Here is a 139,523-nt window from a genome sequence, read left to right as displayed (position 1 = left end):
CGATCAGCAGCTCAAGCCTTGCAAATGTGGTTACGAGGTCTGAAGCAGTTTACTCTTTTCATTTTCTTTCTTACATTTTCTTGGCAATTCAAATCACAAACAAGAAATAAAAAATTAAACAAAAAGTGAGAATGTGGGAAAAAGGTGGAGATTTAATGTCCATCATTGGTCTAATCTCTATTGATCTTCGTGGCAGATATGTGTTTGGTGTTGGCATCATATAATGGATATGGCTGAGAAGGATAAGACTGAGGGGAGGTGCCCAGCGTGTCGTAGCGCTTATGATAAGGAAAAAATTGTAGGGATGGCAGCTAACTGTGAGAGGTCAAGCTCCCACACATCTTATTCTTGTAAAAGTATTGAAATGTTTGCTTTGCCAGTCTCATACAAATAGGTTTTTTCCCTCTATCTGAGCAGGTTGGTTGCTGAAATTAATTCGGGGAGAAAAACGAAGTCACAAAAGGCAAAGACTAAATCATCTGAAGTAAGGAAGCAACTGAGCAATGTGCGAGTCATCCAAAGGAATCTTGTTTACATAGTTGGGCTACCGCTTAATCTGGCAGATGAAGACGTGCGCTCTCATTCTATCCATTGTGTGTGCATTTCTATCTAACTGTTATGCTTTTATAAAGACTAAACCGGTATACCTTTTTTGCAGCTTCTCCAACGCCGAGAATATTTTGGTCAATATGGTAAAGTTCTAAAAGTATCCATGTCTAGGACTGCTGCTGGTACCATCCAGCAATTTCCAAACAATACATGTAGTGTGTAAGTGCAGAAATATCTTGTATTAGGTTATAGTTTTTCAAATGTTAAGGCATTATTATTTTGCTTGCTAAATCTTTAGTAGAAGCATTTTGTTTCATATATTTAGATTTCTTCAGAAAGGAAGAAAATCTATTTATTATATTAAAGATTTTTGTCTTCTTGCCTTTTTGATGGTTATCTGTTATTAGTATTTTTCATTTTCAACTTACATTTGTTTTCCCTGTTTACAGATATATTACTTACTCAAAAGAGGAGGAAGCAATTCGTTGTATCCAATCTGTACATGTGTTTGTCTTGGATGGCAAACCATTAAAGTATGGGAACTTTCTTCTGGAGTTTTTCTTTTGTTAATGGTTGGATGCATAGCTGTTCTTGGTTATAATCTCAAATATTTGGAATATATATTTCAGGGCATGCTTTGGTACAACAAAGTATTGTCATGCATGGCTGAGAAATATGGTATGCTTAGAAGTGTTTTCTGTTCATTTTTCTTTGAGTTGAAAATTTTATTTATTATGTAGAAAGTAATATATCAAATGTAATTGAATAATTTTTGGGTTGGTTTTCAGCCTTGCAGCAATCCTGATTGTCTATATTTGCACGAGATTGGTTCTCAAGAGGATAGTTTCACAAAAGATGAGATTATATCAGCATACACAAGGTATATTCATTTTGAGTTAGCTACTCCGTTATAGCTGTCATCTCTTTCTTTTATTTTCTTTATTTAGTTCATTTTTGTTGAGCTTGCATGTAACATTTTTTGTGAGATAAAGGAAACCAATTTGAAGATGTTTTCTATTTCAAATAAATGCATGTATGCATCAGCTATAACACATTGTTCTTTTGTTAGAAAGGCTAATTAGAGCCGTCATATGAAAATGTAGTGATATAGTAGCCCGCCCATTCCAAAGATTGCTATCTATCTCATATGCAAGTAGTAAATGAAGATAGAATGCCGTTAATTACCGGAAAGCTTACTCCTGCAAAGGACTTTTTGGGACCTTTTATTTCTTTGTCTTTTGGATTATCCCATTATTGAGATAACGTTTCAAATGATTATCTTTCTTCTCATTGCTGCTTTCTGGATTCTCAACATTTCTTTTGTGATTTTAATGGTTCTCTCTTTGTTTCATTCTATAAAAATGGGTCAACTACTACAATCCTTTCTATCTAAATCTGAGTTTCAAATTAAAATTTGGATCTGTTGAATCTACTTTGAACTTTTTATTGCAACATTCCAATTCTTAGCATGCTTTCTGGGTTCTCCTTGAGCTTTTTTGTAATTTCTTCTCTTGGTTGAATAAAAAAACTAAGTTGTTTAAATGAGTAGGGTTCAACAAATAACTGGTACAACAAACAATATGCAACGGCGTGCTGGGACTACGTTACCTCCCCCGGTGGATGATTATTGCCCCAACAGTTCTGCTTCTACAGGAAAACCCATTTCTGAAAATGCTCCTAATGTAAGTTCATGTCATTCTACTCCCAAACAAAAACAGCTAGTTATATTTTTACCTATTAATTTAGGAAAATTGCTAAATTGTGCTCTACTTGCTAGCACTTCTTCTCCACACTTATTAGTAGTGCGATTGTTTTTATCTTGGGTGATTGAAAGAATAATTTTTTCAAACAGTAGGGTGGGTGGAGATGGGTATGGGTTAAAGCAACATGTATGCTTGGCTTCTGCACCTGACTTAGGCTGTGATTTTGTATATGGTACAGAATATGGTATTGAGCAGTCAAAAAGATTCTCCCTCAAATGGAAGCACTGGTAGATCTATTGGTCTTCCTGCTGGAGCCTCATGGTATGTCTTTTTGGTGTTCTCTTACACTTTGTCACTTTTATTTTGTGGTGCTAAAAGTCTGAATGTTCTGGCAGGGGAATGCGTGCTTTAAATCAGCCACAATCGGCCAGTTTAACATGTTCAAATGGACCTTCTAAGCAGAAATCTGATACAGTTAGCAGCACGTTACCATTTCTATCTGCAGTAATGAACACAAATCGGGCTTTTGCATTACATGATGATGCTAAAAAGAACCTGTCTGAGGAGATTGATGTTATGTATTTGAAGGGTAAACCTGATTCTTTAGAACAAAATACTGTTTTAGATTCTCGAACTACTGCTCCAGAGAAACCTTCTTCACCTGATGGAGTTCCTACTTCTAAATCATTAAGCAGCCAGATATCTTGTCCTCCAGTATCCAGTTATAATGACCCGAGCTCTTATACACAATCAACTGTTACAAGCTCTATCTTTGACCATGGTGGGAAGTCTTTTATTTCCTCCAGTGAGAAAGGAAGGAGTATGTCCTCTACTGATGGGGAGATACAGAGCTTGTGCTCTGATGTTGCATCCTTGACCTCAGATAGGAATGTCGCGAATGGACATTTAAATGTAGTTAGACCTAGCAGTTCAGCTTCCGATCATGGATCAAACAGCTCTTCTAGCAGTCAGGGGTTACAGCAATGTTGTACTGAGCACTACCGGGAACCTTTAAGTTCCACATCCCTTGGGAGATCTGCAACATCTCCCGATAGGGTGTCTGTTTCGAAAGAGCAGTCTGATTGGAGAATTGTTACTCAAACTCAAGCAGTGGCAAGTTCAAGTTCTGAAATTGAGGAAGACATATTGTCTTTTGATAATCAAAGACTCAAGGATCCAGAAGTTATTAGCCGTTCAAATTATATGCCTAATTCACCAATTTCACTGCATTTATCAAATGTTTCTAGGTCCCATTCTTTCCAAAATGGTGATGCTTGTGGTGCTGTTAGTTCGAATGCTGATGCTTTCTTTGTAGATAATCAAGTTAGTGCTAGTTTACATCTTCATGGATCAAGTGTTTCATCTTTATCAAATAGATACCCTCAGAAGTACTTAAGTAGTAGTATTGGTTCTGGTATTACCACTGAAGGCAACCTTCTGGTTTCAAATCAAGAGAAAGGGAAACAGATGGGAAGATTCCTTGGTAATGCTAAGAGCAACACTTCCAAAGATACAGGGGAGAACAGCATAATTTCAAACATATTGTCATTAGATTTTGATACATGGGATGAGTCCCTTACTTCACCTCAGAAATTGGCTAAACTGTTGGGTGACACTGACCAGCAGCAGCCCAATTCTCTCAAATTATCTAGCTCTGGGAAGGCTCTGAATGGCAGTCAGTCCAGATTCTCATTTGCAAGACAGGAAGATTCTAGTTATCATCCTTTTGGTGTTGAGTCCTCGTTTAGTGTTTTTGGGCAAATGCCACAGAACCACATTTCTAGCCAAGATTTTGCTGAAAGCAGGGATCTCTATCTGAATGCATTTGGAATTTCTAATGGGTTTTCTCCAAGTAGTTTTGATGAATATGAGAAGTTTACTGGCAGTCCTTCACTTTTCTCTTCTAATAAGCTTTCTGGTGAGTTTCTAGGAATTTACTCTGCTCCTCTCATAGTTCAATGCTGCTACTTATTACACTTGCTGTCAGAATGTTAAGTGGTATCTGGTTTCTTGCAATTTTGATCATGCAACAAGCATGTTCATAATGTGATCTTTAACATCATTAAAGATAAATTAGTTTGTTATCAATTGATGTGTTTTCTTTGTTTTATAATTTTGTATGAACAGTTCTGTCTTTATCTTCATCTGAAATTTGTTTTTTATGACTTCAAAGTACCCCCAAGCGACTTGGTTCAACTTTTCTGTCTGTATTGAGCATTTTGTTGAAGTTTTTTGTCGATTAAGTTTATACTGATCCTTTTATCAACGGTTCATGGCAGTTTCAAGAGCTCAAGTGTCAGCCCCACCTGGATTCTCTGTTCCTAGCAGGGCTCCACCTCCAGGCTTTTCTTCTCATGAGAGAGTAGACCACAGTTTTGACACACCCGGTAGGTTCCCTTTTAATTTTTGGCTTGCACTCTTTAGGTGTTTCATTGCCTGCAAATTGATGCCAACTGTTCTTTTCTTTTTCAGGAAATCACTTGATGGACTCTTCATCCCTGTTACGAAATTCGTATCTGGCTCCAGTTAGTGGTGGTTTTGGTGGCGCCGAGGATGTAGAATTTATGGATCCAGCAATTTTGGCAGTTGGTAAGGGTAGACATCAAGGAGGGCTCAACAATTCAGGCTTAGATATTAGATCAAATTTTCCTCCACAGTTTAGTCCCTACGAAAATGAAGCCAGAGTTCAGCTATTGATGCAGAGATCTCTTTCTCCTCATCAGAACCTAAGACACGATGTCGGGGATAGCTTTTCTTCACTTAATGAATCTTATGAACTTTCTTCTAGGCTAATGGGTCAATCACAAGTGAACAATATATCCCCATATGCACAGTTGCCTCTCCAACAGTCGAGGAATTCACATATGTCAAATGGGCTTCATTGGGATGGATGGAATGAGGTCCAAGGTGGAAACAGTGCTGGCATCGCTGAGCTCCTAAGAAACGAGAGATTGGGATTTAACAAGTTTTATTCTGGTTATGAAGATTCAAAGTACAGGATGGGTGATCTGTATAACAGAACATTCGGGATGTAATTGTTGTCAGAATACTCTTTTTTGACAATGCTTAACCAGAAGAGCAACTTCATGCAATATTGGCCTCATGTTGAGGATAGCATATGTTGACTTGTAAGTGGTCCCCTTTAGCAGCCTCATGAAGAATCAAAAACTTCCAACAAGTTAGGCGAATACACGGTGACTGCAAATGAGCAGGTAACATTGAACTAGAAATAGTTGTAGATATTTCCGCATGCGGGAAAAGTATCATGGAGGCCCTTGTATTAGGAGTCAAATTGCATTTGGCCCCATTTAGTAAAAAAAATGAGCAAATTAGTCATTATACATTGGATTAAAAAGTAAAGTGATACTTTTGTTAATAATTCCATTCATTTTTATTGGTAAAAATTGGTCCCTATACGGCAGAATGAGGTACACGAGGCACGTCACATGGAACTATTTAGTTATTTTGTCATTCACGCTAGCAGTAAAAATAAATGAGATTTTTAACAAAAAAGATTAGTTTACTCTTTAATGTAGCATACATGACCTAATTTGCTCATATTTTTAGTAAAGAGGGCAAAATGTAATCTGATTCCTAATTCAGGGGCCTTCATGGTACTTTTACCTTACGCATGCATGTTTTGAATGTTTGAATAGTTTATATCATGTGTTAATATAGGTCCAGGTTTCCTTGAATATTTTTGCAGGCGAACTGAACTTCTGCAATGGCTATTGCTTGATGTATCATGTGTTAATTTGATTGCACCGCAGAGTGCTTGCGGTATACGATCTTATCAACTAACTGCCAGGTTGGTTCTCTCCCTATGCTGATCAATACACACCCCGAAAGTAAAATATGGTGGTTGCTCATGCTCCGACTGGAACCCAGTTTTACTTTTTTTGTTCAAGGATCAATGAAGTTGATTGATGGTGTATATAGAGTTAGCATATTGTTTGTGTTTCAGAGATGGATTTACTGTGGTGTCTGAGCTGGCCACCATTAAAACCTCTAAAACTACATTTTTTGTTTGGTAGTGTTTCGTTATGCAAAGTACAAGAAGAGCTACTTTTGAAGGGAAGTAATAATAGTGTTCATTTTTCGGATTATTATACTAAGCAGGTCTAAGATGATGTCATGTTTTTTTATGGTATAGTATAATAATAAAATAATAGAAATCCTAGATCTCTTGTACAAACATTTCAGACCCTCAATTGTGAAGTGTGAACATTTTTGTAAGGCATATTTGTGCTTTTGTTTTTACAATTGTTGAAATGCAAATTTATGCGGTTATTATAGTGGGTTTTTTCATTCGTTTACATTTTGATTTTATTTTGTAGTTTGAATATATACTCATAAAGAATAATGTAAATATTCAATTTTTTCCGTACAAATCACACGTTGGTTTGTGTTTCTGATTTCAGACTAGCTAGAAGCATCATAACATTGAATGTTGTTTTATGACGATTGATAAAACGAAATTTGGAGGTAAACTTGTTTGTGTATCTATTAACTTTTTTTGATCATTGGCTGTCATATAAGAGATGTTATTTTCGGCTCTTCCAAGTATATTCAGAAAATTATCGAGTTGAGTTGAAGCTCAAATAAGTCAAACTATCGATTGAACCTTATAACAAACATCATAATACTCAATTAGAACAATTTGTGAATCAAACCGATCTTTTTAATATATTTTTATATATTAAACATGTGACAACCTGTGGTCCTCATGTTAATGGTTTCAAGGATCATGGAAGGACAACACAAGTAAACTTTAGAGATAATATTATTAAGAAAAGTAACCATAAACTTCAAACATGAACGGTAAAATAAATATGTATATACTAAATATATGTAGGATTTATAATTCATTTTAAATAAAATTTTAGTATTTTTTAAACAATCAAACAAAGCCTTGATCTAATCCATTAGCACCTACTGTCCTCCACAATAATTCATATATATATTTTTCCACTGTATCTTACTGAGGAAGTAAATTAATGACCCACGTAATTGAATTCAACACTCCATCGCTATATATATCACCCACTCTCTTCATTCCATATCAAAATTTACACTGTTTTTTTTCCTCTTCAAAAATCTCATCTTTAAACCCCTTTTGTTCCCTTAATTATTTTGAATCAATACCCACTTCATTTTTTTAAAATTTTATCTTCACAGAACTAAATAAAAAACCCAAAACAAAATCAAAATCCCATTTTTTTTTCATTACAAGAACCAAAAACAAAGTTGTTTCCTCTGTTTTTCCCGTGTTTCTTCAAAGATGACCCAAAAAATTTGCCACCAAAAAGAGGCCAAATTAAGATCAATATAATCAAAGGCTTCTTTAAATATTCTATGAAAATTTTGTCCATGGATTCTAGGTTGAAGAAAACGAGGAGAGAAAATGGTGGTGGCCTTAGTTCAAGTTCAACAACACCACAACTCGAAAGTTCTGAAGAAAACAAGTCAGATAGATCGTTTGACTCACTGAGTTGACTTTTCATTATGAACTTTTTACTATAGGGGATTTTTGTTGAATTTAAAGTTAGCATTTGTTGAATTGATTCAAGCGTTGAATAAGGAAAGATTATATTTTATCCATCTTAGGTTGGTTTTGTGGTTTATAATGATTGATTTTATTTGTAGTAGTTTTAATGTATTATTGTATATTAATTGAATTTTAACTCAATTAGTTTTATTACTATTACAATAATCAAAATAATACATATTCTAGCACATTTAAATACGTAATTTTCCTCTAATTTTACATTTTATATGCACCTATTTATTAATATTAATATTGTTCTTTTAGAAAAAAACGAAATCCATCAATGAAAAAGACATTAAAACAATAAACAGACTGAAGATTCAGACAAACTAAAACCCAAATCACTAAACTCACTTCATACACCCAAATCTATCATTTGCACCCTCCAATCATACTATCTTTAATTATATTAATATGATTAAGCTTTACTTTTCCTTTATATATATATATATATGGCACTTTTCATTGACTTCTTGAAGCAAAATTTAAAAATATATTTACTCTCATACTTTGCCATTTCAACCAAATTCATACTTTTATATATAATATTAGTTTGAAACATATCATAATAAAATTTTATATTAATATTTGTTCTATCACTAAAATAATATTCTATTTTGATAAAATAAATATAAAAATTATGATATGTTAGGTTGGATCGAATATATTTCTGAATTTTTAAATTAAATATGAGATAAATAAATAAATATTTAATTTTAAATTAGATCGGAATCGAATTATGTTAGGGATATATCGGTTCTTAACTTTTAAAAAAAAAACTTCAATTGTTAATAAAATCTCCCTCTCTCTAAACATTTCTTCAATTTTAATTGATAAATAAAGGAAGAGTTGTACAAGAAATTTGTTTTAGATGATGAATAATAAAATTTTCATTTTTAAAGGGTTAAAATAAAATTTTACCATTATATTAACTGGTAATTTCATAAAAATTGAAATACAGATGTTTATGGATGGGTCAAGTCAATTTTGGACTGGGTTTAAGTATGATATTAATACATTTCGTGTTTGTCTAAGCCCGACTCCACCAAAATATGGACTTAAAACTTTGCCTAAGATCACCTATATTTGTAAATGGCTATATCAAGTCGTTTTAGGCTCGCCCACATTAATTTTTGTAAAATATTAAATATTTAGTAATTATATATATTTCATTTTTTAAATTCTTTTAACATTTAGTTTTAATGTGGAAGATGAACACCTGACATAAGGCTTGGATTCTACGTTATAGTTTTATATATTACTCTAGATTTAATTTTTTATGTATTCTAGATTACACAATATATAAAAATAACATAATGTAATGTATGGATAAAATAATTTTTAAACTTGGCAGCTAGGTCCAATTTGGCACATGCTTTTTTTTTGTTCACTTTGGTACTTAAACTTGAAAACTAGATCCATTTTGGTCCCTGAATTTGAATTCCGTCATTATTTGATGATGTGACCAGTGTTGTTGGAACATGACTAGATTGGCCGATCAGATCCATTGGATAGAGAATAGTACCGATCCAAAAAAATAATTGAACAGATTTAATCGAAAACTATTCGGAATTGGTAAAAATATAAACAGTGACAAAAACCAATATTTGAATAGGTTGGATGGCTTTAATAAAAAATATTATTTATTTATTTATTTAGTATTGTTCTAGTAGTTGAACCTATCAAAACGATTGATTCGAGAACTGGTGATCCAATCGGTTCAACCAGTTATCTGATTATTAGAACACTATACTTGACACTCTAATTTGTACATGTCAGCACTTTAAGAATTATATAAATTGTTTTATCATTTAGGAGTTGTGTGAGATTAAAGTTTCATTCACGATTTTGAATGAGAGAAATAAGTGAAGAATAATCTTTTTCGACTCTGACTCTCTCACTCTGGTCGTTGTTTTTCTTTCCATTACTTTGACAGTAATTGCTTTGGCAGTAATTGCTTTGGCTTCAACCAATCGAATTTCAGATATTCCTTTTTATTTCTCATCAAAAGAATTGCATCTTCTTCTGGAAGTCCTAGCTATTCGTAGTATGATATTAGGGAATAATTTTTTATTTTGAGATGATGACATAGTACAATCTCATAGTGTCACATTATCAAACTTTTATATCTTTCAAGATTATGGATCAAAATAAATCAAGCTGGCAAGTTCAAGTATCAAAGCGGATCTAATTACCAAGTTTAGGGACTAAAATTACATTATCCCTATAATATATTACTAACTTGGAAACCGGATTTTACTCAAACCTTGAAAGTCTAAGCCCAAGTCAAACTCATATTTTAAAAGGGCTTACATTGTTTTGCCACTAATTTTTCAAACTCGATCTTTTTATCCAAACCCTCCAAAAATTCCACCAAATCATTAAAATTGTACAAGTGAGCATATCTAATTTCAATGTTATATTTACTATTTCCGAGTGTTACTAATATTTAATAAAATAATGAAATCTATTTTTTTAATTGGTTAATCCACGATTGAAGAGATTTAGAAATATTTGGGTTTTGCCTAAGCCCAAATTTGCTCTTCTTTTGGTAGCCCACCTATTGATTTTGTGGATTCCATATGATCAAATGCAGCCCAATTTACTCTTAGTCTATATATTTAAATAGATTTATTTGAATTTTGAAGTGAAAATAATTTAGAAATTTTTAAATTATGCTATTAGTCCCTGTATTATCTACAAGTCGTGAATTTGGTCTTTATACTCCAATTTGGTCATTTTTAATCCCTATATTGTTTGAATTTTAAAATTGTAGTCCAGGCACAAATGGTAACCGTTGAACACGTTAAGCCAAATTATGCTAAAGTTGTGGATTTAGTTTCTATACTATTCGAGTCTTGAAATTTCAATCTTGACTCGAAACAGTAACAGTGAAAGTTTGCGAGTAAATGTGAATATAACAATTTGATATAACATTACAAATATAATACAATGTTTATCGTGTAAGATTTTGGGAATAGAAAATTTTAACATTACAAAACTAAGATTTCAAAATTTGAAAATTACAAGAATGATTAGATTGAAGAACATGGACTAAACCTATAATTTTACACATGATATAGGACTAATAAATGAATAATTGTAGTTGCTACAATTTAGGCCAGAATTAAAATTTTAAATTTCGAAGAGAGCAAGATTATATAATAAACTAAATCTAAAAGTACAATGATTAAATTATCAATTTTAAGACAAAGGAAGAGGTTGCAATAAAACAAGATTGGTAAAGCATTTGCCATAAGATCAAGTCCATTTGTCACATGGATCTTGATAATGTACTTCAACTCAGGCTTAAGTGACATATATAAGAATATGTTTGATACAAAATCAAGGACATTATGCTACTACCGGAGAAGGAAAAGTTGGATGATGCTTACATTGCTTACGAGTTAAAGGACACTGATTTACATTAAATAATATGGTCCAACCATCTCCTCGCTGATGATCACTATTAGGCACAGACTATTATACATATCGAGCTTGCAGTTCGTGGTGTTATCACTGTCTGTTGTAGCTTGTCTTCATTTATTCATACGCTCAAATGTCATATCATTGATGTTGATTTCGTATATGGATTTGTATGTGATTATCTGAATTTTATGGTTGGTATCACTACCCAATATAATATTAATTAATCAAAATTGGAAGGTTGGAATAAAAATAGACGGCTCTATAGATTCAAATTGTCTGCTGGAGCTCACCATCACCGACACCATTCAGCTATGGATATACTAAAGACTACAAATTTATCACGCCAAAAAATGGAAAAAATAAAAATAAAAAAATGTCAAAGGAGATAGGCCTACCAGAATGTTGGTTCTCCTTAAATAATCATTACAAGAAAAACATGTCGAGGGACAGAAAATGACACCACCTTCACCAACTTGAACATATCAATGAATGAAATAAATTAATAAAGTATATTCACCCAAAAGAAACTTCAAACCAAACCATCTGTGTTCTTCCCTCTTTTACCTGTTTCTTGCACATTTCGCAGCTGCCATTATTTAATAAATATTGTTTATTTTTGTGCTTTGGATTTCACGCAGTCTTTTTTTATTTTTATTTTTTAAGTCATGTGTTTTATTTGGAGAAAGTTTTTTTTAGTAATTTTAATGGTGAGTTTGGATGGACGGTGCGTTTAACAGCGGTTAGTGTAAAAATAACGGTGGCAGTGAGATTAAATACTTTAGCGATACTGTAGCGTAAGACAAAAAGTAAGCTAAACGCACCGCACCTCACCCAATCGCCCATCCAAACCTACCCTAAATCTGTTCGTAAAAATATATGGACAAAAAGAAGGGTAAATTATAACAAAAATAATTTTTATTTGCTTCAGATTATATTTTAATCACTTATGTTTGAAATGTTACGTTTTAGTCACTTACGTTATCGTTTTGTTACGGAGTCGTCATTCTACCATTAAACTTTGTTATCTCCTTAACAACAATCCTACGTGGCAGTCCAAATGGGTTTTGTATGCCAAATTGGATGTCCAATTGCTGAGATGAAAATAAATTTAATTTGGACACGTAGGACATTCAAGTTGGCATTGAAAACCCATTTGGATTGCTATGTACGACTGTTGTTAGGGAGGTAATGGAGCTTAACTATAGAGTGACCACTTCGTAACAAAATGATAATGTAAGTGGCTAAAATGTAACATTTCAAACATAAGTGACTAAATATAATCTGAAACAAATAAAAGTGATTATTTTTATAGTTTACCCTAAAAAGAATAGAAACTTTGGTACGTAGAATATATTGTATAATGTATCTTTAGGTTTTAACAACAAAGGGTGCATGATTTTTAATTTTTTATAGCCATCAATATTCTTAGAGTCGTATTGTATTTTAACCACTAAATAAATTAATTAATCTTTGTGCGTTAGATTCAATACTAAAATGACACATCACATGTAATTATCTGATTATTCCGTTAACCACACTAGTTTTTAATAGTAAAAATAGATGAATTTTTTAAAATAGATGATCAGTTTGCTCTTTGATCTATTATACATGGACTAATTTATCCGTTTTTAAGTAAAGAAAACAATATGTAATCTAACTCCTAATATAAGACTTTCAGTGTACTTTTACCTATCATAGGCTTTTAGTTTTTTTTTTTGCACAAATATTCTCCTATATTAAAAGAATAAATGTACATGCATTGTATTGTCATCGTTATTTAAAGAGCTAATATACCATTTGGTACTTATATTCAGTTTGGATGTTCAATTTGATTCATGAGTTTGTTGGTATCTGAGTTTGGCTCCAATGCTAAATTTGGTACCTAAAATTTTTAAACCGATGCTTGAGTTTTTCTTTATCCTATACAAATACTTAAGTTTGACTTCAATGTTTAATTTGATACCTAAAATTTTCTTTTGTCTCAATTAAATACCTATGTTTTTTACTAGAGCAAACATGTTAAATATTTATTGAGCTATATGATGTTGTTTTACCTGGGTACCGAATTGAACATTGAAGCCAAATTTAGGTACCAAATTGAAATAAAAAATTTTCAAATACCAAAATGGTATATTAACCCTTGTTTAAACTTCGGGTTGCTAATGAACAACCATTGACATTATTGATAAAAGTTGAGGTCTTCGGTCATTGAGTACTTAAGTTGGGAGTCCTGCCTAGGCAAGGAATTTGTCCGATTACATGTTGATTCTCTAACTGTTTATATTTTGTATTAATTTGATTTTATATTTGTAATTATCAAAGATGTGGGAGCAGGCAGGGGCCTTAGCTCTTTTGACTGAATGGATTAATTGCTATTTTAATACCTTATAAATGTAAATAGTTTAATTTAATTTTGATCCTTTCAAAGATAAAAATTACAATTTAAGTTATTCTAATACAGAATTTTTAACTTTGGTCTCTAAAATTTTTTAATTTTATTTCAACCCCATCACATAATTCCTAACTTCGTCACTAGTAATTATTCAAATATACAATTGTACTATATAATAAATGGGGGATCAACAACCACCGTATTTTTCTTGCACGACAAATTGTGTGTCTGTGCCTTCATTTTCTTGCTTTCCTTACAAAAGAAATTAACAGTATGACGATGAAAGAACTGACACAGCCTTAAATTCCCTTCTTTAGATAACTTTAAAGATTTTACATCACTGCCCAAACGATACGTTAGGGACGAAATCCAATTTATTTTTACTATTAAAAATTGTTAAGGACTAAAGTAAAAAAATGTTAAAAGTCAAATTTAATTAATATTCTTTTAAACTTTAAAGGGGCTAAAATTGAAAATTTACCATTTTATACACTGGGTCTCCTGCTACGAGTATTGTGTTCGTAAATTTAATTCATTTTGACATTTGTATTCACTGAAATTAGGGACGAAAAAGGAAAACACTTTCAGTTTGGACCCAAAAAAAGAAGAAAGAAAATGAAATTTGATAAAGTAAAGCACAATTATTGATGCAAAGTTAAAAAAAAAAAAAGCAAGAAGTGAACACTTTCGGCTACCATTTGGTATTTGGATTGTAATAAAAATAAATGGCTTTTGTTTTCTTTTCTTATTTCACCTATGGCAAAAGTCATTTTATTTTATTTATTTGTTTTTAAAAGAAGAAAATATTGTAATGTTTTCATTTAAAATTTATTTCAAAGAATGTTAAAAAAGGAAAAAAAATCAGATTTTATAAATATAAATTCAGTATAATCATAAATATATATTTAAATAGTTTTAAAATAAAATAAAATCAATACAAAGCATGATAAAATTCATAAGTTAGATCGGTTGTAACTTTAAACTTTTATATTAATCTTAAATTTACTATTCGTTTTAAATGTTATTTGGAAGCTTTGGAAACTAATGAATCTTAAGAATTTTTAATGGATTCCTTCTGAAATTGTCAATATTATATAATCCGCCAGGTGTTGGATGAGTTATATTAAATTGAAGCCTAGCAAATCTAGTGAATATATGAGTAATCGACGTGGAAATTATAGGTGGCCCCAATCCGTCTTCAGGCCTTGCATCTTCGACAGCAGTGGCAAGAGATGAACATGATAGGTAACTTTGGAGGATTGGGAGAAATATTGGAAGATGCAGTGTTGAACAAGCTGAACTTTAGAATATTTATAACGACCTTCACCTTGCATGGGATTTTAATTGGAACGAGGTTGTTCTTGAGGCTGACTGTGCTTAGGCTATTAAAGGTATTCACAAGGGCTTTAAAGGACAAGCTAATAGAGATGTGATATTATGTATCCAAGAATTATGTAGACATGATTGACAAGTGGACGTTAAGCAGATTTTAGGAGAAACGAATTTTGCCCTCCATATTTTGGTAGGTCTAATGAAAGAGTTTCCGCTTGAGCCTCGTGTGTTTCATGTTGCCCCTACTAAAGTTGTTGATTAGATCCGATTAGATAATATTTCTAAACTATCCAATTCTAATGTTTGTCTATATTTGATTGTAATTGACTATATTTTTTCTACCAAAAAAAATCTTCTCATATTAACATATTTTATAATTAATCTTAAATGAAAATATTTTTAATTTAATAAAATAATAAATGAGGTGAAATCCATCGAATTATAAAATAATTATCCAAAATTTAAATCTTTTAAATATTATATATTTTAAAAAGATTTGATTCAACTCAGTTGGAATTAAAAATGTATCTTTAATTTTCGGTCTCAATCAGTCAAATATCTCACTCATCAACTTTTAGGTTTAATTACAAACTATTAAAAGGACTTTTAAATAAATATCCCAAAGCCATATAAAAACAAAATTTTGAATCCTTTTCTTCTTGCTTTTGGGGCATTTTGCCAAGTGTACACCTACATTTATTTTCTTATCAATCATACCCTTACATTTGTCTTTTGATAAAACTAATGGCTTTGAATTGGTGGAACTTTCTAGACCAATTAATAAAAATAATTTATTAAATATAATAATCTTGGTGCACCGCCCATGCCTCTTATTATTGTTATTATTTGATTGTATTTTTTGAACACCTACGAAAAATATATAATTTTTTTTATTTTTCAAACTATTTAAAAATAATTTATTTATAGGGTAGTCCACCCATCAAACTAACCACTTTGTTGATTTGATACTCATTATTTTAAATATAAACTATCTTATAGATTGATTAGTGGCGTTTTAGATTTTTATAAAGGATATTAATCTAATAATTTATTCAAGATAAAATAATGAAAATATTAAAAATAAAAAATAAAAATATGTGGATGAATAAAATATAAATTATTCTAATTATTCTCATGGCACTTAAACGGTTAATACTAATTTTTTTAATGTAGATAAAGGAGGGCAAAGCTCTAACACCAACACGATTTGCACGATTTGACTCCAAGCTATTACTGGGGTAGTGAACACCCTGACCTTCAGACTAGCACACGAGATTCGATTAATACTAGTTTTTAATGATACATTAATTGCATATGATTTTAGGTGCTTATTTTTTAGAATTTATTAATTATTTTTATTGATTTTTTTGAAATAATTAAAACACAATAACCATAAATGTGGACATATAAATCTATGTAGCGTAAAGTACTAATCATCTTGAAGATTACATGTACAAATATTATAATCAATCGATAATACAAATAGTTTAAGCTTACTTAAAAAAATACATATTTAATTGTAGAGTTGAGATTTCTTAATTTTAATTTATTTAAAATTTAGATTTTTTTAAATTTTTTTATGGTTTAGGTTTATGTATAGTTTGATTATTAATTCCAACATATACTGTAATTTAATGAATTTTATAATTATACTAACCGAACCATCAATGTTAAGTTGATTCAATTAGATTGGTTAACACGTATGACTTGATCGAGTTAAGTCAATTATGTATGGGAACATCGAATGAAACAATTGACTTAATCAATTATTCATCTCGAATTGATTTTGGCTATAATTATTAAGATATACTATTTACAATCGCATTTAATAATTAAGAATAAATTTTATGTTCCATAGTAATTGAGTTTTATGCCTTATCGATAAATAACAATACAACACCTCTAGATAAAACTAAAAAGTAATGGACTTAAAAGAATTAATACTTTTATTTAAATATGGGATAATATAGATTATAGCTCATGAACTTAGTAAGTAGGTCCTTTTCACTTTGATACCTGAACTTAATTTGTAATTTTTCATAATTGAGTGACCAAAAAATAAAATTACTAATAGTTTGTGATATGTTGTAATTTTTTCATAATTGAGTGAAGAAAAAAACTATGTCGAGTGATTGCTGATGTAATTTACCCTAAATAAAATTATTTATTTGTTTTTTATTTGTTTCACACTTCATGTGATGCATGAAAGATGCATGTATTCATGATCAATAAATATTCACCGCGGTAAAAAAATTAGAAAAAACGACCATATAAATGAGAAATTCATTTTTTTAAAGAGTAAATAAAAAGGGAAAACGAAAGTTCGTGGAGGCTCGAACTTGTCTTCCCAATCGGGATTTAACCAAATTCCAACGCGTTTACTGACAGTAAAAAAGTTATTTATTTCCGGCGGTGATATGCTGTATTTAAACCTACTTTAAAACCCCCCCAAAAAATAATATAATCACGCTCACGGCCTAGATTTAATGAAGACCGTTGATTTTGTATGGCGTGATGACCCATCTTAATTCTTCTTTTCAAGAAACGCGTGGATCACCGTTCCGCTGTTATTACAAAAAAAAAACAACGTTTTTATTTATTTTTGTAAATATTAGAATGTGTCAGTGGGGCCCGCAGTCTATGTGGTTCCCACTAAAACGTTTGACCTTAAAAAAAATTAAAAATCGGACGGTGATTAAAGGCTGACTGCGATGAATACGTCACCCTACGGTGACATCCAACAAAATAAAATAAAAGGCCAAATTTTAGTTTTGGTCCTTCTATTATGCTGAAATTTTAGATTTACATAAATAAATCAATTTCCTTTGATGTCATCATTTTTTTAAGATTAGAAGCACAATTATAAAATCACCAGTACAAATATAAATAACAATAATACATATCTGGTCAACTTGAATTAGAATCAATTCAATACAAAACGTTGTGGATTGAAAACCAAAATATATCTAAACTTATACTAGAATAAATTTGGATAAGACTCACACGAGACAAAACTTTAAATAAGATATAAAGAAAAACCCGTGAATGGTATTTGCATTATGATGGGGTTTAAGCTCCAAGGTCTCTCTGCCTTTATCAATAGTGCGAAGGCCTAGTATTAGGGGAGAAGATAAAATTCCTTTTAGGGATTAACATTAAATTATAATTTTTAAGAAATCAAACTGCAATTTTATTATATATTAACTTACGATTTCATCATTTTTTTAGAATATATATTTTTTTCATTTTAAGGATCAACTATAATTTTACTTTATATTGGCTTCTAATATTATCATTTCTAAAGGGTTAAAAAGTAAATATTAAATTTGACAAATTAATGAAAAAAGATCAAATCTCTAATTTCAGTATAATACAGGGACTAAAACAAAAATTAGACCGAAACAAAATAAAGAAATCGCAAAAAGAAAATTTGTGTGTTTCCACTATACAAAAGGACAAAGATCTGTTGCGATGACCGGCCCGATATCGGATCATTGTAGGGCAATCAGATTACGCCACGTAAGCAAATCGGCGTTGTTTTTGAAAACAGGAAACCGACAAAAATGAGTGCACGGTTCGTCCCATATGATTTGACCAAAAAATCCCCGTCCTGAATGACGTGGCGCACTCCTGTGAGTTTAAGCATTACCGAGTTTCCATGAGTCGCTTTTCGCCTGAATACCACCTAATATTATTAATATATAACTGTATTAATATTTTATAAAAACGCTAAAAAAAATTAAATTGTTTTTTTATATTTTCCTTTGCTTTGTGCTTTCTTTTGTGTGTGTTTGTTTACTTTCTCTTTTCATTTCTGCTTGTCTGGTAATTTTCTCGGACTTGGAAAATTTTCTCTCTACAGCCGAGAAAGTGAAGGAAAAAAAAGGGGGAAGATAGATTTAATAATTATTGTTTTTCAAAAAAATTAATTATTTTGAGTATGGGTTGTTTTTGTTTTTCTGGGAATTCAAGCAAAGGATCAGAGAAACCAACAAAGAAGATCATCATCAACAACAAAAATGATAGCAGTAGCAACAAAAGTAAACCCCATGCTCAAACACAAACCAGTTCAGGTATTGAATTTTATTCTCAACTTCTACGATTTTAAAAAAAATATTTGGGTGGGGAAAATGAATTGCATTGCGTTTGATCATGGTTTGATTTTAACTTTATTTTTCGTTTATCGAACTGCGTTTTTCTTTTCCTATTTGATTGTCACATTAATCACTTTGGGGTTTAAATTTTTTTATCGTTGGAAACTGGGTTTAAACTTTTAAGTATTTGTTTTTGATCTTTTAGGCTATTTTTTGAGTGAATTGTTTTTTACTTTTCAGTGAAATTTTGTACAGTATTTTTCTTAAACATGTTATGCAATTTTGTTTGTTTGCATGATTCGATTGAAACCATCCATTCTAAAATACCAAAAAAGAAACTGCACGGGGTGTTTCGATTTGTCCTTTTTGTGAATTTTTTTAACCTTTTTTTGTGATTTTTTTTGGTTAAAAAGATGAATTGAAAGTGACTGTTACAAATGAAGAGGTAGTAGCTAAGAAAGGAGATCAATTATCAATTGATGTAAAGAATTTCAATTTGAATGATGAGATTTCAAAGGATGGCAAAGCTAACAACTTGGCACAGTCATTTACATTCGAGGAACTTGCCACTGCGACCGGAAACTTCCGGTCGGATTGTTTTTTGGGCGAAGGCGGTTTCGGGAAAGTTTACAAAGGATTCTTGGACAAAACCAATCAAGTTAGTATAAGCCTTTGTTCACATCATTGTTGTTAATGTTGTTAAATCGATTCTGGCAATGCGAATCGTGTCATTCATCGATGAATTCGGTGGTTTACTTTTTCCGGGTTTGTTTGATTTGTTATGTAGGTTGTCGCAATCAAGCAACTCGATCGTAACGGTGCTCAAGGAATTAGAGAATTCGTCGTTGAAGTATTGACATTAAGCATGGCTGAGCACCCGAATCTTGTTAAATTGATAGGTTTTTGTGCAGAGGGTGATCAAAGATTACTTGTTTACGAGTACATGCCGTTAGGGTCGTTGGAGAATCATTTATATGGTAACTAAATTCGCTCTTTTGTTTCCCTGTTGATTTCGTTTTTCATCCATTTACAGTAACTAAAATCACTTTAATTGGTTGTAGAACTTCCGGCTAGCCGAAAACCACTTGATTGGAACACGAGAATGAAAATAGCTGCTGGGGCAGCAAGGGGTTTAGAGTATTTGCATGAAAAAATGAAGCCCCCTGTTATATACCGGGACTTGAAATGCTCAAATATATTGCTCGGTGAGGGGTATCATCCGAAGCTATCCGATTTCGGGTTGGCTAAAGTTGGTCCCATCGGCGATAAGACTCATGTTTCTACGAGGGTTATGGGTACATACGGTTATTGTGCACCGGATTATGCAATGACCGGACAGCTGACATTTAAGTCGGATATTTACAGCTTTGGGGTTGTCCTCTTGGAACTAATTACTGGTAGGAAAGCGATCGACGAGACAAGAGATCGCTCGGAGCAAAATCTCGTTGCATGGGTAAGACAATGCTTATTCTGTTTTTATCATTACTCATTGATGTTTCGATATATCGGGATACTCGGTTTAACTTGTAATGAATATGGTTGCTGTTTTGTTATCTTCGTTTTATATGGAAATGCTGTAATAGCCATCGGCTGTTTGTGTTATGAATGTTTTATCCCTGGGATTTGTCTCCTGATTTCAATGAGATCCCGACCAAGTCCAAATGCTCACATTTCCTTGGCGGTGAAGCGTTCCCTAAACTCCATGAACCCGGTTGGGCTCTTCTTGGAATCGAGAGACAAAACCTGGGGTTAAAACTGAGCATAAACACCTTGGACACAATATCTCCACCGTTGAGGGGTCTGTCGGCTCCCCTGAACAGTATTGTATAGGGATAGTCTGTTTAACTAGCAATGAATGTGGTTGCAGCTTTGTTATCTTCGTTTAATACGGAAATACTTTAATAACTGCTGACTGTTTGTGTTATGAATGTTGTGATGAATATATGGTAGTTATGCAAGTAGTCACTTGGATCAGTTTCATAAATGCTTATCCAATGTTTATTTACCCGCAGGCACGTCCCATGTTCAAAGACCGAAGAAACTTTTCTCGAATGGTCGACCCTTTACTACAAGGTCAATATCCGGTCCGAGGTCTCTACCAAGCACTTGCCATTGCTGCAATGTGCGTTCAAGAGCAACCCAACATGCGGCCGGCAATAACTGACGTTGTTATGGCTCTGAATTACTTAGCTTCCCAGAAATACGACCCGAACAATCCCATCCAAAGCTCCCGAAAGAGCAAATCATCAACGACAACGAACGGAGACGGTGACAAAAAACCAGTTGCAGAACATGAACTTAATAGTGACTGAGCTCAAAGGACTGAAAATCGGAAATTATGCAGCAAATAAAGGATACTGTGATGTTAATATGGCGCATGGTTATCGATTTTTTGATCGAAGAAGATAACCGGCGTGGTTCCAACCCGTAAAAATCTTGGCATACAGAGATTTTCTTCCCTCTTCTTTATCCCTCCCCTGTGCATGTGAGTTGGGGGTTCTTGTATGTTAGATGCTTTCATTGTAGGAACCACTTTTACATAATAATAGCAACAAAAAAAGAAAAAAAAGAGATTATATGTTAAGGGAAGCAAAAAGCTCTTACATGATTGTTTGCGTTAATTTGTCTTCATTAAGATAATACATCAGCTATTAGATTTGTCCAAATTTAGAATATTTACTATTGAGTTGGTACCAATGTTGAGTTATTATTGAGGGCGGTGATGATAGGGATTGGTTTTTGGGGAAATTTTTCGTTTAATCTCATCCATTTTAATTTTTTATTTGGCAATTTAATTTCGTAAATTTATTAATAATCTTTTTGTTTTTTTCATTTAACTTTTCGAAATTAAATATTTTAATCAGTTTTTCATTAATTGTCTCACTAAAATCTAAATGGAGGTTTATTCTACTGGTCTAATAACAAAATTTAATTCGCCGATACTTACAAATTTTGTCAATTTTTATTCTAAATCTAAAAAATTTAACAATTGAAGAAGTGATAAAAAGACACGAGAGCACTAGAGCTTGAAACTGTTACCGTCTTTGTAGCAGAGAGTAAAGCTACCACAATTGGTGTAAATCTTTTCGGCGTGGTTATGGATTTATGGTAAGATATGTTGCAGGAAAATGTAGTCTCTCGTGGCGCAATTGAGGCAAGCAAGGGCTTTGACTCCTTTTAAGTGAATGGTCAAATTGTTTTCCAACTCTCTAAAACAACATAAAAGATTTTATTTAACCTTTTTTATATTATTCATGTTCATTTTACACCCAACAATGTTGACTTCAAAATTTAAATATGAGTCGTCTCTTTAGGAGTGCAATATGTCTTACTATTGTATCCAACCACTTATTTGTTATTTAACATTTTTAGCTTTTAATTAAATAAATTTTTATATAGTTAAAAAATTAATAATTTAATTTAAGTACTTTTAAAATCAGTGTTCAAAATTTTATAATTTTATCTTGGCTACTAAGTAAATTCCTTTCTTCTATAACGATCTCTCATATGAGTCTTGATGATGTATAAATTACAATTTGTAAAAAGTTCAAATCTAAAAATTTAATCTACTAAGTCTTGACTTGTTAGCAAAGGCAGAAGCATTAAGTCATAAGTACTTAGGTTCAAAACTTATCATCTGTAATTATATTAGTGGGTTTCAAAGTCTCAACATGTGTGAATTTAGTCGATTTTATTTGGATTTTTCTGTTACTACTTTATTTATGTGGTAATAGTTCAATTCCATTAGTTTAGGATGCGTATTTGTTTGATTGTAACTTTAAAAAAAATGAGAGGTAATAAAAATAATAAGAATAATAATAATAATACAAGTTTAAAAAAAAAGAAAAAAGAAAACAATTGTTGGGCCAAAAAAGTTAAACGGCTTCATTAAATGCCCGTGAAATTGACAATTGCTAAATCATGGCGCGCCTAGTTTCCGCACCAAAAAATAATTTCCCACTTTTCAACTCACAAAAGAAACACAAAATAACCGCTAAATTAATCCACGTCGCCGATCCGCGCCCATACTTCTTCTCATCTCAACCCTCCATTCCAAATAATCAACGGCCTAAATCCATCGTTAATCATTTCACACGGATAACCTACCATCTTAGCTCCCCTCCACTTCCCATATAAATACTCCCCCCACCATTTCCTTTCAACAACGGAAATTTAAATCAGAACAATTTCAAAATATTAAATATTCTTTCTCTTTGATCGATACTTGAATAATATGTCAGGAAGAGGAAAGGGAGGCAAGGGGTTGGGCAAGGGCGGAGCAAAGCGCCACCGCAAGGTCCTCCGTGATAACATCCAGGGAATCACGAAACCGGCGATCCGGCGTCTAGCTCGTAGGGGAGGTGTTAAGCGTATCAGTGGCTTGATCTACGAGGAAACCCGTGGAGTGTTGAAGATCTTCTTGGAGAACGTGATCCGCGACGCCGTGACCTACACTGAGCACGCCAGGAGAAAGACGGTGACCGCCATGGATGTCGTTTATGCCCTCAAGAGGCAGGGTAGGACTTTGTACGGTTTCGGTGGTTAGATTGGTGTTTACTGTTCAGGATTGCTGAAGTTGGCTGCGATGGCGGCGGCGGCGATGGTGGTGGGGGGATTTGAAGTCTTGCGGTCAAGAATGTTTGAGCGTAGTATCAGCGTTAGGGCTTTGTAATTAGTGACTATTAGAAATTAGACATTGGGTACTGTATGCTTTCGTTTACGATTTGTGATTCTTGTACTGGATTACAGATTTTAATGAAGTTTTGAGTTCATTTCTAAGATTAGAAGTGTACTTGTTTGTTAAAGAACTTGGTTTTAAATTTTTTATTCGAATTAATTTCTAAGACATTGGTTAATTTTTTTTAAATATATAATTTTTATAATTCATGAAATATAAATTGTAAAACTAACTATAATTAGAATTGTATTTAAATATTAATAAATTATAAAATAAAATTTTATCAACAATTTTTTAATTTAGTTTTAAAATTCTAATTAAAAATTTTAAATTGATTAAAATAATAAAAACATACTGTAAATTAATTCAAAATTGATGATTATACTCGAAATGATTACTATGACTTGCATAAGAAGTTAATGCTAAATTAAGTGACTTAAAATGTAAAATTACCCTTTTTATGTGTTAATAAAGCTCATTTCAAATATATAGTTTAATCAATTTCTATGAAAATTTTCTAAAATAAATTCAAATTTAAAGAAATAATTACGTAAACTTGAATTTATAATTTACCCCTCCAAAATAAATTTTTTTCACTATAGATCCGAATTTCAGTTTGAACCCATCAAGATAAAAAAAATAAATTTTAAAATTTTAATTAATTATTGTTATGAGGGGTTTAGATGGGTGCTAAGGTATGATGCGTTTAGTTTATTTTTTGTCGTTATAATATCTAATCTTATCATTGTAACTTTTTTTATACTAATCGTAAGTAAATGTACTGCTTATTCAAACCTACCTATGGATCATTATATCATTGGTATCTTCTGTCTATCTACATTAGCAATCCTTAATCATTAACTATTTTCTGAGCAATTTGATACAATTGAAAGTTTGTGAATCGCAAGTAAATGTACTGCTTATTCAAACCTACCTACGGATCATTATGTCATTGGTATCTTCTGTCTATCTACATTAGCAATCCTTAATTATTAACTATTTTCTGAGTAATTTGATACAATTGAAAGTTTGTGAGAAAAGAAGGGAGTTGAATTGAAATATTTTGCATAATTAAAAAAGTTAAAAAATTAATTATTTTACAAAATAGATTATTTTTTAATTTATTATACGATTTTATGTTTTATATTAATCTCGAAATTTAATCGATTGTTTGAATTTAATTTTTAAATTAAATGTTGTTAAAGTTTGATTATGCAATACTTTTAAATTTTTCACGTCATTATTTGAAAAAAAATTAAAAAATTAAAAAACTAAAAATTCTAAAAATTTATGTATTTTTAGATTATATATTTTAATTTTTAATTTTTAAATGATGATGCAACCTATACCATCACATATTAAAGGAATAAAAAATTAAGGATTAAATTTAAAAGTTTTTGAATTATGAGACTAATGTAAATAAAAGAAAATTTTAAAGGATCAAGTTATAAAATATTGCTTTCGTCTTTTATTCTTATCAATCTAAAAAGGCACTCATTTTGAGAAGGAAAAAGAGAAAAAAGGTAGCCTTATTATTATTCATTTCACCTTCTGCTATCTTTTCTGTTTCTCTTTTGTTTTTTTAGAAAATACATTTTTATTCGATTTAGGGCAAAAACAAAATCAAGAACAGACACAAACAAAACGGCAACCACAACTCGGTCCTTTGACTCAGCTCAGGGAATTTCCATTAAAAAGCTAAAGAGAACAAAAGAGAGGAAAAATTTTAAGATCTCTCACGGCCGTTGATCTACCTTGCTGGTAATTCTTCACACTTCTCGTGAGTTGTGACCCGATCTTGACTCAGCCAAGATTCGATCTCAAATCGCACTGAGTACATCTAATTATTATTGTTGTTGTTTTTGTTCGTTTTTATTAGGGAAGATTTAGATTAGTTTTTGTTTTTTTGTGTGTGTTTGTGTGTGTGTGAATTTCGTTTTTTATTTTTTTTCGGAATAGTTATTTTTAAGAATTTTATCTGAAAGTGGAGACTGCTTGTAAGCCTTTGACTACTGAGAAAGTAACTTTTGGAAAAATGTGGAAACCGTTCTCTCGATCAACTAAACTGAACTGACCTGGATAGTAGTATAGGTTCATTAATTATTAAAAGTATTTAGGGTTTAGTTCTTTTGAAAATGTGGATACAATGATGTTATTTGGAAAGTGATGATTTCTAGCTCAAAGAAAAAAAAAGATTTCTAAGTTTATTGTTTTTCTAATTGCAAATTTCAATAGAGAGAAATACAGAGGAAGCTTCAAAGGCCGAAATTGTTTCGAATTTATGTAATACTTTTTTTTTTCTTTTTAACACTTCGTTATCACTTAATTTGAGGAATGAATGGTGAAAGTTTTTGAAATTGTCTTGTACTGTTTTTATTTCGAAGTTGAAAGTGTCAAACGTGGGTTGTTTTAATGTCATATATGATGTATAGAATGTTATATGGACATCTTTTCTCAGTGTAACATTGGATTTGGTTTCACTCATTGCCACCTTTTTTGTTGTCCTTTCCAGGCTATAGTCACTCTACCAGCTTGTACTCAATACGTTGAAGGCTGCTTCCCAACAACGAATGATATTTTGCATGATCTACTGACACTTGTGCAATGTCGGGATTACTTAATGTATTGTTACTTCAACTGAATGCTTATTTGGAGTTGTCTTTTAGAACATTATTCTGTAGGTGAACTTATTTCTTTGTCCAAATGAAGAATGTGGCTTCTGTAGGTTAAGTTTGAGTTCTTTGTGCAGAAGCTAACTAGTATCACTTATTGTCATTTGTAGATGCATCATATTGGATCCATTGTTTCTATATGTTTGTCACTGTGTACTTGTATGTTGATTTCAACATGTTCTGCCATGCTGATTTTTTGAACTTAGTATAAATATGTTGATTATAGATCATTTCTACTCCACTAAAAGTAGATTGGTTAGAAATGTCAGTTTTTCTTCCTAGTTCATAAATGGTGGAACCTTTAGATATCTTCTTCCTTTTATGGTCTATTATCTTTTTAACTGAAAGCTTGAAGCTCAAAATCAAATATGAATCTCAATTATTTCTGTTATCTGTAAACGTTTCTGGGTTGATTGTTTGCATCACATATCTATCTATTGTCTAGAAATTATAATGTGTATCCGGTTGCAGTCTTCTGTCAACGGATCAGCATCAAATATTCCAGACAGCAGCGGACGTTCTTTCGCTACATCTTTCTCTGGTCAGTCTGGCGCAGCCTCCCCTGGTTTCCATCACACTGGTGGGTAAATTTTACTGGATATCTGGCTCATCTATTTACTTCTGGATTCATGCTAGTCTATTTTTGGTTTTGCAGGCACTATTCAGGGCCTTCATGGTATTCATGGTAGCTTTAATGTTCCCAACATGCCTGGTACTCTCACATCAAGAAACTCAACTTTAAGTAATGTTCCAACTGGCGGGGTTCAACAACCTACTGGGAACCTATCTGGTGGAAGATTTGCGTCAAATAATCTCCCTGTTGCTCTTTCTCAGGTAGTTTAATATTCAGTGTATATATTGTGACATTTTTGGTTTCAGCAATAGAAACCATACTTGTTTTCTCTCCCCTCCAAGCTTTTATTTAGGACAATCACTCATGAATAAAATTATAGGATGGGAATAAGATTCTTGTAATGTGCACTTCATTTTCTTATTGATACTATTTTGCAGTTATCTCATGGCAGTTCCCACGGACATTCAGGAGTAACCAATAGAGGAGGTATTAGTGTTGTGGGAAACCCTGGATTTAGTAGTAACACGAATGGAGTTGGTGGTTCTATACCTGGAATTCTCCCAACATCTGCTGCAATTGGTAACCGCAATGCTGTTCCAGGATTGGGAGTATCCCCAATTTTGGGAAATGCAGGTCCTAGGATAACTAGTTCTATGGGAAACATGGTTGGTGGGGGCAACATTGGGAGGAGCATAAGCTCGGGTGGAGGATTATCCGTACCTGGTCTTGCTTCTCGCCTGAACTTAAGTGCCAATAGTGGATCTGGAAGTTTAAGCATGCAGGGTCAGAATAGGTTGATGAGTGGTGTGCTTCCTCAAGGTATGTTACTCTGAACAATTACTATTTATGTGTGCTGCTGGTTACAATGGTCAAATTTTATTTGCTAATCTACCATCTATTTATTTATTTATATTTTTTGTGATGAGTTTCTTCTGACTTTGTTTCTTGCATTGCTCTTCATAGCTGCTCATCAGTCTCTTCTAACTTATGATGTTAGAAGTTAACTTGATTCTTATTCTTAGCTGATCCTGGATATATGTTTCAATTTTTTAATGTTTGGACTATTAATTTTATACTATGGAATAGTATGTTTTGTGGATTTACTAGTTTTGCCGTAATTGTTCCCCATGAATGACCCTTTCTGGATTCAGGATCTCCTCAGGTAATTTCAATGTTGGGCAATTCTTATCCATCTGCTGGTGGGCCTCTTTCCCAGAGCCATGTTCAAGCTGTGAACAATCTTAGTTCTATGGGAATTTTGAATGATGTGAACTCTACTGACAATTCCCCTTTTGACATAAACAATGACTTCCCTCAGTTGACAAGTCGTCCTAGTTCTGCTGGAGGGCCTCAAGGACAATTGGGTAACTGCACAAAGATGCTTTCTGATTCTTTCATCTTTCATTTGTCTTTTTCTGCTGCTGAAGTTTTAACGTTTTAAGTTAAAACATTTTAAGGTTCATTACGAAAACAAGGTCCTAGCCCCATTGTCCAACAAAACCAAGAGTTCAGCATTCAAAATGAAGATTTCCCTGCTTTACCAGGATTTAAAGGTGCGTGGATATTTTCTGACCTGGTTTTGATACAGTGCATTTTTACTATCTTTTTTAATGCAGTCTTATCATTGCATTTAATAGCTTACATTTCCTGCTTATGATGCTGTTATTTGTTTTTATAGTCATTAGGTGGTTGGCCTTATTATTTGATATATTGTACAGGTGGTAATGCTGACTATGGAATGGATTTGCACCAGAAAGATCAACTTCATGACAATACCATGTTAATGATGCAATCTCAGCACTTCTCTGTGAGTCTCTAGTCACTATCTTTACAGAACTGAAAAATCCTGATGTATTTTCTTTTTCATATTTATATATAAATAATTGCATGCTTTGTGAATTATTATTTCTTTTTCATCACTTTCTGAAGTAGATTATCATCTTAATTATGCAAATCTGCACAGATGGGGAGGCCTGCAGGATTTAACTTGGGTGGATCCTATTCTTCTCATCGCCCGCAGCAGCAACAGCAACATGCGCCATCAGCCAGTACCACTGGAGTCTCCTTTTCGCCTGTAAACGACCAAGATCTTCTCCATTTACATGGCTCTGATATTTTCACATCTTCTCATTCGAGCTACCACTCGCAGGTGTGGTAGTCTGGTGCTGTAAATGGTTTTTTGCAAATGTAACTAAGGGGCTATCAGAGGGTAGAATGAAATATATATTGTTGTTCAAATCAGTTTGACTTCCTATGTTGGACATTCATTTGTGCATTTCACTTGCCCATCTATGTTTCCTTAGATGTTACAAAGAATTACTTCTAACATCCTCTTTTATCTTTGGTTCAGACCAGTGGACCACCTGGGATTGGGCTAAGGCCTCTAAATTCCTCGAATTCGGTTTCTGGTATGGGTTATGACCAGCTCATACAGCAATATCAGCAGCATCAAAACCAGTCCCAGCTCCGTCTGCAACAGATGTCAGCTGTCAATCAATCATTTAGGGAACCTGGGATGAAACCAATGCAGGTTGCGCAGTCTAATCATGACCCCTTTGGATTACTTGGGTTGCAAAGCGTGCTAAGGATGAATGATCTTGATCTGACTTCCCTTGCTCTCGGAATTGATCTGACAACACTCGGGTTAAATTTGAATTCATCAGAAAATCTTTACAAGACATTTGGTTCTCCGTGGTCTGATGAACCAGCTAAGGGTGACCCGGAGTTCACTGTGCCACAATGTTATTACGCTAAGCAACCACCTCCTTTACACGTGAGCCGTTTCTCTTTTTGTGTTTCGCTAATCTGCTTGATGCAATAGTACTGATTTCTTTTCGGTGCATGTAGCAAGGTTATTTTTCGAAGTTCACCGTGGACACATTGTTCTATATATTTTACAGGTATGTTTTTGTTCAACGCCTGTTTGCTTATCAATTAGTTGTTTGAAGATCTTATTCTTAGCCATTCTTTTTGTCTCTTTTCCTAATGCAGCATGCCAAAAGATGAAGCTCAATTATACGCTGCAAATGAACTGTATGCTCTCTACCGAACGAATTGTCTCAAAATCTTTATGCATTATTATTTTCTTTGAACTTCATTAAAACCTGTTCTTGGCAGTTACAATAGAGGCTGGTTTTACCACAAGGAGCACCGGTGTTGGTTCATAAGGGTTCCCAATGTCGAGCCATTAGTTAAGACGAACACGTACGAGAGAGGTTCTTATCACTGTTTTGATCCGATATCATTTGAAACAGTCCGCAAGGTTGAAACCACTCTATTCCCTACCGAATTATTCATGTTGTTTCTTTTTTTAACCGTTTTATTCACGATGCCCTAGTTGCCGACCGTGTTATTTTGAATGCAGGATAATTTCGTTGTTCATTACGAGATGTTGGAAAAAAGACCAGCATTACCTCAACATTAACAAGTTCTTATTCCCATTTACCAATGTAAAGCACAAGTATGTAAGTCATTCATTAGCTGTTGCTGTTTTTCGGATTTAGCAATTTTCATTATATTCCATTTCTTTTTTTGGCAATGAGCAGCCATTATAGTAGCCTCTTTTGTTATCTTTAGAAAGTTCAATGATATGATTTGCAAGTCTAGGGCATGACATATTCTAGGGTGAAAGTACTTGGCAGATCCTTCTCTTATAGGGATCTTATTAAATGAATCAGTTTAGGTAGTATTAAAATGAATCAAATTTTATCAGAGACAGTAAATGTGAGTATTTTGCAAATTGATCTTTAGGGATTTATCTAATCCAATCTTTATAATAAAGGGACTTGCCAGGTACTTTCACGCATATTTGAGTTAGCCGTTCTAGACTTGGATTTGATATGTCCTAGTGATCCGATCGATCGAATCACAGCCCGAAATGATTTCAATAATAATAATGAAAATGACTTGTACTTGAAATAGACTTTGTCAAAATAATTCGATTCTTGATAGGAATATTGAATGTGGATTTGTAAACCCTTTTCCATGTTAAATGTGTTATTAGCATTAGTAGTTTTAGATCCCAGTCTTGTATGAGATTTTTGTTTTTTTTGGGGGGCTCATACTTGGTACTACGTTAAGTAAGAATGACAACATTTAATCTTTTAGATCATGATGAAAGCAATTAAAACCAATGATGTTTGGATCGATCTGGTTGAGGTATCAATCCAAAAAATAGCATTGAACCAGTTGGATCGAAAATCAGTATGGATCGGTTGAAATCCCGGTTGAATTGGTTTTTAAAAAAATGTTTTTTGAATTTTTAATCATATTTTAATCGGATCAGACACCTAATGATCTAATCGATTTGACCATTGATTTAGTTTTAAAAATATTAACAAAAACCCTGCGATAATTTATAAAAGGCAAAATCTTGATAATTCAACAACACAATTTAAACATCAACCTTCAGTTCCCTTTCGTCCCACGTAAGTTAATAATTTCGAGTTTACACTTTAATGGCATACTTGTCGAAAGGTAAGGGTGATATTGGTTCGAACCGTTGACTGTAATTGGTTTGGTTTTTCGTTTTTCCATATTAATTTTTAGTTTCGATTTTTTTATTTTATTTTGGCAATATGAGTTATGTTTCATGGCTTTTATATATTATTTGATAAATTTTTAGTCCTTTTCATAAATATTTATAATAAACAATAAAATTTCAAACTCTTAAATTATTTTCATTGTTTTAAATATAGAATATTCATTTTTATATCATAAAAAATTAAAATTAATTATATATTAAATAAAAAATAGAACTTAGGCTTCGGTTTTTTGTTCTCAGTCCTATCGGAAAGTACATCTCCCTCTTGTTCCGTTTTCAACTATTGCTGCAAAAAAAAAAAAAAACGAAGATAATAGATATATACGACATACAGTACAAGAGAAAGCAAAAGAGCAATAGTACAAGATAGTTGTGATAAACATAAACTAGTGTTGAATGAAGTACAACCCAAAGTTGTGAAGAGTATTGAACTTAAATTGGGGGCAACTTTCAAGTTATTTCATTGTCTCTTCTAATCTATAGTCATCTATCAAGGCTTCATGATAAAAAGACATTTATTGCTACGCTGCTGCTTTTTTTCTTTTTCTGGGTTCTATGTCTGATATATATTCATATTGGATACATATTCATATTCGAAAGATATTTAAATCAGAATAGATATCTAAAGACATCCGAATCTGAGTAGATAAGGATGAAAGAGGACATTAAATGTTTTTCACTGGCAAATGTTGGAGACTTTACATTTTAACTAATAATCAGAGCTTCATTTTAAACAAACAAGTTAATAAGAATCATCTTTAATTGAAATACTTATGTTCAATACATATATTTGAACATGAGTATAGATATCGGCAAAGATCTAAATATATTCGTATAAGACATTTGCACTTGAATTTGAGTAAATGTAAAATGATATCAAGCTTATAAAATTTTAGTACCTTAATTCAGTTCAATGCAACAACAAAAAGTGGGGGGGGGGATCTTGCATTTGTTATGAGTCTTATTTGTTTGGTTGCGTAGCAAAAGACAAAGAGAATCACTTTTGATGCACATTTCACCAATTTCCTTGTGTCCTCCAATAGCAGCCTACCTTAGTTGAATCCCTGCACAATTTTGATCTATTTCACCATTAGTAAGATATTATTGTAATAAACTAATTCGACCCTTCTCTGTTTAAGAGCTTGCATTCCTCATTCCCCGAGTAATAAGAGTTGTCGCCTAAGGATAAAAATCCGTGCTCGCAGTTTCGAATCCACCCTCAAAACATTTATTATGAGTTAACTAAATCACTAATAACCCAAGATAATTTGTGTTAAGAGTTCATTAGTATCACCAACACCACTATAAGCATCCCTTATCAAATCTCCCCAAGCCTCCAAATCAAGGCTTATTTTTCTCTTCTCCATCTCCTCCAAAACAAAGCAAGCACCATCAACTTTCCCACACCGTAATAACCCCGCAACCAACCGGCAAAAAGTTTCTGACCGTGGACAATGCCGACTCTTCAACATCACATTCAAAACCTTCAAAGCACCTTCAAAATCCCCAACATTACAAAACCCATCAACCATCATCCTATATGTAGCTGCATTTGGCTCACAACCTCTAACTTGCATTTCAATCAGAACTTTATAAGCTTCTTCAACTTTGCTTTCTTTGCAAAGATAATTCACCAATATGTTATAAATCACTACATCGGGTTTAAACCTCCTTTTCTTCATTTCACTAAGCAATGATTTAGCTTCCTCAATTTCCCCTTTTTTTCCAAGTGAACTCATCAAAACACCAAAGTTAATAACCTTCGTTTTACAGCCTTTATATTCCATATCAAACATCAATTTTTTAGCTTCTTTATATTCACCTAAAGAACACAAACCTTTCATTAACAAAGCGTAAGTCACTGCATTTGGATACTTCCCTTTCTTAACCATATCTTCAAATAGTTTTTTAGCCTTTTCCACCTCACCCTTTTTACACAAAAAATTTATAAAACTATTATAAGTAACAACACTAGGTTCCACGTTTCTTTCAAGCATTTCATCGAACATATTGCATGCTTCATCAAACTCTGCCCCGTTCAACAACCCTTTGATCATCACGTTGAATGTCACCGAATTCGGACGAAAACCCATTTCTTTAGACTCATCAAATATCTCCTTTGCATCACCAAACCTATTGTTATCGACGAGAACATTAAGAACCGAATTCAAAGACTGAACCGTACAAACGCAGTTAAAACAAGGCATTTTACGGAAAAGCTCAACAGCTTTTACACTCAAATGGGCTTTTCCATAATGCTGAAACAAAGCACAAAAAAGGGTTTCTTTACAATGAATGTTGAGATTTTGTAAAACGCCAAGAAGGGTTTCAACAGCTTCGAAATTTCGAGACTTTGCGAGCTTATAAATAAGAGAAGAAAATGAAGGGTAATCATGCTTATAACCCATTTGATAATATTCATGGAAAAGTGACAAAGCTTCATCTGGGTCATGTATGCCTTTCATAGCTGCAACAAAAGGGGGTGGCCTTTTGGGGCGTCTTTTTTGTGTACTTTTTTGAGGGTTTTCATGGTTTGTTTTGGTCTTTGGTCTTTTAGCACCAAAACTATGGTAATCTTTAGAATGTTCGTGGATTTTAACGAAATGGTTTATTCGATTTCGTTGTATTTGGTTTATGGGTTTCGATATGGAATGGATCATGGCCCAAAAACGGTGTTTTTTATTCCTACCGAGAAAACTGTGAGAAAATGTGTTAGAAAATGGCTGAGAACGAAGCGGGAAAATTTTGGGAGGACTTATAATAGAGAGGAGAGTGATTGGAGGGTAAAATTCTGATTTTGATCCCTCAATTATGTTTCAAATTTACGATTTAGTCTCAAATTTATAATATTATTAATTAATCAAAATAATTAACACCATTTATTAGTTTAGTTAAAATGCCGACGAGATTATTTTTAAAGAAAAATCCACCCTAACTCATTATGCTAACATGTATATTGTGACGGAAGGAATATTTTTATGGCAGTGCACCTTAGAATAATTCATATACTTAAAATTAATTATTAATCAAATATAAAATAAAATTTAGTTTGGATAATAATTGAATCAAAAACCGAATCGAATCGAATCAAACCAGATAATTTTAAGTAATAATCAAATCAGATTCATTAAAACCAAATCAAAATCGAACCATACATTATGGTTCAAACCAATTATTAGCTTTCTACTAATTGTATAGCATTGTTTTTATTGTAAAAAAAATGCTAAATAAAGCCTAAGTTGTGAATGGGTCGAGATTGGCCACGTTTATTTCGGATCTTTTCATACTTAAATTTTCTGAAAGTTTCACTAATACAAGATAGTAGAAGATATATACATGCCCGACAAATTACAATATAAAATTAACCAATACAATGAACAAAAAACCGATCAAAAGTCAAACTAATCCAAAAAAGCTCATACATGATGAAAGAGAGACTCAAACCCAAGTCTTCAAGTTCCCAGACCTTAATCTCAAGCTTAGATTTTGAAAAGGTAAGCTCATTTTTTTGTAAATCTTGGCCCAAAGAATAAGAAAATCCCTTCTGAGCCCATTGGACATTAGAATAGCTTCAAAAATTACATTCTATAAAACCCTATTTTGCTTTTTGCCTCTTCCCAGTCAAACTCAAGAACGGATCCATCAGCAGGTATCTCTGTTCCCTCTCTCTTTTTTGAAGTAAATTCGACTTTCTTAAAGTATTTTAAGCTATTTTTTGTTTTTAATTTCATTGTTTTAGGGTTTAGAAGAGTTTGAGGCAGCAGCAACCAATGGCTCCAAAAGGCAACATGACTTCTCATTTCATAGCTTTGGAGTTTTGGATGCTGGATTGGTCCCCATTTTATTTGATTAACTAGTTTTATTGGAAGTGATGAACTTAGTGATGTCACTCAAGCTAAATGTACTGAAGTTTTAACTTTTATATTCTTAGCTTAGTTGTTATATAGTTTGTAGCATTTTATCTTTGGGTTGCTCTGGTTATTGTTTGCATTAATGGTTTGTTTTAATTCTTTTATGAACTTGGTTTAGGTTTATACGGCTAACTATTAGCACCCTCTTCGAATATGTCATTAGAGGCGGTTAATCGGAACTTATTTTAAGTAATTTCCGTAGGCAATGGTGTTTCCAATGGTATTGGAGTCGCATGGCTTAAGTTTTATATTCTTAGCTTAGTTGTTATATAGTTTGTAGTATTGTATCTTGAGGTTGCTATGGTTATTGTTTGCATTCATGGTTTGTTCAATTCCTTTATGAATGTGGTTTGGGTATATACGTGTAACTATTACCACCCTCTGGGAATATGTCATTGGAGGTGGTTAATTGGAACTTATTTGAAGTGATTTCTGTAGGGAATGGTGTTTGCATTGTATTGGGGTCACATGGCTTAAGTTTCTACCCTGATGGAATCTTTTATGATAATAATTTTCATCTGTTCTCCTCATTAATCATATTGATTTGTATCTAGTTTTATTGGAAGTGATATAAACTTGGTGATATCTCTCAATCTAAATGCATCGAGTTTAAAGTTTATATTCTTAGATTAGTGGTGGTTATTAACCATAGTGGTTATTGTTTGCATTCATAGTTTACTCAATTCTTTTATGAATTTGGTTTGGGTTTGTTTGCGTTATTATTGCCCTCTTGGAATCGTTAGAGGTGGTTAATAACTTATTTAATTGATTTTGTTAAGCAATGGTTGTTGCAATGATATTTGAGTTGCTTGGCTTTAGTTTCTTCCTGAATACAATCTATTGTGATAACAATGATCGTTATGTCTTCTTGTTAATTATATTGATTTGAAACTAGTTTTTTTTTGAAGCATAGCGATATATTCTTAGCATAGTTGTTATCGGTTTGTAGGATTGTATCTTTGGGTTATTAATTATTATGGTTATTGTTTACATTCATGGTTTTCTCAATTCTTTTACAAACTTTGATGTAATAATTATTGCCCATCTTTGAATATGTCATCGGAGGTGGTTCGTTGGATTTTGTTTAGTCCATTTTGTGTCGTAAGTGGTATTGGAGTCGCATGGTTTAAGTTTATTCTTGAATAGAATCAATTGTGATTATGGTGTTCATATCATCTTTGTTGCATATTTTGCAGTCGAGAAGAAGGCAGATCGAAAGGCACAAGCCTTGAAGGCTGCAAAAGTGGTGAAATCCGGACCTACTTTTAAGAAGAAGGCTAAGGGTCAGTTTAGCATTGCTTCTAAGAAGCACTTTTGGGACAAAAAATGCTTTGCAAAAGCACTTGTTTAGCCAAAAGCAGAAGCAGAAAATTTTAGCCTTTGCTGAAAAGTGCTTTTTAGCCCAAAAGCACTTGTGAGAAGCAATGCTGAACTAAGCATAAGAAGATTGAACCAAAGTTACATTTCACACGCCAAGGACTTTGAAGGAAGATAGGAATCCTAAGTATCCTTGCATTAGTGCTCCACCAAGGAACAAGCTTGATCATTATCAGATTCTGAAGTTTCCTCTCACAACTGAGTCCACAATGAAGAAGATTGAAGATAATAACACATTGGTTTTCATCGTCGACATTTGTGCTGACAAGAAGAAGATCAAGGATGCTGTCAAGAAGATGTATGATATTCAGGCCAAGAAAGAATACCTTGATCAGGTAACCTTTTTACTTGTCCTTGCTCCATGAGCTAATTGCATTTACTTTATGGTATGGTACAATCGTTTCTGCATAAGTTTGCATACAAATGGATTGTGCAAACATTAACTGGACAACCTTTTGTCATACGGTCCTTGTAGGCTTGTTATCAGATTTCTTAGGCTTGTTAACTAATTAGGCTTGTTATCAGATTTCTTATTGTTCGAGACCATGTGTTGTCACCTTCATGTCATCTCTTTATACTTACGATGTGTTTTTTTTTCTCGTGATTCAGGCCTGATGGTACAAAGAAGGCGTATCTGGTTAACTCCCGATTACGATGCCTTAGACGTGCCAAACAAAATCAGAATCAACTAAGCTAGTTGGCACTTGGCAGTAACCCTGTTTCAATCTTTTCCTTGTTACTTTGTTTTGATATTTGTATAAAATGATCCAATGCATGAATTGTAACAAATTTGGTTCCAAAAATGGATTCTTTGTGATATGTAGCTGTAATTTTTTTCTGCCATGACACTAGTTAATGAACATTGAGGATATAAACTTTTTGATAGCTTTAGTAGATTGTATTTGATGTTAAATTTGTGAAAATAGTAAGTTGACAAGATCAATTTCTACTATAAGTTATTATATATTGCTTGAATTGTGGACTGATTTTTAGTTCGTGTTTTCAAAATCGACCATTAATCTCTATATTTTTAAATTTCAAGATTTCAATATTAAAACAAATAATAGCATAAATTTACATAAAAAAATAATATTACTTGGATCATAGTCCATTCATTATAAGACCATTTACTTGTCCAAAATATCACTCACATGGTTGATATGAAAAAAAATCAATAACCCAAAAATTAAAAAATAATTTTAAATAACTATGCTACACAATTAAAATTAAAACCTAAGAACAAAAGGTGTATCCAATTTACACCATAAATCATTCTGAAAAAAATCTTTACACAAAAAAAAACTTTATTTCATCAAGTCATAGTAACCTTTTGTCTCTTCACAGCACCACTTGTATTCAACACTTGTGAACCACTAAAACCTGAACTTACAAAGTTTAAAACAGATGGTGAACAATGGTTAAACCTTTTTTGAACCATATCGGCTCTGTTTGGATAGTCTTGTGATGCTAACTTGGTGCCGCCATTGGCTGAAACAGTAGGGAATTTCAGAGCTTGTAAAGGTGGAGGAGGGTTCCTCCAATTAGGCAAAGGACCAGCAACAAGTAGTGTTTGGAGTAAAGGGCCAGCTTCCATTACAGCTTGTAAAAGCTTACCTTTTTGAGGCAAAATTTTACCTTTTGTAAGGCCATCAACGGTGGTAATACTTGGCACATTGGTTTGGTTCAAAAAACCCATTTTAATGGTTGAAAAATCAGGTGAAGTGACTGTGTCAATGAAGGAATCGCCATGGTTGTGGTTGTTGTGATGGTGGTACGGGTCTGATAAGCTGTTTGACTCAGTGATGCTTGTTGAGTTGGGTTTTGGTGTTAAAAAAATGGGGTTTTCAAATTGAGAATTGGGTACTAATTTGTTGATCAAATTTTGTAATTGGTTTTTGGCTTCATCTCTTTCTTTGTAAGCAAGTTCTAAAAGGTTGAGCAAATGCTTTGTTTCTTCATTGTGTTTCCTTGTTTGTTCAATTGCATCCATTTTGACATTTTCAAGCTCCATTATTGTGTATTGAAGCTTCAAGTTCAGTTCATCAAAATCCTGTTCATTAAAAAAAAATAGAACATAGTGACTAACCATAGACACTATAATATGAAATAACCCAAAAAGATGCATTGCACGGTGCATACAAGAATAAACATTTTTAGCAAAAACATACATTAAAAAGGTAATTTTTTTAATAAACAAGAAAAACCCAGAATTTTAAACTTGAAATTATTACTTTATATAAAAAAAAACTATCATGAAAAACATTAAGAATTTAGATAAAAAAAGAACTGAAATATGAATAATGAGAAAAACCCAGATTACACCTTTGAATAGAAATAAGAATTATTAAAAAAAACTAAAAAAAAAAAACTTACCTCTTGATAATTCCATGATGAACCCAATTCTTCCATTTCTTTTTCTTCAATGAAGCAAAGGAGTGAAAAAAAAAATTATGAGAGGAGTTAACAAAGAATGTTTTAGTCACTCATTTTATAGAACAAAGACAAATAAACTCAAGAAATAAAAAAGGAATTTATTTTTCTCACTCACACAATGAAATATAAATAAGGAAAGCTTTAAACTTTTCAAATTACCAAAAATATATGTTTATAATTCCCATTTCTTTTTTTATTTTTACATTAAACTCTTCCACTATTTCAGGACTCTTGTCTCTTTCTTAAATTAAAATTCTCTTTCTTTCCTTCTATAATATTATTGGGTTTAAATACAAAGTTGGCCTTCAAACTTCAACATTTTTTTCATTTAAGTCCACTAAGAATATTACACATGTCTTGTTCTTATTTGGTGTCGTACATAAAATAAGACGAGAATAAAAAAGGGTTTATGTACCTACTTGTGAAAAGTGGTATAGTTTAGGGATCAATGATTAAATATTATTGTTTTATTTTCAGTTTAGTTACCTCTAAAGGGTTGGTCCATGATTAAGATTTTCCTTCTGTATTGCATTTTATATAAGGAAATAAATGGCTGTTGCTATTTATTTATTTATTTTCAAGTTAACGCGGTTTTGCCCTTGTTTATGTGAAAGCAAAGAACCATTATATATTCATCAGAAACGGTGCTTATTATTATTATTATTAAAAAAATTAATTCATAATTCTAGTGATTTTTTTTAAAAAAATTAGATTATAATTCATAAAATTATATTCACAAATGTCATCAATAAAATTCTTCTTAAATACTTATAGTTAAATTTAAAATATTTTATTTGCCCATTATTTTTTTATGCTTCAAACTTTTAAATATAAAAAATAAAAATATGAAAATGATCATTTACAGCTCAGATGAGTTTATGATGGGATACTATTGTTGTTGTTTTATTAAAACACAAATACAAAAGAAGAGAGGAAAATAGGAGTTGAATATGATATAATGTGAACATGGGTTAAAACCTACTTTTCTTGATTTTTCTTTTGAAAATATTCTTCCATTAATGATGGTGAAAAAGCTTCTCAATCTATTTTATATTATCTACTTAGAGATGGTGTCCTTAGATTGCATTGTGTACTGCCCAAGGAAACTGAAATTTATTTTATTCGAGTGCGCTGAAATACATTATCCTTTTCAAAATTATTTAATTTATATTTTTTATTTAAACTAGGATTTTATGATTTCCAAAAAGATTTACCTTTATTTAAAAGAAAAAAAAAGGGATCATTTTGAATAATTTTGCTAATTTATAGCTAAAATTATGGAGATAATTCGACTCCTTAATTTTAGAATAAACAAGTACTACTTACCTTTTTATCTTATTAGGATTCTTTGTTACCTTTTTTAGTTTATTATGATTATATGGGTCGGTTGTGGATAAATTATTTATATAAATTCAAGTAAACTTGAGTTAAGACTTAAAAAAAATAAAATTACAACTTAATTCAATAAAAAAAAAGAGGTTTTCTAATTTGAAATTGAATTCGAAATTTTGAATTATTTAATTCTAATCCAGATTCAATCCGATTTAATTTGAGTAAAAAGGCATGTTCAGACCTAAAATAATTTGAATTTTGTAACTTAAAATGATTTGTACTTAGACATTACCATATTCAAAAATCTGACGGATAAGTCCAAATAATCTGAATCGCAAACGATTGATATCTTAAATGTTGTTGAAATGAAATGACCCAAAATTTTAATATATATTAACACGATACAAAAAATAATAATTTTCAAAAAAATAATACAAGATTATTATTTTTAAATATTAAATATTTTTTGAATTATTTAAATAATATTTAAAATTCATAAGACAAAATATTATTATCAAAATAAAATCTAAAAAATACAAAAAATAACCTAAAAATTTAAAATCAAATCGAATTATTTTAAATAATTCAAAAATATTAAAAAAAAAAACTCGATGAAACCGAAACTAACTCTAACCTAAATCATGGCAATAGGGCACAAATCCTAGAGTACATTCTTTATTCTCTTTGTTATGTTTAAAGTACAAAAAAAGCAAATCCAAGCTCATAAAAAAGAACCCTAGTTTCTACAGTCAATGAACATGCATTGATGACTTCACCATTTACTTTTTTATTTTTTATTTTTAGGAAAATCCACATATTACGACAGAGAGGTTTTCGGCACTCTTTCACATGTCATCTCAATTTTTTTAGGAAATCTTTTTTTTTATTTTTTATTTTTTTATTTTTTGATGGACTGTGTGAAGCTTGGGATATGGGGATGAGAAAGGTGATTCTTGAAGTGGATTGTCTTGAACTTGTTCAGTTTCTCTGCAGCAGTGTTTAGGGAATCGATCATCATGATATCCTACGCTCAATTACTGAAGTACTGCAAAGACAACGGGAGGTAAGGGTTGTACATGTGCTCGTAGAGGGTAATAGGCTGCCGGATGGTATGCCTGCATTGGCTTTTAATCCAAGTATCGGGTTGCAGATCTTTTCTGTTCCGCCGGAGGAGGTTTTCAGCATTTGCTTGATGACTGTCGTAGTATGGACTCAACATATAGCTAGGTTGAGCTGCTGCTGTTTTCTTTCTCTGTAAAAAGAAAACTTATTACAAAACCACCGTACCCTAATAAATCATTAGCGACTAAAATATTAGTAAATTTACGTTTTAATCATTTAACTTAAAAAAAATTATAAAATAGTTATCATATTATTTAAAAAAATTCATTTAAGTCATTAGGCTGTTAAAATCATTGCTATATAGCCTCTTTTTTTTTGCACTGGTTGTACTAATAAAAAGTATAATGAAACAGTTTTAAACGTCAGATTAACTTGGATTTAAGGTATATTCTTCTACTCGTCGATAGGTATTGATCAATCATATTGATCATTGAATAATCGCTTTGAATTCGCTAGTCGGACTTTTTAAAAAAAAACTTAACATCCAAATGATTTAAATGAAACCTTTTGATAGTGACCGTTTTGTAACTTTTTAAAATAGAGTGACTAAAACGTAAACTTACTAATAGTTTAGTGACATTTGGTTGAATTTTCCCATAAAATAATAATTATTTTAATTTACTTTAACGTCACCGTTTTAGTGATAACTTCTCGAGGTTCAAGTTAATGGACAATAAATTTAAGCCATTCTCCCTTCTCATATTATTTATGTGGATTACTTAGATTTTATACATTTATTTATTTGAAAAGAAGACAAGAGGTATGATGAATTTTAAATTACACTTGGTTTAAGACAAAGATGTAAAATATTTAAAAAATGCATAAATAAATAAATAAATAAATTAGGTATATCCTTAATACAAATCTAGTGACTTGTGAAAGTGTATGAGAGATTGTGTTCTGAACTTTTAATTCATTCTTTAATCTTAAACTTTATTAATTGGTCACTTGTGTGAGTTATGAGTTGACCCTTGGTGTGATCTTCTAACTTGGGTTAATAAATTTGAAATTTTAATTATTAAAATTTCTTGATTAATCGAGCAATTTTAGTTTTTATATTATTTTAGCGATTCAATTGTAAATATTTTTTTATAGGTTCTAATCATATCTGTTCGTTTTGACATAATATCTAGAACTATCCATAGCCTTTTCCTAACCCATAAATAAGAGTATAATGCGCTCTAGCGCACTCAAACTCACATCCTCCTGCATTTACAACAATACTCATACCAATTGAGTTAAAACTCAATCATTGTCATCTAAAATCATATAATATAACAATGTGACAATGTTATGTGTCATACTTTTAATTTTTATATGAATTTAAATTTAAATAAATATTTTTTTCTCTTAAAAAATTATTATCTAATTTTATATAATAATTTATAGTTTAACCCATTTAAAAGCTACGAAATTCTATATTATAATAAAAGGAATAAATCTAAAAAATATATATGAACTTTAATTTGAAGCAACTATACACGTGAAACTCTAATGGAAGTTCTAATGTATACTTGAAACTTTAATTTTGATTTAATCATACACATTTAAAGAAATAAATACATCAGTTTATTTTTATATTGGATAAATATAATTATTTATGTATGCAATATATAAACATAAAATTATGTTATACCAATAATTGTGTTAATAATTTACAAGAATTGGGTCAAATCCTCACGTATAATTTTAAGATTTATTCCTGAATAAAATGATAAAACTACATTTTAACTCATAATTCGATAATATACTTTCTCTATTAATATAGTTAACAATTGATTTTTTTTCCATAAAATGTACGGTTTGACATTAAATAAATAAGACGACATTACCACATCAAAATCTAATAATTGGATGAGGAAAAAATCATAAAAATTAGTCATCAAACCATAATTTTTTTATAATTAAGTGAATAAAAATAAAATACATCAATTAACTAATTAACTAAAAGTCAACAAAAGATTTTGCTTTACTCAAAATGAGACTTTATAAATTGAATTAAAAATCAAATTAGACTTTTTCATTAGTTTATGCAATTGTTTTCTTAAAATTGATATGAAAATATTTTAATTTTGAATCTCAATGTCTATGACCTTCTTCTTTTTAATCTCCAATCTATGATTTTCATAATACCAAAAAATAAAATAAAAAATAAGATATATAAAATTAGGGTAAACTGCAAAAATAGTCACTTTTGTTTGTCTAAAATTACATTTTAGTCACTTATGTTTGAAATGTTACGTTTTAGTCACTTACGTTATCGTTTTGTTACGAAGTGATCACTCTATCGTTAAGCTCCGTTACCTCCCTAACGGCAGTCCTACGTGGCAGTCCAAATGGGTTTTAATTGTCAACTTGAATGTCCTACGTGACAGTCCAAATTGAATTTTATTTAATTAAAAACCTATGTTCATCCCAACAACTAGACATCCAAGTTGGCATTTAAAACCCATTTGGATTGCCACGTAGGACTTCCGTTAGGGAGGTAACAGAACCTTTTCGTAACAAAACGATAACATAAGTGACTAAAATGTAATTTGAGATAAACAAAAGTGACTATTTTTATAATTTACCCATAAAATTATAAAAATTTATAATTATTAAAAAATTCTATCAAATTAGTGTTACGAGTTAACTACGTACCAACTCAATTAAATAAAAATTAATATATCATTTCATTTAAATGATAACTAAATTTATTATAATAATATTTTTATATATTCATTAAATAAAACAACTAAAACCCACGAATCAAATACATGTTTATTAATATTTATATACACTTTTTTTTATCGCTTCACTTATAATTATTACTAAATAATTTTTTAAAAAATATTTGTTCCCATAAAATATTTCACCTGTCGTGCGTGTCACATAATATTTTATATAATGCGAAAGAAAGTATACCTTTCATTTACGCAACACAAAATGGTAAATTTTGTTCTATGGTCCCTCGAAAGAATATATAATTTTAAATTTGTATAATAATGAAATTATCTTTTGGCTCCCTTAATTCTTTTTCCTACTTTCGCCCTTAAAGTCAACAAAGATTTAAGCAACACTAATTATTTACCACCGCACTGACAGTTAATCGGAATATTTATCATTTTAATTTTTTTAATTAAAATATTAATCATGTCAGGGTTCGTGATTATCTCTCTCGATAATATCATTTTCAATGTTCGAATTCAAATTCTCCTCCTAAAAATGTAACATGACTCAGTGCTATTTTGTTTTATTTAACTATTGAGTGAGTAATATAAAATAATTAGCTTATAATAAGCTATAATTATACTTGGATAACAAAAGCAAAAGCCGTAAGATAAGGAAAAAATTTGCAATGCATTAAACCCTAAATGCTTAACCTATAAGAGGTAACAGTGGCCTATAATATAAAATTAAATGAAGAACGGTCCAATAAAGTGGAGACCAACTCCCTCTTTTACTATTTATCCCTTTTACTACTACTATTATTATATTTTTTTCTTTTTAGTCCTAACGGGTAACCAATTTACCTGTCGACCCAATCATGTGGAAACCTCGAAAATTCAATGACTATCAATCTATCACCGAATAATGGCAATTTAATAATAATAATATCCCAACTTTATTCCTTAACTTTTGTTCATATGCTTTGTCCAATAAAAAACTAATTAGTTTTATTATTTTTTTAAAAAGTTTGATTAATTTGTCCTTTTTTTTTAATTTTGTAAATTGGTACTGCGAAGCACCCAAAAGAGTTAGTGACTTAAATTTTGGATTTCGAGATACGTTTTTATTTTTAAGTCAAACATATTCTAGAAATTTTGTAGTTTCCATAGGGAATATCTTATTTATCTATAGTTTATCTTTTTAATTAATATATCCACAACGTGTAAAATAAATGAGTGTTGTAAAAAAAATTATCGATCGAGTCTTAGCTCACATGGTGTGAATATTGTTGTCAATATATGAAGACGTGGGTTCGAGTAAGAATGAGTGTTCGATTGAATTGAGTGAAAGAATTTCAAGTTAATCAAATTGACGAATCTAATTACAATAAAAAAATACTTTAGTATGATAAACTTAAATAAATAAATTAATTTATTTATATCCCAAAATTAATATCCTATAAAAATTTTAACTTTTTAACTTTCTTTATATATTTCTTAGATTTTTTTGAAATTTGAAATTTTTATAATTTTTTAAAATTTATTTTGAACTATTCAAAGGTTAAATATTGCTTTATCATTATCTACTAAGAACATTATAAAAATAATAGCAAATTTATAGATCGATATGCTTCATAATGCTTGCTAAGCCAAATGATGTTGTATGTCATATTACAAGAGAAAAAAAGAAGTCAATTTTCCATATAAAAAGGTGGGGCTTTTTTGGAACAACCGTGTGCAAATCAGCACATGGGGCGGGGGGGTACCGATCATGTAATCATGTTCGAGCCATGATCGTCGCGACACCCGTAGAACAAATGAAGAAAAAACCGTACACAGCGAGCATTCGTGCCGTTGTTTACCTTACACTTGGCGTCAGAACCATTGGTAGGTCGCACGTGCCTCAGGTTTTCTTACCAATGAAACTTGACTTGTTTGTGTTGGCCTTGCCCAAAGTCCTGTAGCCCTCAATTGCCGTCCACAAACCGCATTTGTCTTGGTTCTTAGGGTATAGACCCCTATCAACTTTGATCTAAATTTATGAGGTTTTCGTGGTAAGAGTTAATTTTTTTTTTCTTGTTAAAAAAATATAAATTTGTTTATGTATTTGAGATTAAAAAATAAATTGATCATTTTGTTAAAAATTTCATCTAATTTTACTATTAAAAATTAGTCCATATACGTTGAAATGAGGCACATGTCTATTAACCATGCCAATTTTTAACAGTATAAATAAATTTAAATTTAATTAAAAGGATCAATTTATTTTTTGATTTAACGTATAAGAACTAATTTACTTATTTTTTGAGTAAAATAGATAAAATGTAGCCTGAACATCTCACATAAATGACTTCATGCTACTTTTACCAATCTAAATTTGAAAATTTTGATTGGATAAATTCAATTTTCAAATCCAGCGTGAATGTAGAGGGATGATACACAAATATGCGAGAGGGAAGGTAGGAGCCCTGACTCCCTTAAATGGGACAATTATGTTTTAGTCCTTTTAAAATTTATAAATTATAATATATGATAAAAATATAGTTTAGCTCCTTAATAAATAATAAAATTATGTTTTAATCCTCCCAGAAATTATAAAAGTATAAATTAAGGCATTGGTGAAATTACATTTTAACACTTATAAAAATATATGTCGAAATGATTTAATTCTAAAATCAACTCTAAATAGAAAACCTCAAACAAATATAAACTCAAAATGATAAAAAAAAAAAGTGTTTTATACAAAGATTTCCCACAAAGAACTTTAAAAAGTTGTTTGACAAATTAAAGAGAACAAAGAAGATGATAGTACAAAGGATACCTTGTTGGTGAGGTTAGTGGAAAAAAAAATCAACGTTTACTTGAAATCACAATGGTTTCTAAGAAGAAAAATGAAACTAAATACACAGCCATTGAGACTTTGGTAGGGTAGGCAAAAGTTTACTTCTTAGATTTTAAAGGTTTAAGCCTGAGTTCCTGAATTTTGTGTGTTCTCTTTTAGGTTATTCTCGATTTAAATCTCGCGTGGGTTATGTTCATTTTTTTTAATTTAGGTCCAGACATATTTCAATTTTCAATCTATTACACTTCATATTTTGCTGATTTTAGTTCAAGTTGATTGTACATGTATTGTTTGTGATTTATACTCTATTTGAAGCAAGGATGAAATAAGAAAATCTTTCTAATTGGAGCCAAAATAGACTTGTCCATGGGTCGGACCGGGTTGAGCCCTAGCAAAATTCTAAGCTTCATTTATAGACTCAGGCCCGGCTTGACCTGAAAATGGGCTAAAATTTTCGCTCAAGCCCAACCCAAATTATATATGCTAAACCCGGGCCTAAACCAACTCGGCCCGTATTAAAGCCTATAGTATCGATACAACAAGGAATGTATCGATACTTGCTACGAGGCATCGATACGTTAGGGAGGGCATCTATACTTAGACAAATTTTCTTTAATTTTCAAAACATCGAACCTTAAAACGGTAACAATATGAGGCAAGGTATTTATACTTTTGTGAAAGGTACCGATACTTTGTTAAGGTCTCCGAGTCAGGCTCGGGCCAAAAAAAACTTACCAATTTTCGGGTCGGGCCTCATTTTTTGTCCAACCTCATATTTCAGTCTTATATTTTTGTCCAAACCCTCTCAATTTTCGGCAGACCTTCGGGCCTAGTCGGATTACCCAGCCCATGAACAACTCTAAGCCGAAGATGAATCATAATTTTTTGAAGGGGTCAAAGTATAATTTTATCATTACACTGATATATAATTTCATAAAATTTTAAAGAGTTAAATGATAAATCTACTATTTTTGGGAGATCAACACCACTTCTTGACGCTTTACCTTCATCATTGATTTGAAATATTTGAAGTACATATAGTTATATGGTATTTAGGACAAGTTTAGTATTGTTTCTAAAAAACATTTCTGAGACAAAAAAAATACTTTTGAGATAAAAATAATGTTAAACAAGATGCTTTTAAATTTTTTAAAATTACTTTTGGGACCAAAAAAAATGTTTTAGTGCAAAGCAAAAACAAAAACTTTTAACTTTTACTCAAAAATATATTTGACCCAAAATTATTTTTAAAAAGTGATGCTAATCGAAGTCTTAGGGTGGGTTTAGATGAGCGATTGGGTGCGGTGCGGTGCGGTGCATTTAGTTTACTTTTTGTCTCACGCTACAGTATCGCTACAGTATCTAATCTCATCGCCACCGCTGTTTTTACACTAACCGCAAATAAACTCACCGCCCATCCAAACCCACCCTTAGTCCCACTTTCCCGGACAACAAATCCTTAATTCTCACCAAAAGAAAACAAAGGAACTTTTGAAATTTCTGAAATTTCCAACACTGTGTCAGAAATCAGCCAACCTCGTGCACATCATGGTTTGGAACTATTTCAACTTTTCAAAGCAAAGCCAAAGGCCGAAGGCCGATTTTCTCTAATTTGTCAAATATTTCATTTTCCAAAAAAGAATTTGTTTTATTTTTTTTTGACAATGTTGAGGTTGGGAGATTTTAAGGGCTTAAATTCGAGTCATGCATAGACGAAATCAAGAGGTAGGGGACCTTGATCCCTTGGTCTAGTGGGAAAATTTCATTAGTGATCCCTCTTAATTACTAACCATTCAATTTAAATCTTTTAATTATTTGAATAACTGAATACAATTATTTAAGACATCTCCTTCAAAATTTTAAGAACCCCATGCAAAATTTCTGATTTCTCCTTGAATTTACGTGTGGGTTCTTCTCCGGATTTATCTTGATTAATTAATTTTAACTTAACTATTTAGTTCAACATTTTGATTGGATTTATTAATATAATTTTTAACTTTAAAAAGTTATGGTTAAACTATCAAATTAAAGAGAACAAAGAAGATGATAGTACAAATTAAGGATACCTTGTTGGTGAGGTTAGTGGAAAAAAAAATCAACGTTTACTTGAACTCACAATGGTTTCTAAGAAGAAAAATGAAACTAAATACACAAGTCATTGAGACTTTGGTAGGGTAGGCAAAAGTTTACTTCTTAGATTTTAAAGGTTTAAGTCTGAGTTCCTGAATTTTGTGTCTTCTCCTTTAGGTTATTCTCGATTTAAATCTCGCGTGGGTTATGTTCATTTTTTTTTAATCTAGGTCTAGACATATTTCAATTTTCAATCTATTACACTTCATATTTTGCTGATTTTAGTTCAAGTTGATTGTACATGTATTATTATACTGTATTTGAAGCAAGGATGAAATAAGAAAATCTTTCTAATTGGAGCCAAAATAGACTTGTCTATGGGTCGGACCGGGTCGAGCCCTAACAAAATTCTAGGCTTCATTTATAGACTCGGGCCCGGCTTGACCCGAAAATGGCTTAAATTTTTGCTCAAGCCCGACCCAAATTATATATGCTAAACCCAAGCCTGAACCGACTCGTCCCGTATTAAAGGCTATAGTATCGATACTTGCTACAAGGCATCGACACGTTAGGGAGGGTATCAAAATATTTTTTTTTTGTTGCTTCTAGTTAAATTTTAATCACTTATGCTTAATATATTATAATTTAGTCACTTATGTTATCGCATTGTAACATTTTAGTCACTGAGCCGTTAATTGTCATTAATAATGTAACGGTAAAACGTGGCACGTTAAATCATTATTTCAAACGAAAATTTTAGGTTGAATTCTACAATTGATCCTTATATTTTTTTTTCATTTTGAGCAATTTTTTATTATCTTTTGCTTCTCCCATTGTTTTCCTCCCTTCTTCATTTCTTTTAACATAGTTTTTTTTTATGTTTTCCATTTGTTAAAATTAGTCCACAAGCTCTCCTCACTCGAAAAAAATTAAATTGTTTTAAAATAATGAAAGTATAGAAACTAATTTTAACAAATGGAAAACATAAAAAAATTACGTTAAAAGAAATGGAAAATAGAGGAAAATAGAGGGAGAATCAGAAGAGAATGAAAAATAAGGAAAGATAAAAGAACATAAAAGAAAAAAATTAAATTGCTGAAAACGAAAAAAATATGAGGATCAATTGTATAAATTAACCTAAATTTTTTGTTTGAAATGATGATTTAACGTGCCACATCAGCTTATCAAAACGAAAACTAACGCTCAGTGACTAAAATGTTACAACGCGATAATAAAAGTGACTAAAATGTAACATTTCAAATATAAATGACTAAAATGTAACATGAGGTAACCAAAAAATAACTATTTTGATAGTTTACCCAAAAGTTATTGTTCTCAAATTTGAACCTAATTTTAGTTCAATTAATTCTTACAATACCTTTAAAAAATTTATATGTAATAAATTTAAATTTTGAATTTTTTTTTATGAATTACAATAACAGGAGAAGCCTGAACAACTAATACAATTAGCGCAACTCGAACCCAAGCCACACTTGGAGCGATGAACACCCTTAACCATCAGGTCATCACATGATGTTATCAAATCTCATTTTTTTAATACCATACAATACAATAAATAAATAAAAATAAGACAAATTTATAACATTTTCTGAGGAATTAAATCATTGAATTCCATCCTCTTTAGGCAACAACACTATTTGGTCAACACAAAGAACATTCCTATTTCATTACAGATTTAACTAAACATAAAGTATATCGGTGACTATGGTTGGACTGAAAGATATCCAATAAGAATATACCCATTGGTCTTCTATTGGTATTTTTCTTAAAATAAGCTTTTAAATAAAATAAAAATTAGTATTTACTTCATAGAAAGGTCGAAACTTTCATTAATCTTAATGATTAGTAATTATAATATATTTTTACATTAATTTCAATATAAATTGCTCTTTACGATATAATGCTTAGAATTACATGTAGTCCCTTCCCTAACCCTTAAATAGGAGGATAATGCGTTTCAGCACACTCGAACCCACGACCTCCTGCACTAGCAACGATGCCAATTGAGCTAAGGCTCAATCTAGGTGTAAAGCTAGGGATTTTTTTAGGGGGGACGAAATTAAACTGTAATTTTTACGATAATAAAAATGCAATTTCACCATTTTGATAGCCTATATCTTTGTAATTTTTAAAGGATTAAATCAAATTTTTATCATTTTTAAAGAGGGCTAAAGTGTAATTTAACCTTTACTAATTTAAAATTTAAAAAAATTTAAAAGGTCTAAATAAAAAAATTTCCATTTTACGAGAGACCGAGGCCCCTGCCAATCTCCTTAACTATGCCCTTGACTCAATCGACAATTATAATGTTCTTTAATTATATAATTTAACCATTACATTAACAAAGTTATTATCTTCTTTTTCTAAAAAATTCACTTCAAAACAAGAGTTTATTGTTACTTTTTCCAACTACCATTTGGCATGTCATTCTTATTTCCTAAAAGTATTCATAGGTTAAGTCGGGTTGATTCATGCTGAGCTATGAATAATATTTGTACACAAAGGTGATATCGGTTTAGTTTAATTGAGTTTTTTGAAATTATCAGTTTGTCCATAGTAATTTGATTTGTTTCTTTTTTTTTCATATTAAATTTTGGTCTTGGATTTTTAGACTTATTTTGACAAAAATAAATTTTAATTTTCAGCTTTTGGATATTATTTGGCAAAGTTTCAAAGTATTTTTTTCATAAATATTTCTTGAAAAATAAGTTTTTAATTAAGTAAAAAATACTCAAAAACTTTTATATGATATATTTTTTAAAAAGTGTTTTTTTATACAACCTTTAACTTATTTTTTACTATCTCAAATATAAAATATTTATTTTTATATCATAAACAATTAAAATTATTTATAAATTAAATAGAAAAATAGAATTCGATTCAGTTTCGAATAACAATAGTTTTTTTTTAACTTGCATTCTATAATCCGTCTACTTCAATTTGGATCGGTTTTCAATTTTTCTTACTCAACCTTATAATAGTACGCTTTAATATTTGTTCAAATTCAGTCCAATTTGAAATATAAATCAAAACCTGTCTAACCCATCATTATTGGGAGGACTTTATCTAAATACTATTCTCGACTTGAAAAAGACGATAAAAGAGAAAGGATTATTGTCTCCCCATTGTTTTCTAATTACTTGAAAATGACATTGAGAAAAGTGGAATTCAAAGTATACGTATATAGCTTGCATGAGTCGCGGTGAAAGTGAAAGATAAAATTTAAGTAATTATTATTTTTTTTATAAAGAAAGACAAAAAGAATATCTTTTTGGATCTCATTATGAAAGAAAAAGTTAGTCAAATTTAGTTTTAATGTTGATATTTTTTTATTAATTTAATCCTTATTTTTAGTTAAATTCAATTATTAATCTTTCGGAAAAAATTAAATTATCTTTTAATAGAAATGTTGATTAAAACATTAATTTTTTAATGATGTTGCTGTGTCATATTTGTGACAGTTTACATGTAAATCATCATGCAAGCTGCCATGATTAAAAGTTTTACATTTTAATCGGTATTTTCGTTAATAAAACTATAATTTAACTCTTTTTAGAAAAGTTGATGATTAAATTGAATCTTTTTAAAATTGAGAGCTAAATTTAGTTAAAATAATAAACGTTAATTTAATAAAATATGTAAGGGTAAACTACCAAAATAGTCACTTTTGTTTGCCTTAGGTTACATTTTAGTCACTTATGCTTGAAATGTTACGTTTTAGTCACTTACGTTATCATGTTGTAACATTTTAGTCACTGAGTCGTTAATTGTTAACAATGGTGTAACGGTAAGTTGATGTGGCATGTTAAATCATCATTTCAAACGAAAATTTTAGGTTAAATTCTACAATTGGTCCCTATATTTTTTTCATTTTCAATGATTTAAAAATCTTCTAACTTTTTTTTTCCATTCTCTTATGCTTCTCCCTCTATTTTCCCCCATTCTTCATTTCTTTTAACATAGTTTTTCTATGCTTTCCATTTGTAACTAGTCCACAAGCTCGCCTCACTCAAAAAAAATTAAATTGTTCAAAAAAATAAAACATAGAAAAACTATGTTGAAAGAAATGGAGAAGGGAGGAAAACAAAGGGAGAAGCATAAGAGAATGGAAAAGAAAGAAAGTTTAAAAAACATAAAAGAAAAAAATTAAATTGCTCCAAACGAAAAAAAATATGGGGACCGATTGTATAAATTAACCTAGAATTTTTATTTGAAATGATGATTTAACGTGCCAAATTAGTTTACTGTTACACCGTTAACAGAAACTAACGGCTCAGTGACTAAAATGTTGCAATGTGATAACATAAGTGACTAAAACGTAACATTTCAAACATAAGTGACTAAAACGTAACCTGAGCCAAACAAAAGTGACTATTTTGTAGTTTACCCAATATGTAAATATTGATGGATAAATTTAATATTATGAAAAGTGTTGGATGCGGTGGGATATCTTTAGGTCAACGAAAGTCGTTAACCGATGTTCCATCTTTTGCCTTTCAAACAAAATTATTGCAATGAATTATGATTCTTTTTCCCTTTTAAGACGCGTTCTTTCCTTTGACTAAAACGTGAAGGCCACCGTACGTAAGTTTGTTTATGAGTTGAGTATTGTGTTATTTATTTAAGTTTGAATTTTTCTTGGATTAGGGAGGGTTTAGATAATTTACGAGGCTTAAAAATTAAATTTCAATAGAAAAAATAAAGATTTATTCAAAATATAGGTTAAGGTTAAGTGTTAACATTCAAAGCTCGAGTTGAGCTTGTAGGGACAAAGCTAGAAATTCTTTGGATGGCTAAAATTAAATTATAAAATTTTAAATGGATTAAAGTACAATATTATCTTTATAAATGTTTGTTATTGTAGAATTCTAAAGGAATTAAATTAGAATTCTTTTTCATCTTTGGAGGGCCAATGTGTATTTTTTCCATTAAACTACCTTATAATTTTAAAACTTAAATGGATTAAAATAATAATTTGTCATTTTGTGGAGGGGGCAAGCCCCTATTTACCCTTTGGCATTGTCCTGCTAACTTGGTGAGTTTAAACAAAATTTAGGTTCAAATTTCTGGCTGGCAGCTTGAACAAAAAAAAAAAAGTGTACTAATATCGTACATAAACTTGAACTCAGTACACCATTTACTTAAATCTAACCTGATTCAAAATATGAACTTTAAATTTTATCTAAACTCGTTTATATTAATAAATGGTTAGTCCAATCTTTATTTAGTTAGTGCATGTTATTTTTATTTAGTATTTGTAATTATATATATTACTACCATTATGTGTATATTTCATTTTATTAAATTTCTAAATATAAAGAGCTTAACGCATTTTATCGGGTTCAAACTTTGAACAATAAAATTCGAACATAACTCTTATTTCGAATGGGTTCAATTTTTTACTCGTACTAAAATATTAAACCAACCTCAAAGCTTAAACGAATAACCTAATCTTTCAATAAAACTAATCAAAACGATAGCTTGTAATAATTTCTACTACTATTTTTAATTAAAAATCAAATAATAATATATTATTAAAAATAATATCACTTAAATTGTTTAAAAATTTTCATCATAAGAGAATTCTTTTGATTTTCTTCCCAAAAATAAATAAACGTTATAATTTCGATAACTAAAAATCATTGGGCCTTTTGGCAATCAAAAGAATGAGTAATTGGGCTTTATTCCAAAATTAATGTACCACATTAAAATAGAAGCCCAATTTTCATAGTCAACTTTCTTTTTATCTACCATTGATAAAAATTTCTTGAAATAATCTAATTATAAGTGTTGAGGGTCAAATTTTGCAAGGAGAAATTTGTAAAACGTTGCTTGTCGAGAGCTAATAGACCCTTTAATGGATCAATATTGTCTTTGATGAAATTTTATCATTCAATCTTATCGAGAGCTGGAATGTTCGAAAGAACAACAATTTGCCCAAGTGGTACTCAACTTACACTTATGCCTCATTTGAAGCGTAAGTTCAAACCCCAATAAATGTAATGTTCAAGCATTAGCAAGGCGTTTTAGTTGTGTGAACCCATCATCTCTTCGAGCCTTGAGTTTTTGGTAAAGTTCGAAAACAAAATCCCCCACCAAGAACAACGTTGATTCATTGAGGGGTTTGTCGGTTCTCGACGAATGACATTCTGCAAACTTCTCCCATTGAGATTAACCTCCCCTCGATGATACAATATTAACGTTTTATGTATTTTCTACTATATTGTACAAAAACATATAACATTCTATCAAACCTCTTGACGAAAATTTTTAAAATTTATTCATCTAGACATCATACAAAATATAATAGATAAATTAAACTTATTTATTAATTATGTCGTTCATTCATGTTGTGCTGATTATTCTACATGTATTTTATGTTATGTCAAAATGATCTAGCTTAAGTTTTTTCAATAGACCTATTTTTGGGCCAGATGATCTATCCAGCCTGATCGGTGGACTCGAGGAATGATTTTTCATCCTTAACCCAACCCAATTAGTTCAATTTAAAATTAAATAATTTTAAACATATTTTTATGTACATTTAATTATTAATATATTTTTCACAATTGTGATCTAGCTTTCCATGTTAAATAATGGCATCCAATGGTAAATAAATAGCAATTTGATCCAATTATATTCTTGGACAAGACAAAACAAACCAATAATCTTGATCATTAAAATTTTAAATTATTGAATATAACTATTATATTACTTGGAGTGGGAAAAATATTGGTGTAATAACCACTCATGATTTATTTATTCCATTTTAAATCCTCTACCCCACATTTCCACTAATACCTACTTATTTTTCAATTAGTTTTAATAAGTTGTTTTTAACTAATCTCTTTTAATAAAGGAGCTTAATTAAAAACAATTAATAGAAAAATATTAAGATTAAATTATATAAATATACACTAGATTATGTCACACTTTAAAACATATAAATTGTTAGAGTTCATATGATTCGAATTCTGTCACTTGTTGAAAAAATAAATAAAATAACAAAATAAGGGGATTTGTAGGGGTGAGAGGTTAAGGAACCAGGGGTACGGGACCATACCGCACAAGTTGAGGCTGTATAGAATTATACTTATACTATTTGACTTTGATTAGAACGGCTTTTTCAACTCTTAAAATATAGATGTAGTGAAACCCTTCTTGTATCATTTGTTTTTCAACATTAGTGAGTTTTTTCTCCTCTGCTCGTAGTTTTTTTCACGAAATGGTTTCCACGTAAAATTTGTATGTGTTCTTATTTTTCTTTTCTTATCGTTTCGTGATCATTCCATTGTCATTATCGACATTTATTATAACATATATAAATGAAAATTTAGACATTAATTAATTAATCTTGGATTCAATTCCTATGCATTTGTTTCTGCAGTTGTTTTATATAAAATATGAAAAGACAAAAATACCATTATAATTTTATTTATTACTTTAATAAAAGATAGTTTTTTAGTAATTTTATTAACCGAATTTATGCCAAGTTCACTCATGATACTAATATATATAAATAAAGTCATGTTATTGTAATTTAGTCTTAGATTTAGGCAAATCTAAAAATTTTGAAAAATTGAAACTCTGGAGATAACATTATTGGGAGGGCTAGCCATAATTCTTGATCGAGTTAATTTTTATGGACCATAAAACAAACATGAAAAATACCTTAATTCTACTAAAATATAATTTTAAAAACTATATATAAGGGCTACATTTCATAAAAATTAAATAAAATATTTATAACAAAGTATGAATAAAAGTGTTGATGGATTTCGAGTCTACTCACCTTAAGCAACCCAAATAACTTGTTTAATTATTTAAAAATAATAATATAATTTAAGTTAAATTTGAGCCGGACCGAAATGAATGGACCACACTCAATGGTCGGTGACGGCCAAGCTAAAACCATCACAGGGAGGTGGGGGACCCACTGCCACACTGTTAGTCGGTGCTCCAAAAAATTATCCACCCTCTGATTGGCCATCCAAATCCACACCAACCATCCACGTGTCAAAACGTGAGCCATTTGGAGACCTTCGCCTACCATTCTTACCTCAACGAACAATTTACATGCGTGATCGTCACCAAAAGAATGGTTGCTCCGGTTTATATCCCGGTTCGTCCCGGTTCATACTCGTTACATTAAACTAATTAGACCCCCCTATATATATAACACTACCAGTAACAAAGCAGAAGCAACCAAAAAGAGATATAACGCAAGCAAAAAATTTAAAGTTTGATAGTACTTTATTTTGATAAAAATACAATGCCGATTTCTCGAATTGCAGTCGGGTCTCCGGCCGAAGCCGGCCAAGCAGATGCACTCAAGGCGGCTTTAGCCGAGTTCATTTCAGTCCTTATTTTTGTTTTCGCCGGTGAAGGCTCGGGCATGGCTTTCAGTACGTATCATACACTCTTTTTTTATATCGATAAAAATGTCATAGTTGATTTTTTTTTTGTTGCATTTTGTATGTATCATAATTGGTATGTTTTTTATAGACAAGTTGACCGACGATGACTCGTCGACACCAGCGGGTTTAGTAGCTGCGGCATTGGCTCACGCCTTGGCGTTGTTTGTGGCGGTTTCGGTCGGAGCTAACATTTCCGGCGGGCACGTAAACCCCGCCGTCACGTTCGGTGCTTTCGTGGGTGGCCACATTACATTGGTGAGGAGTATTTTGTATTGGATAGCTCAATTGCTTGGATCTGTCGTTGCTTGCTTGCTTCTCAAGTTCTCAACCGGCGGAATGGTAAGTTTACAAAAAAAGGGTCTAATTTTAATTTTAGTCCCTCTATGATTTAATTTTATTTTAATTTAACATAATTTGATCTTTATGCTTTTTTTTATGTTAATTAGTATGTCTAAATTGATAACAAGCTAGTTGTTGTTGTTAAAGTAACAATGTGGAGTTTTTAAAAAAGAAAAAACAACTATAAACGTTCGATATATATGTATTATCGGATGAATATGGTTGATTAAATTTTTATGTAACTCTGATTATTTGACTGAATAACAGTAAAGTAAAATGAATCACATAATCCTATTGACAGCAATTATCCAATGCTATAAATTTGGACCATCTAATAACTTGTAAAGATTAAATCATGCCAAATTAAAGTAGAAATATTAAATCTCCATTTTTAGCATTTGGTTAGCATGGATGATTGGATTTATTTTCCCTTTAAATCACGTCAAGTAATTTAAGTTTGGACCTATTAATAACATTATAAAAAATAGAAGTATTGAATCATATAAAATTAAGTGGACTAAGGACCTAGTTTTAGCATAGTAGGGGGACAAAAACCGCAATTAAACCTAGAAAAAAATTTTCATTTCACGGTTTAACAAAAATTTCAATCGTTTTACGGACATGTTACGATACAGACAACATCGGCATTTTCCTTATCATCCGGGGTAGGAGCATGGAACGCAGTCGTTTTCGAGATCGTGATGACCTTCGGCCTGGTTTACACCGTTTACGCCACAGCGGTCGACCCGAAGAAGGGCAACATCGGCATCATCGCACCCATTGCCATCGGTTTCATCGTGGGTGCCAATATCTTAGCCGGTGGTGCCTTCGACGGTGCGTCCATGAACCCCGCGGTCTCATTCGGTCCGGCCGTGGTTAGTTGGACGTGGGACAACCATTGGGTCTATTGGCTTGGTCCGTTCATTGGCTCAGCCATTGCAGCCATTGTATACGAGGTTTTCTTTATTGCCCCAAGTACATATGAAGAGCTTCCTAGTGCAGATTTTTAAAATATTTTGGGGTCTTTTCTTTTAGGTCCTTTTGTGGTTTTCAATTAAAATGGGTTGAAATTTGGGTGGGTCGATTTGGTTTTTTTTTTCTTTTAATTATTGTTTATTGGCAGCTGCTTCCTTCTTCTTTTTTCAATTCCAAGTTGTTTGTATTTTTTCGTTTAATTGTTGATTGGTATGAACTTCTTGTTTTTGTTAAATCATTTGAAATTGTTCAAAAAAATGCATTTAATTTTGATAATTAAAAAAAAACATATTAGGTTTAATAATTTATGGTGCCAATGCCACTATAACTAGTTATATATATTTATAAAGTTAATATACAATTTGATACATGAGTTTAGTTTCAATATTCGATTAGGTATGTAGATTGAATGACTTCATACGACTGAATGTATATTTTACATGTGCTCTGGTAAAAAAAATATAACAACTTAATTGGGACAAAAGAAAAGCTCAGGTATCAAATTGAACATTGGGCCAAACTCAGTTACTTAATTGAGGAAAAAAACATAGTATCAAATTGAAAAAACTCAGATACCAAATTAAATATTAAAGTCAAACTTAAATATCAAATAATCCAAATTATAGTTTGTATTAAACATAAAACATTGTCACTACACCAAAACAGGGTTTTAACGGCACATTTAGTGGCGTTTGGACAAAAAACGCCGGTAAAAATAAGGAATTAGCGGCGATTGTGATAAAGCGCCGCTAAAAAATGATCATTAGCGGCGTTTCTACAAAAGCGCCGCTAAAAATATGCATTAGCGGCGTTTTACAAATCCAAACGGCGTCGTTTGGTAGCCTTCGGAGGGCTTTAGTATGAGTATGAGTATAAGGATAAGTATATTAATTATATCATATTTATTCATGATGTTCTACTCAAAAGTGTTCCAATCAAATTCATTATATCAAATTATAAATTTCCCCACAGATCAAAATAAAAATTTAAAAGGATCAAATATGTGTTTACTTTATTCTATGAAAATGCATAGTATTTAGAGAAAAATTTTAAAAAAAATTCTAGGGGGTAAACATCAATTTTCCTTTTTTAAATAGAGATGCTAATTAAGGCTATATAAGAAACTTAGAGAGGGCCAAATAAAAATATTCCTTTTTTAGACCATAAAAATATTAAGTGATCACGGCATCTGCCAACTCCTTCGGCAACATCCAAATATATATCAAATTTGTTTGCTAGAATTTGAATTATGCAATGAAAGAAAATCAATAAAATTGGATATAAATATTGACGGGGAGACTTTTTTTTTAAGATGATAAAAAATTATGGGTAAAAAGGATTTCACTAAAAATGACAAAAATCGAAATGGGAGTACAAAATGGAGAAACCAATAAACCCCGAATCTAAAATACAAAGTTTTTTCAAAATTCTCACAAACTCTCTTTTAATTTTGTTGTTATTATTCTAAACTACCTAGGGTTGCTAAAAGGCCTATTTATAGGCTAAAATTCTAGTAGAAATATGTCAAAATTATCCCTAGAATAATCAGAATCAGTCTAGGAAAATATAACAGAGTTTAACTGGAAAAAGAAACCTGGTTAAGTAGGAAGCATGTCGCCACATCGTGACATCATGCATCGCGTTGTCGAGGCGCCATGCATCGCGTTGTCAGGACAACTGGTTCTTCTCGTTGGGACGTCGACTCTTCCTCATCTAGACGTCGACTTTGTTTCACCCAAAATACGAGACATACACCACAAAACGAATATTTTTTAAATAAAAAATCATATTTAAACTTGAAAGCATTACAACTAGAATCTTTTGAAAAGTATCCTCAATCCTTGGGTGGGGGTGATTTTATTGAATTTATTCCACTTTGTAATTTGATCTAGATTAAGTGCACAATACCTGTTATATGATCGGCATATCATTAATTAGTTAAAATTATCTACAGTGGTATAATACAATACATTTTAAAATGAAAAAAATTAGTTCAAATTCTCGAAATAATATCGTTTTTAAAGAAAAAAATAAATAAATAAATAAGTTCAAGTTCTCAAGATAATATTATTAGAAGTGACAATTGCAAACTTAAAAAAAGAAAAATTATAAATAGTAGAATAAACATAAAAAAATATCTTAAAAATAAAATTACTTGTCATTGTCCTACTAGTTGAAATATGATAGTGGCCCTTCATATGTAATACTTTTCTTGTGCCCACTTAATATCTCGACCAAAGTGATAACACTTTCAAGCTTTTCTCTATTCAACTAAAAATGAGTTAGAAATACCAATATTTATGAATACAAAGTCAATGCCACTAACTTTGGGTATAGATATATATTATATTTAAGTGTATGATTGAATTGATATCATGGATTAATTAGATATTAATTTAATTAAAAAATATTTTTTTACAAAATAATAAATATTATTAAGAGAGTACTTTTATTTTTATTTTTATTTTTATTTTTATTTTATAAATTTGTAAATTAGTCCCACTACATTTTTAGAAGAATCAAATCTCAAATTTATCATTTTAAGGTGTAAATGTAATTCTACCATATATTAACTTATAACTTTCTGAATTTTAGAAAGCTTAAAATATAAAATTTTCATTTTAGGGGATCAGGCCCTGCTAGTTCCTCTGAGACCGCCTCATGAGCTCCTAGGCTTCATTTATTTTTTTACATAATTTTTTTTATAAATATATTAAATGTATTTATATTTGACAGTCACACCATATGATTGTTTACAACTATGTTACTCAAATTAAGATGAATTTTTTTTTAATTTTTATTATACTCATCTTCGATAATACCTGGAATATTAATATAAATATAAAGAATATATATATTATATATATGATAACAATACAATAAGGACCACAAGTCATAAAGCATAAGCTCTACCACATTGGTGGAAGCACCCTACAAATTGATGCTTGTTTTAACTTGCTTTTTTGTGACCATACCCTGTCCCATTTACTTCACTATCCACAAATGGTTGCCTTTTTCTTTTTCTTTTTTTCTTTATTTGCTATGATGAATCAATTCTCACTAAAACTATATGATTGAAGCTTCACCAATGGTACATACCTTTAACTTGCTATCAAGAATCCAACCTTCTTTTTTTCTGTACCAAGAACTTCTTTAAGCATAATTATACCTATAATTTTGACTCGAATCTGAAATCTGTCCGATCAGCTTGAATTCAAATTTAATTTAAACCAATCTGATTATAAAAAGTTAGTAACAAAGGCGAAATGAAAGGTTTTTTTGAGGGAGGATTGGAATTAAATTATACATTTGGAGAGATTAAAAGTATAATTTCATTATGTATGAGCTTATAGTTTAATAATTTTTCGAAGGGATTAAGCAAAAAACTTTTCATTTGAGCGGAGTACAATTTTAATATATATTAACTTCTAATGTTAACATTGATGAGGGGACTAAAAGGCAAAATTTCCATTGAACCCCTCTCAAATTCGCCCTGATCAGTAACCTTAATTCAAAATAATACGAAGAAATGACTCAGAAATAATTTAAACCTAAAGTGAGTGAAATATCGAAATGATATGAACTTGTAATTAGCCGTAATGGCTCGACCCGAAAACATGAACGTTAAGACAACTACAATCTGAAAAGCTAATTTAAACTAGTGATTCATATGGTGGTAGCTTGGTTTCATTCAAATTCCAATACTGGTTTCAAATTTTAAAATTAAAATTAAGGAGTAATATACGTACATCCATATGAAAATCATACAAGTGATCACCTCAAAGAGAGATTTTTTAACAAAGGATTCTCTCTCTCTCTTTTTTTTTCCTCTATGAGGACTTAAACCACACACACAAAAACACTAGGAAATGAACTACAACAATGATATATATATATATATAAGCTTAGAGAGAACCCCATTTTTTAGAGGTTAATTATTAGGGTTTATGAACAAATAAATTGAATAATTGATTATTAGTTGTTGCAATGAACACCTTTCTCTCTTCTTCATCGTCGTCATCATCATCATCATCATCATCCATCTTCCACAATGAATAATCCCAACTGAAATCCCATGGAGGAGAAGAAGCCATTGAAGGGCAAGAAAAGTGATTACAACAACCTTGTTCACTGTAATTTTCAGACAAAGGCAGTTTCGTTGTGTTTCCTTCAGACATATCAATGTCTTTCCATATTTCATCCATGGAGTATCCCTTAATATCATCGAAAACCGCCATTTTTGGACCACCGGTGTCATAAAAACTTACCTTCCCATTACCTGATGATGGTAATGAATCGACTCTAGTGACAGTCGATGATGATGATGATGATGGTGACGTGGATCGCTTCTTTCCTAGAGCCATTTTTCTCATATGAGTTCTCCAAAAGTTCTTGATCTCGTTGTCCGTACGCCCTGGTAATCTCCTAGCAATTCTCGACCACCTGCAATTATAAGCCCTGGTCAGAACCCAAAATTTTCCAAAGGGAAACAATAAGGTATAATTTTCTTTTAGTCCCTATATGATGTTGTAATTTGAGATTTAATCTTTTTAATTTAATTTAAAATAATTTGATCTTTCTAATTTTATAATGTTATAATAGCTCTAAACTAATAATACCATTAGTTGTTGCTATTCCAGTCTAGCTTGTGTGGAATTCAAGGGCGAAGCCAAGAATTGCATGATGGGGACGAGAATTTTTTTTTAATTAGGGGACCAAAACTAAATTTGTTGTCTCAAAATGGCTTAAATTATATTTTTAACATTTCAGAGGGGCCAAAATAGAAATTTTCTATTCAACAAAGAGACTAAAAGGAGATTAAATTGAATAATTAATATTATGATATTATCTATTTAAACCTATTAATACCATCATAAAAAATATAAAAACAAATTATGTAAAATTAAAACAAAAGGGATCAACTAAAACCTACTAATAACATCATAATCAAAACAAAACGAGATCAAATCCCAAATTTTAACATATTTGAAGGACTAAAACCAGAAATAAACCAAATTATACCTATTCCCCCATTTAGCATGAAGTTCAAGCACGAGCTTTTCTTCTTGGGGTGTCATCTTCCCTCTTTTAAGACCAGGGTGCAAATAATTAACCCATCTTAGCCTACAACTCTTCCCTGTTCGGTTCAACCCTACAAAACAAAACAAAACAAAAACACAACATACACATATATTCATATGGTTAAAAGCTAAAAACCTCCATTAAAGAACTACAAAAAAGCTTCAAAATATATATAATCCTACCTATATTATATGGTATCAATTTTTGTTCTCCCTCCACACCTTCAAATCAAACCTGAAACTTTGGCAATAAAATCCCATCGCCGGTCCCCAAATAAGTGCACAAAGTTCACCAAAACCATGTCTTCTTTTTCTGTCCATGGACCTTTTCTGCAGCTTTCATCTTTCACCATTTCCATTTTTGTTGTTTTCCCACTTTCTTTTTTTCTCTTTGTTCTCTCTTAGATACGGTGATTTAGGCCTTACACTACTCATATATATATATGAATAATATATTGTATGGTTTTAATGTGTGGGGATGGTCATCGTCGTGATAGGAAGCAATTAGCATGAAGTGATGTCGTTAGGCACTATAAGGAAATTAATTTTATCTATGGTTGTAATCTTTTTGGGTTTTGGTTAATAGTTGAAGAGTTTATTTGATTGGATGTGGGGGAATATGGCAATGGAAGTTCCTAGATTTCTCTTTTGAGCAAAGTAGGTTGCTTGGATTTTAAATAACGTTGAGTGAAGTTTCGTGAATGGAAAAACAAACGTTAGAAAAGTTTGCACAATTCAACTCAACTTTAAAATTAGATAGAATCAATCTTATTAAAACCAGATCGGTTGAATCAAAAATAAAAAAGAATCTAATTTTTAGTAAACCACTCGAAAGTGTCATTGAATCAAGAACAAAAACTAGTTAAATTGGAGTCGAACCGATTAGCCTAAGCCCATAAAATTTGACCCAAATCTGTAAAACTCAAAAATAAATTTTAAATATATATTAAAATTGTTATTTATTTGAGTTTATAACATTTATTTTTAGATTTTTTCTCAAATTTTTCTCTTTTTATTTTATTTTATTTTAAGAACTGGAACTAGAATTAATAGTACGATCGATCCTACCATCTATACATTTACGATTACCTATGAAAAATAAAAGCAAAGTATAGGAAAAGAAGTCTTGAAAAAGCACGGAATATGGGAAGGTACTCTTTTGGTGTCAAAGTAACTCTTTAGGAAGAGGGAGTTGGATCTTATTATAAAAAAAAAAAGTTATTGTTAAATGTTTAATTAATATATTAAATTTGGTCAGATTCATATTATATATTAAATTTTTTTTTAAGAAACTTGCAAATCCGTTATCTTACATCCTAATATTATTGAACACGTGTTTGATATTTGGATTTTTAATTTTTAATCGTTTTTGTTTGAAGATGATATAAACGTATGAAAAGATGAAAATATCATAATAATATTAATTATAATTTGGAAATGAATTTTTATAATTTCACGATTGAATTAATGACGTGATTAAAGGTGACACCAATTCACTAAAATACACTATATATATTAAAAACCAATTAACTCATTTAGATATTTATAATTTTAATCTAATTTAAATAAGATTTTGGGGACAACTAAGCATGGCATTAGGTACTGTGCTTTAGTAGTTTAGGGTATTGCAAAGTTCTTAATTTTAGTTTTATTATTGTTGTTGTTTTGACTAGCAACAATAGAAAAGAAAAATGGAAGGAAATTGATAAAATTGTGTTCATACTGCTTTTTCTCTATATTATTATTGTATTTAAAGCATTACATATTTTATATAAACTTTATCATTGTTGAGGGACCACTACATTATGTACATTAATTTTCAATATGTTGGATATTATTTTTTGTAATGTATAAAAAAATTGAAACTTTACATTTTTTTTATCTTTTATAATGTATAAAATTATAAATTAGTAATGGTAAAATTATACTTTAACCCTTAAAACTTATAAGGTTTTAATTTAGTCCTTTAAAAATATAAAGATATTAATTAATACAATGGTAAAATTACATTTTAACTCTTATCAAAATTTCCTGACTTCATCTCGATCTACCGAGATTTCTAATAGGTTCAGAGAGTGATTCCATTCTTGAACTAACTGGCCCAAGTAGCATGTTTATTGAACGACCTAAAGAGATTACGGGTTCACAGGACGAGAGTGTCGTTGAGTGTCTGAGAAGACAAATCACGTTTGACATATGTCGTGTATTAAAAAATATTGAACGTCTTAATTGATATTTTAATTTAATTATAAATATATTTTTATATAAATAAATATTTTTTTTGTTTTTTAATCAAGAGCCCGTTGAAGTGGAGCGAGAATGGCCTAAGATTAAACTTCAAACAAAATAAAGAATAATTTAACCATTAATGATGTGGAAACCACTAAAATTATGGTCATTCCACTATAAAATTCATATCCCTTTAATTTAAGTCAAATCTCAAATATGATACATTTAAAAAAATGCATTAATACATATATATTTTTATATTTATTTTAAATTAAATTCGTTCATATTTGTAAATGATTATCTAAATATATTTAGGTTATTTAATATTTATTAATTATATATTTTTTGTATTTTCTATATATATTTTACTGTTCATGTTTAGGATTCGTGGTTGTCTCTTCCTGCTTATATTTTATTTAATATTTATTTTAAATTTTAAAAACAAGATGAATAGAATTAAGCTTTGATTTTTACTATTAAAACCCGAGTTTGACCCCTATTTTTTTGCTTAATTATATTTTTATTTAAATATTTTTGATTTTTTTTAAGAATTGAAACAACCTAATGGCACATTTTATGTCATTTTCTTTAATATTTTTTCCCGAGAAAAAGTTGTGCAGAGTGTTGTAATTTGACCTTATTTGTTTAGTTATAAGCAGCACGACACACTCCCTGCAAGAAGTGTTTGGCATCTGAGAAAATGGGCATGATAATATAAATAATTCGAAAGATAAGATTTTTTTTAAAATTAATTAAAATTTCTTAGATCACACTGTTTCATTTTAATCTGTGGATTAATTAATCTACTGATCTAGATTTTAATATATATTGGTGGCACTGTGGAAAGCACCAACATTTTGTCCTTATTTATAAAACAAATTAATTAAACACTAATTAGGTACTAATAATAGGAAGACAGATCTGGTCCTCATCATGATTTTATACTTAAATTAGAATGTTTTATTTAATATATAATTTTAAAGTTTGATTCATTTGTATCTTTATGAAGGATCTTTTTTTTATTTTAAATTGAGTTAATCATGTACACATCCTCAAATTATAATTTTCATTTTAAATTAGTCCATAAATTTTAACATATTCTAATTACATCTTAAACTATCGAGATTATATTAACAAGGTCTTTCTGTTACTAAAATCGTTAATTTAACCGTTAAATTAGACGTCATGTCTCATGTGGCATAATTTAAAATGGTTTTTTTAAATGAATATTGTGGAAAAATTAGTTTTGAGATTTTTGTAGCTTTTACAAGAGCTTTACCTGTACCATCTCTCTTTTTTCGATTTTATTTTTCTTTTAAAAAAATTATTTTAAATTGTGTTATATAAGATTTGACGTGTCATTTAATGGTTAAATTAACGATCTTAATAATGGGAGAACTTAATAGATATAACAGCATTAGTTTAAGGATGTAATTAAAATATTTTGAAATATAAGGATATCTAAGTACAATTAACTCTTTTAAACTTATATTTAACTCGTTACTTTTATCCTATTTTAAAATATACCAAGGCATTAGTTACACTTCCATATTACCCAATTTTATTAGGTTTTGGTTGATATTTCACTTTAAAAATTTTCACAGTGATTTGAATCTAAATAGTATAATGGAATATTCTTTTTTATATTTTTATATATTTAGTTCCAATAATCAATCATTACAAATCACGATCATATTAAAATAAAAATATATTTCGGTAGGATTTATACAATAAAACTCGTGTTTAACATCTTAAAATTTCTCATTCTTCAACTTTACGATTAAACCAAGGCTTTATTGGTATTTTTATATTAATTTTCTAATTATGTTAAAACTTTTATAAATTTAACTTTGAGTGAAAGTGAAATCAGATTAAAGTTTTCTAGGTTCGTCAATCGGCAGGTTGAGTTGATTTTAAGCTAGGTTAATTTGAGTCAATCAATTCGAAATTTAAAAATTTTAGGTCATCTCAGGTTCATGTTATTTCGAATTTGGTAGTTGGGTATTCCAGATCAAGTCATTTTGGGCTTAGATTATCTCAAGTTGTTTATTTGTGTTTGACACTTGAGTTCAAGTTATTCTTGGTTCGAACTATTTTGGGCGCGGGACATTTTTTTAGGTTATTATCGAGATAAAGTTGAACGGGTTCAAATTATTAACATTTTGTAATCAAATCGAATTGGGTTAAATTTGAATTTCGATAAATCAAATTATTTTTTGAGTTTAGTTCAAATATGTCAATCAGATTTTTCGAGTTGGGTTCAAATATTATGGTTATATCTGAAGAAGGGCCCTCACAATCTATAAAATCTAATCTATTTGTAAGAAAATAGTCTTTTGATAAGGTTATTACATCAACTTAAGCATGTTGGTGATAGTGGTGATAGTAGTGGAGCATGTCTTCATTGATAAAATTCACGATATAAAATGTTTAATTTGCTTATAAATAATATTTAGATATAAATACCAAGGTACGATTTTAAGTAATATACAAAAATTTTAAATTAATATATACTCCTCGTGGACTTGTACCTAATCAGTAGCCTAATCCTTTAAAATAAAAATTTTACACTTTAGTCCCTCTAAACTTTATAAAATTAGTTTAACCCCTTCAAAATATTAAAATTTTAATTTAATTTTAAAATCTATAAAAACATAAAATAATATAATGGTGAAATTACATTTTAACTCTCGTAAAAATATAAAATTCAAATTTCATTCTCGTAAAATTTCTCTGTATATAAGGGTAGATTTGATAAGCTATTTTATATATACACATTATTGTATTATATATTTTTATTATTACATCTTGACCCACACATATGTATATATAAGGGTTTGATTTGATAAGTTATTTTATATATACCGGTTATTGTATTATATATTTTTATTATTAGATTTTGACCCACCCTATTTAAGCTATTTATGTTTAAAATTTTAATAAAAGGCGGGTTCAAGCCCTAAAAATGGCATTTTTTAGAGGGGCAAGGACAATCACGAACAAAGGTGAAAATAATTTTTTTTGGGGCGGAATTAAGTTACATACGAGAGATAAAATGCAATTTCACTATTTTAACAGTTTACACTTTTATGATTTTTTAAATGACTAAATTAAAACTTTTATCATTTTTAGAGGTTAATGTGTAATTTTACCATGTACTAATTTTAAAATATCAAAAGTGTAATTTCACATTTTAAGAGGGGGCAGACCCTTGCTAGCCCACTCCGCAACACCACCTCTGAATCCTAATCACAAACCCCAAAAAGATTATTCTTCATAAACCGTAAAACAGACATGAAGAATATTTTGATCATACAAAAAAAATAACAAAAGGAAATTTGTATAAAATAAATATTTTTTAGATTTTTTTTAAAAAAGCTTGAAAATAATATAAGTAAGTCTAAATCTATTTCCATTAATCATTTATAAATACAAATAAATTTTAAAAAGAAATTAAACTTACATTATAAATTAGACTTGAATAACTATTTAACTTATTGATGTTGTATATAAACACGACCCGAATTCGATTTGACCCGAGCCATGATCGTAAACGTGTACACTTTGTTTGAAACATTCCCCTTTTTAAGGAACGGTCCAGAATCTATTAGAGCGGCATAGTTATGGCCTTATGGGTGCCATTTAATTGATTACCAAGTCCAAATAATTGGGCCCGTTGGACTGCAAAATTGACCCATTAATTCATTTTACTATTTAAAAATAGGTTTATTATGTTATTTGATACTTGAGTTTGATTTTTTTTTCAATGTGGTACTGACAAAAGTTATAAATTTTAATATCAAATGTATTCAAATTTTAAAGTTGATTTAATTAAAATTAAATTAGTAAAACATGTTTGTTTGGTTAGATGTAATAGCCCATGCATTCTAGCTCTATTCCGAGACGGGATGTAATAGTCATCCAGAGACACCCCCATTGAATGGGCTATTCAGTCTTGCTTGTAATATACTTTTAACTTAAAGTTCCCATTTTACCCATTATATATTTTACATATTGCATTATTGTCATGACTCTTTCTTTTCTCACGTTTCCTTTACTTTGTCTTTTCTCGTCATGTCAACCATAAAAACCCGAATTAACCACTAAAAAGATAACATCGTTAACTTCAAGTATCAAAATGTATAATTTTTTTCAAATATAGGTACCACATTAGATCAAAAAAATAATACATTTACCACATTAGAAATTTTTTTTATCAAATTCAAGTACCAAATGATGTGTTAAGCTTTAAAAACAATAAATTAGTACTTTTTCATGTAATAGATGAGAATTTTACAATTGAATTTAAATATTATACAAGGTTTAAAATATCCTCCGAGCTTTAGTCTTTTTATTTTTATTTCTAGAAAATTAGTTCTTTTATTTTTTTTAATTTTAAAATTTATGTCAATTGTTAACCCTATTAAAACTATTTTATTACGTTTGTATGGCATTCTGGAATTAAAAAGAAAATATTCACTTTGTACCTATATAACAAAAATAAATGTTGTAATGGACCTAAATTTAACAAAAAGAATGTTAACTATTTAACAAAAAGAATGTTAACAATTAAACTTGTATTTTTTTTAATTTATAAATAAATTATAAATATACGAAGAATAAATGGATTTATAGCATAATTTAATCATTTTAATTATTAATTAATTTTGTGGGGTGTGCCTCGCATTTATCGGAAAGTTTGCAGGCACTTAACAAAGATAGAGGCGAAATAGGCACAACGCGACGAGTTCTCCAATTGACGGAGAGGGTGACGGCGTGACAAATATGCATGGGACGTCACAACGATGCGACATATTCTTCAAGTAATACAATCGCATTTTGACAGCCAAAAAGGACTTCTTTTCCCAGTCGAACTCTAATTACTTCAATGATATTTTAGTCGTTTTAGCCCTTTAAATTTAGCTTACTTAAATGAGCATTGTATCCTTGTTTTGAAAGGCAATTAAAGATGTACTACTACAAGACTTTCCTTTTGGGAGCGACAATATGTAGTTGTAGATGAGTTTTGGTTAGAGTTTTCGTGGTAACTATGGAGAGAATTTTGTACCCCTTTTGAGAGAACTCTATGAGAGTTAGAGCTTTGATTTCGGGGTTTGGGTTTGTACGTTTAGTACATTTAGGTTTATTTTCTCCATATTATACTATTATTTGTTTACTCATTTAGTTTATAGACGAAGCCTCATTTGCCCGTAGTTTTTGCCCTCTTCGAAAGAGTTTTTCACGTAAAATTTGTGTATTCGATAGTTTCTATTTTCCTATTTCGTTATTCATACGAGTCAATCCCCAACAGATTTAAACTCGAACCTATTATATTCATCTTAAATAAATCTAATATATTAAACTCGAACAAATAACTCGACTCATCAATAGAGTTACACAATAAAATATAAACCATAATATATGGTTTGGTTTGGGAATCATCCAAAAGATCACTTTCATGAGAGGAAAATCTGTATCTTTGAAAGAAGAAAGCAATGTTTAATTTTCTCAGCTACTTTATGTATATTTGTTTAGATTAAAATTCTAGATAACGAAGCTTCTATAATTTGGATAAACTACGTACGTTACATAATGTAGTTTGAAAGTTGAAATTTGTAATAATAATAAAATAATATTAATAATAAATAAATTCAAAAAAAATGGGCGAATAAATTTGATTCAACTGATCCAGAAGCAGTTGAGTGGAATTTGAACACCTGTAAAGTTAAGAACATCTTTTATTCATTTATTTCTGTAATTATTGTTTGTTTGACTGAATCGCATATTAGGTTTTCGGCTTTTTGCCGGCACAGGAAATAGCTCATGTTTACACTCACTCTTATATTATTGCGCCTCACCTCAGCAATCAATTATTTTGGTATTTGTTTTGTGTTTGACTTGGATTTTGTGAAGATTTGATAATGTGTTTAGTGTTTTTAAAATATGACTGGACTGGCTGATTGGATTGAGTAATTATTGGTATATTGGTCCAAGAAAAGGGATTGAATCGATTGAATGAAAAATTATTCGTAAATAGAAATTCGAAACAAAAATCAATAGTTTGAACCCGTCTAACAATTTATTTTTGTTTTTGTTTTTATGATTTTTTAATTATTGATGGTTTAGTCGTTGAGCCGATCAAACCGATTGAAATAAAAAACAAGTGGTCTGAGCGGTTCAACCACTTGTCTGGTTATTTGAACATTGATTCTCAAGGACAAATGATCAATTTACCCATTCAAAGCAATTTACACGAAGGACTGTGTTTAACAGAATATATAATTTCTTGTTACTGAGCCTGAAAAGATGCTGTGGATATCGTTGTGCAAACATCAGATGTTGGATACATTACACGCAGACTTGTTGAAGTAGTTCAACACGCTGTTGTACGTAGAACTGATTGTGGCACCACCCGAGGGATTTTTGTGAGTCCTCAAAAGATGACGCTTCCAAAAATAATTTTTATCCAAATATTAATTGGTCATGTATTAGAGGGTGATATATATTTGGGTTCGTGGTGCATTTTCATTTGAAATCAATATACTGACTTGGGCTTGGGCCTGTCAATTGATTTAGAGATTTTCGAACACAATCAATATATGTTCGAACTCTCTTTACTTGTAGGAGTACATCTTAGATTTATCGATTATGTCATGGTCGGAGCCCCAAACATGATAACCTAGTTGAACTGGGAGAAGTTGTAGGTATTATTGCAGGGCAAGCCATTAAAGAATTAGGAAATTTTTAGTTGATGATGTAGTATGATCTTAGAGTGTAACATCATTGGACTTTTATATTTTTCAAATTCATGGGTCAAAACGAGTTCAGTTGCCAAATTTCAATCCAAAGTAATAAAAAAAATTACAGGTACCAAAGTAGACTTAATTGTCAAATTCAGAGACCAAAAATTATACTATCTACTTTAAAATAATAAAAACTTTTTGTAAAAGAGTCAAAAATAAAATTCATTATATATAATCGATTCAACTCGATTAATCAAAATTTTTAATTTAAAAAAAATGAATATTGGTAATTTTTAAAATTTCAGTTTCTTTAGTTTTAATTCAACTGTTTGAATTCATTTATTTATTATTTTATTTTTTTCAAATGTACGATCTTGATAGTGTATAAAATAAATACTAAAATCAATATAATAATATACGCGTCAAATTCTAGAATCCAAGAAAGGAGAAAATAAAAAGGAAAAAGAGGTGTGAAAATAGGAAAGTCGCCATTGAAGACCGCGTTGATTTACTAATAAGTAACAAGCCTTTTTGGAGTACAACGATGAACAACCACTACTACTACTAGTCTAATTTCTGTCCCTATCTCTTAATTATTTAATTAATTAACTAACTATTTATTTATTTATTTATTTTGCCTTAAGTAATTCCTTGCTGTGCTTTCACATAAAACACACACCGGATTTGGTTCAACACCTCCCACGCGCCATGGATTACGTGGGTTCCTACACTAACTTTCGAAATAAAAATAAGGTAAACCATGTTAGTAATTACCCGATTATTACTAATTTTTTTCATCTAACTAAGAAAAATTATAAAACGGTTATTTAATTATTAGTTTTTTTTGGTTATTCAACTATTAAAAATTATAAAATAATCACTCAATTATTCAATTTTATCTTTCTTGATCGCCCAACTATCTTAGTTTTCGGGTGTTTTTATTTTTAGAAAAGACAAATTTGAATAGTTGAGTGATTATTTTGTAATTTTTTTATAGTCTGATGATAAAAAATAAATTTACTAATAATTAAATGATCATTTTGTAACTTTTCATGGTTAGGTGACTACTAATGTATTTTACCTATTAAAATATCGGCACTCTTGGTAAAGGCTAAGACCTTAGGCCTTGCTGCACACATGTTCAAGTTTCATCACATGTGTGGGTCTCCATCTCTATCATGTGCAATTGTGCGAGTGTGGATTTTAGTCTGGATCATTTTCAGTTATAATTCAAGGATCAAATTGTTACGTAATTTTGGAAGTGTAAACGACAAACTAGTGTTCGCAAGCTGCTTGAGTTTGATTTAAAAAGCTTGAACTTAAATTGATAATTATCAAGTCAAATTTAAACTTAGTAGTCTCAAGTTGAATGATATACAAGCCTTACCAACCTTCTCATTATATATATAATTTTTATATTATTAATTTATGTAATTTTATTTAATATATATTAGTAAATCTAATCTTAATTATTTAATTCAAATTTAAATATAAAATTTGATAAACAAGTTCAATTTTACACTCGAGTAAATTAATTATATCTCAAATTAAGCTGAAACTTATAAATAAGTGATTGATGGATCTCGAATAAAATATCAAGCTTGAGCTTGCCCATATTTACACCCCTAATTAAGCCATTAAGGAAAAAATAAAGGAAAGTGTAACACGCGCGAAAGGCGCGGGTGGGAGGTGAAAGTGAACACTGAAAACAGTAATTAAAGTCAAAGTGTCTAGAATTTGTCAGCTCCTTCTGAGTTGCCTCTCTCGACTGTTTCTCAGCTTTTGCTCCGCTACGCGGTGACGCAAACGTGCTGAAATGACGGCTCTTCTAAATTTCCAAATTCACCCTTCAAATATCTACATATCTACAAATATTACCCAACACGTTTACTTCCTTAACCACCAAGTATCGCTTCGACAAATCCGTCATTTTAACGCATCACACTACCCAACTCCTACCTATAAATACACATACAAACCCCATCACCCTTAAAAACCATCCAATTTCCAGTTTTAGGGTTTAAATAAAAAGCACAGGTTTAGGGTTTATCAGTGATTTTCAGGGTTTTTTTTACAATGAAGAGAGTCAGAGAAGATAGAGAAATAGAAGCTATGGCAATGGCGAATTGTTTGATGTTATTATCAAAAGTTGGCCAAATCGATCCACCAAAGCATAATACTATTCATCAGCGTGGAGTTTTTGCATGCAAGACGTGTGATAAACGGTTTTCATCTTTTCAAGCACTCGGCGGCCACCGTGCTAGCCACAAAAAACCGAGGTTTACGGACGCGGACCTACCGGCTTCACCTAAAAAGCCTAAAACACATGAGTGTTCGATTTGTGGACTCGAATTTCCGATCGGTCAAGCTCTTGGAGGTCATATGAGGAAACATAGAGTTGTTTCGAATGAAGGAATGGTGGTGACTCGGCCGGTGACGGAGAAATTGAACGGCGATGACGCTGATAATGATGGTGGTTTGTGCCTTGATCTGAAATTGGCGCCTTGTGGAATTGATTTGGATTTGAAGTTAGAGAAGGCCGCGGCGCCGCCACGGATGCCGCCGGTTGTCCACTTGTTCATATAGGAATATTTGTTTCATTTGTTTTTTGATTGTGTAAATCATGGGGTTCACATTATAAACATGATTGATTCTTTTTATCTTAGTTTATAGAGGAATATATATTTATACTTTTGTAAAGAAACCATTTTGCTATTGATATATTTTCTTTATAATTGTCTTAATTCTTAAATTTTTAACAATTTAAATTAGTTTTTAAATGAATTTTCCAAAATTTTAACTTTGTGAAAAAAGAAAATCTTATCTGCACCTCTCGGAAAAGCACGAGAAAGAAGGTTCGATTGGTACTATCTTTCCGTCATCCTAGAATGAAAGGGCTAGCTGATCTCGTAGCTCTTGTCTATGAAAACACCATTGGTAGGTGCTCTATTTTATTTTTTCATAACTGTTCATACACTGATAAAAAATGTATAAATTATGGAGAAAATATTTATGAAGATTCTTAAGAACAATATATAAACCGGTGAGGCTCAACAAAAAGAATTTTGTGAAGAGATATTTTATGAGAAAAAATGCAAAGATATCACCTTGAAAGGAAAACATGTGGTCTTACAATAAAATAACTTAAGACGTGGTGTTGTGTGTGTGTTGGGGTCGTTGAAAGTAGGTGACAACAACAATGTGTAAATAAGATAGCGGGAGTAGCACACCATCTATTCATGTAGTTAGTAGGTTTGAAATTGGATTAATATGAATGGTGTTTGATTTGTATCAATACCGTTCAGATTATTTATATTATAAATATGTACGGATGGATTAATTGAATTGGTCAAATTAGTAAGTCGACGGTATGACAGGTTTAATCATAGATTCGATTCTAAAATCATTGTTTAATATTTGGTGTATGCAATGATGTTTGAACACGAACGGATCGACTGATCGGACTAGCTGGATCGAGAATCTGTTAAGACATCAGTCCGAAAAATGACATTAAATCGAGAATTGGTACGGACCGGTTGAACAAGCTAAAAAGTAGGTTGGAATTTGCTTAATAAATACACATTGATTTTGTAATTGAGACACCAATGCTCGTAAGTTATTCAAGTTTGATTCGGAAAAAAATTGAATCTGGTTTTGTAATTTTCAAGCTAAGCTTCGGCTATCAATCAAGCTGAATTTTGAGCTTAATAATACTCAGGTTGAACGATTGTTTGCTTTATCGAGATTCTCATTTTTAATATGTATTTTAATTTTTTTTATATTACTAAAGTATACTATTTCCCTTAATATATTTTATTAGTCCTAAGTTTAATTATTGAGTAGAACTCGAGGTTTTTAGTATTTGGGTTCGGCTTGACTCAATTACACCCGTAAACACAATATTATTTGGTGTATGAATTTGATATATATTTTTTATGTACAAGTACAATTTACAATTACGAGTAATACATTTGGATAATTATAATTAGACTAAACTAGTACAATGCATAAATAAAATTACAATTATAATCACTACATTTGTACAATGCATAAATGAAATTACAATTATAATCAATAAATTCATACAATTATGACCATAATCAAACTATTACATGCACAAGAGAATGAACTAATAACCGGAATATATTCAAATAGGGCCCACACGTGGTAAAACTTAAACCAGAATATATGCACACGGTGAGGTCCAAGACCTTAATCTTTACCAACATTGCCAATGCCTCATTGATAGTTTGACACTTTTTTTTTTCAATGTGGTACTTGTATTTTTCAAAAGTAATGCATTTTTGTAGCTAAATGTAATTAACAATATTGAGTTTTTAGTGTTTAATTTGAATTTTAAGATAGATTGGATGAAAGTTCACAATTAACTAATAATATTAGTAATTAACTTTCATCAAATCAACTTTAAAATTCGGGAAAAAAATCACATCCATCATAACCATAAAGAAATTCAAAATCAATACTAAGTTTATTCTATTAACAAAATTATGAAAATCAAACCTATTAATAGTAGCAATTAACTTTATCAAATCAACCCTAAAACTTGAATTAAACACTAAAAAGTCAACATTGTTACGTTTGAAAACTAAAATGTATAACTTTTGACAAATATAAGTATCAAATTGAAAAAAAGAAATGCGAGTACGCTGTCTAACTTAGATACTTAATGATATATTATGCCTTTTAAATTTAATTATTTTTAGTTTAAGATTTTTAAGTTTAAAAATGTAAATACAAGTAATGTATATCCAAATCGATTAAAACTAGAATTAAGTATTATATAGTACAATTGAATTGGTCCAAATATATCTGAAGTCAAATCATAATAATTCTGAAAAAAAGACCTACATAAAAATAAATTTAAAGAGAACCCGTACATAATTTACCCTCCAACTCAAAGTCAATAGCCTTGATAATTTATGACTTCTTTTATATAGAGCTAAATCTAGTAATATATAAGAGTATTCTCGAGTAACGATTTAGAGTGTTAATAAATTAAATCTAATTTAGTAATTATTATCGGTCAAATCTAATTCAAGCATTTATATACTCGATTAGAACTACTCACCACCTAATCTAGCTTTCCATTTAAAGATATTTTTATATTATAAAATTACACTTTTTCTCTTATTAAATAAAAAAACCTTTTAAGTATGAAAATGCTCCAACTTGAATATGAATGAATTTAATCAAACTTGAACTCAAGTGGCTCGATTATGTCTCGAGCCGAAACTCGAGTTTAAAATTTGTTCAATCAAACTCAAGCTTGAATATGAACAAACTTTATTGAGCTTAAGTGCAAAAATTTATAAGCAAGCTTAATAATCAAGCTAGAACTCAAGTAGTTCGATTACGTCTCGGTCTTAAAATTTGATGTTCGATCGAGTTCAAGTCGAGGATCATATCCATAATCAAGGGAAGTTTAAGAAGAAAGATAACGAAATACGAGTTATATTTATTTTGAATTAAAAAAATTGCAAATATTGAAATTACATACCTATTGTCACATTTTAAACATCTTTGTGACTTTACCAATAAGAAAAACTATCAAATTATAGGAAAATACTATATTTCACACACTAAAACATGAAGTAAAACACAAGCACCCATCATGCAGTCAATGAGATTAGTTTCTTCACCTCCTCCCCTTTTTTTTCCTTTTTGTTTTAATGGAAGTTAAAGATCAAATATTTACCCCTTTTTAACAGAATTTGGTCATCTTAGGTTTAACCGCAACATCCCGATTTTTGTGCAGCTTGACCAGCTCCGCCTGCAGCGTCAGGTTGATTGATCTTGATCGTCGAAGGCTGTAAACAATAGGAAAACTTTTTTCAAGTAATTGCAAAAATAGGTACGGTTTTATAAACATAAGAGCAATTTGAATACCTCAGCCTTTGTGTCGCTATCAGCGAGTCTTTGCTTTATGTCCTTTGCTATCGAAAAGAAAACTTCCTCCACATTTAGATTTGTCTTTGCACTCTGCTTGACACGGTTTCTTTCAGAATACATAAACACAGTAAATCTTGAATTCGAAAAGCAATCAGAATCAGCAAGCATTGCTTACGGTTTCAAAAAATTTGATTCCGTACTCATCAGCGAGTGCTTGTCCCTTCGAGGTAGGCACAGCCTTAGAAAGGAGAAGAATGTAGAGTAAGATCATAAAATCAATGCATACATTCATAAAATGAAAGGAGAGGGGGTTTAGAATCAGTGGTTTTGAATAATAAAAAACTTTGTTTTGGATTCTCGGCAAAAAGCAAGCATACTAAATGAGTGTAGAATCACAGGCATTATCGATTGAAATCTTGTTGGGAGCTGCATACCCTTTTGCTTTCATCCATGTCTGCCTTGTTCCCAACCAATATCTTGTTAACATTATCCGAAGCATGCTGCTCGATGTTCCGAATCCAATTCCTAATATCTGCAAGGAGAGACGCCACTCATTAAGTGTAGCCTTAATCTTTAAACGATTAATAAATCGAGACTAACAAACAAGAAAACCAACTATGAAAAGCAAGTTAAAAAGTACGGTGAAACAACAAAGAAGAAGAATCAGAAAGCAAGAGAACAAGGGATTTACTGTTGAAGGATGATTCATCTGTGACATCATATACAAGCAAGATTCCCATGGCTCCACGATAATAAGCTGTTGAAAGAACAAGAAAGAGATGTATAAAGGGACACCGTTTGGAGGGCAGCAAAATATGGGATATATCGATTTTCAAGGCTGGACCAAAGAAGATTTAGGTCACTGAATATCAAGTTGATGAGAACTTCATTTTTACACAAGAGAAATTTACATTTTGAAACAGATATGCCCAGATGGCAAAGTTACAGGCAAATGAATGTACCATGGAGGCACTTGTATTAGGAGTCAGATTGCGTGTAGCTTCTTCTACTCAAAAAATGGGAAAATTAATCCCTCTACGTTAGACCAAAGAGCAAATTGGTCTTTCTGTTAAAAGTTCCATCTATTTCTACTGTTAAAAACTGGTCCTTGTACATCGACATGAGATATACCTCACGTGTAACTGTCTAGTTATTCTGTTAGCTACGCCACTTTTTTATAGTAGTAATGAATTGGAACTAATTTGCTCATTTTTTTAGTAAATGGGGTAAAATTCAATCTTACTCTTAGTATAAAGGCCATGCTTATAAGGCAACCTTTTAGCAGCCTCTCTAATTTAAAATACCGAGAAAATGAAAGCTAACCAAAGAGCATACCATACATGGAAAGCTCATAAAAACCACAGGTCAAGGCAGTAAACGGCTGTGGATGGAACTGTTCAAGGTAATTTCTCAGTCATAATGCAGTGCATTACCAATCACATAGGATCACAATGCTTTAATCATTTCATAAGTTTGACACCGAAACAAAATTTTCCCTGTACTCACCAGTCGTGATTGTCCGAAACCTCTCCTGCCCGGCTGTATCCCAAATTTGGAGCTTAATTCGCTTACCATCAAGCTCAATGGTTCTTATCTTAAAATCAATACTGCAATATGGAAGAAATACATGGTTAAAGTTGGGAAACCTCATCTAGATAGAATAAACGACAAACATGGGTTCCATTTGAAAAAATCCGCACCCAATGGTGGTGATAAAACTGGTAGTGAAGGAACCATCCGAGAACCGCAAAAGAAGGCAACTCTTACCAACACCTACATTTGTAAAATAACAGAAACCATTGAAGTCCTTTGAGCAAAGCTTCCAATGCATATCAAATTATGAAGGCATCAAAATTTCAAAGTAAAAACAAAACTGGTGAACAAACATTTATTGAAAGTGAAATATATTTTAGGGCCAAATCTAGAATGCAAACTAATTAAAAATTATGAAATCATCAAATTATCAGCTTGAAATTACCATAATTTATCAAAATTAAAGTAGATTGAGCTAATTACCACTCCTATACTTAACCATATTTAGTAAAACCTACAGACAATTAAATTAACCAATAAATGCTCCCAAAATTTTGCTTCTTCAACGTTCTTTTGGCTCTCAAAACCTATTAAATTAATCTCATGAAAAAAATACAAATCTTAGAAACAAACAATTTGAACTAAATTTACTTGCATCGCAACTCGTTTCGCGTAAATGCTGGAAAACAAATCTTAAACAAGAGGGTTAACAAAATTCAGCAGGTTTTAGAGATCAACGAACCGCTGTCGCCGATCAAAAGAAGTTTTATGAGGTAATCATAATCAGCTCTAGCTCTTGCTGGTGGAGCAGCCATTGACGACGAATTTCACCAAAAAAAAAAACAATGAAAAACCTCTCGAATCTGAATACATAATTAAAAAAAATTAAGAAAAAAATCAGAATCGAAAAAGTTTACAAACTTGAATCCACGTAATTAAATAAAATAAGTTAAAAATAATTACCGGATCGGAGATTGAGATGAAGATCTTTTGAAAAACTTGAACGAAAGAGGGGTCTCCAAAAAGTCAAATCTTAAAAGGCCATTGCGATTATAATTTGCAATTTCCTTTTTATTATCTATTTTACGATTGTTTTCTTCATTTTTTAATCGTAAAGATGAAATATGCGCAGTATCCGCTTTCTCTTCCTTACTTCGTACCCTTTTTATTTTAGTCAAATTCTCCTATTAGTCCCTGTACTATGGATAAGTTGTAAATTTAGTTCATATTGTTTAATTTGGTCAACTTTGATCTATACTTTTCTAAATAAGTAATTTTAGTCTTTATAATTTTTAAAATTTGAAATTTCACTCTCAAAACAAATAAAAATTTCAGCCTGAAACAAATAATAGCATGTAGATCTAATTGATTAAATTCTACTATTAGTCATTTACTATACAAAAATTATAAATTTAATCCATATTTTTCAATTGGATCGTTTTTAGTCCTCATGCTTTTGGGATTTTAAAATTTCAATATTAACACAAATGACAACAGTTAAATTCATTAGTTGATATAACATTACAATATGCATATTGTCGCTTAATATTTTAGAAATAGCAAAAGTTAGTTTAATGAATTTAAGCAACATTTATGAACTGAACCATAAAATTAAATATAAGGGTAAATCATAATGTTTTGAATCGAATCGGTTAATCCATGAACGCAATTTAACCAAATTTTTTATTTTTGTTTTTTTATAAAAAAATTTATAACTTACTTAATCAAACTGTACAACTAATCAACTAACCACAGATCCAATTCTAAAAAAATTGAAGTAAATTAACGCATTTGAACACATATTGATCTAAAATTTTTATAAAGTTACAATAACTAATATTATTAACTCGTAAACTATAACGTAATAAAAAAACTAACATAACACGTCATACCATCATTTCATACAAAAATTTACGTCAAATTTCACTAGTCCCTATTTTTTTCAACAATTTCTTTTTTATTTATTTTCTTTTTACTTGGAAGAAGAAGAAAAAATAAGAAAAATGGAAAGAAGAGAAGGGAAAAGAGAAAGAAAAGTTTAAAAAAGAATTTAAGGCAAACCAACAATTCATAATCTCAAACATTATAACCAAAAACATAATTATAACTCCCAATACAAAATTAAAATTGCAGTAAAGTATCAAGTTCTACATGGAGTGAAATTAAAAAAGAACAAAGGAAAATATCAAAAATTTGACTCAGTAGAAAAAGCCAAGTACTTTCCCACCAACATTCTTCCTTCTAGCTTCTTCATGGTCCATGATGCCAGCAGATGTGGTTAGCACAATATATCCAAACTGCAATAAACAAAAACATTTACACACAAATACCATTAGATGGCATTCTTAGTTGGAATATATGAACATTTAGTCCCTGAACCTGACAAATTTTCCCACTTTGGTCCTTGAACTTGTCACAACTTAATGGAATCCAAGGTCAAGGATCAAATTGGGAAAAGTTGTCAAATTTAGGAAAGTAATGGAACAAAAAGAAGTTCAGAGACCAAGATGAAAAAAGTTGCTCAAGTTATCAAGTGAAACATACGAGTGACCGAATACTTGATTAAACCAAAGCAAGCTTAAGCAATTCAATCTTTTTACTCAAACCAAGCTTGAGCTTTTCTTTGGTCCTTGAACTTGTCACAACTTAATAGAATCCATGTTCAAGGATCAAATTGGGAAAAGTTGTCAAGTTTAGACACTAATGGTCCAAAAAAAAGTTCAGAGACCAAGTAGGAAAAAGTTCCTCAAGTTATCAAGTGCAACAAATACAAGTGACCAAAACTTTTTCTCGAATCAAGCTTGGGCAAATCAATCTTCTTCTCAAATCAAGCTTGAGCTTTTAAAAGGAAACCAAAACTCAATTGAGATTAACCCAAACTTTGAGCCTCAAATTACAAGTCGAATTCGAGCTTCTTATATCTTGAGCTCAGCTTAGCTCAATTACACCCATACCTGGACCATGAGTAAATAGGACAGGACATGGCACTCAACATGACACAAGACAAGATAAATAATGCTAAATAAAGTTGTCAATTACTGCCTATTATATAATGTTACTACTATAAATAGATATTTAGTTCTCACTGGCAAAACTGAAAATTTAAGCACCGTAAAATGTATTTACTTCCTTTCTTAAGATAGAAATTTATTGCTCTTACCAAAGCAAGACTAATAATACACAATGAATAAACATCAAAACAATTTTTAGCTTACTTGTCTAGAAGGAAGTAGCCTAGCAGTCCAACCCTCAATCTCTTTGACTCCGACATCAAAACGAGGACTAATCACCCCACACTTGTTTAGCCTCCCGTTAAGTTCAACCACAATTTTGCCAGACCTGTGGTCATCAACATACTCAAATTCTCCGATGTAACCTGCAATGGCAATAGAAAAAAGAAGAGTAAACATATAAAGTTTTGAGAAAGTAACTCATGCTTTAATAAATAAGCATTGAGAGCATATAGTCAACAAACCGTGCTTCTGCATAACCAAAAGGAACTTGATGATCACTTTCGAGGAAGGCCTAATCATGACCTGTCGTTTGCCCCTCTTCTCCGCATTGTACATGCTCTTGAGTGCATCGTTTAAAACACTGACCCTCACCATCTTTTCAAATGCAAGCTGCTGCTGATTTTACAATGAACATAAGTATATAACAAATAAGCATTTACAGTTAAACATACACTACATAATCATCGAACTGGATTTCAAAAGCATGTATAAATGTAATCTTCATAATTATCTCTCGATTTCATAAACTCATTCAGTTCCTATTTAATAGTGAATCTGAAAATTTTCCTCTTTCACATATATAATCATATCAATTTTCAACTAATTTACATATAATGTATATGTAACTTTCTCAGAATTTCATACCGAATGAAATCCAAACCAAAACCTTCAAATATATGTTCCCAAAGCACAGCTTGGATAAATAAAGCATTAGTTACTTGCATTATCTTTCAAGCAAACATTGATTCCCCACTATCCCAAAATCTTATTCAAGCAGTAAAGAAAAGCCACAGTTACAACCAAAATCCATATCTTTTTGCAGGATATTAACAATTATTCTAAGCCACTTTATGCTAACTTTATATGCCATTCATAACATATAGAACCGATCGATTTCTAGACTTGCCTATATTCTCAAAAATTCTTTCAATTTCATTCTTGCATGCAGTAGATCAATAATATACAAAATGGCAAGATAAATTACAGATAAACGTATAAATTTATGAATTATTAAAATCAAACGTACGGGAATAAATAAAAAAGTCAATACAAAAGTTACCTATCAGAATAGGGATAAATTTAATAACAACGATGAAGCTTGAAGAACTAATTCGGATCTAAATTTGAGAGGAACACGAATGTTTACCTGAAAGCAAAACTGGCGGCAGCTTAAGGGTTTTGCTCAAAGAAGTGTTGAGATACGTAAAGGAGAGCTAGGGATTTTTCGGCTTTTTAAGGGCTCGCTAAAGCTTTGAGTTCGCAATTACGAAAATGGCCCCTTGGGCCGGAAAATGCCCAATGGATCGGATTTAATTGTCCATCCATCCATTTTACACGGGGTCTATTTTAACTTTAGTATCCACTTCGGTAATTTAAATTGGACAATTAGGTCCCTTTTGGTTCGTAAATTCAGAAAATGTAAAAAATTGATTAGCACTTTAAGATTGTGTTACATTATCAAATTTTAACAAAATTCAATTTTAGAGACTAAATAGACTTAATTACTAAATTCAATGGTGAATATTTATATTAACCCTTTTACATCTCATCAAATAGAAAGCCTTAAAATTTTAGAATTCAACAATAAGGTTGCCATGGGAAGCACTTATAGTAGTTTGTGGGTTAGCGTTTATTGATAAAAAAAAACACACTAAAAGTGGTTGTTAGGCGGTATGGAAGAATGAATAGACCCAATTAGGAGTGTTCAAGCGGTTAATAGATTGGTTAATCGAATTAAATTAGTATTTAATCAAATTAATTAAAATTTTTAATTTTTTAACTGGTAATTGAATTGATTTTTTTTTGAGAAAAATAACAAAACTGAAATATATCGGTTAATTCGGTTGGTTAATCGAATTAACCGAATTTTTTTTTGTTAAAGCAAGTATAAAACATATCTAAAAAAATAAATGGATAATGTTAAATTGAGTACGTAACCGAATAAACTGAATTTAAACTACATGTAATTTGTATTATTAATTATTAAGTCCAGTTAATTACCTGATTTCGAATCGAATTAACTGATAACTGAACTTCCAAAAAATCATTAACCAACTTTTGATCGAATTAGATTAGTTAACCGACCGGTTAACCGAATTAGATTATAAAATTTGAACACCCCTAGTCTTGATATCAAGTTCACTAAGAATAATAAGTGGAGACCACTTGGTAGACCTACCAAAAAATAATAAATGAGACTTAGGGGCAATAGGTATCACTTCCAGCAAATTGAGCAAGAAATGGTATATCTCATTCCTCCTCTGCTCCACGATTAGATGGTCCAGTTCTGGTGGTTATCTATTGAACAGATAACTTACGGGCGAATTTTTAATATCGAGTCCTCCTATTAGCGGAAACATTCATGTGAGACAATCGTGGCGGATTGTCATATCTTTTATATACGGTTCTGCTTACGCGTATAGCTCACACATAGTATTGGTTTTCAAGCAGGCGAACTCATAAAATTAAATTTGAACCTCCAAATGGACCAGTAATCTCCTCACCAAAGAAAATTCCATAACTATTGTGGATGCAAGGTGTTTAAAACAAACTGGCAGACCACCATAGCTTGTATTGGCCTACGTACTTCCATGTAAGATAATCCTTGTAGACTTTCGCATAAGATCTTCCTTGCAGACTTCCCACATTTACGGTAGTGCCATAGCCATGGGTTTGCATTCGTCCGACTAAGGGTTCTAATACGTCCCTCGAGGGACTCTTAAACATTTCATAAATGGCACTATTACGTCCTACAAAATGGGCTCTCATATATGGGTATGCACCGAGTCTTCATATCACTTAATTTCCTTTCTTGACTTGGTCTAATTAAACCTCATTCAAAGCCGCATAAATATAATGCATATGCAATCCTATGTATAACGCCACATAAATATAATGCACATCACTCACACATTCCTCCAATAAAGGCTACAACTCATACGACAAATGACACGCCAATTCCATTAACATATCATAAACATACTTATTATCAGTCAATCATATCACTTAGTATGCAATAACGCGTTACGCCAAACAAATTGTTTACTCAATAGAGTTAGCTTACAACCATACAACCACATCTTATTAAAACGTACATCACACCATAACACTCATTTAATCAATCATGAACAGATTCATCCAAACAATATTTGCACTCAATACCCCATGCACACACAAAGAATTAACACTTTGCCACCAATTGATTCACCATTGGTAATACTATATCATATTCGATACTCTTATGACACAGAGTACATCCATTAAGAACTGAGTTCGAAAACTCACTTGGGAGTTGTCACCAATTCCATATTCTAAGGTTTTTTCCCTTGCTACACGAGTCTCCTTAAACAATACAACATGACAATTATATCAGAATCCAAATGAGACCATTCATTATCATAAAAACCACAATTTCTTTGCATGTAGAGGCCATTTGAGCGATTATCCGCCATTTACCCCAAAACAGAACAGAACTAATAGCTTATTGAAATCCTTAACTATCTTTTTTTTTATTGAGTCTATTAATGCAAATATATTATAAAACATACTATCATGCAAGATTTCCTATTGCTAAGACTAAATCCTTAGTTTCAACCCTTCATGCATGATCATTCCTCAATCTTTTTTTCTTTCATGGCAAACCAGAGAAAGTAGACACAGAAAAAACAAAAGAATCCTCTCTAAAGAAGAATGCTTCTTATATATATATAGTCCTTTCGACCCCTATCACCAAAACCAAATCACAACTATTCGGAAAAACCTTAATCGTCACGTCTCTCGGTAACATATACTTAGTTAAATACTAATAGGACTATGGCTGAAACCTAACTTTTCCTCAACTATCTTGTTACTTATTTTTATTTGCAAAAAGAACTTGCCAGATTAGTGAACTTTTCAATTCAATACACAAATTCTTTTGGTATTTGAGACCTTACAAATTTGAGTGTGACAATTTTAGCATCCAAAAAATATTCTCATTGAATTATCACTTAACTACGATGTTTTCAAATTAGCTTGGAATCCACGACAACACACCAAAAGCACTATCAAAGCCTTCATTCCTTGTCCACTGTTTTATCTTTCTTTCATTTTCAGCTTTGTCCCATCCTCTCTAGTGAAAAAAATAAAGATTTTTAGGGTTTGAAAGCACCCAAAATAATTATTTTGGGGTTTTAATGATTTTGTATCTCATTCACGTTACCTCTAAATGACAAGGATATTATGTGTCAAAAAATTAATATTTAAAATTCCATGTTATATTAACACAAAATAATCCATGCCATACACTTAACTATCACATCACGAACTTGTTAAATATTTAATGGAACTAAACTTTTAAAAAATACAATTCAAATAATTATTTTATAAATTTTTTAATTCAAATGAATTAAGGTTCCATTTGTTTCAACGTAAATTTTTTTATAGAAAATATTTTCAGCATTTTTTTCGATGTTTGTTTCATGTGAAATAGGATGGTCAACAAAAAAATATTTTTCAATTAACATAAAATTACCCTCTTATCCCCTTAAAATGTCTTACCATTTTTTTTTTGTAAAATATTTTTCAAACTAATAAGGCTCTGCTTACTGTAACACCCCCATACCTGACCCGAACATTGGGTCAAAGCACCGGGATGTTACATTCTCTACCACATTCTTCACTTATCAAATATTTTCTTATTAACTTTTATAACTTTTTTATTTAGTCATTTTTGGTCATAAAAGTTCATTCTTCACTAATTAATCATATTAAATCAATTTCCTTTATTGTTACACTTTAATCACATAATTTATCTCAATACATTGTTTCACACATCAAATTTCTATGTAATTCACTTCTACTATTTCATCAACATATTTTCTCAAGTTTAACAATTTAGTCATTATCATCATAAAAATTCTATATATATTTTTTTATAAATTCACTTTTATAATACTTAATGCATATTTCATCATCTCATAACACATTCACTAAACTTTTATCACAATTTTCTTGTTCGCATATTAATTTGTTTCACACTTAAACTTTTTGTACATTTTTCAATTTAATCCCTATTTCCATATAATTTATTTTTCACCATATAAGTACTTTAATCAAATAATTCAATATATTATCTTATTTCACATAACAAATTTTCATGCATATTACTTCTCTTGTTTCAACTATAAAATTTACAAAGATTACAAGTTAATCCTTATTCATTATTTATTATAATTTCACTTTAACATTACTTTGTAATCAATTCACAACTTATCGTAAATCTCAAATGTATATTTGTTTCATTGAAAACAACTTTTATGAAATACTTTCAGGAAATCTGTCAAACCTGGAAAATAATTTACACAAATTCATCTAAATATAATTAAAAAAATAAATAATTTTCTAAAAATTATTTTTAGTGAAACATACTAAGCGTAATTGAAAACTTAGTAATAGTTAGCTATGTAGTTTATGGAAGACTAAATAAATTTTCAATTGTTAATCCAATTTTTTCGGAGTTTGTGGAAAACTGTTTCCCGCGCAAACTTTCACCAGCTTACCACGTCAGCAGTCCGCGTCGCAAAACAATAAAACCATCTCCACCGTCAATTTACTCCCATAAACTCAAACCAATCCAACGGTCCAAACTCAACACGTCGCCGATCCTCGTGAAACACAAACATCCAATGAAAAACTTCCCACTTACGCGTATATAAGTAACCTCATCTATCTTCCGCTCCAAATATCTGATCCCACGAACTCTTCAAATTCAGTTTTCAAAACTCTATTTTCTCCTAAACCCCAAACGAACCCTCAGAAATGGCACCAAAAGCCGAGAAAAAGCCAGCAGAGAAGAAACCAGCGGAGGAGAAGAAAACAGTAGCTGAGAAAGCTCCGCCGGAGAAGAAGCCAAAGGCAGGTAAAAAGCTACCGAAGGAAGGCGGAGCAGCTGCCGGAGACAAAAAGAAGAAGAGGACCAAGAAGAGTACCGAAACCTACAAGATCTACATCTTCAAGGTCCTTAAACAAGTTCATCCAGATATCGGTATCTCAAGCAAAGCTATGGGCATTATGAACAGTTTCATCAATGACATCTTTGAGAAACTTGCTCAAGAAGCTTCGAGACTCGCGAGGTACAACAAGAAACCTACTATTACTTCTAGGGAAATCCAGACCGCTGTTAGGCTTGTACTTCCCGGTGAGCTAGCGAAGCATGCCGTTTCTGAAGGGACTAAAGCTGTGACTAAGTTTACTTCGTCTTGAAGAAGGGGATTTGTACGTTTGTCTTTTTAGTTAGGGTTTGCTTTAAGTTGATGTTTGGAGATTGTGTATTGGAAGATGGATTTACTCGATCCTGATGTGATTATATAGTAGATTTAAATGGAATTATTTCACAATTTCGCATTATTTCTAGGCATTTGTTCGTTTTTCTAATTCAACTAATGGGAGATTTGAATACAATTGAAGTAGAATTTTATTATTTATTTGGTGAAACTTGTCGAGGATGTTTTTAAAATGATTTTATAATTGCGGGTGAATCATCTAAAGAAAGTTGAGACTCTGAATCAAAAAGCCTTGAAGTTTGGAAATGTTTGTCAAAATTGCAATGATGCCCCTGCAGCTCCAGTACTATTTTACTTTTTTCCTCTGCTTTTGTTGATGGAGGCAGTGACCTTTTTTTCAAGAAGGAAAAGCTCTAATTCAAAGAGAGTTGGCCGATACAAACCAAAGGAGGATTAAAGAATTATTCAATAAAATAAATAATTAACCAAATTAATATTTACATATTTTTGTAGCCATCATAAATTTACGGTGAGTTTGGATGGGTAATACATTTATTTACGTTAGTGCAAAAAACAGCAGTGATGGTGAGATTAGATAATGTAATGATATTGTAGCGTGAGACAAAAAGTAAGTTAGACATACTACATCGCACCGAATCGTCCATTTAAACCAAACCTTAGAATGGATTTACCTGACAAAGAAAACCTCCAGCTAAACCCATATTTAGTGGATTAAGCTTCATACTTGTGCAAAGGACATAGTTTAGTGACTGCCAAATAGAGCTTGTTACAAAAAAGATGAAAAAACATAGGCACATCAAATCTTTATATCCTTTCTACATTTTGAATTTGACCTTTTTTTTTTCATTTATAATAATTTCTCATCGACTTTTTATATTTTAAATTTGAGAGCCAGTTGTGGATATTAAAGGATGGACGGTGCGTTAATATCCGGTGAAGTTAAAAATAACTGTGCCGATGAGATTAGTTATTCTAGCGATGAGATTGGATATTGTTGGAGAGAGATTAGAAACAACGGTAGAATGTGTGTTTAGACTCAAACACAATAATAACGGTTAGGTGATAATAGAAAATGACTACTAAGAACATTAGATTAGAAATAATATATAATAAAAAAAATTAAAATTATTTTACTTTTTTGAAATTATTAAAAGTGTGTGAATTTATTAAAAAAATTAACAAAATTATTTAACTTATTAGAAGAGTAAAATAAAAAAAAGGAAAATGAATTAACTTGGCATAAGGAGTATGTATATATAATAAATGGAACAAAGATAAAAAAAAAAAATGTAAGCCGAATGAAAACGATAACGCAGCACGATTAGACAATAAAGTGCTAAAATCGTGCCGTAATAGCTCTTTTTTTTTGCCTTAATTTACAGGCTTTCATTCCGCCTTGCATTAACTTGACAAGATTATACAAAACATTAGCCATCATAGGCTTGCCCGGAAAAAGTTGTCTTTCGCATAGCAAATAGATTAGTCTTCGCACTTGAGCAAAGGACGTAGTCTAACGACTGATTGTCAAATAGAGCCTGTCACGAAGAAAATCGGTTGGTGAATGGCGGACGGAAAAACAGAGACCTCAAATACTATATTATTCGTAGATTTTGAATTTAGTTAAATTTTTTTTATTCTTTTAAGAATTTATTCTGAATTTTTGAGATTTTAAATTTTAAATCCAACCATGATCCACATTAAAATTCGGCACTTTTCTGACCTTAATATGCGGGCTTTAATCCGGCCTGCTGGTTTGGGCTGAAATAGAAAACGAGATATACAGTGCGTGGGAGATAATTTCACGAATCGAATTAAGCTCCGAGTCCGAATTGGAAACCGACTGCGAAAGCAACCTCATCCCGGGACATACCCGATATTTCAACTTTCATCCACGTGTCGCATTATCAGTGGACAGACCTACCCTCTCTCCCACGACCTCATCATCATACGAGTCTTATCGGAGTAAAGCAACTAAAACCTTAGCGAGGAAAGTATAATAATAATAATAATAAAATTTAAAGGAAAATAGAAGCCATTTATTATATTATTATTTTCTTCGAGTTTTGCCTTCAGATTCTCCCTCTTTGTAAGTTCAAATCTACAAAGCCATGGTGAGTTTCTTTTTTTTTTCTTTTGCTTTTTTAAAATAAAAATTCAGTTCAACTGGTATTTGCCTGATTCGTACTTCTTTGACTTACTGTTGATTTTTTTTCAATTTTAAAAATGTAGATCTGATTATCACGTTGAACTTAGATCTTTAACTTAGTTTGAATTTCTAAAATATTTGATTGTTGGATATGCATTTTTGGGATTTTTTTTTCTCGGAGTAGATGATTTGATTGTAGAATAAGTGTTCATTGTTTGATATATTGCTTGTCGATTGATGTTTATTTGTTGTTGTTTTGGATTGTTAATTTCGTATAAAATGTGAGTTTTTCTTTTTTGTAGCTAAAGAAATTCTTTCTGTTAATCTCCATGGTCCATGGATACAATATTAATAAGCATTATAATGTTTAATGAAAATGATGTAGTTTGGCTTTTAAATCCAGTAAAAATATTCATGATTTTTATGTTTTAAATTGGGATCTCATTGTGGATAAATCATAGTTTTTGTGAGTTTAGATTCATTTATTTAACTAACTCCTCACCTCATCACAGAATTGATATCCTATTGACATGCATTCTCTCAACTGCCTTTATTATTGTTGTTGTTGCTTGAAATTGTCTCAAATAAGTCATTGACATTCATCTCTCATAGTGGTCAGTTTGATTTAATACTCTTTAAGCTTAGGATATTGCATTTAGGCATGTTAAATGTGTAAGAATTTCGGGTGATTTCAAGTTTATCTTGGGTTTGGATTGGAGTGAAGGAGGGAAAAGGAAAGGAAAGTAAGGGAAATGATCATCTTTTCCTTTGTTTGGATTGTTTTTTTTCTTTTTCTGTATTCAAGCAAGGGAAAGGAAAAAATAGAAGAAGAAAGAAAATGATTATATTTGTCATCTTCTTTTATAAATTATTGTATGAAAAGGATATAATTGTAAAAATTCATTATAATGAATCCTTCTCCTTTCCACTATTTAGCCAAACAAGAATTGTTAAAATTAGTTTCCTTTCCTTAGTCATCATATATTTTCCTTCTGCGTTGTTTGGTTTTACCACTTTTAATCCAAACACAGTGTTAATGTTTATTTTCAAAGCCCTGGAAATTAAGTGGGTATTGGATGGCCTGGAATGTTAGATTTGTGGATTGGTTGAGGAAGATGGGTCTCATTTTCAGAGCTTGATTGTTGTTGCTTGAATTTATCTCATAAAGTTCGGAATGTTGCACATAGACTTGTTAAATGTGAGAAGTTTGCGTGATTTCAAGTTTATGGTTTCAAAACCTTTGAAAGTCGGTGGGGATTGGATGCTCCGGATGATTAGATTTCTGGGTTCGTTAAGGAGGTTGGTCTCTCGTTCTCAGGAGTGCGATAATGTTTATGAAGTTTCGGGTCACTGACCTACCATTCTCATTTTTCTATATGGGAGAGAACTCATGAACTTGTGATTTTTCTAGTTAAGCATATCTATGATGTCATGTCCGGGAAATGCTTGCCAAAGTGAAAGAAAAGGAAAAGATGACGGATTAATTGGTAATATATAGTTTGAAGGGGTCGTCATTGTTGTAAGTAAGCTTATGTATGCTACGAATGTTTTCATTACAGGCAAATGCTGCTTCTGGAATGGCCGTGCATGATGACTGCAAGCTGAAGTTTCTAGAGCTAAAGGCTAAAAGGACATACCGCTTCATAGTATTCAAGATCGAGGAGAAACAAAAGCAGGTTGTCGTGGAAAAGCTTGGTGAGCCAAGTCAAAGCTATGACGATTTCACTGCTAGCCTCCCTGCCGATGAGTGTCGATATGCTGTATACGATTTCGACTTTGTGACTGCTGAGAATTGCCAGAAAAGCAGGATTTTCTTCATTGCATGGTATTATTATTGTATGCTTTAAAACTAATTAGTGGTTTCTACATTTCAATCTTTGCTGTTTATACGCCTTTTTGTTTGCTTGTTTGAAGGTCTCCGGACACATCAAGGGTGAGAAGCAAGATGATTTACGCGAGCTCAAAGGACAGGTTCAAGAGAGAGTTAGACGGTATTCAAGTAGAGCTGCAGGCAACCGATCCCACCGAGATGGGACTCGATGTCATAAGAAGCCGTGCCAACTAAATCGGAGTCTCCGAGAGGCATGGGTATTTGAATTCTTTTCTGCTTTTGCTTTTAGTGAAATGTTAATACGGTTGCGGGAGGCGGTAATATCGACCTGACTGAACTTTGATATTGGTTTGTTGGGTAAGTTTTTTTTATATAGAATTCTTCAGTCTCGAACAAATTATATGGGTTTGTTATGCGCAGAGGTTGTATGACCGGATGTGTTTATAGTTTGATTCATTAGAACCAAAAGTCTATCTACTTCAATGGTATGAATATGACACTATTTCTTTTAGGTTTGTTCCTGCATGTATAAAAATGGATATTTCGGTTACTCGTGTTGCTCGTACGGATTGAAAATGGTGGCCTGTGGGTGTTTGATTCGATTCCGTATGTGATTGATCTGAAAATGATCTTTGAATGCTTTCTAGATTGTAGGATTTAATCTGATATGCAGATGAAATGTTAATGAAGCTGGTCTTTTGTTCCTTGTTAAGATTTCTTATTTCTACAATTTGCTTCATACATTTCTCACGAGTTTTACTATGTCGAACCCCAAAAACCTATCCGTTTAATTTGAATCCAAACATCAATATGATTTTATCATTAGAAAAGACTCGTAAATTGAAATTATTCAAATTTAAATGGCTCGAACAAATGAATTAAATAGAAAAGGATTTAAAATAACTTTACCATAAAATTTGAATGACTTGTCGATTAAGTTTTAGTTCGATTGACATTAGCATTACTCCTAATGAAGGAGGACGTGGATTCAAGTGTGTTAAAGTGAATTATGCTCTTATTTATGGGTTAAGTATTGTGTCAAAAAGAGCAGTAATATAATCCGAATTTATAATAAGTTGGAAAATTTTTGAACTTAAACTTATGTAAATTAAAACGGCTAAACATCAATTCAACATCACCCGAGTCTTATCTTATATAATTTTTTTTTCTAAATTTACAATTAGCTTAAATTGTATAGGTGAATTTTATTTAGAGTTATTCAAATTTAAAATAAATTAGGTTGAATACGTTAAAGTAATACTCTAGCTATGTTTAGCAATGCTTAAAAAAAAATTTAAAAGAAAAATTGTGCCAAGCAAGCAACTTTTCAAAAACACTTTTACTCAGAACTTAAAAATTTTAGCTTTTCTTGAGCCAAAAGCATTTTTTGAAGCATTATTATTTTTTCATTTATTTAAAATTACAAATGCTGATGTAAAATTTTTAAAATATAAATATTACCTCTTTTCAAAACTTTAATCTAAATATATGTAATATTTTAGTTTGTTAGATTTATGTTTTCTATGTTATGTTAATATTTAAATTGAGTTATATATTTAAATTATATTTTAAAATAAAATCATTAATTAAAAAAATTATTTTTTTGAAGAAAAAAAGAAAGTATTTTTTAAAAGGATTCAAAATATTTAATTACAAATATTTAATGGTTATATTTAAATATTTAAAATATAATTTATATATTCTAATTAAATTTTAGAAATAATTAATATTAATTATTTAATCATATTTAAAATTTATATTTCATATATTAAAATATTAACAACAAGTTGCAATAAATTATTTTTTATATAATTGCTAAAATATCATAACATTAATTAATTTAAATATTATTTAAATATATATTTATTACTTTATAATATCATATATAAAATAAATATTTTATTTATCAAAAATACCTTTTAACAATAATACTAAACATTTAAAATTTAAATCAAAATTTTTGAAAGTATTCTTAAAGCACTTTTTGAAAGCATTTTCTAAAAACATTTTTTAAAAACAATACTAGCTCATCAATCCGAACTCCATAATATCCACCAACAAAAACTCGCCACGTCCCAAAATTAATTCCCGCGTAAACTGTCCTCTTTATCATTATCATTCGTGGCCGTCGATCCCATTTCCTAATCTATGGTCATAATTCTCCACACCATCGATCCGTGTCTTCGAGTACTATCCAATCAATATCTTCCATTTAGCTTTATATATACAAGACGCCCCGCCTTCCCTCCTTCATCACCGCTCACCAGCCACAGCTACCAAAGTTTCCCAAACTAACTTTTAAAGCAAACAAAATTTGCCTTTACTAAATGGCCCCCAAAGCCGAGAAAAAGCCAGCCGAAAAGAAACCGGCGGAGGAGAAGAAGACCACCGTTGCCGAGAAATCCCCGGCGGAGAAGAAACCGAAGGCCGGCAAGAAGCTTCCAAAAGAAGGCGGTGCCGCCGGTGATAAGAAGAAGAAGAGGGCCAAGAAGAGTGTGGAGACTTACAAGATCTACATCTTCAAGGTTCTTAAACAAGTTCACCCTGATATCGGGATCTCAAGCAAAGCTATGGGGATAATGAACAGTTTCATTAACGACATCTTTGAGAAACTTGCTCAAGAAGCTTCGAGGCTCGCGAGGTACAACAAGAAGCCCACGATTACTTCAAGGGAAATTCAGACCGCCGTTAGGCTCGTTCTTCCCGGTGAACTTGCGAAACACGCCGTCTCTGAAGGTACCAAGGCGGTGACTAAGTTTACTAGCTCTTGAATTTAATGAATTTTGGGGATTTTAGGTTTAGCGTTTCTTATGGAGGTTCCTTTTTGAAATTGCGTTGATGTATGTAACTTCTTTTTACTGATGGTTTTAAAATTGTTGGAACCATGAAATGAATGTGTATCCTTTTGTCTATGTTCAGGAATCGAAATGTTTCTTTGTTTAACTATGGCTGTAAATTTGCTTTGTTGCTCGTTTATTAATGGTTCCATTTTCATAGCTTACTGAGTTAAATCCCAAGTTCTAACATTGCTCCATTGTTGCTTTTTCTATGCTTATTTTGATATATAAAAGAGTCTGGCTTCAATTTGCAATTTTAAACAACAATATTGAAATGAAAAATTTCCATTTTGAATAATGCTAGTGCATACCACCGCTTGATGATTTGATCTTGAGCATCACTCTGAAGGCTCGACAAACAAGTTAATTGTTTTATTCTATTCTCTTAAAAGGTTCATTTATATCTTGCACAAATATCCAAATTTCACATGCTAAATAATGGCCAATTGATGTTTTGTATTATCATAGTTTGAATTGGAAGTTTATGCCTGTTTCATAACATTCACAACAAATTTTTTGGGTGGTTAATAGATTCAAAGTAGAAGTATTCTTAAGTTGGATTGATATTTGGTTTCATTATTATATGATCTTTAATTAGCCGTCATATATCTATCTTTTACTATAAAAAACATCTCTCGCCACATCTAAGTGAGCATAATGGAATTGTAGGTCATGTGACTGTGTTGTAGGCGATAATTTAAAGATACAATTGTTGAAGAGCCTCTGACTTCGGTACAAGATTTATTAGTTGTGAATCATACTATGTTAGTGCCTACTTAATATTAGTAAGTTCATGTTTCTTTTTACCGAAAGCTTCACTCTTTTAAATCTAATACTCCTAAGAGTTCCCTTCTTTTGAAGACAAACTTTAGGTGTACCAAGCTATGCTTATGTTCTTTTAATTACCCAATTATTTGAATTAGTCATGTTTGTTATTTTTGTCCAATTCCTTTAACTGCCAAAAACTTTTTGATGAAAATGAAATTCGGTTGGTTTTTTCAAGAGAAGTATTTGAAATGTTGTTTGTTAAGCAATTGATCAAACCCTTAATAATTGAAGATATTGTTTCTCGAGGAGGGTTGTCTCTTGTGCTTTACCAGAAACTAGTGTGTCGTGAGTGGTAGCCTTGAAGGCTTGGTTCATATTGGGAGTGTTGTAATTGTATGTGAATGTACAGCCACCCATCAAGAGGCGATGTAAGTGTCTCGTCTTTGGTGGGATTTGAATCCTTGAACCATACATATAAGTCACTTGTTTGGGATATGGTATCACTAGGGTGTTCAAATGATTAACTAAATTGAATTAGTATTAATTGAACTTTTTAATACTTTAGCTGTTAATAGAATCGAATTTTTTTTTAAAAAAAGTTATTGAACTAAAATATTTTGACTAATTCGAACAGTTAACCGAAATTTATATGGTTTTTTGTTGAAAGAAGTATAAAATATATAAAAAAATTGTAATGTTTATTTGACCAAATGATCTGAATTGAAATTATATATAATTTGTATTATTAATTATAAAGTTCGGTTAATTCGGTTTGTTACTTGATTTCAAACCGAATTAAGCAATAACTGAACTTCTAAAATTTTTTAACCAATCTCCGGTTGAATTAGATTGATTAACCAATTATTAACTGAATTAAATCGATTTAGTTGATTATTTTAATTTTAACTGAAATTTAAATACCTTTAATATCACTTAGGTAGCAAATGATGTGACAGTTCTAAAATTATTATCATAATACATTTAGCTTACATTGTGTCAATTTTATTATCTTTCTAAAGAAATTAATCCTATATATTTACACAATTTCTTTGTTTGGTTTTATTCTAATAAAAATAATTGTACAAAAGCTATCAAAGAATATATTTACGCTTGTAATCAATGTGGTGTCGTGGTGTAGTTGGTTATCACGTCAGTCTAACACACTGAAGGTCTCCGGTTCGAGTCCGGGCGACGCCAAGCTTTTGGGCTCATTTTTTTCTTTTGTAATTTTCCACTTTTTTAAATTCTGATAATATAAATATCGACTCAAGTCCAATTAGATTTTATATTTTCCTCCTTAAAACAAATCTCCTCCTTTGACTGAATCCTATATCCTCTCTCTGATTTCGTTTTTAGGGTTGTATTTTTCTTTGTTCTAATTCAAAAAAGAAAATGTCAAGTGCTTTAGAGATGTCGCTCGACGATCTCATCAAGCGTAACCGTAAGTCGAGATCCGGCAAATCTCGCGGCCGGGGACGTGGATCCGGACCTGGACCGGCCCGCCGTTTTCCTAATCGTGGAGCAAACCGCTCGGCACCGTATGCTCCTGCTAAGGTATAATATAACTAGCGTTTTTAGATCTGATTTATCTCTTTTTGCTTTTTCATTATTTGATTTGCTTTGATCGAGTTGATTCGATTTTCTTATCAATTATTTTCGGTTTTATTTTTAAAAAAACCCAGGCTCCGGAGACGACGTGGCAGCAGGATATGTTTTCCGATAAGGGAGCGGCGTTGCAAGGACTAGCGGGTCGGAATTCTGGAATAGAAACCGGAACGAAGCTCTATATCTCTAATTTAGATTACGGTGTTTCAAACGACGACATCAAGGTATTTATAGAAAATATGTATTTTTATTTATTTTTCGTTTTAAGATTTTCTATCCTGCTTCGATTTTGTATTATTTTAAAGAGTAATTTTGATTTGAATTATTTGTTCTACTTAATTTTAGGCTTTGCTGATCTAAAATTGATTAAATGTTCATTATACAAAAAATATTTAGCTGAAGAAAAGTCTAGCAACGCAATCTTGAATTTGATCCTTTTCCATTAAGATCAGTGTTGTGTTGTTAGTGTTTATTTTTCTGACGTTTTGTTTGTTTTTTCATATAGGAATTGTTTTCTGAGGTTGGTGACCTGAAACGATTTTCGGTCCACTATGATAGGAGCGGGAGATCAAAGGTATCTAATAGATTTTCGGTCCACCATGAAATTCTCGGTATCCTGCAGTAGTTTAAAACAAAACAACACTCTTTTTCCGTAGGGAACAGCAGATATTGTCTTCACACGGCGAGCAGATGCTTTGGCTGCAGTAAAGAGGTACAACAATGTTGAGCTCGATGGGAAGCCGATGAAAATCGAGATTGTTGGAACAAACATCGCTACCCCTCCTGCACCTTTAGGAGCTAATGGTGCCTTTCGAAGTTCTAATGGAGCCATTAAAGGGTACTCTTTTATTTGCTTGACTACTTGTTGTGTTCAAAACTGTAGATTCTATTATTAGTTTCACTGATGCTTTTGAAATGTTACAGAGTGTTTTAAAGTTTTACCTATGGTGCTGGGGGTTTAATGTGCATAAAAATCACAAGATGCTAATCCTAAGATCAGTTCGTGGCTGAAAATTCTACTTAATTATCAATTATTCGAAATTTAAGTTTTTGGATGTTGATAGTATGATAGCTAGAAAATGATAGAATTATGATTTTGACATGTGTTTTTAAGAGTGTTAGATCTTCCATGTTTTATAGTTGTTAAAATGATGTTAGACACATATTTCTACTTAATGGGGCATGCAACAATTCCTATTTTAAATGCATATTATCTTTTCTGTATGACAAACTGATATCACCCCAACATTTATGTTAGTGAACATCTTTGGAATATGTGATCCATATCTTGTAAATTTGCAGTGGCCAAGGCAAGGGTGGTGGATTTGGTAGGCAACGTGGTGGTGGTGCTGCTGGAAGAGGCTGTGGACGAGGGAAGGGTCGTGGAGAAAAGGTTTCTGCAGAAGATCTTGACGCCGATCTAGAGAAGTATCATTCCGAATCAATGCAGACAAATTGAAGCATCTCAAATGTTTTATTGGCTGGTTTTATATGTTTCTACTGTGGACATTGCATGCTTCATCCCGACTAAGTTGTGTATCTCTACCAAATCATACTCTTTACCAGAACTAGTCATGGAGAGAACTATTAGTGTCTTGATTTATAGAGTTTGGCCTTTTACTGTAACCTTGGTTTATGATTTTGGTTCCATTGCTACCGACTCTTTGCCACAAGCTGGGAATGAAAGCAGGAAGTTTTTTTCCTCAGTTTTCCATGTGCAAACTAAACTTTGGCTGAATGCTATTGGAGTAGTAATCTTACCATTGGCCTGAGCTGCATTGCCTACTGGCTGCTCTGCAATCGAGGTAGATCTCTTTTTCTTCTTTTCCCTCATGGATTCCTGTTTTAGTTGTTCGGACTTTTTACTATCTTGTTAGTGATGCACTTGGTTTTTCCTTATTAGGCTTTTAGGTGGTAAAATTACCTAACATTATTATACTGTCTTGAAGGGAAATTCTTTACCGAATTATCTGTCATGGCTGTTGATATTGGCTTATTGTAGTCAATTAAGGTAGAATATCTCTACTTTGGTTCAACCTGTTGAATTCGTGTTGGAGAAAAAACTGTTGAAGGCTTTTAGTATGACTGGCATATAGGAATCTATCGAAGTAAGGCATCTGAATTTTTAACTGCTTCATATTCCATAGAAAGTGCGAGAACTCTCAGTTCTTTACTTTTGGGGTCGGCTGCCTAATCCCTGATAGTTTGAAGAAAAGCTCGGGTTTGAATGTTTGATCAGGGAAGTCAAAATAGATTTGACAGTGATAAAACCGTACTCGTAGTTATGGCGTGAAATGAGCTTAGACTGAAAATTGTGGGAACCGGAAACCTTGCTATTGCTTGGAGTATTAGGGTAAGAGGACAACATGTTATGGTTTTTCATTTGCTATAAGTCTCGGTATGTCGTGAAGTTGCCATCTTCGTTTACAAGTTTTAGCTTTGCCCCAAGATCATAAAGTCCGTGAGTGCTGGTTTCCTGTTTATTGATTTCGGCATAGCTCTTGACCCCATTGGTCCGCGTTCCGTGAATCTACTTCATCCTTTTATGTTATTTCAAATGCTAGTCATTTTACATGCATACATACAAGTGCACATCTCATCACATCCATGGTATCATATCTTGATTGAAGTTTTGTCGGGTGAGGATATGCTTTGTTGTGGGATTTGGATGTTTTATGCCAGTGTTTACGAATGGTTGGGTTCATTGACACGTAAAATACACAAACACGATATGAATTAGCTTTTACTGCATATTTTTTCCTTCTGGTTTCGATATAGTGCTACTGGTCTGATTAATGGCAAACTGATTCTTCATGTTATATATGTTTATGTTTATATATATTATTCTTAATTTCAAGTTTTGAAATTCACCAATACTAGTTCTTTGTTTTACTGCATTAGTATGTCTAGTAATAGGGTTATTATATCATTTGGTTCCCTAGTTTGATTTTTTTTTTTAGTGTAGTACCTATATTATTTTTTGGTAAAAGTTATATATTTTAGTACTTAAGTTGATGCATCTCATAGTTTTGGGCCTAATGAGCCCATGAGTGTGTATATGTGTATATTAGTTTCTGTTTCTAAGCAGTCTAGATAGTCTATAAATGAATGCGTTAGCGAATTTTTCATGAATATATAATTTGCAAACAGATTCATAATCAAATAAATCATAAATGAACAAAAAGCTTTAATTTTGTGCAATTCATTAGATTTACGCCCTATGTGATGACTTTTAAATCTAGTTATAATGCAAAGTGTAATATTTACTTTTTTTACATTAGAGGTGATTGTCATCCGAGGTTGAGCCAAATCTATGCATGATTTTAATACAGTATATGCTTGCCTAAAATTTTTTTCTAAATCCATTTTAGATCTATATTATTTTCAATTTAACATTTAATAATTTTTATATGTACTTATCTCAAATATTTTTTAACATTTATATCATAGTAATATATAATCATAGATTTAATTTTTGTGTGTTGTAAGTTACATAATATATAAAAATAACATGATATGAAACATTATAAATTTTTAAAAATAGGTCGGGCCGGGTTGAGTTTAAATTCGGATATTGCGAGTTTAATTTTTTTTGTTCAAGCTCATTTTACGATCTTATTTGTACTCAAATTTTTTCAAATTTCGAACGGGCAAATGAACAGCTTTAGTGACAATGTTAACATAATCTAACCTCCCTACAAATTTACAGCTAGAAAGTTCAGGGTGTTCGGTGAGATATGTTCACTTGGTAGTTATTTTAAAAGGTTTATTTGACAATACAAAGAAGCTAGATGCGTCAACATAGAAACGCGGATCGGAACTTTGCGCTTGTGGTCTCGGTCGGGTTTGGACACTCAAGGTGATGCTAGGAGTCATAAGATACAAAGATCATTCTTACCATCCCATGAGTAATCTTCTAACTCTATCTACAATCTGATTTCTAGCTCCAATTCTTGAGAATTTGAATTTGCAATTCTCATCCAAAAGGAACCTGTACACTTCCCATTCCCGTTCCGAACTTGAGTATCTTCCAATTTCAGCCTAAAACACGAAAATGAAGTTAGTTTTGAACAAAGAAAATCCTGGAAAACAAAGAGTCGAACAAACCCGTGTCGAATATGAGTGAAATAGGAATGAACTATTAGGCAATCAGGTTAACATATGGGTTTTGGACAAGGAAAATGACACTCGTAGTTGTATCGAATAACATGGGAATGACCTATTTAGCCAATCATTCTATCAAACTTAACACGGGAAGATACCCATGCTCGAGACTCAATCTTCCAGATTAAACTATTATCCAATGACGCTACCATATGGGTCTTAAACCATAGAAAGAAAAACTCAATCTTCCAGATTAAACTACCAAGCTTAACCCGGAAATATACCTGTGTCTGAGACTACAAATCCGAGTAACATGGGAATGAACTATTAGCCAATCACCCTACCATATTGCTCCTACACTATAGAAATACAAGCTCAATCTTCTAGTTTGAACTACCAAAGACGGGAATATACTTGTGTACAAGTCAACCGAACCCAAGTAACATAGGTTTTAAACCATAGAAAGACAAACTCAATCTTCTTACGTTATTGTTTTCCTATCATTACCATATATCATGGCAAATTGCAGAAGTTACAACTTACAATATGCATATATAGGTTTCAAAATAATTCTCTTTGGAAGTTGTAACTTACCGAGAATATGCAAATTCCAAGAGACTTTAGAGCTTGTGTAACATCATAGAAAACCCTTGGTCTTCCCTTTCCAGATAACTCGACCGGATTAGCAACCAGAAGTTCAGTATCTGGCCCTCGGTTCGAAATGATAACACGCAATGGATGAAGCATTTCCATCCTCAAACGAGAACATAATCCGTCTTGCTTATCGGGATCCACAATCTTTTTCCCATCATTTTGCTGAATAAATAAGTCTAGATCACGATAACCTTTGGAGTTCAATGAGAATCGACCATAAGCTATCTGTAAAAAAACAAGATAGCCATTAACAACAAAAACGAAATTTAAGTCAAATTAACAGTGTAGGAGGAAGTAGGAGATATGTAGATTCAATCCGTTAGACCAGTTACTCAAATTCGAGTGTGGTTTTCGGTTAGAGATACGTTCAATATTTTCCAGGATTTTTATATTCATGTCTGAGTATATGTTGCATATGAGTGTGAGACATGGGTATTTCAAGCAATGACCGAGTCAGAGCAACATAGAGATGGAATGTCATTTTCATCATGAGCCCTTCGTTTAGGAGAAAGGAATGAGTCAATTCGGTTAAGACAAGGGAAAAATAGACTTAACGAACCTAACTGAACCGTCAGTCAAATCAGTTAAAACGAATATTTTTGTTTTTTTTTCCTTAGTTCCTTTCAAGTTTGAGAAATAAAACACATATATACGTCGGTTAAGTTGGTCAGTCCGATTATGAATTTTCATAACCGATAACCAACCAACTTATTTTAACCACCTACAAAACCGAATTAACCATCATAACGATTTGACTGAAGGCTATGTGTTACGTCGGTTTGAAACCACTTCTGCACACCCTTACCTTCATTCAGCAAGAGGCAATCTTGTGACTCAAGAAAACAAGCCTAAACCCTCAATTATGCCATTTTTTGCAAAATATGAATTTAGCAGTCATGAGATGTGGGAACCATGCAGCATAATTAAACGGGCAAATTATAGTACTCTACAATCTCTGTCACACGGATTTGGCTATGTGTTCGACATGTGTATTTCCAATAACTAAGGAACTTGTCAAAATGAATAGTAAGAGCAACATAACCTACAACGTATAAGGAACTTCGCAAAATTTAACAGTTTAGCAGAATACCTTGATATTGCAGTCTTTCAAAGTTCTCAAGACATCGTAGAAAAGACCTTTGTGATCCACACAAACTATCTGAAGCAATGTATGAACTGGGCTCAATGAATTGTCAATCACCACACTAGCTTTCTTCAATTTCGCCATATCTGGGCTAAGAGCTTGGGAACGAGTCTCTTTATCCGATAGCTCGAAACGGAATAACTCTTCCGCTATAGCAGGAGAAAGTGATGAGATACCATGATGACGTTCATACTCAGGACCAACCAACTTGAGTTCACAACTGATACATGATTCACCCAACACGGCATTTAACTGTTTATATGTATCATCTTGTCGTTCTTTTGTGTGTAAAAGCTCCCTGACAATGTTTTAACATAGTTGAGACTATAACCAAACCATACTACTTTATCCGTTGACCACTTGATTATAATTCATAAGCTCAATCATCAATGCACAATAGGGTCAAATCATTATTTAAGAATTGAATTTTTTTCTCCAAGTTAGTTTTTAAACTTAACAATTGTTTACACGTTGGAGCCTGAACTTTCAGGTTTTCAAGACCTTAAAGAAGTTCAAGCCCCAATAATGAAATAGTTTTCAAGTTAAAACCCAAAAAGTGATTTAATCCTAGAGAATACATGCACCATATTATTTTTCACTTTTCAATGAAGAGACATTCTCAATAACCTATAAGTTCAAAGCAGCAGTACAATTTATTTTCCACAAGAAAATTGCAGCAGACAGCTATGATATTTGGACTCGGTTGTCAGTATCGTGTCCAATACGTTTATGTTCAGTTTTACCAGGATTTTCCATAATTAAGAATGCTGAACACGTGTACTTGAAGAAAAAAAAATAAACAAAGCAACATGGACAGAGAGAGAATCAAATAAGAAACGAAAACAGAAATGAGGCTACGAAGGCAAAATAAAACCACAAACTACATGAATGACATTTCACTTTCATTAGAAATGGACCACTTGATAAATGGTCCCAAAATTAAATACCTTCTGGGAAACATCTAAGAGCTCAAGCCTAAGATTCACCAACCTATCCATCAACCAGAAACAAAGAACTAAAGTATCCCATAAATAACAGGGATAAATATTAAATTTATATCGGAATTTTAGTTCAATAGACAATTTGATACATAAAATTTAATTTGATGCAATTATAAATATGAAACTTTGATTTGATTTAATTATACATATTTAAATAAATGAATTTAATTGTTTGTGTATACAATATATCACATAAAATGGTGCTAATTAGATAATGTTGTTAGTGATTTTATAAAAATTAAATTAAATCAAATTTTCATGTATAAAATCGTACAAAATTAAAGTTCAAGTACAGTTTTAATATTTATCCCTAAATAATATCAATTAGAGAATTCCTCAGCAACATAACACCGCAATTACGTATTATACGTCTCAGAATAGAATCTCACATGTTATCGGTTATAAAGAAGAGATCGAGGACTCTGCCATCAGGTGTTGTAGTAACTTTCACCTTTTGAATTGTGAGCTCAAGCTCACTAAGAACCTGTGTTACATCTAAAGCAAAGATTCCAAGCAACATTAGAACCAAATAATACACAATGTACACAATATGTCCAGTACGGTCAAAATTATCTAAGTTTTTTTTTGGTAAAACATGTCATAAGTCCTTATACCCTTTGTAAATTGAGGATTTAGTCCTTATACTTTTATTTTAAGGAATTTAGTACTTTACTTTTCATATTTCAAAATTCAGTTCCAACTTTTGACACTCTTAAAATTGTTAACAATTAGACATGAAATTAGAAATTTGAAAAGTAGAAGAGCTAAATTCCTAAAAATAAAGGTACAGGTATTAAACTCCGAATTTGTAAACAGCACAGGGACCTATAGCAAATTTTAACTTTTTTTCTGATACATCTATGAATCTAATACCGACAAAGGTACTCAAAATAAATGAAAATTCGAAGCAACATAGCACATAAACAGGAGGAAAGGTTTAATCGGAATCACACACACAATTACCATGTAATAATCCCTTCCGATCGAGGCAAAAGAACTTCAACAAGTAAACCGGAGACGCCGCCGCGGCGGCGGAATTCGAAGCTTGACCTTCAAAGTGAAACGTCACTGAACAAGAAGGACATAACGATTGAAGCCGGTTTTTCAAACTCGGCCACCTAACAAATGGTGAGCTCAAATGAGGAACAACCCAAAATACCATATAGCACCAAATTCCATCCGTCGAAACATCTATAAACCAAAAAAAAAAATGATTGCAGTTTTTTTTTAAAAAAAAGCTAATCTAAACAAAAAGGAATTCAAAATTCAAACGAACGATAATCTAATTTCAAATAAAAACAAATCCTATAATTGCATAGAAGAATTGACCTCCTTTGGAGATGAAAAGACCGAAATCAAGAATAATACGACAAATATCGCATCCGAGACCATGTTTATCAGGACAATTAACAGTGATTACGTGAGGATCTCCATTTTTCTTTCCTTTCTGGATCACAACGGCGTCGTCGGTCGGAACTCCCATTCCCGACAAAACCGGTGAAATTTTCGCCGGAGATTCGATTTTGCCTCAGCGCAAAACAATCTCTCACCGTCGAAACTTAGCGAACTTTCTTCGCCGAGCTTTTTCTATTTCTTTTGCTAAATTTTCTTCTTTTTTTAAATCAAATTCTAAAAAGATCTCCGGAGAAAAAGATAACAAAAAAAAAAAGAGGGAAAGGATAATAAAAGTGGGGAAGGCAGTGAATTTGAGTTGGCGGTGAAGGGTCGTATAGGGGAGAAAGAATCCACGTCAGCAAAATGAAAACAATGAGGATTTGGGGGAGGTTTTAACCGACACGTGGAGGTATATTGTGGTTAAAATTTTGACGGGATATACCGAAGACCCGTTATCGGTTCCGGATGCTGTTGTACAGGTGTCCTTTTCTGTCGTTTTGAAAAATTTAAAAAGAAAAAGGAAAAGAACGGAAAAATAAAAGATATTGTCAGTGTCACGGGCAGGCAAGGCAACGGTGACCGATTTTTAGTACGGAAGATAGTTTTATTTTTTATTTTTTATTTTTTATCATTGAATTGAGTTGAGACGAATTCGAATAGGGGTAAGCATAAGCTCGATTTAAATTCAGCATTTGATATCGGAATAAGCGTTGTAATATTAATTTTTAAATTTAAATATGTCTCGAGACATGATCAAATCATTTGAGGTATAATCAAATTAAGTTTATTTATATTAAAACTTGAATTTATTTATATTTAATACAAAAAGGAGAAAATATAATTTCATGCTGTATTAAAATGAAAAGTTGAATTAAACTGGTAAGCTTTTCCAATCAAGTATTACGGTGCTTAAATTCGGTTCTATTGATTGCTTGAGCTACTTAATCTCAAGTTCAACTCTATAATTTTGAGTCGAAACTCAAATAGCATGTGAGGACTAATATATTATTGGGTTAAAATATGTCATAAGTTTCTATACTCTTCACAATTTTGAGATTTACTGTTTGTATTTCTTTTTTCAAGAATTTGATCTCTATACATTTCAGACTTCAAAATTTCGTTTTATTTGTTAACATTGTTAAAATTGTTGGAAAGACATTTTAAAATAAAAAAATTTACCCACTTATCAACAATGTAAATTAAAAAGAAAAAGAGTTTTAACGGGCTTAAATTTGACAACAAAAATTTAACAATGTTGATAATTATATTTGAAATCTGAAATTGGAAACTAAAACGATTGTTATGTCAAAATACTATTTTTTTTAATCGATTGTTACGTAGTCCTTAAAATTAACATGCTAGCTCTGCTACTGGATATATTTCAATCATAATCCATTTACCTATGCATATAATAATTTAATTTTAACCATATACTTCCATTTGTTTATTATATTAATCCATCAATTACTTTTGTATAGATAATTATTCAATACAAATTTAAATATTATAAAAATATTTACACAATTAATACAATTATAACAAGAAAAAAAATAAAAATCCTTTCCAAGAAAATACATATAATTGACATAGGAGTTCAACTAAAAAAAAAGCCTAATAATGGATTATAATAAATTATAATGCCGAGAACCAATAATTTGTAAACTTAATTAATTTTTTTAATTAGATTTAAAAATTCCATATTCAGAACATAAACCAAAATTATACACTAAATTAAAATGATAATTTTATTAAATAAATAAATGTTATCCAAATAACCCAAATAATTCACAATTAAAAAAGTTCAACGTTATCCAAACTTTAATTTAATCAATCATTGTTTTTTAAGATAATTTATTATAAACAACCAAAAATTATAAAACCAGCAAAGATGCACTGACGGCAGAGAGATTATGGGCTTCTAGAGATTCTAACAATCTTTTTTTAATACGCATTTTGACAAGTTGCGAATATGTTTATTGGAGCTATTACTATCAGGTACTATTTGAAAATTTATCTACTAATTGGATTTTGGATATAACAACCAATTGACAATTTTTTTTTAACCGGATCGAAATTTAATTATAATTTTTATTATAGTAAAATATAATTTTAATCATTTTAATAGTTTATATTTTTATAATGTTTAAATGATTAAATCAAAATTTTTATCATTTTTAAGCTGTAAAAGTGTACTTTTAACTTTACTAATTTAAATTTTTTAAAGAGACTAAGGGTCCGTTTGTTTACATGTAAAAGGTTTTACGGAAAATATTTTTTGCATTTTCCTATGTTTGTTTCACAAAAAACAGCTTGGTCAACAGAAAATGACTTACAGGTCAACGGAAAATAAGCATTTTTCATTGTAAAATGACTTACCCTTTTGAAAAGCGTAAGTCATTTTCCGGAAAAAAGCTCCTTAATAGATAATTTTACTTTTATATAAAAATTAACTTAAATCAAGTTTAATATTATTATACTGATAATAAATTTTATTTTTATTTTTACAAAATATTTAAAATATTAATATAAAATATTATATTTTTAATATTATTAAATATATGTATTTAATTATTTATATTTAGTCATATAATTAATATAATTTATTATTTTTAATAAGTTATTTAATATTTAAATTTTATTTTAATAGTAAATTTTAAAAATAATAATTTTAAATAATATTATTCACATATTATTGAAAATATCAATATTAATTTTTTAATACTAAATATTTATTATAATTATAAGGATGTTAATAATAAATGTTTTGTAGTATAAATGTTAAAATATGTCATAAGTCTATATACTCTTCACAAATTTGTAATTTAGTTTTTTTACTTTTATTTTAAAGAATTTAGTCTCTCTACTTTCTAGATATGAAAATCAAGTCCAATTACTGATATTATTGATTTTTTTGTTAATTTTGTTAATGTCACATTTTTAAATAAAAAAATGCTTAGTTGATAGTCATTTAAATAAAAAATGATCGTTGCAATGAACTTAAATTTAACAAAATATTTTTAATATATGTAAAAACAATGTAAAATATAAAACTATAGATATAAAATAAACTCAATTAAACAATGAAAAAATAAAAAAAATCTCAAATGTATGTTTGTTTAATTGAAAACGACTTTTATAAAATATTTTTAAAAAACTGTCAAACAAAAGAAAATATTTTACACAGATTCATCCGAACACAAAAAAATATTAAATTTTCTAAAAAAATAAATCATTTTCCAGAAATTATTTTTCGGAAACCATTTTCAGTAAAACAAACGAAACCTAAACAGAAAATCTTTCACTTTAGGTGAGTCGGGGCCCCTGCCAGCCCCCTAGTTACTCTCCTGGAATGTAATTGCTTGTAATTACATAAGAATAACATATTTGGTAACCACTATAATTGATGGATCCTACAGAATTGGCTATAATTGAAATACCTCAATTGCACTCTTTAATTTTTAGGGTTAGTGAGAATTAAAAATAATTACACTCAAATCTAATTTTAATGTTTATTTTCATATAAGTTATAAAAATTATATATAACCATGAACATGTATGAGTATTCGAAATGATTATAATAAAAATGTTCTTATATTATAAATTCTAAAATATTAGATTTTAACAATTATTTATATATTTTATAAAGTTATAACTAAAAAATTATATTATTTAAATCTTAAAAAAAATTCTAAACTTATAGTCAATTATTTATTACAAAAACATGTTATAAAAGTGTTATAATATATTTATTTATAAAAATTTATGACTAAAAAATATGAACATAACTTATTTATGTGTTCATACAATATATTATAAAAAATAATATACTTATCATAACTTGATTATAGAAAATAACATTATAAAGTTACCTCTATAATTTCTATTTTCACATCTAAATATGTCTAAAAAATTATAATTTTTTGTAATTATATAATACATATTAATTTAAAAAATTATAATTCAAGACAACTAATCCCGAGCTTAATATTTTTCCTCAATTAAACACATTGTCAATGGTATAATATCAAAATTGTCTCTCTAATATAACATATTTTATAAAATTGCTTTTAATTTAACATACAATGATTATATATTTTATCAATTTAATCCTAATTTAACATATAAGATTTACTCATTATATTAAGAATTACCTAATTTAATGTTATCTTAATCAAAATTATATGCAATTCACGAGATATCATTAATAACATAATTAATTGCCTTTAACCAATCACTTTCAAAATTAATAAAAATTAAATTGCTCTGTTTTTTTTTTTTAAATGAACCTATTTAGTCAGTACTGAAATTAATAGGTTCTATGAAAGTGAATTTAGCACTAACTTCCTTTCGAATGGTGGTTTCACTTCGACGTTAAAGAACAATTCGCCGAAAAAGACTCAAAAGAGAACAGAGATTTTTCTGAACGGAATCAATTGATGATAATCAAAGATTACATAGTACAATATAACACGAACAAGAAACCGAAACCCTTAACCTCCAAATCCATAGAGAGTACGGCCTTGCCGTTTCAAAGCATAAACAACATCCATGGCCGTCACGGTCTTCCTTCTGGCGTGCTCAGTGTAAGTCACTGCATCGCGAATGACGTTCTCCAAGAAAATCTTCAATACTCCTCTGGTTTCTTCATAGATCAAGCCACTGATTCTCTTAACTCCTCCACGACGAGCCAAACGACGGATGGCCGGCTTAGTAATTCCTTGGATGTTATCCCTTAAGACCTTACGATGCCTCTTGGCTCCTCCTTTTCCGAGACCTTTACCTCCTTTTCCTCTTCCTGACATTTTGCTGGAAAGCTTTTTATTTTCTGGTAAAATTAACTTTTTCAAGGTAAAGTGTGAGAAGCTGGGTTGCTTTGTGAAGGTTAATGGAATTGCGGGATTATTTATATAAAAGGATTTGGAGGGTCTAAGAGGGATTTTGAATATTTTGGCGGGGGATAATGCAAGTCGTGCGATTAAACTTTTATCGACGGCCGAAAGTATTGATCCCCGTGAAAGCCAGATGAGTGTATCTTTACCGTTGATGTAGTTCTCATCGACGGCTCTTCAAGCGTGTAATATCGATGCATGGATTATGCTTTTTTGAATGTTTTTAAGAATTTCAAATTAGGGCGGGCTTGATTCTAATTTCATCTTTTCTCGGTTCGCGTAAACAAAATTATATTTTAAATCATGAAAATACAATTGCCCGTAAGGGTCAACATTTGAGCAAATAGAATAAAAATATTTTGAGTTTATCAAGTTTATGAATATTACTTTATTATTTTAAGTCGATTTAAATTTTCTCGAATTATGTTGATTGAGATGAAATTCAAATCGAATATATTTATTTGAGTTAAATTAAAAAAATGAATTTAAGTCATTGTAACTACTGTCACCCACCCTAATCAAATTTATTATTAACTTTCAACTCATCATAATTTATTTATTAATATTTTATATAAGGTTAGTTTTTTCTCTTACTTAGTTACTTCAATTATTTCTGATTTTTATTACTATGTATTTTAAAATTAAAAATATATTAAATGTAAAAAATATAATTTTTTAATAAAAATAAATTTAAAGATAAAATGTGAAATTGATATCAATAGAAAATTTTAACACGAATATTTTATGACATCATTAATAATTCAATTTTAATAGAAATTGATAAAAATTCAACATGATTAAACAATTCAATTATATAAATAATACAAAATATAAAATTAAATTTAATAATATAAATAGTAGACATAAATTTAGAAAAAAAATTAGGGTTGAGAGAAGTAAAAGTTTTAGGAGAAAACAAAAAGAAAAAATGTTTGAGGGATTTGGAGGGAAGTAAAAATTTTGAGGGTTTGGGAGAAAATAAAAGTTGTTGGGAGAAAGTAAAAGAGTTTGGTATTTATTTATTCAAATTATACGAGTTATTAAAATTTAAAAATTTAACTCGATTTGAACTCAAAATTTAAAAAAAAATTCGAATTGATTCGATTAATTCAATTTGAATAATTCAAAATCTAAATTTTTTCCGATTTTTTCAAATCGAATCGAATTTTGCTCACTATTAATGACACGTATTTATAAAAATTATAAAATTAACTTTGATTTCTTATTTAAATTCTTGAAAATGAAAAGTATATTAATTATTAGTGTTTTTTCCCCTAAAAATAACATTATTTGATACACTAACTCCATATTTAAATGAAATTTTATAATAAAGGGACCGGTTTGATCCAAATGCAGCTACTAATAAAGACCAATGGATGGATCTAATGGAACACAAATTGTCAATAATAAGCAAAAAGCTTTTGAATACATAAAACATTTGAGACTTGTTACAATGATCAAAAGGAAGGGCAATATAAGTAAAAAGGAAAAGGTGAGAACTTTCAAATGGTATTCTACAAGGATATTTAAGATGTATGAACCACATCTTTCCCTTAATAAATTAAGGCACTTACTTCGGTTATGCATGTAGAGCCGAAGCACCATGCTAGCAAACCAATCATAACATTTCTTGTGACCGTCTAACGCAGCGGCTGACCTTCCTCCTGAATTCATCTTTCCTCTCTCTCCATTCCTTCTGCAAATGTATGAAAAGATGTTCGATCATAAGAAACAGGAAAGGATAACATAGATGATAGTAACAAACCAATGTCAAACAGCAACTTTGGAATCATTAGTAGAAAAACATAAGAAATACTATGCTAGAGGTAAGAGCCATATTGCATTTTACACCCTCTACTAAAATAATGGATAAATTAGTCCCTATACGTTAGATCAAAAAGCAAACTAGTTTTCTATTAAAATTTTCATCCATTCTCACTATAAAAAATTGATCCCTATACAAGTTTGATCCAATAAGGGTTTTATAGAAATTTCTGTTACACTAGAGTCCGTGATAGAAGTTTTAGGCTCACAACATTAGCATATGTCATGGATGTTTGCATCAAAAACTGATGAAATCAAATACCCATAATGAAGGTAGAAAGAGACAAACGATGATTACTTACTGCAGCTTCAACATTTGCGGGAGATTCATCATTAGGGCTGGAAAGCATTGAAATGATACTCAACACAATACTTTCGACCTGGCACATAGTAAGAATTTAGAATTGATGACCACAAAAAGAAGCCATAAGCATTAGGGAAAAAATATCTTTGATCATTTATAAAATTTAAATCAATAAGAAATAAGAAGATAAGACTAAACTTTATAACTAGAGACTTTTAATTGTTTATCAACTAAACCAAGCCTTCATCTGAATCAAGGTAATCTAAATGAGTTTTTTTTTTCCAACATCTCATCAAGTTTAGGGTCAGATTGAGGCTAGCTATATACAGTTGATCAATCCATTTAAAATCTACGCCATCATAAATTCAATTGATACCTTTCTAAAGTAGACTCCTTTCCTTAAGATGTTCTTTCTTGATCATTATTCACATTTACTCAATGACAAATTAACTTCACATATTTAGATGCTAATCACCAGGTAAAACCAATGTAGTCACAATTGATCTTCTACCATCTCATTTAACTTGCCCCTTCAAATTGTTGTTTCGGAGTGAAAAATTACTTCACATATAGATTCGTATACAATTTTTGTTTCTATTTACATGTATATCTCTTGTGATTTCCTTGGAATATGAACAAATGATAGTGCTTTACAATATTCCTTCTTGTCTGATTAAATAACTACTTGCTTCCAATCAAGTAGTTAAATTTGAGAAAACCTTAAATCTACAGTATTTGTAACGTTAAAAACACTTGAGTGGGCATAAGAAAAGTACAATTCACAAGTAATTGAGATTTCTTAAACATACTGTATGTACTGGCGTCCAGCGCTCACTTGCAAGCTCATAACCATTTGGATCATCACCCGGAGGATGAAGAATTGATATGCAAACACACCCATCAGCATAAACTGGATAACATGTAAAACCAAAATTAATTCTTGCGCATACGTAAAGGCACATAAGAAGCTAAGTTACAAAGGTATACCATTAGGATGCCAAATCTCTGACGTAAATTTCACCGCTGGAGGGCTGTTTGGATAATTAGGTGGAAAGCTCATGATGGCATTAAAAAATCCCCCTTCACTGAAATTAGACAATTTATGTTAAAGAACACTAACAAGTAAAAATCCTAAAGTTACAAGACATAACACCAGAAGAGAGATTAACAAACAAATTTTCAGTCATGACTGCTAAAAAAGTTCCTACACAGCTCAATTCAATGTCAATACGAGTATATAACTCAAGAACAAAAACAATAAATTCGAGAGAAAGCAAAACGAGGGTAAAGACACATAAAAGACCATAAGCTACTATTGTTGCAAATTCCAAAAAGCAAAAGAACAATTTATACTTGCCAAAACCAGCAAACCTCCAATTATAAGCTAAGATACTATTCACCATGATTAAATCAATAATTGAAAACCCAGTCCTAGTGAGGAAAGTTGCTGATGTATATTTACAATGATAAAAGCTACCCATATCCATTGCCATTCCCTATAAATGCTGAAAACAAACAATTTGTACCCTTATCAATGCTATAAAACCAATTCGATAAAACTAACCTAATGTCAATCTGCAAAACGAGGTAAAAACTCAAAAATCAAATATTCCAAACCGCACAATCACCTCAAACTTGGAACCCAAATTTCCTTTCGAATTCAACAAAACATCTTAAAATCAACTCTAGCATCAATCAAAATTCAGCTAAATTGAACTAATTCTTCAAAAGGCAAAGTGCTAATAAGCATAAATCATAACCACAATCCGTCATCCAATATCAACAAACAAAACCCAATCAAAGAAATCCATAAATAAACGATTAATTTCAGAAATTTATACATATACTTACTAAAGAGTATCGGGTGGTCCAATAATCGTAACACTCCATTCAAAGATATTGTTCTCATCAACCAATCCGGCTGAGAAACCATCAACCGGATTCTTACAAAGATCTGCAAAAAAAAAACCCGATCAATCAGAACACGATTCAAAATAAAATACAATCCTTCGAAATTCATATTCAAAATCATTAAAAATGAAGAATAATAAGTTACCTTTGAGCTGCTTTTGAAGGAGGAGACTGGCTTGAGATGCCATATAACAATTGAGAGAAGGAGAGCTTAAAAGAAAAGCTCTGTCATTTGAAGAGAAAAGAAAAGTAAGAAAAAATACAAGCCGACTCTTTAATTCAGTATATATATGGATTGAGGGAATTCGCCGATTGTGGGCTCATGTATCGTGTGAGGTGGGATCGTGTATGGGTCCAATTTGTTACACCGTTTTGGACGAAACAGAAATTGCCACATAAGATTTTAATTCGCTGGTCTTTCTTACACGACGGCTGGGTTTTTTTTTTTACAATTTTATTATGAGAATAGTTTTTGATTATATTTATTCTTTTTTAGATAATAATTAAAATTAATTATATCTCTTATTAACCTATAAATAAAAGGACAATGTACTTTAATCTATTTGAACTTACGTCTTTTTTGTATTAACAACTCCACTCAACTATTAATCATGCCACTAAATAACAAGTAAAAGAAAGGTATTTCATATATATTAAATATAAAATATAATTAACAAAAAAATCAAACCATTCAATCAAATGACTAAATGTTTTTCATTTTAGAATAGTTTCTTTTTAAAATCTTTTTTTATTTAAAAGTTTATGATTAAATCTTTCTCTACTTAGATGTTAATATTATGATCCTTTATTGGTTTTAAAAATATTTAAATTTTATCATTGTCTTTAATTTATTTTATTTTTTATTAAATTTCATTTGTATTTATAAAAGTAGTATGAAAGTGAATGTTATTTAGGGCCAGTTCCTTATTACTTTTGAGAAGTGCTTTTGAAAAGTTTAGTTTAAAATTTGAGTGTTTAGCATTGCTGTCAAAAAATATTTTTGAGAAATAAAATGTTCATTTTAGACATATTATTATCAAGTAACAAATATACATTTAAATAATATTTAAATTAGTTAATATTATTATATTTTAGTAAGAATATAAAAAATTTATTATAACTTGTTGTTAATATTTTAATATATGAAATATAAATTTTAAATATTTTGAAGCAATAAATATTAATTATTTATAAAATTTAATTAGAATATGTAAACTATATTTTAAATATTTAAATATAACCATTAAATATTAGTAATTATTATTTTAAAAATATTTTTTATTTTTAATTAATGATTTTAACACATTTGTAATTAAACACCGAAAGTGCTTTAGGGAGAGGAAAAGCTAAAAATTTCAGCCAAAAGCAGCTTGTTCTGTACAGCTTTTCTTCCAAAAGTGCTTTTGGTGTCATAAGTACTTTTTTTAAACAATGAATAACTGGCCCTTAAACATATCGTGTTATGTGGATTGACTTTTAAAATTTTATAAGTTATATATGTTAATTCAATTTTATTTTGATATTTTTTATATATTTGATTAAATTTAATTGTTATCAGTGATAATTGTTTCATGCTACTTTAAAAAACAGTTATTTCATGCTATATTTTTTGCTTATATATATATATATATACACACACGCATGTAATTGTTATTACTTCAAAATTTGACATATAAGTTAAAATTAACGCAATGGTAAGTAAGAAGGTGAGAATATAATTCTCAAGTTTTAGTTGAAAAACTCATTAACTAAGAATGAACGGGTTTTCTAAGCAATAATAATATATCTAGAAGCAGTAATAGTATGTCTAAAAACAATAAATTATATGATTTATAAAAATAAGTTAGATTTTTTTTTTAAGTTCTCATATTAGTAAAAAAGTTGTTACTGTGTACATTCGTCTAATTACTAGCGAAATAGAATGAACTGTGACATTAATCGTACTGATCTAATTGAATAAATTGTATAATTAATTGTACAATCATTTATCCAATTGAATCAATCCATGTAAACATAACATTAGTACTATATATGTTTGGGTTCAAGATCGTATGGTGAAATATATCAAAACTTTGGACCATTGATGTTTAATTTCAAATATATGATCAATTTGAGAGCACTTACCAATCATCCATTCCTCTAACTGCTAACTTAATTGAATGATTACGATATTGAACCAATTGAATCGGGTCAAATGTACCATCATTGTGGTGTATAGATAATTTGAAATGTAATGATCACTTTTAAATTTCTCTAATTTCTAACGTAGTTGAATGAGCTATGACATTACTTGTACAATCATTAATCTAATTGAATGAGTCTACGTACGAAGGTAATAACATTGTAGTGTATAAGTATTTTTAAAAGTACTGATAAATTGTATATACCTCTAATTACGAGTGTAATTAAATAAATTACGACATTATTGTACAATATAATAGTTTCAATTGAATAAATTGTATAATTAATCATACGATCGTTGATCTAATTGAATCGATCCATGTAAATATAACATTGAGTATCATGTTTGGAATTCAATACCAAATAGTGAAATATATCAAAACATTGGACCGCCAGTGTTTAATTTTAAATATCTTATCAATGTAAGAGTTTTATCAATTATGCATTCCTCTAACTACAAACATAATAGAATGTTTATGACACTGAACCAGTTGAATCGGGTCTATATGTGAATGTACTAACATTGTGGTGTATAAGTAATTTGAAGGGTATTGATCAATTGTATATTTCTCTAATACTAACGTAATTGAACATGTTATCCCATCAATTGTACAATCATTGATCTAATTAAATGAATCTATACATGAAGGTGATGATATTATAGTGTGTAAGTATTTTTAAAAGTATTGAACAATTGTATATTCCTCTAATTATTAGTGTAATCAAATAATTTGCAACATTGACGGTACAACCATTGATTTAATTGGATAAATTGTATAATTAATTATACAGCCATTGATCCAATTAAATTTATCCACGTAAACATAACATTAAGTATAAATATTTGGAATTCATTATCATATATAGTGAAACATATCAAAACTTTGGATCATTGATTTTTAATTTTAAAGTTTTGATCGATTTACGAGTATTGATCAATTATACACTCCTCTAACTACTAATGTTATTGAATGATTATGTCACCAATTATATGATTATCGATCCAATTTAATGAATTATACATTGGACATTGATCGGACCAATAGAACTATACAATTAATCAGATAGTCGTTTAATCCAATTGAAGAGGTAAATATACAAATGTAATTCATGAGGCCCACGTTGATATGAACATGCTTGATTAAAAAAAAAAAACGTTAACCTGTTGAAAGAGTAGCAAGTCATCCACATTTCTAAAAAAAAAAAAAAAACTTGGCATCCACTATGGTTATTATTATGTGTTACTTTTCTAAAACTTAATACCAATCCTTAGATTGAGTTGGATCTCACCAAATTCCATAATCTTTAAATAAATGCTACCGATGGACAGTGATTTTTAATAGACAAAATTACAAGTAAATCATTTTTTTAATTTTTTAAAATAAAGGTTCCATTATAAAGAGGAATGGCTGCATGGTGACCTAAAATTCCCCTTCCCTTAAAAATAACCAAAAAAAACAAAGCTCACATTAAAATATAAAAAACTTAAATCTAGTCGATTGAGTGTGAATTTGGATGAACGGTGTGTTTATTTGCAGTTAGTGTAAAAATAACAATGGTGATGAGATTAGATGCTATAACAATATTGTAGCGTGAGACAAAAAGTAAGCTAAACGTACCGTACTGCCCATCCAAAATCATACTGAGTCTTAGCTTAATTGGCATGTGCATATTCGAATACGTTGAAACACGTTATCCTCCTATTTATGGGTTAATGAGGGGTTACGAATAATTCTAAATATTATATAAAAAAAACAGATATGATCAAAGCATCTAATGTGATTGTTAAGAAAAAAAAAAACTTAAATCAAAACAATGAACCCTGATCTTAAAAGAAATCTAAAGTAGATAGGGAGGTGAGCCTTCGCATACGATAGTTAGAGCGAACACTATGACTGTCTGATTGAAGATTAGACCATACCAACAAAGCACTTTATCTTAAGAAATTGGTAAAAACAGAAAGAAAAACATAAACAATGTGAAAACAACCCCATTTTTTAGGCTTCAACCACCATTAGCTTTGCAAATTGGTGTATTGTTTTTGGGTGTCAATGTCCATGATCTTCCCAATGAACCTCGGCGAACACTTTCAGCTCAAGTATAAACAAAGACAGGAAGTCACTGACTTCAGGAATTAAGCCTCCACAAGCTCAAGGAAAACAAGTCATCAAAGGCGCACGACATGAACCATTAGAGGCTCGGTATATGCACCAAAAGCGCAAGAGCAGAAAGCCTTTAGTATGTTGAGTGGCGAATAGTGATAACATTGAGTGGCAAGAAGGTGGAGGCGAAGATAAGATTAGAGGAGGTGACGTTGGCAAAAGTAGGGGACAATGGTCACCATACATAATCTTAAGACTCGGTGCACTTACATCACTCAAACTTGAATTATGGTTCATATGTATATATGAAATTTTGATTTTAATTTACTTGTACATATTTATAAAAAAATGATACCTACATTTATTTATATTAAATTAATATAATTGTTTGTGTATGCATTATATCAACATAAAATTGTGCTAATTCAATATAATTGTTAGTGATAAATATTTAAAAACTGGGGAAATGTAAGAACAAAATTAAGCAAGTCAAAAATAAATTATAATTTTTTGGAGATTAAAATATAAATTTATCATTATACTAATTTTTATTTTATAATTTATTAAGAGACTTACAAAGCATTTTTTTTTATTTTGGGGTCAAGACCACTATTGTACCTTAGATTCACCCCTGCTTTAAAATTTTCTTAACAAAAATTATCTTACGTGATGTGCGATAATTTAGTATGAACAATTTCAATAAAAAAATTAAAAAAATGGTTGAATTCGAATTTTCATAAAATTTATGAAAACAAAACCGAATCCAACATTATCTATGAAACCTTTATTGCAAATTAAAAAAAAATCAATATTATAAAAAATAATATAGATTTATAAATAAATAATGATGGAATATAATTAAATATTAATTAATTATAATTATTAAAAATAGATATAAATATTAAGTTTAAAGTTTCATGTAGTATTTAATTATAATTAATTATAATTAAATAAAATTATTAATATTTATTTACAAGTATTTCATTATTTTTATTTATTGAATAATAAACATCTTTTGAAAATTTAAATATTTCAACAACACCAAACACTATATTTAAAATAGATTTAGATTTTCGAGTTTTTTTCCCTTATCCCTAACCAGTCCATACATATTAGTTATATATCTATGTAGATAGTATTAAAATATGTATAGATTATATAATAAGGAGAAACAAATAGAAGATGAAGCAAAAGGCAGCTAAAGTCTAAACACCCACAGAGTACACAGTGTTCACCTAAACCTAGACGATACATCTTCATCTGCATGCACTCATCTCTGTTGAGTCCTCTCTCTCTCTCCAGTACCCTCTACTTCAATTCCCAAAGCCCTACTACCCCTCCTTGCCTTTCTCCTTTACAACCCAACCCTTTGTCTTTTTTTTCCCCCTCCTTCAATGGCGTATCCATCATCAAGTTTTTTATTTTTATTTTCTTTCATTCCCGAGACCCTACCATCAATTTATAACTGTTCAACCCACTTTTTTGCTGGGGCAATTTCGGCTTTTTAGAATAATAAAGGGACTGAAACTAATATTTAACCAAAGGACGACTACCCCGTCTTCATCAGCCGCTACCCGCCATGTTTTCAGAGATTTTCAGCACAAAAAACAATACGCATGTCAATCTCAAATCTTTCACTCTTTTAATTTTTTTTTCTTTCTCTCTCATCATCTTTACTTGTTTGACTATTTTTTTTTCTCTTCTATTTAAACAAATAGTCCAAAAGCCATGCAATCCAATTCCCATGCCAATCGCTATACACCCTCCTTATTTTTTCTTTTTAAACCAAACTCTCAAAACCCTACTCCAATAATCAATCAAAATCCAAATCAAACCCTCATTTTCTTTATCTGCAAATGGAAGGTGGCGGTGGCGGTGGCGGCGGCGGCGGTGGTGGAGGGAATTCACGGTGGAACCCGACGAAGGAACAAATAAGCATGCTTGAAAGCTTGTACAAGCAAGGGATAAGAACCCCAAGTGCTGACCAGATACAGCAAATAACCAGTAGGCTCAAAGCTTATGGCACCATTGAAGGCAAAAATGTGTTCTATTGGTTCCAAAATCATAAAGCTCGTCAAAGGCAGAAACAAAAGCAAGAGAATTTGGCTTATATCAACCGTTACATTCATCATCATCATCGAGCTCAACCTGTTTTTCATCCTCCTCCTTGCACCAATGGTTATTTTCTCGGAAACCCAAATTTTTTAATACTTTTTTTTTGTTTATTATCATTGTTTATATATATGGAGTTTCGTTATAAGGTGTCTTTACATGCAGATAGGCTCGATATGTGTGTCAAAAGGGTTTCATGATCTGTTAAAGGAAACTACATTGTTTATAGTAAATTAACCATTTTTTGGATCGAATTCCATATTTTACTTGGATTTGATTCCATATATTGCAGACAGACAGACAAAACATGTTATATTTCCATTTGTTGTATCATATGAAACATCTTTTCTTGTTTTTCGCAGTTGTTTGTGCTGGTCAATAAGTGTGGCAAAAGGGCTTCAAAATCTGTTAAAAAAACCATTTTTTGGATCAAATTCCACGTTTTACTTGGATTTGATTATATTGTTTCTTTGTATATAGGTTACAATCTATCTAATCAATACCCTAGTACCCTACAGACAAACAAAAACATGTTATATTTCCATTTGTTGTGTTATATGAAACCATCTTTTTTTTGTTTTCTGCAGTTGTATGTGCTGGTCGATATGTGTGTCAAAAGGGTTTAAAACTCTGTTAAAAAAAACTACATTGTTTATAGAAAATCATTTTTTTGGATCAAATCCGTGCTTTTTTTATATTTTCTTTGTATTGGTTACAATATATATAATCAATACCCTACAGACAGTCAGAAAGACAAAACATGTTTTATTTCCATTTTGTTGTATTATATAAAACATCTGTGCTTGTTTTCTGCAGTATCTGTTAAAAAACTACATTTTTTGGTTGGAATTCCATGTTTTCCTATAGTTTCTTTGTATATATATATTTGATGCTGCTGACTGTTCCTTTCAAACTGATTTATAGTTTACAATCTATAAAATCAATACTCTACAGACGAAACATGTTATATTTCCATTTGTAGTATTATTATAGAACATCTGTTCTTGTTTTTCTGCAGTTGTTTGTGCTGGTCCATATTTTGTACCACAAGCTGATCATCATCATCATCTAGGCTTTTACCCTCAGTGTCCCAAGGTTCTTCTCCCTAGTGGATCAATTAAAAGAAGAGGCAGGCCTATTGGTAAAACTGGAAAGGCTCTATTTTACAACGGAAATGCTTATGATCATACCATGGTTCCATCACCTGATACTGAAAACTTAAACAATGGAGCATTCAACAATGGCGGCGGCGCCACTAATCATCACGAGACATTGCCATTGTTTCCATTGCACCCGACTGGTGTTTCCGAAGAGACGTTAATGGCTTCATCATCACCAACTGGTTCAACTTCATGTGAGACGACGATATCTGCTGGTGGTGTTGATAACCATGAAAGTAATAATGAAGGTTCTGGGGAACATCGTTTCATTGATTTCTTCTGAAAGTGATTGGGGGGTGGGGGAGGGAATGGAAATAAAAATCAAGGGTTTTGATTCAAAGAACATTGATTTATGGAATTAATGGCCATTTGAGTATTTGAAATGTTTTTTTTTTATATTTTCTTTTATTATTTTGTGTTGAGAGAAAGGTTCTTTCTCCAAGGTGGTAATGGTATATCGGTTTCTAATATTATGTGATTGACTTTTTGTTTTTACTTTTGTCTCGTTCATTCTGGATGTTGCATTAAGATTCTATAACTATTAACCAATTAAAGTGTTACACATGTCTATGTACTAATTTCCTTTCTTTGCCGAATGAAAGTTTAATGTTTGTTTTCATTTTTTTTTGGTGAAGGGTAAAGTCTTAATTGCGATTAGTGAAATCTGAACATATCTCACCCTAACTATTAAGTTAACACACAAGGTTTTTAAGAGTATTTTGAAATTAAAACATAAGAATTAAATCAATTGAATTTTAGTTTAATTGGCATGGATACTGTTACTAATGTAGGAAGGTGTGGGTTCACGTACACTGAAGCGCATTGTTCTCCTGCTTATAGGTTTGGGCCAGAGAGTCTATGGGCAGTTCTATATATCGTGTCAAAAAAAGAAATTATAGTCAAAACCTATAATAAAATTTTTCAAAAAGAAAAGGAATAATTAACAACATTTTTTTTATTTAAATGCAATGATCTTCATAATGAATTTTTTTATTAAGTTTAAAATAAGATATTTATATAGACTTTACATTGTTTTTAATTGTATTTTCATTCATTATAAATATCTAAAAAAAGTTTACATTAAGATTTATTTAATGGTTATATAAAATTAAATATATAAAAATTTTATTATTAATTTTCAATTTATTATTATTTTACCATTGACACGAGCACTGCGTAGGATTATTCTTAATTATATCAATTTCTAACATTATTAATGAAGTTTGATCGAATTAGATTGTGTAATATTTTTAAAATAAAAAAAACTCATAAAATCCATATTACAACAGTGAAAATTCAATTAAGTAAATAAAACTGTTGAAGCTGAGATTATAAAGTTTTAGATTGGAATAAAAAATTAATTTTATGTAATTTATAAAAATTATAAACTGTTTTAGAGAAGCAAGTAAAGATTCTATGTAAATTTATGTTTCATGCATAAAATGTGTGCATTTAATTTTTATATTTTAATTTCTAATTGTATTTTTAAAAATTCGAAATTTCAATCCTAGATTAAATAATATTTGTTAGATTCGTTAACTTGTATACTATGTTCAAAATTTTATGTAGTAAATCTATTATCACATATGTAATATCATGTCAAATTATTATTTTCACGTGTAATATTAGTGTCAGACTAATACTAATCAAAATAGATAATATAAACTAAATTTACAACTTTACACATAGTACAAAACTAACAGTAAAAATTAATCAAAAGTTAGATTGAAAATTTAAAATGTACGTTGACAAAAAATTACCAAATTTAAAGTACATGTATTAAATCTACAATTTAGCATAGTTCAAGGATTAATAGTAAAATTTGACTTTTTTTCACTAGCACAACGAGTGTGCATAAGATTAGTATGCATAAGTTAGACCTCTTCAATGGGTTAGGCTATTGGTCTTAGTAAAATTAGGCGTATCTAAAACATGATTTGAGATCGGGATCAAATATTCAAGGTTCGAACTTGATCCTAATCGTTTCGTTTTCTTACGTTTGTAATAAATTATATCAAGTAAATTATAACACGTAAAAAATAAATTTATAGTAATATATAATACAACAATATTAAACAATAAAAAATGTTAAGTTGATTATATATAAAATTATAATAAATTAAAACATATAAAAATGATTAAATATCAATTTAAAAATAATATAATATATTTCAACTTTTTTTAAATGAACAAATCTTAATCGAACTTGAATTACCCATTTGCAAATATGAGCGGGCTTGACCGATATTTTAAACCCACATTTCGAACTAAATTAAGTTTAAATAAGTATAAAACAAGTTAATATCAAGCTTAAACCCGACTCAATCCAAACACTTTCAGCATAAACGACGAAGCAAACAAAATGTATAAACCAATGGGAACATAAAAATTACACATGTTATTTAGATTATATTATCTATACAATTATTTATTATCTCAACTCGTGTTACCAATTCAATTGAAAAATGATTATTATTATTTTATTTTTATAAAGTAATAAATATTAATTTAATGTTTTTATTTATCTTTTTATACTATTATCTAATATTTTTATGATAAAATTTAAACCTAAGATATTATAGCGTGTAAAGCTTTAATTTAACCATTTCAATAAAAAAAAACTCATCTAAAATTTTTATATATTTTATAAATATATTATTTACATAATTTTTTTCACATATATAATGATTGTATCATAATACAATACTATATATTAGCATAATTATAATTATTAAATAATAATAAAATACATTATTTAAATTTAATTACAAAAATATATAAGCATTCTTTTTGAAATATTTTTGTTAGTAAAATTAGAGGTACTCATGGGAGCATGATATTAACATAGTTTATACTTGTTCAAGCTCAACCTGACTCGAAATCTGGACTTAAAATTTTGTCTAAACTCGTTAATATTTAAAAAAAAACTAACTAAAGCCCATTTTAAGCCCTCGATATTATTATTTTAAATATTTATATTATATTATTTTAATATTTAATAATTTTATATACTTTTTATTTATTGAAAACTTTCATATTATCATCGTAACACTATTTTAATTTTTACATTAGAGTAGTATTATATATTCAGTATATTTTTATTTTTTAATGTGTCTTAAATTACATAATATATATAAAAACAACATAATATAAAGTATTATAAACTTAAAGCGAGTTGGGCCGGGTCGAGTTCGAACCTTGAATTTTGATGCCCAAGCTCAATCCATATTTTAAATTGGCCTAATTTTTTTTTGTCTAAACTAGACCTGTCCATGGGCCGGGCGGCCCGCCCGAAATATGGGAGGGTTTGGGTAAAAATATAGACCCGAAATATGGGCTTGGGCAAAAAATTAGGCCAGTTTAAAAAAATGGGCCAGGCCTCGAGCAAGATTTTTTGGCCCGGGCCCGGGCCGGCCCGGCCCAAAAAATATTAAATATATATATTTATTTTTAAAATATAATAAATTTTTATTTTAAGTTTATTTACTTTCATTTCCTTGACTAGTGTTACAAAATAATAATAATAAAACATCAAGTTTGTTTTACTAATCAAATGTTAGATTTTGTTACAACAATTAATACAATTAATAATTTGATAAATTTACTAATCAAATGTTAGGTTTTATTACAACAATTAATACAATTAATAATTTGATAAATTTACTAATCAAATGTTAGATTTTATTACAACAATTAATACAATTAACAATTAATAATTTGGTAATTTTACTAACAATTAATTTTAATAACAATTAGTTTTAATTTTATTAAAAAATATTTAATTTTAATTAAAAACGGGCCGGGCCGGGCCGGGCTCGGGCCACATATTTTTTCTCCGGGCCGGGCCTTGGCAAAATCTTAGGCCCATATTTCGGACTGGGCCGGGCCTGACCCGGGCCTAGTAAACGGGCTGAATTTTTTTGTGGGCCCGACTTTAACCTGGCCCGGCCCGATTTATGGACAGATCTAGTCTAAACCCTTCCAAATTTCGGACGGACCTTCAGATCTAGGTGAATAGCTCGGCCAGGTTTAAGTAAAACTAATTACAAGATTGATTTGGGTCTATTTATCTTAAACTTTTCTAATTTTATTTTTTTTCTTTCTAATTTCTTTTTTCATTTTCCCATTTTTATTGACAAATTAACTTTTCCATTTTTAATTTGAAGTTTTTTTTTTTTTGAGTATAGTTTTTCTAAGATTGATGGGAAACCGGTTTTAGCAGCGCGGTTAAAGGAGCATATAACCGAAAGACCCGGTAAAAAGATTTTTCATTCAAGTTTTTAAATTTCAAAAAAAGGGTTTCATTTCTTCACTTTCCGTTCTTTTTTTATTTTCTCTTTTGGAGATAATCTATCTCTGGTTTTCCTTTTTTTGATTCCTTTGGCTCTTGCGCAGGTGATTTCTCTTTCGCTATTGTTTGGATCCTGAGAAAACATAGGAAAATAAAATGAAACAAACGATGAAAAATTTAAGATTCTCGTTTTGTTATGTAACGTATAAACTGTTTATTTTTTCAATCTGATTTTGATTAGCATTGCGATAATTTTATAGGAAATGTACGTATCCGCTCTCATTTTAATTGATCGTTTGGTTCCTGAGAATATATTGGAAAAAAGAAGACTATAGATGAAAATTTCAGATTCTTGTTTTATTTTATAACGTCATAAATTGATGATTTTTGATCTGATTTTGCTTAGCATTGCGATAAGTTTGTAGGAAATGTACGTCTCCGTTCTCAGTTTAATTGATCGTTTAGCTACTGTTTGGTTCCTGAGAGTATACTGGAAAAAAGAAGACTATATATGAAAATTTCAGATTCTTGTTTTATTATATAACAACATACATTGATTCTTTTCGATCTGCTTTTGTTTGGCATTGTGATAATTTTGTTGGAATTGTATGTATCCGGTCAGTTTAACTGATATTTTAGCTACTGTTTGGTTCCTGAGAATATATAGAAAAAAAAGGACAATAGATGGAAATTTCAGATTCACATTTTATTATATAACATCATAGTTCGATGATCTTCGTATCTGATTTTGCTTAGCATTGTGATACTTTTGTCAGAATTGTATGTATTGTCTCTCAGTTTAATTGATCGTTTAGCTACTGTTTGGTTTCTGAGAATATATATGAAACAAGAAGGCAATAGATTAAAATTTCAGATCGACGTTTTATTATATAGTATGAATTGATGATTTTCGATCTGATTTTGCCTAGCATTGTGATAATCTTGTAGGAATTGTATGTATTCACTCTCAGTTTAATCACTGTTTGGTTCCTGAGAATATATAAGAAACAAATATGACAATAGATGAAAACTTCATATTCCATTTTTATTATATAACGTCATAAATTGTTGGTTTTCGATATGGTTTTGCTAAGCATTGTGATAATTTTGTAGGGGATTGTATGTATCCGTTATCTGTTTAATTGATTTAATGGTTGTTGTTTGGAATCTTTAGCTTCTAGTATTTAATGCTCGATGAATTTGCTTTCAACCAAAAAGATTAATGAAAATAAGAATGTATGATTATATGAAGGATTCTGTTGTCTAATCTAATCACAGTAGTTTTTGAACAATTTGTCTGCGATTGATTAATTATTTGTGAATTTGGAATTTTATCACAAAATTTCTTTTGCATATATCTTTCCAGTATCTTTCTCATAAATGATTCAAAATTTCTAGTGTTGAATGCATGGTTCTCGTTTTGCTGCGATGTTGATCTAATTCTGATGTTTCATTTTAGCTAGCAAAACAAGATGGCAGATGGCGAGGATATTCAACCACTCGTATGCGATAATGGAACTGGAATGGTTAAGGTATAAATTTAGGATACTATCTTATGATCTGGTGTTCTACGCTGTTGGTTTTAGATTTATATATGATCTTCTTCAATGATGCATTTTGCTCTTTTTAGGCTGGATTTGCTGGTGATGATGCTCCAAGAGCTGTGTTCCCTAGCATTGTAGGTCGTCCGCGTCATACAGGTGTGATGGTTGGCATGGGTCAAAAAGATGCATATGTTGGGGATGAAGCTCAGTCCAAGCGTGGTATTCTGACTCTAAAATATCCTATTGAACACGGTATTGTCAACAATTGGGATGATATGGAAAAGATCTGGCATCATACCTTCTACAATGAACTTCGTGTGGCTCCGGAAGAACACCCAGTTCTTCTCACTGAGGCACCACTGAACCCGAAAGCCAATCGTGAGAAAATGACCCAAATCATGTTCGAGACCTTCAATGCTCCGGCCATGTATGTTGCTATCCAGGCTGTTCTCTCCCTCTATGCTAGTGGCCGTACAACTGGTAAGCAATTGACTAGTCTCAATCTCATAGATAAAACTTGAACTAAACAATCTCAAAGTCAAAATTGGCATTTCGGTTCAAGACATTGCCGATTACATCGGGAATATGTAAAGTGAGCTCGGAGTTGGTTGCCATTTCTACTACTGTCATGTTTTCATGATTCAACACATATACTAACTGTTCTCCTTATGTAGGTATTGTTCTGGACTCTGGAGATGGTGTGAGTCATACTGTCCCCATTTATGAAGGATATGCCCTCCCACATGCCATCCTCCGTCTCGACCTTGCAGGTCGTGACCTTACCGATGCCCTTATGAAAATCTTGACCGAGCGTGGCTATTCGTTTACCACTACAGCTGAGCGTGAAATTGTGAGAGATGTGAAAGAGAAATTGTCATATATCGCGCTTGACTTTGAGCAAGAGCTCGAAACTGCCAAAACTAGTTCTTCCATTGAGAAGAGCTATGAGTTGCCTGATGGCCAGGTGATCACCATCGGGTCTGAGCGTTTCCGATGCCCAGAGGTCCTTTTCCAGCCTTCCATGATCGGAATGGAAGCTGCTGGCATCCATGAAACCACATACAATTCTATCATGAAGTGCGATGTCGATATCAGGAAGGATTTGTACGGAAACATTGTCCTCAGTGGTGGAACTACCATGTTCCCTGGTATTGCAGATAGAATGAGCAAGGAGATCACTGCATTGGCCCCGAGCAGCATGAAAATTAAGGTGGTGGCTCCACCTGAAAGGAAATACAGTGTCTGGATTGGAGGCTCTATCTTAGCATCCCTCAGTACTTTCCAGCAGGTATTTTATCTACGTCTTTCACAATTCCATTCTCATCACAGACTCTGCATTTACCATTCATATTAAAAGCGCTTTATATTTTAGGAAGCTATGTTACTTAGACTCAGATTTAAATATCGAATATGTTTAATCTTTTATTTTTAAAGATTTTCGTGTATTTGGGGTTCATTAAGGGATCATATTCTATATTCATATCTAGATAAGTGTCGGATATGGGTGCTTCAACTAAAATGGAGAGTTAAAGGCACATAGTGAAAAGGGCAAAGTGCTGGCTATGTTGCTCTTATTCTTTATTTTAATTAAATTACTCATTTTTGACACTTGTGGTAGACGCTTGTCTAGACAATGGTATGGAGATATATTACCACTAAAGATCATCCAAATACATGAAAAATTGAACATACTAATACTCACATTGGAACCGAGTACTATTAGTATATTTTCCGCTTGTTCTGTCTAGTAAGCTTCATGCATAGACCTGTCAATCTGGTCTTGATCTGAACCAGAAACAACCCGTATCCTAAATGATCTAGACTTGAAGTGATCAAAACTCATAATAACCCTACTCGGAAAGTCAAATTTCAAACCCAAAATAACCCGAAAATGTTAAAACTCAAATTGACTTGTTCCAAAATGACCAGGCTCAAAACCAACCTAAGTGTATTCATGCATATACTAAAGGCATTACTCATTTGGGATTGTAACGCAGATGTGGATTGCTAAGGCAGAGTATGATGAATCTGGCCCATCTATTGTGCACAGGAAGTGCTTCTAGTTCTTCACAACGCATGAGGTCCTACAAGTAATGTCGTTTAATTTAATTTATTTATTTAAAAAAAAAAACAAATTCAGCTCTCAAGGTTTTTTTTTATCTATGCTGTTTCACTTTTTTTTTTTTAATATTCCTATTCTCGAAAAAAATGAACTATAAAGCTTTGCTCTATAAAAAAAGAACAATATATAAAAAATTGCTAATATAATAATTGGTATTAATGCAATTCTTTCATCGTTGTTATCAGGCAAAGCTTAAGAGAGAATGGAGATGATGATAAGAGCTTCAACATTCATTCGTTTTTATTTTTATTTCTTCCATTTTAGCAGATGTTTCAACGATTTCCATTCCATGAAACGGCAGCGAATTTGTGATTTATTATTTCTCTAGCTTTTCTCCGTTTTGTTATGTACCCCTCAGGGACATTTGGAACTCTCCTATCAATGTTATTCTTTTGTTTTCCTTTTCAAGAATTTATTTATATATAAGAGTGGGGTTATTCATGGTTTTAACACAGGATTAGTATTAATTGAAAATTTAAATGTAAATTATTTGTCACTTCACTTAGGTTGAGTTTGAAGCATTAGAAAACTTTTTGAATTAAATTTAAACTATTAAACGAGTAGAATTCGAGTATTTAAATTTTTCAAATGCCTAATTGAATACTTTCATTTTAAATGAATCAATTAAAAATTGATTAAATTTGATTTTTTAAATTTTTAATAAATTTATTCTAATCGATTGAAATAATTTAACGATTTGATTTGTTCAATTATCTATTTAATTTTAAAAATATTACTTTTAATTAAGTGTAAATTAAAATAAACAAATTTGATGCTTCAGTGTTGGGTCTTTGCTTTATGTGTAATTGTGTTTTTTAATGATCGATGTTTATAATTATTTGAATATTAAATTTTAATTGATTGTATTAAAAATTATTTTTTTGTATTAAATAATAAATCTAATGAAATGAGTTTGAACTATTTAATTTTTAAATCACAAGTCTTATAATATGTGACCTCTTTTCCAATGAGTATAGATATATTTCAATTTTCTCTCAATAATTAAACACAAATTCTTTTCTTGCTATTCCAACTGATTTTCTCTCTCTCCAATCAAGTTAACAAAAAAGTCAAGCCCCCCAACCCATGAGGAAAAAATGGAGAATTCGTTAATTCCGCCTAGAAAATTAAGAAAACCAAATAGAAAATCTCACTTTGTTCATCCCAACCACGAAAACATAGTCAAATCGAAAGACTCCATTGAGTGAGAAGGAAACAAAAAACAAAGGTAAAAAATTCTCCAATCTAAATGGAGCTTCTCAACCCACCTCACCGAGACCCAATTCCAGGGCCGAGTTTCAGGCCACGAGTTGACCGTCCGGCGAATACCCAGTTCCCGGAATCAGCTGAGGAAACCGGAGGCTTTAACGCCGGTGAAAAAGACAAAGTGTTTATAGCGGTGGGAAAATCGGTTGAGAAAGCGGTTAATTTATTACAATGGACGTTGAAGCGATTTGGCGGTAAACATATTTGTTTGCTTCATGTTCATCAGCCTTCTCCATTGATCCCCACTTTATGTAAAGACCTTCTCCCTTTCACTGTTTCCCTTTTTGTTGTTGTGTGTGTGTTTTTTTTTATGGTGGAATTTTGATTTATACTATGAATTTGTTGGCCATTGTTAGCTAATATGTGTTCTTGCTTGTTTCTGTGTGTGTGCGCGTGTTGTAACTGTGAAATGTTTTTAGGCAATTAAGAAATTTAGGTAAAATTGTGTAAAATGTACTTGATTTGAGGTGAATTTAGTAAATTGGTGTCATAAAGCAACATTTAGTACGTGAATTTGACCATTTTTTTTAAATTTGGTCCCCGAAGTTCTGGTACATATTAGTTCTAGAGTTTGGTAACTTTTCCCAATTTGATCATAGAACTTGGATTCAGTTAAGGAATAATTAAGAAATTTGATCATAAAACCAAAAATTATTAAAATACTAAAACCTGAAATTGGATTTAAGTTTAGGGACCAAATTAGGGAAAACTGTCGAGTTTCGAGCCTAAAGTGGATAAAAAATTTCAATGACTGAAGTCAGAAAAGTTGCGAAGTTAAGGGACTGAATGTTATTTTATCCCTTTAGTAAACTTATTGTTTTTGTCCAAACCAGAGACTGATGTCAATTAAAAACTTGAACACAACACCAATGATTCGGGAGAAGTCTGTAAATTGTTGTCCGTCTCTTCAAACGCTGAGGCCCTTTGCAGAGTTGGGAGATAAACTCTCAACAAAGACAACACCGACCCATTGAGGGGTCTGTCCGCTCTTGATGACCGACACTTCACTGGACTTCCCTGATGGAGTTATTTGTCGTGGTTTAATAATATGTAATTGGTGTTTATAATTTGGCAGTGGGGAAACTTCCAGCAAGTCAAGCCAATAGTCGAGTCCTTTCTGCATATAGAAAGGACGAGAAGGAACAATTGAAGAAACTTTTGGAAAATTACTCGAATTTTCCCCGAAAATTTAAGGTCCGGGTCAGCATGTTTTCTTTTTTGTTCTTGGACTAGAGTTTTTAGCATTCTTAGAGGGTCATATCCCCATTATACGATTTAATGGCATTTTCATCTTCAAAGCACTCGTTTTTGCAGGTTCATATAAGCATTTTCACCATTGAGGCTAACCAAGTTCATAAAGGAATTGTTGAACTAGTCAAGGGACACGGGATTAGGAACCTTGTTATGGGAGCCATACCTGAAAAGTAAGTACTCTTGAAAAATCGAAGGCCCGAGACACATACTTTTTTGTCATTTCATATTTTATTGAATGTTAGCATCTGTGTTACTTGGACTCACGTGTAAGTGTCGGACACAAACATATTCATTTTGTGTGTGTGTGTGTGATGCAGTTGCATGAGGATGAAAAAGAGCTCCAGCAAATCGAGTTATGCTGCGAAGTATGTTCCCTGCTTTTGCGATATATGGTTTGTCGATAAAGGGAAACTTGTTTGGATGAGGGAAGCCTCTGAAAAACCGTGTTTGTCTACACCAGTCGGTCAAGCGGCTGTTACTGCAAAATCATCGAGGTCCAACTCACTGCCCCATCGTAACAGTGATTCATTAGTCCACCCCGACGATCTTCGTTCTAACTCTTGTTTGAGCATAACGTTTGCTGCAAGTAGTACCCGATTGACCGAGAGTATAGTGGCACAAACGGATGTGTCTCTTTCACCGAGGTTATCTAGCTTCAGCAATTTGTCTATCCCGAGTTTTACTAATGGCTCTGAACGTGCTTCTTCTGAAATGAGATTGTCTTTAGATTCTTATTCAAAGGATGAGGATGAAAATCTGTACCGTCAGCTTGGAGAAGCGTGTATGGAAGCTAAGGCATCAAAGAATGAAGCATTAGTGGAGTCGTTAAAATGCCAAAAACTGGAGTCGGAAGCTATGGAAGCTATCAACAAGGTAGATATCCGAACTTCGTCATAGGGACTATGGTTTGTGTATCTTGCTGTTTATCATTTCAATGGATTCAATGAATTTATGCATCATTTTGAGTTCATATTGCTTGAATCGTTGCAGTTTCATATTGTTGATATGACGGTAATACGAGCTGGTTATTTTTTCAGATCAAAGACCTCAAATCTGCCCATGTTCATGAAGTCAAGCTTAGAGAGAAAGCCGAGGAATCCCTTAGAGCTACCGTGCGAGAACGAGAAAAGCTCATAAAAGAGAAAGAAGAAGCAATGGAAGAGCTACAGAGGACCACAAGAAACATCACCCTACTAAACGATTGTGTACAAGAAGCGAATTGTAAACATGATGAAGTTGCTGGCAAATTGAAACTAATCCAAGCATCTATCGTGACTTTGCGAGAGGAAAAGCAGAGAATCAGACGACAAAAACTAGAAGCCGTTCGTTGGTTAGAACGTTGGAGAAGTCGCGGGCAAGCTGGAGCCACTACTTGTAACGGTTTCATCGGGATCGTCGAAGATTTGCCCGAGTTAGCTGAATTTTCATTGGCGGATGTCCAAACCGCAACATGCAATTTCTCCGAGAGCTTCAAAATCGGAAAGGGAGGACACGGTTGTGTTTACAAGGGGGAAATGCTGGGTCGAACTGTGGCTATAAAGAAGCTGTATCCGCACAACATGCAAGGGCAATCTGAGTTTCAACAGGAGGTTTCATTGTTTTCCTTCTCTATCAGAACCCGAAATTATCGAAATTTGTGCGCCTTTGAGAATACCCTTTACTAGTTTTACTGCTCGAAAAAAACTGAATTTTTTTTATATGTTTTCTTGTTTACATTTGTGGTGCAGGCTCAAGTTCTCAGCAAGTTACAACATCCTCATTTGGTGACTTTGCTCGGTGTATGCCCCGAAGCCTGGTCCCTGGTTTATGAGTATGTGCCCAATGGAAGTCTCCAAGACCGGCTTTTCCGGAAAACAAGTGTTTCTCCCTTGACTTGGAAGATACGAGCACGGATAGTAGCCGAAATCTCTAGTGCTCTTTGCTTTTTGCACTCTGCCAAACCGGAAAAGATAGTCCATGGTGATTTGAAACCCGAAAACATTCTTCTTGATTCAGAACTAAGTTGCAAGATTTGCGATTTCGGTATCTCAAGGTTGGTCACAGAGGATAATCTATATTGCCCGAGTTTCCATTGTAGTACAGAGCCAAAGGGTGCTTTCCCATATTCTGATCCAGAATTTCGGAGGATCGGTGTCCCGACTCCCAAGTCCGACATTTATGCCTTTGGGTTGATCATTCTACAGATGCTCACTAGAAGGCCACCAGTTGGGTTAGCCGGTGAGGTTCGAAAAGCCATATCAAGCGGTAAATTAGCTTCGATTCTTGATAAATCAGCCGGAGAATGGCCTATGTTCGTGGCAAGACGTTTGGTCGATCTGGGGCTGCAATGCTGCGAATCATACAGTAGGGATCGGCCTGATCTAAAACCATCTCTGGTGAGGGAACTAGGGCAGTTGCATGTCACTGAGGAACGGCCAGTGCCGTCTTTCTTTTTATGCCCAATTCTTCAGGTAAGTGTCTTATTAAGTTCATATATGTCACTTAAATGAAGTGATTTCCCGATCCATTAATCCATGTCGATCAAGCCGCATTTGGCCGTTATGATATAATTTCTACGCTGCTTTTGTGGTTCTGGACTATTTGATCTGACATGTTCAACCAATGTCTAATACGTGCTTCTTCTTCTTTTTTTTATAAAGGAAATAATGCACGACCCTCAAGTGGCAGCCGATGGATTCACGTACGAAGGAGAAGCCTTGCGTGGCTGGTTGGAAAACGGCCGTGAAACTTCACCAATGACTAATTTGAAGTTGAGTCATTTGCATCTTACTCCGAACCACGCCATACGTCAAGCCATTCAAAACTGGCTTTGCAAAGCTTGAATTCTCTCTATTCGATAACGTAGGTAATTGCAAGACATCGAGAGAGTAATAAAATGATTCATAAGTGAAATACTTGCGTGTTATTCACGCATTGGTATGATATCGGGATTTGTCTTTTCCGATTTCTCTATCAATTTCTTAACGGTCAAGTTAGGTCTAATGTATCATAGTTATGGACCCTAAGTAACCCAACCAAAAACTTAGGGCATTGATCAAATTAGAACTTGGAGCGTTTTATGCCATGTTACATTTTTCGTATCTCTGTCCAATAAGTGTGTATTCATGCACTAGTACGAAAATAGAGTTGGAGTGAATTTTAATAAAATTTAAAACCAAATAAATATATCTAAATTGACTCGTGAACATCCCTGCTCGAAGAAACTATCATAATATGATATATTAATTATTACAGGGTAGAATTGGAGGTGTTCATAGCTCTAACTGGACTAAGGTTCAATTTAGGGGTGTAAATGAGATATTGATGTTTGCAAGTTACTTGAATTTGGTTTGAAAAAAATTCGAACCCGATTCTGTATTTATCGAGCTAAGCTTGTGTTGCTCGAGCCATCGTTTTAGTTAAATTCAAGCTTAGTAATACTTGACTCGAATGGCCCATGAGCCTTATCTATCTTTTCATATTATTAAATTATGTTATTTCCTTAATATATATTATTAACACTAAGCTTAATTATCGAGTTGAGCTCAATCTTGAGTACAAAAATTGATAAACAAGCTTAATCAAAAGTGGGTCAATTATATTTTGAATCTAGCCCAAACCTAAAAAAAAATATTTGATCGAGTATTTCGGCTCAATTACACTCTAGTCTAATTCCAAAACAAATTACAGCGCTAAAGCATAACGCATTTGGACCCGCTTATAAAACTAATTTCACTGTTTAAAAAATAAAAGTTATTTTTTATTTAAAATTAATTATAAAAATATATAAATATTAACATAAAATTATTTTTATATTTTTATGATGTATAAACAGAAAAAAAACGAGACGGGCCAAGCCGAATCAGGTTGAAAAATACAGGCCCAACCGCTCTAGGTAGAACGGCGCCGTATGGTTTGAAGATATTAGATTCCTAGGGTTTTTTTCATTGCTTGAAACGAATGGAAAGTTAAAAGCCCCTTCACATAAACCCTTATAGTCACCTCGTAAAAGAAAGAAAAGATCAAAATCCTAAAAAGAAATTCAATTGAAAAGAAAAAAGAGAGGTAGGATCCAGTATGGACAAGAACATGTTAGCAGCACTCGAGGGTCTCCCTGAAGAAGATAAGGCCCGAATGTCAGCCATGATCGACCACCTTCAGCTTCGTGACAGGTGACTCACTCTCTTTATTGTCATTTTTTTTCTTTATTTTGTTAAGGAAGACAGTTTTATGATGATTATTTAGGGTTTATGATCCTTATAGCTTCTTCAGATTGTGAACGATGCAGATTCCCAATTTCAAAATCTGGGTATTTTGATCTAATGAGAAGCTTAAAGACTCGTTCTCCTTTAAAACCAGTGCAGCATTTTTTGGTGCTGCTTCTGGACGTTTTGGGAACTACATTTATGTATTTTTAAGCCATTTTTTATGATGCTTTTAGCTAGTATTTTGCCTACATTTCATTGGATTCGCTTTCATATAGACCTGTTAGGGTTGGATTGATTTTGGGTCGGGTCAATCTGGTTAATTCGGATTATGAAATTGGGTTTGGATCGGGTTTTACGGGCTGGGTTATTACGGGTTCGATTCATTTCAGCTTCGAGTTATTTCGGATTCACTCTCTTTAATGTCATTTTTTTCTTAATTTGTTAAGGAATACAGTTTTAGGATGAAGGGATAGCTTCTTCAGATTGTGAACGATGCAGATTTCCAATTTCAAAATCTGGGTATTTTTATCTAATGAGAAGCTAAAAGATCTGTTCTCCTTTAAAACCAGTGCGGCATTTTTTGATGTTGCCTCTGGACGTTTTGGGAACTACATTTATGTATTTTTAAAACCATTTTTTATAATGCTTTTAGCTAGTATTTTGCCCACATTTCATTGTATTTGCTTTCAAATAGACCTGTTAGGGTTGGATTGATTTTGGGTCGGGTCAATCTTGTCAATTCAGATTGTGAAATTGGATTTTGATTGGTTCAGGATTGGGTTACTTAAATTTGAAGCTCGGTTTTTACGTGCTGGTTCTTCACGGGTTCAAATTATTTGAGGTATTTTAGATTACTTGTTCAGGTCTTTTTGTG

General features: G+C 31.1%; 20 protein-coding genes, 1 long non-coding RNA gene, 2 other non-coding genes and 2 pseudogenes across 32 annotated transcripts in view; 16 read left to right on the top strand and 9 right to left on the bottom strand.

Moving 5' to 3' along the window:
* Positions 1–6,547, top strand: part of LOC107931182 (uncharacterized) — a 7,378-nt gene extending 831 nt beyond the window's left edge. The window contains exons 2-14 of one of the 2 annotated variants that reach the window (XM_041109670.1): positions 1–37; positions 197–324; positions 418–571; positions 659–768; positions 999–1,082; positions 1,179–1,227; positions 1,338–1,429; positions 2,099–2,231; positions 2,491–2,573; positions 2,648–4,170; positions 4,532–4,639; positions 4,725–5,464; positions 5,959–6,547. The exon at positions 1–37 is cut by the window's left edge and continues 62 nt beyond it. In XM_041109670.1, the coding sequence (XP_040965604.1) occupies positions 1–37; positions 197–324; positions 418–571; positions 659–768; positions 999–1,082; positions 1,179–1,227; positions 1,338–1,429; positions 2,099–2,231; positions 2,491–2,573; positions 2,648–4,170; positions 4,532–4,639; positions 4,725–5,287 (3,064 nt within the window). In that variant the 3' untranslated portion in view covers positions 5,288–5,464; positions 5,959–6,547. Of the gene's footprint in view, positions 38–196; positions 325–417; positions 572–658; positions 769–998; positions 1,083–1,178; positions 1,228–1,337; positions 1,430–2,098; positions 2,232–2,490; positions 2,574–2,647; positions 4,171–4,531; positions 4,640–4,724; positions 5,465–5,936 lie in introns of both variants that reach the window. The other variant, XM_041109671.1, reaches the window with a different exon arrangement.
* Positions 6,548–18,679: 12,132 nt separating this feature from the next.
* LOC107931252 (probable serine/threonine-protein kinase PBL5) lies at positions 18,680–21,812 on the top strand. Its single transcript, XM_016863129.2, has 5 exons — positions 18,680–19,026; positions 19,461–19,705; positions 19,835–20,024; positions 20,109–20,500; positions 21,060–21,812. The coding sequence occupies exons 1-5, from the start codon at positions 18,894–18,896 to the stop codon at positions 21,357–21,359; spliced, it is 1,260 nt and encodes a 419-aa protein (XP_016718618.1). The 5' UTR covers positions 18,680–18,893; the 3' UTR covers positions 21,360–21,812.
* Positions 21,813–22,952: 1,140 nt separating this feature from the next.
* On the top strand, positions 22,953–23,826 carry LOC121225377 (histone H4). Its single transcript, XM_041109669.1, has one exon. The coding sequence runs from the start codon at positions 23,282–23,284 to the stop codon at positions 23,591–23,593; it is 312 nt and encodes a 103-aa protein (XP_040965603.1). The 5' UTR covers positions 22,953–23,281; the 3' UTR covers positions 23,594–23,826.
* Positions 23,827–25,231: 1,405 nt separating this feature from the next.
* On the top strand, positions 25,232–30,509 carry LOC107931419 (probable NOT transcription complex subunit VIP2). 3 transcript variants are annotated; one of them, XM_041109668.1, is made up of 15 exons: positions 25,232–25,486; positions 26,238–26,347; positions 26,869–26,977; positions 27,053–27,231; positions 27,409–27,457; positions 27,572–27,790; positions 28,123–28,335; positions 28,429–28,524; positions 28,690–28,778; positions 28,935–29,120; positions 29,322–29,744; positions 29,819–29,871; positions 29,963–30,004; positions 30,089–30,233; positions 30,336–30,509. In XM_041109668.1, exons 2-15 carry the CDS (start codon positions 26,330–26,332, stop codon positions 30,393–30,395), a joined length of 1,881 nt encoding a protein of 626 aa, XP_040965602.1. In that variant the 5' UTR covers positions 25,232–25,486; positions 26,238–26,329; the 3' UTR covers positions 30,396–30,509. The 3 variants fall into 3 exon arrangements, with proteins under 3 accessions (XP_040965602.1, XP_016718887.1, XP_016718816.1); XM_016863398.2 differs by having other exon boundaries at positions 27,409–27,790; positions 28,935–29,045; XM_016863327.2 differs by having other exon boundaries at positions 27,409–27,790.
* Positions 26,897–26,977, bottom strand: LOC121226059 (small nucleolar RNA snoR35). The gene has a single exon (XR_005923955.1). It is a non-coding gene; the product is annotated as a small nucleolar RNA snoR35 (small nucleolar RNA).
* Positions 30,510–31,629: 1,120 nt separating the features above from the next.
* On the bottom strand, positions 31,630–34,220 carry LOC121225376 (pentatricopeptide repeat-containing protein At1g07740, mitochondrial). The gene is made up of 2 exons (XM_041109667.1): positions 32,414–34,220; positions 31,630–31,800 (listed from the first exon to the last, which is right to left on the bottom strand). The coding sequence occupies exon 1, from the start codon at positions 34,172–34,174 to the stop codon at positions 32,765–32,767; it is 1,410 nt and encodes a 469-aa protein (XP_040965601.1). The 5' UTR covers positions 34,175–34,220; the 3' UTR covers positions 31,630–31,800; positions 32,414–32,764.
* Positions 34,221–35,091: 871 nt separating this feature from the next.
* Positions 35,092–36,759, top strand: LOC121225375 (uncharacterized). The gene is made up of 3 exons (XR_005923235.1): positions 35,092–35,163; positions 35,254–35,415; positions 36,622–36,759. It is a non-coding gene; the product is annotated as an uncharacterized lncRNA (long non-coding RNA).
* A 117-nt stretch (positions 36,760–36,876) lies between these two features.
* On the top strand, positions 36,877–37,745 carry LOC121203232 (60S ribosomal protein L23A-like; annotated as a pseudogene).
* A 168-nt stretch (positions 37,746–37,913) lies between these two features.
* Positions 37,914–39,361, bottom strand: LOC121225374 (uncharacterized). The gene is made up of 2 exons (XM_041109666.1): positions 39,176–39,361; positions 37,914–38,852 (listed from the first exon to the last, which is right to left on the bottom strand). The coding sequence occupies exons 1-2, from the start codon at positions 39,209–39,211 to the stop codon at positions 38,115–38,117; spliced, it is 774 nt and encodes a 257-aa protein (XP_040965600.1). The 5' UTR covers positions 39,212–39,361; the 3' UTR covers positions 37,914–38,114.
* An 18,111-nt stretch (positions 39,362–57,472) lies between these two features.
* LOC107931794 (probable aquaporin TIP1-2) lies at positions 57,473–59,049 on the top strand. The gene is made up of 3 exons (NM_001327337.1): positions 57,473–57,678; positions 57,779–58,029; positions 58,665–59,049. The coding sequence occupies exons 1-3, from the start codon at positions 57,546–57,548 to the stop codon at positions 59,037–59,039; spliced, it is 759 nt and encodes a 252-aa protein (NP_001314266.1). The 5' UTR covers positions 57,473–57,545; the 3' UTR covers positions 59,040–59,049.
* Positions 59,050–62,709: 3,660 nt separating this feature from the next.
* LOC107931880 (transcription factor MYB59) lies at positions 62,710–64,689 on the bottom strand. The gene is made up of 3 exons (XM_016863848.2): positions 64,321–64,689; positions 64,027–64,156; positions 62,710–63,447 (listed from the first exon to the last, which is right to left on the bottom strand). The coding sequence occupies exons 1-3, from the start codon at positions 64,442–64,444 to the stop codon at positions 62,943–62,945; spliced, it is 759 nt and encodes a 252-aa protein (XP_016719337.2). The 5' UTR covers positions 64,445–64,689; the 3' UTR covers positions 62,710–62,942.
* A 10,334-nt stretch (positions 64,690–75,023) lies between these two features.
* On the top strand, positions 75,024–75,802 carry LOC121225372 (zinc finger protein ZAT12). Its single transcript, XM_041109665.1, has one exon. It carries the CDS (start codon positions 75,134–75,136, stop codon positions 75,641–75,643), a length of 510 nt encoding a protein of 169 aa, XP_040965599.1. The 5' UTR covers positions 75,024–75,133; the 3' UTR covers positions 75,644–75,802.
* A 2,711-nt stretch (positions 75,803–78,513) lies between these two features.
* LOC107932023 (ras-related protein RABE1c) lies at positions 78,514–81,635 on the bottom strand. Its single transcript, XM_016863999.2, has 9 exons — positions 81,464–81,635; positions 81,243–81,363; positions 80,668–80,740; positions 80,474–80,574; positions 79,659–79,724; positions 79,402–79,499; positions 79,143–79,205; positions 78,965–79,057; positions 78,514–78,885 (listed from the first exon to the last, which is right to left on the bottom strand). The coding sequence occupies exons 2-9, from the start codon at positions 81,313–81,315 to the stop codon at positions 78,805–78,807; spliced, it is 648 nt and encodes a 215-aa protein (XP_016719488.1). The 5' UTR covers positions 81,316–81,363; positions 81,464–81,635; the 3' UTR covers positions 78,514–78,804.
* Positions 81,636–82,549: 914 nt separating this feature from the next.
* LOC121202910 (40S ribosomal protein S15a-1) lies at positions 82,550–85,057 on the bottom strand. Of its 3 annotated transcripts, none has more exons than XM_041109664.1 (4): positions 84,881–85,057; positions 83,976–84,126; positions 83,716–83,876; positions 82,550–82,797 (listed from the first exon to the last, which is right to left on the bottom strand). In XM_041109664.1, the coding sequence occupies exons 2-4, from the start codon at positions 84,106–84,108 to the stop codon at positions 82,699–82,701; spliced, it is 393 nt and encodes a 130-aa protein (XP_040965598.1). In that variant the 5' UTR covers positions 84,109–84,126; positions 84,881–85,057; the 3' UTR covers positions 82,550–82,698. The 3 variants fall into 3 exon arrangements, with proteins under 3 accessions (XP_040965598.1, XP_016719658.2, XP_040965597.1); XM_016864169.2 differs by having other exon boundaries at positions 83,976–84,129; positions 84,881–84,955; XM_041109663.1 differs by having other exon boundaries at positions 84,794–84,933.
* A 4,383-nt stretch (positions 85,058–89,440) lies between these two features.
* LOC107932364 (histone H2B.v1-like) lies at positions 89,441–96,937 on the top strand (annotated as a pseudogene).
* LOC107932275 (actin-depolymerizing factor 2) lies at positions 91,951–94,544 on the top strand. The gene is made up of 3 exons (XM_016864278.2): positions 91,951–92,128; positions 93,723–93,988; positions 94,078–94,544. Exons 1-3 carry the CDS (start codon positions 92,126–92,128, stop codon positions 94,226–94,228), a joined length of 420 nt encoding a protein of 139 aa, XP_016719767.1. The 5' UTR covers positions 91,951–92,125; the 3' UTR covers positions 94,229–94,544.
* A 1,785-nt stretch (positions 96,938–98,722) lies between the features above and the next one.
* Positions 98,723–98,796, top strand: TRNAV-AAC (transfer RNA valine (anticodon AAC)). The gene has a single exon. It is a non-coding gene; the product is annotated as a tRNA-Val (tRNA).
* Positions 98,729–100,910, top strand: LOC121225370 (THO complex subunit 4A). The gene is made up of 5 exons (XM_041109662.1): positions 98,729–99,153; positions 99,282–99,428; positions 99,710–99,778; positions 99,861–100,042; positions 100,507–100,910. The coding sequence occupies exons 1-5, from the start codon at positions 98,992–98,994 to the stop codon at positions 100,661–100,663; spliced, it is 717 nt and encodes a 238-aa protein (XP_040965596.1). The 5' UTR covers positions 98,729–98,991; the 3' UTR covers positions 100,664–100,910.
* A 1,912-nt stretch (positions 100,911–102,822) lies between these two features.
* On the bottom strand, positions 102,823–107,829 carry LOC121225369 (ACT domain-containing protein ACR9). Its single transcript, XM_041109661.1, has 6 exons — positions 107,437–107,829; positions 107,071–107,298; positions 106,497–106,602; positions 105,053–105,404; positions 103,903–104,187; positions 102,823–103,245 (listed from the first exon to the last, which is right to left on the bottom strand). The coding sequence occupies exons 1-6, from the start codon at positions 107,588–107,590 to the stop codon at positions 103,099–103,101; spliced, it is 1,272 nt and encodes a 423-aa protein (XP_040965595.1). The 5' UTR covers positions 107,591–107,829; the 3' UTR covers positions 102,823–103,098.
* Positions 107,830–111,916: 4,087 nt separating this feature from the next.
* On the bottom strand, positions 111,917–112,452 carry LOC121225368 (histone H4). Its single transcript, XM_041109660.1, has one exon. It carries the CDS (start codon positions 112,302–112,304, stop codon positions 111,993–111,995), a length of 312 nt encoding a protein of 103 aa, XP_040965594.1. The 5' UTR covers positions 112,305–112,452; the 3' UTR covers positions 111,917–111,992.
* Positions 112,453–113,768: 1,316 nt separating this feature from the next.
* LOC107932760 (ubiquitin-conjugating enzyme E2 7) lies at positions 113,769–116,754 on the bottom strand. Its single transcript, XM_016864885.2, has 6 exons — positions 116,576–116,754; positions 116,371–116,473; positions 115,507–115,604; positions 115,329–115,429; positions 114,518–114,595; positions 113,769–114,087 (listed from the first exon to the last, which is right to left on the bottom strand). Exons 1-6 carry the CDS (start codon positions 116,616–116,618, stop codon positions 114,010–114,012), a joined length of 501 nt encoding a protein of 166 aa, XP_016720374.1. The 5' UTR covers positions 116,619–116,754; the 3' UTR covers positions 113,769–114,009.
* A 5,759-nt stretch (positions 116,755–122,513) lies between these two features.
* Positions 122,514–124,268, top strand: LOC107949009 (WUSCHEL-related homeobox 2). The gene is made up of 2 exons (XM_016883740.2): positions 122,514–122,891; positions 123,844–124,268. Exons 1-2 carry the CDS (start codon positions 122,570–122,572, stop codon positions 124,266–124,268), a joined length of 747 nt encoding a protein of 248 aa, XP_016739229.1. The 5' UTR covers positions 122,514–122,569.
* A 3,979-nt stretch (positions 124,269–128,247) lies between these two features.
* Positions 128,248–132,392, top strand: LOC107932847 (actin-like). 4 transcript variants are annotated; one of them, XM_016865058.2, is made up of 6 exons: positions 128,248–128,380; positions 129,736–129,808; positions 129,907–130,300; positions 130,495–131,108; positions 131,818–131,901; positions 132,128–132,392. In XM_016865058.2, the coding sequence occupies exons 2-5, from the start codon at positions 129,749–129,751 to the stop codon at positions 131,881–131,883; spliced, it is 1,134 nt and encodes a 377-aa protein (XP_016720547.2). In that variant the 5' UTR covers positions 128,248–128,380; positions 129,736–129,748; the 3' UTR covers positions 131,884–131,901; positions 132,128–132,392. The 4 variants fall into 4 exon arrangements, with proteins under 4 accessions (XP_016720547.2, XP_016720485.2, XP_040965593.1 ...); XM_016864996.2 differs by having other exon boundaries at positions 131,818–131,910; XM_041109659.1 differs by having other exon boundaries at positions 128,261–128,380; positions 129,740–129,808.
* Positions 132,393–132,945: 553 nt separating this feature from the next.
* On the top strand, positions 132,946–137,542 carry LOC107933051 (U-box domain-containing protein 33). 2 transcript variants are annotated; one of them, XM_016865232.2, is made up of 7 exons: positions 132,946–133,459; positions 134,284–134,402; positions 134,523–134,632; positions 134,780–135,335; positions 135,500–136,051; positions 136,190–136,912; positions 137,102–137,542. In XM_016865232.2, exons 1-7 carry the CDS (start codon positions 133,192–133,194, stop codon positions 137,282–137,284), a joined length of 2,511 nt encoding a protein of 836 aa, XP_016720721.2. In that variant the 5' UTR covers positions 132,946–133,191; the 3' UTR covers positions 137,285–137,542. The 2 variants fall into 2 exon arrangements, with proteins under 2 accessions (XP_016720721.2, XP_016720786.2); XM_016865297.2 differs by lacking the exon at positions 134,284–134,402 and having other exon boundaries at positions 133,325–133,459.
* Positions 137,543–138,306: 764 nt separating this feature from the next.
* LOC107933290 (mitochondrial import inner membrane translocase subunit TIM9) overlaps positions 138,307–139,523 on the top strand; it is a 2,219-nt gene continuing 1,002 nt past the window's right edge. Inside the window, exon 1 of the mRNA XM_016865499.2 lies at positions 138,307–138,613. Within this exon, the coding sequence (XP_016720988.1) occupies positions 138,519–138,613 (95 nt within the window). The 5' untranslated portion in view covers positions 138,307–138,518. The remainder of the gene's footprint in view (positions 138,614–139,523) is intronic.

This window comes from Gossypium hirsutum, chromosome D13 (assembly GCF_007990345.1).
Source record: "Gossypium hirsutum isolate 1008001.06 chromosome D13, Gossypium_hirsutum_v2.1, whole genome shotgun sequence".
NCBI lineage: Eukaryota > Viridiplantae > Streptophyta > Magnoliopsida > Malvales > Malvaceae > Gossypium > Gossypium hirsutum.
This window is presented reverse-complemented; position numbering and strand designations above follow the sequence as displayed.

What these genes read in the sequence shown, in the direction of transcription:
- LOC107932023 (XM_016863999.2), bottom strand. Translation starts at nt 81,315, where the DNA reads ATGGCTGCTCCACCAGCAAGAGCTAGAGCTGATTATGATTACCTCATA. An exon ending in GAATCAAATTTTTTGAAACC is followed by an intron (nt 79,058 to 79,142) that starts GTAAGCAATGCT and finishes CGTGTCAAGCAG; the next exon opens with AGTGCAAAGACAAATCTAAA. An exon ending in ATAGCGACACAAAGGCTGAG is followed by an intron (nt 78,886 to 78,964) that starts GTATTCAAATTG and finishes TATTGTTTACAG; the next exon opens with CCTTCGACGATCAAGATCAA.
- LOC121202910 (XM_041109664.1), bottom strand. Translation starts at nt 84,108, where the DNA reads ATGGTGAGGGTCAGTGTTTTAAACGATGCACTCAAGAGCATGTACAAT. An exon ending in TTTGGTTATGCAGAAGCACG is followed by an intron (nt 83,877 to 83,975) that starts GTTTGTTGACTA and finishes TTGCCATTGCAG; the next exon opens with GTTACATCGGAGAATTTGAG. An exon ending in GGCTACTTCCTTCTAGACAA is followed by an intron (nt 82,798 to 83,715) that starts GTAAGCTAAAAA and finishes TGTTTATTGCAG; the next exon opens with TTTGGATATATTGTGCTAAC.
- LOC107932760 (XM_016864885.2), bottom strand. Translation starts at nt 116,618, where the DNA reads ATGGCATCTCAAGCCAGTCTCCTCCTTCAAAAGCAGCTCAAAG. An exon ending in CCTTCAAAAGCAGCTCAAAG is followed by an intron (nt 116,474 to 116,575) that starts GTAACTTATTAT and finishes TTTTTTTTGCAG; the next exon opens with ATCTTTGTAAGAATCCGGTT. An exon ending in CCGCAAATGTTGAAGCTGCA is followed by an intron (nt 114,088 to 114,517) that starts GTAAGTAATCAT and finishes ATACATTTGCAG; the next exon opens with AAGGAATGGAGAGAGAGGAA.
- LOC121225369 (XM_041109661.1), bottom strand. Translation starts at nt 107,590, where the DNA reads ATGGGAGTTCCGACCGACGACGCCGTTGTGATCCAGAAAGGAAAGAAA. An exon ending in TCTTTTCATCTCCAAAGGAG is followed by an intron (nt 107,299 to 107,436) that starts GTCAATTCTTCT and finishes TTTGGTTTATAG; the next exon opens with ATGTTTCGACGGATGGAATT. An exon ending in TTCTTTATAACCGATAACAT is followed by an intron (nt 105,405 to 106,496) that starts GTGAGATTCTAT and finishes AAACATTGTCAG; the next exon opens with GGAGCTTTTACACACAAAAG.
- LOC107931880 (XM_016863848.2), bottom strand. Translation starts at nt 64,444, where the DNA reads ATGGAAATGGTGAAAGATGAAAGCTGCAGAAAAGGTCCATGGACAGAA. An exon ending in TTTTATTGCCAAAGTTTCAG is followed by an intron (nt 64,157 to 64,320) that starts GTTTGATTTGAA and finishes TTTGTTTTGTAG; the next exon opens with GGTTGAACCGAACAGGGAAG. An exon ending in CATGCTAAATGGGGGAATAG is followed by an intron (nt 63,448 to 64,026) that starts GTATAATTTGGT and finishes TTATAATTGCAG; the next exon opens with GTGGTCGAGAATTGCTAGGA.
- LOC121225374 (XM_041109666.1), bottom strand. Translation starts at nt 39,211, where the DNA reads ATGGAAGAATTGGGTTCATCATGGAATTATCAAGAG. An exon ending in CATCATGGAATTATCAAGAG is followed by an intron (nt 38,853 to 39,175) that starts GTAAGTTTTTTT and finishes TTTAATGAACAG; the next exon opens with GATTTTGATGAACTGAACTT.
- LOC107931252 (XM_016863129.2), top strand. Translation starts at nt 18,894, where the DNA reads ATGGGTTGTTTTTGTTTTTCTGGGAATTCAAGCAAAGGATCAGAGAAA. An exon ending in GTTGGAGAATCATTTATATG is followed by an intron (nt 20,025 to 20,108) that starts GTAACTAAATTC and finishes AATTGGTTGTAG; the next exon opens with AACTTCCGGCTAGCCGAAAA. An exon ending in AGCAAAATCTCGTTGCATGG is followed by an intron (nt 20,501 to 21,059) that starts GTAAGACAATGC and finishes ATTTACCCGCAG; the next exon opens with GCACGTCCCATGTTCAAAGA.
- LOC121225376 (XM_041109667.1), bottom strand. Translation starts at nt 34,174, where the DNA reads ATGATCCATTCCATATCGAAACCCATAAACCAAATACAACGAAATCGA.
- LOC107932275 (XM_016864278.2), top strand. An exon ending in AGGATTTTCTTCATTGCATG is followed by an intron (nt 93,989 to 94,077) that starts GTATTATTATTG and finishes GCTTGTTTGAAG; the next exon opens with GTCTCCGGACACATCAAGGG.
- LOC107933051 (XM_016865232.2), top strand. Translation starts at nt 133,192, where the DNA reads ATGGAGCTTCTCAACCCACCTCACCGAGACCCAATTCCAGGGCCGAGT. An exon ending in TCCATTGATCCCCACTTTAT is followed by an intron (nt 133,460 to 134,283) that starts GTAAAGACCTTC and finishes ATAATTTGGCAG; the next exon opens with TGGGGAAACTTCCAGCAAGT. An exon ending in TTTTATGCCCAATTCTTCAG is followed by an intron (nt 136,913 to 137,101) that starts GTAAGTGTCTTA and finishes TTTTTTATAAAG; the next exon opens with GAAATAATGCACGACCCTCA.
- LOC121225368 (XM_041109660.1), bottom strand. Translation starts at nt 112,304, where the DNA reads ATGTCAGGAAGAGGAAAAGGAGGTAAAGGTCTCGGAAAAGGAGGAGCC.
- LOC121225370 (XM_041109662.1), top strand. Translation starts at nt 98,992, where the DNA reads ATGTCAAGTGCTTTAGAGATGTCGCTCGACGATCTCATCAAGCGTAAC. An exon ending in CACCGTATGCTCCTGCTAAG is followed by an intron (nt 99,154 to 99,281) that starts GTATAATATAAC and finishes AAAAAAACCCAG; the next exon opens with GCTCCGGAGACGACGTGGCA. An exon ending in TTTCAAACGACGACATCAAG is followed by an intron (nt 99,429 to 99,709) that starts GTATTTATAGAA and finishes TTTTTCATATAG; the next exon opens with GAATTGTTTTCTGAGGTTGG.
- LOC121225377 (XM_041109669.1), top strand. Translation starts at nt 23,282, where the DNA reads ATGTCAGGAAGAGGAAAGGGAGGCAAGGGGTTGGGCAAGGGCGGAGCA.
- LOC107949009 (XM_016883740.2), top strand. Translation starts at nt 122,570, where the DNA reads ATGGAAGGTGGCGGTGGCGGTGGCGGCGGCGGCGGTGGTGGAGGGAAT. An exon ending in TCCTCCTCCTTGCACCAATG is followed by an intron (nt 122,892 to 123,843) that starts GTTATTTTCTCG and finishes GTTTTTCTGCAG; the next exon opens with TTGTTTGTGCTGGTCCATAT.
- LOC107932847 (XM_016865058.2), top strand. Translation starts at nt 129,749, where the DNA reads ATGGCAGATGGCGAGGATATTCAACCACTCGTATGCGATAATGGAACT. An exon ending in TGCTAGTGGCCGTACAACTG is followed by an intron (nt 130,301 to 130,494) that starts GTAAGCAATTGA and finishes CTCCTTATGTAG; the next exon opens with GTATTGTTCTGGACTCTGGA. An exon ending in CCCTCAGTACTTTCCAGCAG is followed by an intron (nt 131,109 to 131,817) that starts GTATTTTATCTA and finishes ATTGTAACGCAG; the next exon opens with ATGTGGATTGCTAAGGCAGA.
- LOC121225372 (XM_041109665.1), top strand. Translation starts at nt 75,134, where the DNA reads ATGAAGAGAGTCAGAGAAGATAGAGAAATAGAAGCTATGGCAATGGCG.
- LOC107931794 (NM_001327337.1), top strand. Translation starts at nt 57,546, where the DNA reads ATGCCGATTTCTCGAATTGCAGTCGGGTCTCCGGCCGAAGCCGGCCAA. An exon ending in AGGCTCGGGCATGGCTTTCA is followed by an intron (nt 57,679 to 57,778) that starts GTACGTATCATA and finishes TGTTTTTTATAG; the next exon opens with ACAAGTTGACCGACGATGAC. An exon ending in AGTTCTCAACCGGCGGAATG is followed by an intron (nt 58,030 to 58,664) that starts GTAAGTTTACAA and finishes GTTACGATACAG; the next exon opens with ACAACATCGGCATTTTCCTT.
- LOC107931419 (XM_016863327.2), top strand. An exon ending in TGCTTTACCAGGATTTAAAG is followed by an intron (nt 28,525 to 28,689) that starts GTGCGTGGATAT and finishes TATATTGTACAG; the next exon opens with GTGGTAATGCTGACTATGGA. An exon ending in TTATACGCTGCAAATGAACT is followed by an intron (nt 30,005 to 30,088) that starts GTATGCTCTCTA and finishes TGTTCTTGGCAG; the next exon opens with TTACAATAGAGGCTGGTTTT.